Source organism: Colius striatus, chromosome 1, assembly GCF_028858725.1.
Source record: "Colius striatus isolate bColStr4 chromosome 1, bColStr4.1.hap1, whole genome shotgun sequence".
Classification (NCBI taxonomy): Eukaryota; Metazoa; Chordata; class Aves; order Coliiformes; family Coliidae; genus Colius; species Colius striatus.
Window position 1 is genome coordinate 81751789 of NC_084759.1, and position 114223 is coordinate 81866011.

At 39.7% G+C, this 114223-nt stretch overlaps 3 protein-coding genes across 22 annotated transcripts; 1 reads left to right on the top strand and 2 right to left on the bottom strand.

Moving 5' to 3' along the window:
* Positions 1-7512: 7512 nt before the first annotated feature.
* On the bottom strand, positions 7513-37789 carry APOO (apolipoprotein O). Of its 14 annotated transcripts, XR_009819044.1 has the most exons (11): positions 34064-34275; positions 33134-33244; positions 30579-30698; positions 28737-28791; positions 27608-27703; positions 24715-24806; positions 21058-21165; positions 15749-15920; positions 14823-15029; positions 13390-14500; positions 10694-10767 (listed from the first exon to the last, which is right to left on the bottom strand). XR_009819044.1 is itself a non-coding variant. In XM_061999598.1 (10 exons), the coding sequence occupies exons 2-9, from the start codon at positions 35099-35101 to the stop codon at positions 10699-10701; spliced, it is 654 nt and encodes a 217-aa protein (XP_061855582.1). In that variant the 5' UTR covers positions 35102-35162; positions 37689-37789; the 3' UTR covers positions 7513-7825; positions 10672-10698. The 14 variants fall into 14 exon arrangements, 4 of the variants coding, with proteins under 4 accessions (XP_061855582.1, XP_061855577.1, XP_061855568.1 ...); XR_009819036.1 differs by lacking the exons at positions 13390-14500; positions 14823-15029; positions 15749-15920 and adding exons at positions 7513-7825; positions 10156-10377 and having other exon boundaries at positions 10672-10767; XM_061999598.1 differs by lacking the exons at positions 13390-14500; positions 14823-15029; positions 15749-15920; positions 34064-34275 and adding exons at positions 7513-7825; positions 35099-35162; positions 37689-37789 and having other exon boundaries at positions 10672-10767.
* Positions 37790-50821: 13032 nt separating this feature from the next.
* On the bottom strand, positions 50822-73169 carry KLHL15 (kelch like family member 15). Of its 7 annotated transcripts, none has more exons than XM_061999684.1 (5): positions 72915-73169; positions 72570-72632; positions 65544-65598; positions 63448-64159; positions 50822-57612 (listed from the first exon to the last, which is right to left on the bottom strand). In XM_061999684.1, the coding sequence occupies exons 4-5, from the start codon at positions 64150-64152 to the stop codon at positions 56503-56505; spliced, it is 1815 nt and encodes a 604-aa protein (XP_061855668.1). In that variant the 5' UTR covers positions 64153-64159; positions 65544-65598; positions 72570-72632; positions 72915-73169; the 3' UTR covers positions 50822-56502. The 7 variants fall into 7 exon arrangements, with proteins under 7 accessions (XP_061855668.1, XP_061855645.1, XP_061855685.1 ...); XM_061999661.1 differs by having other exon boundaries at positions 72570-72680; XM_061999701.1 differs by lacking the exon at positions 72570-72632.
* Positions 73170-78104: 4935 nt separating this feature from the next.
* On the top strand, positions 78105-92694 carry EIF2S3 (eukaryotic translation initiation factor 2 subunit gamma). Its single transcript, XM_061999713.1, has 12 exons — positions 78105-78425; positions 81206-81269; positions 81766-81893; positions 82016-82137; positions 83581-83675; positions 84856-85014; positions 85582-85716; positions 86594-86688; positions 87752-87896; positions 88325-88494; positions 89465-89637; positions 91805-92694. The coding sequence occupies exons 1-12, from the start codon at positions 78357-78359 to the stop codon at positions 91866-91868; spliced, it is 1419 nt and encodes a 472-aa protein (XP_061855697.1). The 5' UTR covers positions 78105-78356; the 3' UTR covers positions 91869-92694.
* The last annotated feature ends 21529 nt before the right edge of the window (positions 92695-114223 follow it).

Here is a 114223-nt window from a genome sequence, read left to right on the forward strand (position 1 = left end):
AGAGGGAAAGCCAGGTCCGAGGGCCTCACCCGCCAGCTGGGACAGCTGTCCCTCCTAACTGCCTTCACATGAGCAGGAAACTGAACCTTAGAAGAACAAATGTGACACCAGCTTCTTCATGAATAAACACTGATATTCTTTAAAATACATCCCTTTTTATACAAGGCATGTTCTAACATCCTTTCAGATTGTTTTGGCTGCAGGGCACCTAAAGCACTGCAAAGCTGCCATTGCTGGGCTTCTAAGGACAGCTGCCTGGAGCTGCAGCCTCTTCTATAAGAGAGGAGAGAGGGCTGCTGTGCCAGAGTGGGGAGACAGCCTGCATGCACCCCTGTCAGCACTGGGTTGTGTTCCATGGCCCCACTCACCATATGTTTAGGAATAACAGCTTCGAAGACACCGGGAGTCCTGCAGACATCCCGGTGCAGAGCCAAGACCTGCCCTGCACTGGGTCTGATGTGGTCACAGGGCCAGCACAGCCCTCACCATCAAAAAATTAACCTGGCTCAGAATCTTGATGTTTAAAACCAACTATAGTTTTTAAAACAGCAAGCTGATTGTTCTCCAGCTCTCAAAAGAGTGATTGACCAGGTTTTAAGGAAATACTGTCTCAAAATCAGTGATAAAAATCTCTAGCAGCAATCATACATGAGAAGGTGCTTGAGGAATCCATAAGTGAGAAACCCTGAAAGTGGGAGGATGAGGTGTCAGAATTGCCCAAGAAAAGAGAGAAAAATGTTGGGAAGAGCTCAACAGGACCCCTGAGCCAGACAGTTGTTCCTGGCAAAGCTGGGAAAGTCTGTCAGAGAGGGACCAGAAATGCGAGAGGAGAAAGGTGAGAGGAAAGAAGTTAGTGTAGAGAGTCAACGGTCAAGTATGGAAACATTAAGGGATCTTCTGCCTAGAGACCTCAGTGCTGAGTTCGGGTGGCAGAAAAGAGTGAGTAGATGTGGGCAGAAAAGGTCCCTTTTCAATTTGGAAGTGATAATGTTGACCTGTCCTGTGCTCCAGGAGCATCCCTCCAGGGCTGGCAGGTGAGCCAGACAGTTCACACCATGCTCCTAAGCCTTCTCCCTGGCAGAGCAGTTCTTCATCTGCAGGAGAAGCCGGGAGAATTTGTGTGCAAAAAAACCCTACTCCCCTCATGCCTTTCACTCCACAAAGAAAACATCCAGGAAGTCCCATGGAATCACTGATTAAAATTACCACTTTACACCTGCTTAACAGTCATGATCTTATTTATGGCAGTTTACTTCATGGCTACCAGTTTATTCCTGGTAGTTAACAGTGTAGCCTCCCAGGACAAAAATCAAGCTCCAAGTACATCATGTTCTCAGCTCAGAGACTTCCCCCCTGGGGTATGTAACAAGTTCTGCTTGTTCACGTAACACCTGTGTTACACCTGAGCTTATCCACCGGGAACTTAAAATCACTTGGGTTCCTTGCTGCCATAGTTCTGTTATTTTTGGGGGTGAGTCACCGGCTAGCCTATGGCTGAGAGTGTTTTTACACCACTGCTCCTCTAACATTCCTCAAGCAACAGAGTCTCCTTAGCAGCCTAACCTCATCTACAAACACGAGAATAGTGTAAAAACAATACTAAAACTGCTAAAAAAGAAACCGGTAAATATCTGGCTTTTTAAAGCATTTGGGAAGGGTCATAGTAGTAAAAGACGATGTGCTAACATTTACCTCAAGCTAACTCTTTTTCCCCACAAGACTTTTCCCCCTTTACTGTTTTAGTTCTTGGTCAAAACACAGCTGCTGATCTTAGCATCTGTGTATTTTGCTGTCTTGTACACGGATAGATTGTACTGATCTTACTCCATCAGGGCAAAAGTACAGCCAAAGGTTGTTTAGCCCCCGGGACACGTCCTTGTACAGTTGGATGCTGTACAAAAACTGTTAAATATCAGAAGACTCCAATATTATGTATTAATTGGCTCGCTCTCTCTTTTGGCAGAGACGGGGCAGAGCCGAGCAGATGCACGTTTCCTTCTTCCACCAGCCAGTAACAGCTCATCTTTTTTATTGCCAGATGAACCCGGAGGCAGGCGAGCACAGGAGAGATAAACACAAACAGACTGTGCCTCGCTGACCTCCCACCGAACCACAGACAGGAAAATAAGTCAGTCAACTGCTTGCTGGTAGCAACTGAGTTTTCTCCAGCATCTCCATTCAGCGTAGCACACAAAGGGTTGCGCTGAGCCCCGACCCTGCCTGGCCTTCTGCCAGGCGGCTGCTGCGTAAGCACCGTGCGTGGCACACGGCGTCGGGGGCCGCGGCTGACTCACCGGCACCTCCTGATGCCATTCCTCATCTCTGGCAGGATATGAAAAATGTGTCAAGCCTGGCACACGATAATAAACATATTCCTTTGGGCGGGCTTCAGTGCTTTTCCCAGCCCGTTTTAGTTCGGGCAGTTTGGAAACTGATGCTTCTAAGATAGAAGATCAAAAACCCCACTTGGCTCCTCAGTAAACTCCAAGAGCCTTCAACAGGCTGCGTGGAATAAGAAAGCTCTTTTCTGTACAAAGCCAAAGTATCGGCGCAGTGCTTTGAACTGAGGTTACCTTTGTGATTCACGGCATGAATGAGTACTTAGTGGGCGCATACAAGAGCCTGTACGAATCAGGAAATGTTTCTTTAAGGTCTCCTTACAAAAGGAAGTGAGTCTGAAGCTTGCTAAATTTACAGAGAGGACATTGGCGAAGTTAATCTAGGGCAGGAGACTGGGGGAAGGGAAGAATAGCTTTTATTTCATTGGGGTTTGATACACCAACTCTGCACGCTTCTGTATACAACTTTTAACAACACAACTAGAAAGGGGCTAAAACTGTGGTGGTGAGGGTTGCCTCCACAGCTGCCTGCCTGCAACCCTCAGCTGCTGCATGCATACAGCTCTGAAGACTTCTGGATTCATGCTCCATAATCCCTCCTGCTGCTGAAAAAATCGGAGCATTTCAACATCCCTGAGGTAAAGCCATGAGTTGGCAAGGAGGGAGCATCACCACACACTTCTGTTCAGGGCGTCCTGCCTTCCACCTCCAACTGATGAGCCCTGCAGAGCTGGGGCACACGAAGGCTCCCAAGGACACCTCGGCACTTCTGGCCATCAGCTGGATGGGGGTCATTTTCAGTTCCAAGAAACATATTCCTGCTTCAAAGGCACGGGTGCTGCACCCTGGAGTTGAGTGGTGGTAGTTCAGGCTATGACTTGGAAGATGCAGTAGGGCACAGAGCACTGGATTTTGAAACGTTTCGGTAAAGAAGGTGATATAGTCCCAGGGCCTCACACTGTAACGCCCAAAGAAGGAAGAAATTAGGTTCTCCTCTTGAAGTTATTCTTTTATCCAGCATGCAGTTAAAGAACTCACTGCTACCTTAAAATAGACGCTGAGCAAGCCCCTGAAGCGGGATGAGGTGCTCACACAGCTCTCCAACACTCATCTGCACAGAGATCTCAGGGCTGCAGGACACCTTCCCTGGGCAGAAGAACTGATGAACCCAAGCAGCTAAAGGACTGCAGCAATAGCCTTCCCCACGCAGCATCAGCCCTCTGCCAAAATGTGTGTAGCAAGTGACCCATCTATTTACTTCATGGGGCTGCAGTTAGTACTGCTGAACAAGACCTGGGCACTCAGGCTTGGCGTACAGCACATCCTGTAGCTTTAGTCTCTCTCAAGTTTAATTCTTCAGTCTCCTGCAGGTTTATATTCATGCTATAAACAAAAAGTTCCCTGACCAAGCTTTCCCTTTGCCCCCACTGCTGTTTTTATGGTGGGCACAAAGACCTTAGGATTGTGAGTCTGAGCATAGCTCAGGCTACTGTGTGGCTACTCCCAGGCACATAATAGAAAGTCACCTGGGATCTACCATCCTCCTCTCTCCTGGAGATCCACCACAGCTTCCTCCCAGTAACAAATTCATACCTCAGTAACAGCCTGGTGACAGAGCATCACATCCAGCTTCCCTGCCACAGCTGGAGGTGGCCCACATGACTAACTGCCTTTGCGTTGGTAGATTTAGACCTTCAAATGCACAAACCTCTTCCTCCTGCCCCCTCCCAAAACCCACACAGGAAAAGTCAAAAGAGCTTGATAATGTAGTCTGCAGCTCTGTTTCCCATGCAAAAAGGTATCTTCATAGAGGAAGACTGGCAACCAGCTGTGAGACATCCTGAGCCCACCTTTAGTCTCTCTGGCTTTCATCACAAATGGAAACAGGCTACTGGTAATGCCAAGTGGCCATAAAAGCAGCAATCTGGTGGAATCCCTGAACTTCAAGGCAAGACAAAAATCCAGATCAGACTTTGGTCTGTAACCAGAGATGGCTAGTAATGAACTTTAGTTTATAAGGAGCTTAGGATCGATGGGAAGGTACAGACATGACCTTTATAAAACAACCACAGCGGGGAAAAAAAGAGAAATGGATGCAGCAGGAACTCGTATTTTTTCTGAAGCCTATGCGCTCATGCTGATTTTTCTGCCAGGACTAATGAACAGGGCAGTAGTAAACCCCTTCAACTCCCAGGGTGTTCTTTTCTCTAGGTCTAAAATACCATCCCCTTCACACCAATCATGCTCTGTATTGTACTGCAGTGATAGCTCTCTTTGAAGGTGACAGATGTAATGAAGATTCATAGAATCATTACAGTTGGAAAAAGACCTTTAAGATCGAGTCCAACCACTTACCTCACACTGTCAAGCCCATCACTAAACCACATCCCACAACACCTCATCTATGTGTCTTTTAAATATCTCCAGGGATGGTGACTCCACCACTTCCCTGGGCAGCCCGTTCCAATGCTTAATAACCTGCTTGGTGAAAAAGTTCTTCCTAATGTCAAATCTAAACCTCCCCTGGTGCAACTTGAGCCCATTTCCTCACGTTCTGTCACTCATTACTGCAGAAAAAAACCCTCCACCTCACTACAATGCCCTTTCAGGTCGCTGTAGAGAGTGATCATGTCTCCTCTCAGCCTCTTCCAAAACATTTCAGTTACAACCCCTGTGAAGAGGTCTGTAGCTGGGGCTTTCTGGCCCCTAGCACTGAGCCCAAATCAGATTTTTGCAATGAATGCTTGTGGCAAAATAATGTGGCTTTATTCAAGACTGTGCATATTTAAACTGAATTATTCCAGGTTGGTGATGCTCTTTCTAGCAAAAGGAGAGGCTGCACTATCTACTTTTACTCTGACAACTAACACACTACCCCCAGGAATTGTCACTCAAGCACTGAGAACTGCACAGCCCAACTTGATGATCTCTAGTTCCACGACTTTCACAGGCTGCAAAGGTTAAAGACGGTGCTTTTAATAGAGAGCACTGCAACCTGTCCCCAACACATCTGCAAACAGCCACTGTGGCTGAGGCTGCCGAGATGACAACACCATTTCCTCAGCTGCACGGACCCCAGTTACCAAGCTGAAAGGCTTCAAGGGGAAGGATGACCAAACTGTTGACATGAAACCTGGGTGGGGAATATACCATTTTTAGCTTATGTTGTAATACCCACGGGCAAAGTCTGGCAAAAGATAAGTTAATTTCATGCATCTGTGTATGTGTACATACATATACATACATATATGGACTGTGGTCAACTGCTCTCCTGTTCCTCATTAGGAAAGTGTGTGTCAAGTGAGTTGAATGTTTACGATCTCTTGCACTCGAAGCAGCAGGAAACTTTTTAAAAACGTCCTGTACTTGCAAAAACCAGAAGCTCTAAGGGAAGGATTTCAGTTTGAGCTATCTTGCTCACATTTTGGAACTGTCTCCTTGTCGTGCATGTACGCAGGTGGAGGAAGGCAGCCATTTCCTGCCAGATAAAGGTGTTCTGGTCTGATGCCTATCACCGGGGATGTCTTCAACCGGCAGGGTAAATACAAAGTATGAAGATGTGATCAAGTAAAAAGCATTTAAGTGACAGTTATTTAACCCAAGATTTCTGAAAAGATGCATATGCATATTTATGTAAATAAATGAAGATTTAAAGCAGTTCTGTTTGAATGAGGATTAGCTAGAGACAGACTCGACACGAAAATTTCACTTTGCTCTCACAGGTGGTAAACAGAAACAGAACAGCTAACTACTTGCATCAAAAAGAAGAATGAAGAAAGCACATCTTGGTGAAGTCTAAGGGTGAAGATACCCGGAACTACCAAGCAGTCATGCTCTTAAGTGACAATGCCAACTATTACTGGAAAGAATACAGGCATCTGAAATGGTATTCCTCACTCGATGGTAAGCATTTCCTTTAGGATATGTGAGTGCGTAAGTGAAGTACTATCTTGAACAGAAGAAACAAATCTCTGCTTGTATTGCAAGAGTGGTGTAACAGAGCAGTTATGACCATGACCAGTATTTCCCAAGTTCTCTTTCCACTATTAACAAAACCACTACTTTGATCCTCCCTAGCCTGTTGGCCAATTTAAGTGCAAACCAAAAAACACAGACACACCCCCAAACCCCACACGAGAACTCTGTTCCCTTTTGAATCAACATCCATCTTTATCAGCCTAAAACAATCACAAAAACATGCACTGAACATGTTGGGAGATAATGTTTTTTTTTGCCTGAAGCAACCACATGCCTTATGCCTGTATTAAAAAAAGAGCTGGCCCATTTCATAATGCCCACACAGACTGGTCTTCTCATTGCCAAGGTCTGTTTGTTTACCTCTGAAAGTCTGTGGAATATGCTCAGATGGAATACCTAACCCAGTAAAATAAAAAACAAAACCAAAACATGTTTCCCAGCATTTTGACTCCGACTTACTTTGTATTTTCTTCCCTGCCCTTTTTAGAAAGTGACCCTATCGTACGAGTGCACATTCAATTCCATCCTTCCCCTATTTGTCATATTCACTGATTAATTAAGGAACGTAAGACTCAACAACACAGCTTTAAATGCTCCAAGCTACTCTGATTACAGTAACTTGTGAAGCACTGTACCCCAAAGGACAGACTCATGTAAACAGCAACAAATGATGAAAGGGTTTTATTGTGCAAAGATTTCAAAATGCTGGAAATCCTTTTGTATTTCCCTTTGCTTCACTTTTTCCTCTCCTCCCCTGGCTGGGAATAAGGAAATAGCCAAGTTATTCTATAGCTGGTTCCCACCACTATAACATTCTGGTTCCCATTGAGCTGTGCATTCAAGCAAAAACAAGAACAAACATTAACAGCTCCATTCCCATTCCCATTCCCATCCATCTACTAGACAGGAACACACAGATGCTTCATTATATACCTCCCGCCAGCACTGATGAGGCAGAAGATTTGTATAGAAAAGAGGGGGGAGACTCAGACAAAAACACAAGAGTCATTGTAATTGTTCTCATTCGTAATTCTATTAGCTAAAGTTGGCCAACACGTCACGCTACTTTAAGTTCTCCCTCACAGTTAATAAATACAGGCATTGTCAACAGCATCTTCAGAACCTTTCACAGATTGTGCAAATGTCACATACATGAGTTTAAAGAAGATCGGAGGAGGGAAAAACGGGACCACTCTGTGTGACTGGAATTTTATTTTATATATAAATAATAACAGGAGATTGCGGAATTTTGAGATTTGCTACTTGCAATGCTGATCCTGCAATGGGATAAGCATGGGCAGACTTGAGTCTCTGCAGAGCTGAGGACAAGGTCTCAAGACTGACCCAAAATACGCAGTGTCCTTTCACAGATTCTGTACCAGCAGCCCAAGCAGTACACCGTCAGTCTTTCCTGAGGCAGAAGGCAGATTAGTCACATTCAAAATCAAAATGGGTTCTGGTGGTTTTCCTCTTTCTCGTGAAACTGCTGCTCTATTTTTTTTGTTCACCTATAGGCAAAGAAAGGGGACAGAAGATAAGTGGGTGAAGGAAGCAGGGAGAAAGCAGGATTACAATATGACGGCCTTTTTTCTCTTCATTGTCAAAGTACAATTAAAACTTTTTTTCCTTCATGTAGCAAGTTGATAAAAATCTATTTGAGGAACGTTCTCAATACTAATTTACTTCTAGTAAAGGTATTTAACTCTTCACATTACTGACATTAGCGTGCTGATGACTTGGTCTGCTCTAGGGAACTGGATTCCTATAGTTGAAATGTATGGAGACATACAAGCTAAAGAACACTTCTCTGGTGTAAAGCCAGGGTAACTTAACTCAAAGGAATGTAATTACATTAATATGGAATGTGAACAGAGTGAAAGTGAGATATGCTCTCATCATGGAGATAAAGCTGTGCCACTTCCATGCAACTCTACTCAGCACAACAGCTGGATAAAATTAAAGCTTGCTTCTCCCACGATGGGATGTGGTTTGAGCTGTAGTTTGCATATAATTTGTGATGACAAACCTACTACAATAAAGGAGGTGCAATTCTCTTTCCTTTCTTGAATGGAGAAATATGTTACTCTCTCCAACCCAAAGTGATATTGCATTTGTCTGACCATTCAGAGATCCCACACTGTGGCAAATCTTTAATGAGGAAAATGAGATTATATTTCTTTCAGTAACCAGATTCAACTAGGAATACTGCCAACAGTTGAAAATACAGTGAGACTTTCAGAACTGAATCTCATTCGGAATAAACAAATATGTCTTTTTCAAAGATCACAGCGGTGTTCCTCAACCTTTGGGATCACTTAAATCCAACAACACATCTGGACTTGTATAGGGAGTTAAGTAACTGCATTTGATTTCAAGCAGAAGAAACAAATCACCACCCCCGCAGAACAGCTGAAAATTGAAACTGAATTGAACTTCCACCATGGGGTTGCTCTAGGTCAAAAAAAAAAAAAAAAAAGAATCTAGCAGTTTCATTTATCTGTCTCCTTCAGAAACAACATGAGGTAAAGCAATTAGATCTCAAAACCAGCAACCTGAGCAGTTAGCATCCTTCGTTAAAAAGAAAGTCCGTAGAACATCTGAGACGACAGCTATTAGTGATATTTTCTTCACAACTTGCTTATGTAGCATGACTATATTTATGAGCAAAATCCTGAGGACAAAGGATCTGGGTAACAACTTTAGGATAAGCCTTCCTGACAGCTCTTGTTCCTTTCCTTCCACTCACTCTTTGTAAAAAGAAAATATGCCTTAAGCAAAAAGCACCAGCATTTCAAGAAGTGAGTACTGATGACCTACCAGAAATTATACTCACATTGTGAGAAATGCTAACAGAAAATAAAAGTTGTTTATGAGTGTCTGTAATGAACCTTGATATCTTGCTATTCTACAGTACGCCACATACATAGAAGCTACATTTTCCTCTCTTTTTGTCATTTAGTAGCTCTGTCCCAGCTCACAATAAGCACAGCATTTTACTGAATTTTAGAGAAGCTTTTCTTCCTTTTGGTTTTTTCTTCCTTTTGGTTTTCCTTGGTATCTTAACTCAAAACAAACCCATTCTTCCTTTTTTTTCCCCTCCTCCCTCTCTTTTACATGGCTATTTTATAAAATACTTAAAAGACACCTATTCTTAAAGACCTTATACTCACATGCCTGAAGGAAAAACTAATATACCACTAAATCATCCGGTCAATGTACCTTTTCCTCCTTGGAGAATTAGCTATAATGATTAAAAATGCATTAAAGGGGAACAATATTAGAAACTAGTTTTGGTTTTAAAGCTGACCATGTAACAGCAAAATGCTGTTGCTCAGCAGATGTGTGTGTTCCATCACATCTGGTAACATTTGTGACTGGTGGTGATGTACAGTGAAAAAAATTGCTGCAGTTTTCTAAATCTGGACTCTATTTACACAGTTGGCAGCTAGGAAAAAAAAAAAGTGGTTTTCTGGTAAATGGAACACTGCATCCAGAAATAATGAAGAGTCCCTAAGATCACTTCCTGAAGAAAGATCAGTCTTTAAGATAATGTAAAAATTACACAGGGCAAAGACAAATAGCCAGAAAATGTGTTCAGAAAAGACATCCTTGATCAACTGATTAACAGACCAGATGTTATCTGATATTTTACACTAATGATGTCCAATTACATTGTCATTAGAAATAAGAGGCCTCAGATATGGAGCAATTTTTATCCTATGAAATTGAAAAGGTGTGTTTTTGCCTTGCTTTCCTAAAAACTGTAACAACCTCAGGACTTGCTTCAGTTTAGAAAGCAGCGCAGTGGCCATGTGAGAAACAGAACTGGCGTCTTTACTTGAGTTTCTGGCTCAGAGAAGGGGAATTGCTGCCTCCATTTCCTCCACCATCCGCTCCCAACTGATGAAGCATCATCTCATTATAGGGAGGTGCATCAACACGAGAGGTCAGGCACACCAGGGGCTGTCACGGGCTGCACAGTGCTGCACCCTGCCTGGCACTGACAAATTTTTATAGACAAGATATCAGCAGGGAACAGGTTCATTTGCCCTCCTTCATACTTGCACAGGTGTGACAAATCAAGCAAAGATGTTTTTGGTACAGCAGTCAGAAGTGGAAAGGGAAAAGGAAAAAATCATATATTTAATTGCTATGCTCTAAAGATGAAGAATTTTCACTAGTTAAACAGTATTAAGGAACAGGCATATTCTTGACAAATGTTAAGGCAAATAAAATTATTCCCCTCTTTCTTCATTAATATGAGAAAGGTAACTACAAGCCAGCCTTGAAAATGTCCAGTTTCTACAGGTTATTTTGCTGCTGTAGTCACATGCTATCAGTCTTTACCCTTTACCTGTTTGATGCCAAGTCACCTGGTGTTCTACTTCCGGGCTCGCTCTTCATTTGAAGCAGCATGGATTTCCAGGGCCTTGCCACCATCTGCATCACCCTTGGGGAGCAAAAAAATATGCATACAATGTAAATTGAGGCAATCCACAGTTAAAGGTTTTTGCCAGATTAGAAACACTCTCCAAAAGTTGAAACAAAAACTTCCTGCAAAATCAAGTGGCTGATGAGACTAATTCAGTATAACATACTCAAATATGATCTTCTCCCAAACAGTTTCTAGATTTTTGTTTTTCTGCAGTCAGCTCAGCCATTAAAGGATTTGAAAGAACGAGTACTTCAACAGAAATGCTTTAATTGTCCCATTTTGCCTGCACTAATAACAAGAGAATGAATTTCCACATAGTAGCTGTTGTTTTGCATTCTCTGAATTCTGTATGGATTTCTACAATAGGTCTCTTTTAGCACCTGTCCTTTGAAAGAGCCTTCTCACACTCCCTGACATAAAATTACAGAAATCAAAGAACGAAGAGAGGCTTCTTCCAGGTTGACCTGCTTCTGCAGGGGGGTTTGACTAGATCATGTCTAAAGGTCCCTTCCAACCCCTACCATTCTATGATTCTATGATTCTTCAGGCATGTGGTCTACCTCCTTCCCAACTATGCCATACCAAACAGGCATTTGATTATAGTTTGAAACACATATCAGTAAGACAAAACCAAAAATACTTAAAGGGCTACGCTCAAGGCTAGAGAACTGAAGTATCTGACATACAAGGACAGACTGAGATGTGGGTCTGTTCAGCCTGAAGAAGACCAGACAAAAGGGACACTCTAATTGCCATCCACAGTTCTTTAACAGGTATTTAAGTATTTATTAGCTCTAGGCTCTTCTCAGAGGTTCACACCAAAAGCATAGGGGGCAAAGGACAGAGGAGTGTGGCACGTTTCTATCAGACCTAAAGGAGCAGGAGAGCATAATAAAAGTGAAATGTATCACCATACTGATCAAGCACTGGGGCAGGTTTTCCAGAAGAGTTTTTAAATCTACACCCTTGGAAATACTCAGCACTTGACTGCATGGATGCCTGAGCCACCAAATGTAACTTTAAAGCTGTTTCTGCTTTGAACTAGGAGTTGGATGAAATAAGGTCACCCCCAGTCTCATTTATTCTTAAATTCTACACATCAAAAAGAAAATGTCATTTAATTTTCTTCTAAAAAGATGTTTTCGCCACTTAAATGTGGTGAAAGCGTCATGAAGCCAGAACAGACTGGAAAACAAACGTTTCACAGGGTGGGTCAAATTTATGTCCCAGCACAAATGAAACACTATGAGTAAGTGTCTATGGGATGCTGCATATGCTGCGCTGGAGATATGGACTGAATACACCAAGATAATTAAATACCTTATTCAAAATATGCGTAAGACGGCTTTTAAAAAGATAATTCTTTCAAAAATACATTTTGTTTTGCTCACTGCTGTGGATATTTCATAGTATAGGAAACCCCACCCATTTCAAATGAATGATCTACTCGGTAATTTTCCTGTACAGGAACTTGTAAGTTACAACATTTTACTACAATTTATAATGAATAAATAATCTGACTCACGACGCCTCAACTCAGAGATTACTCAATCCTGAACAAATGATCTAAAAATAAGTTGTTCACAAAGAGTTCTATGTTCTTCCACTTACTTGTTTTAACTTGTAAAAAGCAAATACTATCTAGGTAAGCTTTGGTTTTTGTCCTTAAAGAAGGAAAAAACCCAAAGCAACAGACAAACACACACACAAAGGTACAGGAAAACAGGGTTCTTGCTCAGTTCCTCTCTTTCTGTGTGATCAGTAGATCTCATCACACGGTTTGTCTTCACTATATCTTAAACTAGCGTTTAAGTTACACAAGTCAAGTCAATCCACCGCTAAACTGTCATTCCTCACAAACTCATTTGGCAAATGAGCAATTAAGAAGTTTTTAACTCTACCCACTCACTGTATGTGCCCACTACGTAGTCAGCCTCAGTGAGACTGCTCAAGCAGTTATATGGGTAGCCAGAAGAGGATGTCCTTTGAGCTGGCACAGGAAATAAGCACACCTAACTTTACAGCAAAGTGTCTGCATCCTCTAGTCACACTCAATACCAGATCAGAAGCAAAAAATTTGTTTGGATCAATGACCCAGAAGACAGAGCTCTGTGCCACGATGCCCCCTCACAATTAGAAGTAGGCACACATTCAAGAAAGTCTTTCTACTACTTACTCCATAACATATCTGGGCGGCCAGAGACGTTCACACATCAGAGCTCTGTCCCACAGCAGAAGAGGAAATATTTTCCATTCTTATGCTTTTGAGGCATCCTGAGACATAAATTTTCAACAAACTTGAAAAACCTGCAATGATGACTGAAATTTTTCTTCTTATTTAGAGAAAAAATGCCCAAAAGCAACCTAGTCTAATATAAAAAATCCTAAATGTGTGGTGGCTTTCTCCTCACATGACAGCTTTGCCAGATGCAGAACTTAAGTTTCTGAAAGTCTTGCAGATGGCCAGGCCCTTTTACACTGGCATTTCAACTTAGAGATTCTAAAACAAAACATCTTTCTTACACTTATAGAAAACTCTTGAAAGGTAGAGTATGGCCACCAGAAAACAAAACAAAACAAAACAACAAAACCAACAGCTGTATAAGAAAAACAAAGGCTCATAGATTAATAATTTACCTTTTCTTCTGTCCTTTTCTGTTTGCAAGTTGTTCTACTGCTTAGAATGAACAGAATGTCACCAATTTACCTTAGTCATCCTCTCCTAGTCAATCAGTAACTTCTCCTTTTATTTGTAGCTGAGCTGGAACTTAACTCTCTCTGAAATAAGAAGCACTTTAAAAAGTGATACTCTAAATTGTCCTTAAAAACCCCACCTTTTTGCAGAGTAGATTTTGTCTTTCCCACCTCTAACACATTTAAATTTGCCACTGATCATCCTAAGGCTCCAATACAAAAGAAGCAATATTTTTTTACAAGTTTTACTCTTGTTGTTCTTACTATCATGGAATCATCTATCAAACATTAAAAGGAGAGGTGACTATTGTCAGGTCTGATGAGCAAACTTCTGCTCGTCTCTTCAAGAGCTACTGAAGACAAGTCTTAAAAACGCTGTAGAACAAAGCTCTCTCAGCTGCTTATGCTGTGTTTTAAAGAATATTTAAAACACAAATGACTGAAAAACTCCTCTTAAAACACAATTTAAGGTTTGCTACAGTAACAAGTTATGATGCTGATGGTAAAGCTTGCCAGGTAACACATTAACATCACAACTGCCACCAGAGCTTTCCGGTGAGGAAAGTCGTGGTCCACAATTTTATTGATGTGCAAGTGCAGTGAACCAGCACCCACTCTGCATTTGGAAACAGCCTTATCATTAGCTAGCACTTAATAAAATATCCAGAGATAATAATATTTTTTTAATATTTCATATATATATTTTTTTTACACACACTAAAATATACATCTATAGGATAACAAAAGTATATCTTATATATTAGTATGGGCAAATCACAGACGGTGTCTATCAGCAGACTGGTCAGGAATGAAAAAGCAAACAATAAGCCACAAGAGTTCTCTCAATCTCTTCAAGCTGTTTAAACAATCACATGACAGATTGCTAAGAAAAAAACCCCAATCCAACAAAAAACAGAAAAGAAAGAAACAAGACCTGAAAAGAAGGATGTTTTGGGAGCTCTAGTGCTGTTCTGTTTTTTCACATTCTGGCCACTTCAGTACAAACAACGGGTACTCAATTCAATGTCATGGGAAGAGAGAGAATCCAGAATTGCTGAAAATACAGCAAAAGGCTTTGAGTGGTGGAAAACAAGAAAAAGTGAGAACTAACTGAAGAAAACTTTTTTCCTATGTGTTTCAGTGCATATTAGCTCACTGGCTGGAACAAAACCTGGGTTTAAGTGAATTGGTGCCATAACACATGCCTTTGTCACTTGAAGACAAAAGCCATTACAGCAGGAGTGCAAACAACCCTACAGCAAACCAGTATGAATTATGAAAGTATTGAAACCAGAGGGCAAAAAGTCTGCACCTCTCATGAAAATAAGTATCAGATGAGCTGACTGACAAACAAGACCTGATTGTTAGAAACTTACAAGTGGTATGTATTGAAGTGTGTCTCTCAAATACTCATGTTTAAGCAGTTTTCTTCACAAAAGTTATAATGCATTGTATAGAAAACCACAGTCCTTAAGTTTATGCTGTTGCACAAAAATCCTCAAGCTGCTACAGTTCGTCCATCCCTCTGATGTAAGGACAGACATTAATGCTGGTAAACTCAGTCAGCATTAAACAGAGATGGGCTAAGAGAAAAAAAAAAGAAAGGAAAAAAAAAGTTTTAGAAAAGAAAATGCAATTCCCTAGCTTAACAGCTCAGCTACTTCTATATTTTTCTAGGTGCCTGAAGGCAAAAAATTGTACAAGAAATACAGAAAAATGACCTTGCATGAACTAGGGTATCATTGAGCAGAGCAGAGAGAACAAGTACTCTCAAAGACTGGCTGAAGGCAATGAAAGGTATTGGCCTGTGTAATCACAAAACCCTAGAGATGAAAGTTTGATGCTGCCTAAGGCTACTCAAAAGAGTTTCAAGCACGTTAAACTGAAAAACTCCATAAAGTGTAAGTTGGTATGGTTCCCTATACGTTTTGCACACCAAGTTTAAGATGAGCAAGGTTTGAGGAGCGATCTCCCATTTCACTATGACTTTCCCTGAAGATTTACAACCTGATAACATAAATATTAATTATACTGATGCTTGTGGAATTACTTATTGTGAGTAAAGGTCATTCAAGCAAGCAAAAGGCTTTCAGAAGATAAAACCCTTAAAATAAACCTGGCCCCCCAAGAAGATGGTTAAATCTCTTTCACCATCTGCACTACCTGGGGGAAAAGTAGAAGAGTTGCCCATTTCAGATTGAGATGAAGTTGTATACTGAATAACTACTCTTGCTGCCCCTGTTTTAGGAAAATTTTTCATCTTTCTGGAAATAATAATAAAAACCAAAGTGAACACTCTTACTCTCGGTGGTCCTGCTCTGGTAGAGGGGCTGGACTAGATGATCTTTCAAGGTCCCTTCCAGTCCTTGAGATTCTGTGATTCTGTGTGACTCTGTGATTTGAGGGCTTTCAACCCAACATCCTGAAGAGATGGATCCTTCAACCAGTCAGCTTCAGAACATCAGACTGCTGTACTGTAAACAGCACATTCAAAACCTGATCAGACTGACTTGCTCTATGGAGGGCCTCCAGCCACTGTGTTTTGAAATGTAGCAGCAGAGGTCCTGGAATTCATCTTTTTTGGCAGAACATAGATTTCAGTTGATGTGACCTCAACTTGACACAGTTTTTGTTTCATAAAACCTTAGGAAAATTAACATACCACATCTATTTTAATGACATATTCTTGCACAAACATGAAGCTATGTACAGCTGTGGTACCTATGACTATCAAACAAATTATGAGCAATGAAACAAATTAACAAAAGCCAAGAAGAGTCACCCATATATTCTTTGACTATTTGAAAGAATCCTTTGTGTAGCAACAGGAAAATGCTGGAGCAAATGTCACAAAACCAAAAAAATAACATCTTTTGCTCTGGCATAGTTTCACAAAATGGGTTACATCTGCTGTAACAACAACTCCAGAGTAACATTTATTATTTGCCTTCACTAGGTAAGGAATCTAGCAGCCTAGTACAACAGCAACAAATAAATATACAAAACCAACCCAACTTGTTCACAGTGACAGCAAATTAAGACAGAAGTCCCAGAATCTATCCTGGAATGCCACTTTTAGTATGTGACAGTTAGAAGCATTGATTTTCTTCTGTGACATTTCTGTATCAGTAAAAGCTGCAATAAAAATGCAACTTAACCAGGAATTGTTTTGCTGGAAAAGTTGATACAGATTTCGTGGATCTAACCATCTGTATGAGCACCAAATAGCTTTTTGCACTGGTATAACCACACAGTATCAGAGATAGACTGAAAAATATTTCAAGGTTAGACTTAGTCTCTTACATCTGGTGTTAGGGACATATCAGTGCTTATATGTATAAAAATTATACATAGTTTAATGGATAAAATTATTTTATTAAAATATTTATATATTTAATTCTATATAGAGATATATATTTATTTAATAAAAATTACATAGAAAGGTTTTAACTGTGACTGACTATGTCCTGATAGAACATCACAACACTATCTTAAAAAACATTAACCCACAACAATTAAACTAAAGCAACAACAAAAAAAACCGCAAACCCACTTCTACCAAATTCTCAATTATGTATCTTGCACTGCTTCACCAATGCAGACCAAAGGAAGTTTCAGAGAAGATTTTTTCCATTGGAAATACTTTTTTCAGCCTATATTCTAGTGACTTCAAAAGCATGTGACTTTTTACAACTGCTGTTCAGCTTCTCTAGACACCAGGGGGACAATATCCTCTCTTCAACAAGTTCAGAGGACAAAGACACAATGAGGCTGTTACGTTCCAGTGGTAAGAGGTCACTGAACATCTGAAATACAGGCAATTTCATCAAGTGCATAGTGCTTCTTCATTTGAGTCACAGGATTTTTGTCTCTTGACTAATCCATCACGTTAAATGGTGACAGTTAACACTAACAATATCTGAACAATTAGATTAACTTTAGGAGGAAACCATTCAAAGGCATTTTGCTCCTTTGTGCAAACAATATATTTTGGCAACTAAGAGGTGTGATCTAAAGATTTTGCAAGGAGGAAGAGAAAGAAGTGTGTTTACTTTGTGGTCTCTGAAATTTTGCATGTTGTTTGCTTTTCTGCTGAGGTAGCAAGTACTTGAATAAGCCTTATATTAAGATGAAAGCATCAAAAGTTTTTGTCTTCCAATAACAATCGTGTTTCCTTTTGAAAGCCCGAGACATAATAAAATAAAAAGCTCATCTGATTTTTACTGATGCTATCAGTTTGTCTTCCCAAAATATTTTAATCTTGCCTAATTTTTTGTGATACTTTCTGACAATCTAGGTATTAGGAAAGGTACAGTATGATTAACCAACATTTGTTTATTGAAAGAGCTATACCAGTGCATTTACTGAAGTGTCATGGGCCAATACAGGACAAGTAGCCACTCACTGATGAAAGTCTCCACTCTCAGAAGACTCAGCAACTGATATGACATATGAGTATTCCTCCAATGCAGCTTGTTTGGAACTAGTCCCACATCCACACCTACCTAAGGAACTGGTCTCATACACTTGTATAGACTGCAAGCAACTGCCTCTCCAAAACATCTCTCTTTCAATGGCCTCTAGGTTGAATATACTATATTCTGGTCACACAGGATTCCTGGTTTACAACAATCCAGAAGCTATACATCATTGTCAGCTCAGTATGAACTGCTACCAGTTATGAGCTATGGCTCAATCAGGAGGTCCACAGCAACAGACCAAGACTTTCTGTTGATTCACAGCTGTTTTAAAATCACCTGCTAGTTTTGCCAGGCTACATTAAACAAGTATAACAACAGACTGGAAGCAGTTTGCAGCTAGAGCAGCACTTTGGGTAAACAGAACAAACACAGTTGCTTAAACATTAGGAATTAAAGATACAGTGACTTTAAAAGTGAATTTAAAACCACTAAAGCTTTATGCTACATACTTGAACTTGTATTTTGTTCATGAGCATTCAAAAACTTCCCTAAAAACCTTACAGTCTCTCCCTGGCATGCATTATGTTAATCAACTCAAAGTTCTCCAGTTCCTCACACTACTTCACTGAGATGTTTGCTCATCTTCAACTACAAAGGTGGCATGCTCCTAAGGGGTAACAAAAATGTCTAGTAGATAAAACCTCAAAATATCATTAAAATACTTAACATCAGAAGCTTTAGGGTGTTTTCAAATTCATTTTAAAAAAGTCTCCATTTCTTCACAAGTCAGTGTTAATCTTCAACTAATGTCATTAATCAATCACTTTGTACTTATTTTGAAACTTGTTGCATTTTGTAGAATGTAAAGTGCATTTGAAGTAGCAAAACAGAATCTTATTTCTGATTTTTGTTTGGGATCTGTTTTTATGAATATTTGATCTAACATAACAATGTTACTGTCTACTGCTCTACTGGACATTACTATCTAGTCATAACATGTAGCAATTTGTGGAAGCAAACAATTACAGATATACAAAACTAAATTCTGTAATTCACTACAGTGTGCATTATGTTTGTCCAACTCTACAGACAAAGTTTAAGTATTGCGTCCAGCTCTGGATTCTGCAGTATAAGAGAGACACGGACGTACTGGATGAGTCCAGCAAAGGGCCACAAAGATGATGCAAGGGCTGAAGAACCTTTCATACGAGGAAAGGCTAAGAGAGCTTAGACTGGTCAGCCTGGAGGAGACAAGGCTCAGGAAGATCTCATCAGTTGTGTATAAATATTTGGTGAGAGGGTGAACAGAGGACAGAGTTAGTCTCTTTTCAGTGGGCCTATTGACAGGATGAGAGGCAATGGGCACAAACTGAAACATCGGAGGCTCCAGTTGAACGTCAGGAACCACTTTTTCACTGTGAATGACTGATTCCTGGCACAGGTTGCTCAGGCAGCTTGTGGAGTTTCCATCCTTTGAGATACTCAAAAGCTGCCTGGACACATTCCTGGACAACTGGCTGCAGATGGCCTTACTTGAGCAAGGGGTTGGACAAGACCACCACCAGAAGTGCCTTATGAGCTCAATCATTCCATAGTTTTATATAGAAATATAACATACATTATATATATATTTAAAAAATCTAAACTGTTTTGTGGGAATAAAGAACTGGTAATTGGCAAAAAATGTAAACAGAGTACAAGAGTACAAGACTGCTGGTGAATGAGGTAATGTTATAGAATGCCCGGCTGCAAGTGTGAGAAGAAGCAGTGTGAGAGTGGGGAAAAAAAGGCAAAGCCTGAAGGTCAGTAGGATGTAAAAGCAAAAAGTGATATTATGTAACTTGGACAATAAATTGGGAGCTTGCGTACAGCAGAGCTGCACTTGCTCATGGTAGTGCTCCCCACTCAGCAATCCTGAGTGGGTTTAGTTTCAGTACATCGCCCCGATTCCACCTGGCCTAAGACTGGCACTGTTTTAACACACACAAACGTATTAACAAATAGATTCCAATACAAACACTAATTCAAAACCAAGGACAAATGAATTCACCTAAACTGAAGAATATGACTTAAGTAATTTTGTATCACTGATTTTCTGTAGGGAAAGCTGCCCTGTAGTGCTGCTCCATTCTAAAATAAAGAATAAGCATGTACATATTCAATTGGTTGTATTAGCTATGTTAATTAAAAAGTGCTGTTTTAAAGAAACTTCAGGGCTTGCCAAACTCTGGCAAAAAAAGTCATGTTAGCATTTGCTCTGTGGCCTTGTTTAGAGATGCCTACATCAATATCAGTCTGCTTAGCATGACACAGAATAGTAATGCCAGACAAAAAAAAGAAAGTGACTTGCAGTCAAGAAAATAAAGATGAATCTTATTATAATGTACTTTAAAAAAAAAAAATCACGTATGGCAATGTTAGTTTGATCCCTTGTACGGTGTTTAATAACTGGAAATCTAGGGAGGAGAAGATTTTAGCAATGACTGAGCTTGGTACCTCATCAGGATTGCCTGGCTCAAAGCAGAGTTAAAAAGAGCTCAGTTTTCATTGGTAGCATTCTGGATGAGAATCAACTAAACCAAAGTCTCCTAAAATAGGTCTGTAAGTATTAAACTACACAGACAGTTATCTACAACTAAATCCGTAAGAACTGCCCATCTCCATAGACTGTTATATTTATGATTAGACACTAATGTTTAATAGAACAGCACACAATGACATCACACTACAGCAAATATTCATTAACAAAGAAAAAAAGAGAACAAATTGGAATCAAGAGTGTATTTTCTCTCAAAGAGGAGATTTGTAAGGAAGAAAAAGACAGTTTAATATTTTTAATATAGGCTTAAATTAAATTACTTTAAAAAAAAATCCAACAAATCAAGTTCAGTTTTTTTAAATACTCAAGACCATAACAGCCTTTTTCCCTAGCATTCAATCACAACACATCCAACTTTTCAATTAAAAACTTGTTACATAACAGTAAAGAAAACTTCCAAACAGCATTTCTGAAACTTTAACTTGAAATAAGCTTCATTTCCCCCCGCCCCCAGCTTAGCAAGATAGAATGAAATCTTTGTCTTCAGAAATAAAAGCAAAGTCAGATTTGAAAAAAACCACTATTGTTTGTATATTCTTTGTTGGAAACTGGAGTGGTAAATTCAGAAGTCAAGTTCCACAGACTTCTTACCTTATCACTTTTTTCCCCAGATTTCTTCTTCTTAGGATTCTCCTTCCAAAGAGATTCTACAGTAATATATCCTTGAAGACTCCAGTCATACAGCTGCGAACCAGCAACCTTTGAAACAAGAGATATTGGAAAGTACAAATTTAATAACATAAGAAATATTACATTGTCTCTTGTTTAAATGGAAGAGGTCTTAAAACACAAGATCTTTAACATCTTCCCATTCAGGCTCAGGGTGCGCATCATTTAATAAACATCACGAGGAATAAGAAAAGCTATTTGCTAACAAAAACCCAAAGCAACTGTTTCAAGACTACTGGAATATACATCTGAATAAAAAGAGGTGGAATGATGCTCTGGAAACAATTATAGTTTTCTTAGTATTTTACATTCATCAGATTTAACACATGCAAATTATTTCTGAATTTGACAGTACTGATTTTTAAGACAAAAAATCCAAACCCTTACTTAGTTTGACACTACTTTGCAATTTTATATTTTCACTACTTTGACAGAACAGTACAAGTACCCCTTAGACAGACCTAATTTGCTGATAGATGCCTGTAATGAATAATTAGCTGTTAACTCTCAAAACAGAAGACAGCTAGAAAAGATGATGCTTGCTATATCACACCAACAAGTAATTTTAAAACAGGAAAAATCCCTGAGTCTAATAAAAAAGTATCTCCTGCCCCTTACGTGACATGGAACTGTAATCTGAATATCATCATTTAAAACTCAAGAATGTTAGGTTTTCATAGTCCCAGATTAGTACTCACTTTCATATCACTATCAGTCTTCCTACTAATAAAGAACAGAAACAAGTTCAAAAGACAGACTGAGTCGTTCACAACGGGGATTCTGACTGAAAGTGACCTTGGGCCACAAACACTCATACTAGGCACTACTGGGATAGCATCAGCAGCCCCTAAGGCCTAACGTGCACATAAACAAGCTCTCGTATTTTAATCCCAGACAGAATCACAAGCATACAACATTGACTATACTGTATGTTTTATATCAAGATTATGAAGCAGAGTTCTGGTCAGCAATTCTCTATCTACCTTGTATGCTGAGAAACTAATCTGAGAATCTGCTGGCTTTTCTACTTTTATACTGTTACCAAAGCTCTTATAGACACAATTTTACAAGCATTTCATTCTTCAGCAAACATGGATCAAGTGAGCTCAATTCTTCCTTTTCAGTGCACAGTTCTGGGAATCATGTCATCGTCTCAGTTGTGCCAATACAACAACTTATGCCCTATGGACTAAACTGAGCAAGACACAGAGTGTAAGTACAAAAGACACAGAACTAATTTAGTTTGTTGTCAAAAGAAATAAACTTACGTATTAGGAAGCTTTTCTTTCTTTCTTTCAAGAAGGTAAGCAGAACACATATTGCTTTAGAAAATTTGAGGTGGTCTAATAACAATTCCAAAGCACTAGCTGAAGTTCCACCAGCACAAAACGAATCTTAATACTAAATTCAGTTCCCTTACCACATATACAGTCTGACCAGTTGTTCAAAGTTATACAAATCAAACACAAGCAGTGAGGAAATAAATCCCTTACAAATTTGAGATTTTTTAAGAATGATTACTCATGCACAAAAAAAAAATAATCTGTGTGTTTCTTACATCTCCAGGTAGATGAACAGTGCCTGAAAACTATCTGTTACCAACAATGAACTCTGCTGTATAGCAACTCATACATTACTTAAAGATGAAAGTTTTCTTCCAGATAGATGCACCAAGTGTTGTATCTTTACAATAAATACATTGTGGTGTGTTTATTTCCAATTGCTCAATGAAAAGTCTTTAATGAAGGTGGAAAAAAAATCCCACCGAAAATATTTTTAGTCTTTTAAAATATGGCCCAATATTAAAGTTTAACAAACGAAGGGAATTATACTACTGTAAATGAAAAAGCAGCAATGAAGAACTCAAATGTGAAAGAAAAATAGCAAAATATTTCCAATACTGTTCCATTAACTTGGCAAGTGAGCTTTGTACTGCAGGCATCCCTTTCTAGGCTAATAGAAATTTCTTGAAAGGCCTATGAAACGTTTCAAAATAATTACTGGAAAGTGCTTCCAATTTCAGATTAAAGCATAAAAATTATGGACAATAACATCCAACATGCTTAAAACTCTGCTGCTTTTTTTAAATAAAAGCACAAGAGAGGTTAAAGGAACCAAAACAGTATCTAGGACATCACTCTCTCCAGAGAAGTTTCCAAACTTGTAAATCTACTATCCTGACCAAGTCAACAGAGCTAAATCTGTTCCAGTCAAGTTTCAGGCTCATAGTCTCATTTCAAATTTTTTGTTGCAGTCAAACTAAGAACTGTGAATTGATCAAAGGACAATCGTGAACTTCAAAGTTTTCATAAAATAAACAAGGTATTGTGAAGCTGTTAATAGCAAATCCATAGTTAAGACTGAATCGAGCTTTTTTAAACACACATCCCACTTGACTGTTCAGAAGGCAACTAGAATTTTAATACTGTTTCCAACAGAAATGTCTAAGCTTCTAAAATTTAGATAGGTTTTTTTCCTGTTACTTGCGTAACTTTCACTCCCTGAGAAAATGTCAACAGAACTATCTGTATTTAGAGCATCTGAATCCTGGAAGCGTAAAAAATCCCAGATTCCATCAAAGATCAGGGCACCACCATGCTGGCAAAGTTTAGGGGGAATCAAAAATGTTGTGTCTAAGTCAATGATCTTTCAGATATCAAAAAACATTATAAGGTTTTAAAAATATCATATCCTACATCTCAGTGTTATTCTCTAGTCATCGATAACTGGATAGTCAATTTACCAAAGCCAAAAAATACAAAGAATTTTTGACACAGTACAGTATGTTCCCTGCAAGTGGTTAAAAGCTGGATTTGGAAATGAATGGGGTGGTGAACTGAGGAATCTGACCCAGGACAACTAAGTGTGGACAGCAAGGCACATGAACTGATATCAACAGGGCCTGTAAGCCATTGTCTAGGCTTTTCAGTTCTTTTTCACAGGAAATCCACTTAGAAACATGCTAACTTACAGTTACTTATGTGTCTGAAACAACAAATGCAGAAACAAGAAAGCCATTATGTGTCTGAAACAACAAATGCAGAAACAAGAAAGCCATCCAACAAGTGGCAGAATTCTTACAGAATCCAGAATGTGCGTGCTATCTTTCTTAAAAGTCTACCCAACAAAAAGTAGAAAAAGTCAATGTTTACCTCAAGATGTTGTTCTTCTGAATTCTTTATAGCATCTCACTTCTTTTTTTTATTCTTTCTTTCAAATCCTGCTTTCATTTGCCTTCAAGATATTTCAGGATGCCTTAGTATTGTAAGTAAATATGCAACTTACTAAGCATATTTACGTTTATTTATAATTACTTAAGGTTAGAGATTCATAAAGAAAATTTTGTTCCTCAAACTGAAGACACTACTGCAGATGTTAAAAAAGAAGTCACTAAAAGAAACAGAATTGACTGACCATCTTCCAGCCCCCACCGCATGTTCTTTGACAAAATAACTATTATTTTGTATAGTGTCAAGCATACTGACACGGCTTTTTAAAATGGATTACCAGCTAATTTGAAGGTAGGAGGCAATAATCAAAGCACAAGACACTTCTCCAAAGAAAGGTATCATCACTGACCTTTGCAATAGCAACCGCTTGCTGAGGGTAATACATGGAGGCACCAATACCCATGAGACCTACAGGATACACTATCTTCTTTATCTTTGATCCTGTTACATAAAAAAAACCCACAACATATTGTTGGGGTGTATGTTAACCAAGACAGCTGAATGATCTTAACCTTTTACTAATAATCAAAATAGTTTTGTTAAATATAGTTTAGCATATTTATTAAATACAGTTTAGCATATATTCTGTTCAATCCTACTGGTTTCTTAAGAAACATTATTACACTGATCAGTGAATACTCTTTCAGTACTAGATAATGAAGTAAAAGCAACAGTTAAGAGATATTTAAGAGAATTATAACAAGTGACACACTTTTCTACACTACAGGGAAAAAGTCAGGGAAGGACAAGTTTAGGACAGTATTCTTTTGATACATCAAGCAGAACAAGAGATATTTTAATACAAACTTTCTAAGTTACCTTGACTCACAAATACCGATTCTTCCACAACCACTTTTATGTATCTTTTCTCTTGATTCACTACAGCAATTTGCAAAGCATTTGAAAGCACTTATAAACTAAAGTACTTGCCATTATGTTATGTGCCTGCTGCTCTGTCCCAAACCAAATTTTGGTCAATTTCAAGTCTCTATTCAATTACACAAGTGTAAAATAATTTAACTGTCTGAAAAGTTTCTCTTCTTATCACAGGTTGGCCAGTGACAGCATGCATCACTGAATCAGTTGCTGGGCATGCTGCAGTTTATCCAGTCAGAAAGGAACATAGAGGGGAGCAGGTAAAGGAGAAAAGCAAGCAGTACAGGAGAAAAAAAGTCATAGAACAGACGTACAAGAGCCAGGACAGAGTAGTTCCGTTGCTCAGAGAACAGTCTTTTCTATATGCAAAGCCACATGTGCTTCTAATAAAGGAACAATGAATACTGAAGAGGAAATGCACACTGGAAGCACTCTGTGTTTCCATTAACATATCCCCAACAAGAGATGAGAAACTCAGTAGTAAACAAGAGACATTCATAAAGTGATGTTGCTCCTCTTGCAAAGAGGGGACTTGCTAGCAATTAGCTACAAAAAAACACAGAAAAGGCAAGCTTCATTGCATCTTTACAACCAGAAAAATTACACTTCTGTTGCAATTTCTAGAACAGGGAAATCTTCCTTAGTGATAGCTTATCAGTGTGCCTACAATATCACTTTAGGAATTAATGTAATAATTGAAGATACTCGTGCCTTCCAGCAGTCTGCTACCTGCTGGAGATACCCATTAGAGAGAAGTTTAGGAATACTCCCATATCCATTCCAATACTACCCAACAAGGAGTAGAACAAATTATCTTTAAAGGCATTTTTAAACCAAGCTGGATGACTCCATGCATTCACAACATTAAACTCTGAAAACTGCACTTTTTACTTAGTGGGCAGCTGTATCTTCAAGCATTACAGCTAGCTCTGGAAGACGTTATCTGTACTTTCCAAGTGGGTCATTTTTACAGTAAGATCAAGGTGGGAGGGGATAAAAAAAACCAAAAAACAAACCCACAACAAAAAAAGACATTTGTTTCTAACTTTCTGTAGCATTAAAATTAAGGGACGCTTCCTTCTACAGTTTAAATGCTTTCTGGAAGTCAGAGACAGTATTTGTAAACTATAACCAGACCAAAAGTTTTATAACTATGGCTCTCATCCTAAAAGATTCAGAAATCAGCCATTTGTATTATGAGGGATTTTGATTTTTTTTTAAACTTAGGACGCTCTATCTTTCAGATCCAGCTCCAAAGTTACACTTCACCAGCTCCTCCATTTTGCTACAGTTGTAAAGGCTGGAAGCTGATCTCATTCACAATCACATAACTCAACTCAAGAAGCAGGAATCTGAAGAGAAAGAATTTCAAATGGGTAAAGCTGGAGACCTTGAATTTCATTTAAAAAAAAAAAAAGCTAGATCAAAAAAAGTACTATTTTCATTGGAAAATGAAATATTCTGAGGAGTCCACATATTCACACAACGCTTCTCATTTCTACATAGCCAAGCACACCCTCCCATTTTGTTCAACACTTACAAGCCCCACAAGATGTATTGCTATTCAAAGCAAGTCTTCACTGGTATTTAAATTCTACAACTTTATAGTTGAGTTACCCACAAGTTTTCTTCTGGTGTTACTTTGTTTCATTATATTAAGAACATGTCAATACAAACACAATTAACATTCTTTAAAATAACATTTACTTCTATGAAAGAATAAACATATTAGTTTCTTCAACTAGTGTGACGAAATTCAATGTATCACTTTTCTGCAGCATAAAATGTGTGTATTTATAGTACACCCAGAGTTAGAATCATAGAATCATTTCAGCTGGAAGAGACCTTTAAGGTCATCAAGTCCAGCCTTTGTTCCAGCCCTATCAACCACTAGATGACCAATACTTTTCCTGAATATCACTATCTGCAGCAGTTCTGTGCCTGGATACACAATACTTCCAAGGAACTTGAACATATAACTAAACTGTACAAAGATCATAGTTCAGGAACCTATGTATTTTAGCATAACTTATTCCTCTGTAGTCTTCTGCAGTGACACATATGACCAGGAACTAAAAAAGATTTTTAGGTAAAAAAAGTCCTTTCTTAATTCTGCTATAATAAATTAGAACTTGAAAAGATCAGTGACTACATTTCAGTAACAAATAGTATTCCTAAACAATAATTGATGGTTATTACCCATCTTTTACATTAAACTTTTTTTATAATTGGAGTAACATTGTAGAAACATGCTTGTACAGTTAAGTCAGATCTCATGTGTCACAACTTTAAATTACTATCCAGAACCACAAATACATTATTTATCACAAACCATAACATATGCAGTTCAGAAGGTTCACACTTACCTCTAGCAAGAAACAAACCAACAATTCCAGCAAAACCTATCACACCAAGCCTTGGATAAAACCCAGCAGGGGGGTTTTGGAGAAATTCAAAGCCCTCTGAAAAGAAGTCAGAACATAGTGCTTTAATGTAATGTGAAAGTGTTTTTGCGGTAAAGAATCATCAATACATGCTGGTGATTGTTACAAAACATAAAGAGTTATCAAAACACATTTAACTATCACACACATTTTAGATTTGCTGGCATAAAATTCAAAGCCTTTGAAATCTTCTCTAGTGACACATGAATGAAACTGAATATCGTATTGTATTTACCAATTTTCATAAAAGCTTTTGCCTGGAACATCTGTTTTGTTTTGCTCTTTTGCATCTCAATTGTATCTTTTTCAAACTAGTGATAAAAACCTTTGTAAAACAGATTCTTACATGTACCTATTAACAAGACCTAGCTTCTGGAAAACACTGTACAAAAAACAAATCGCAGAACAAAGGGAAGGCACAACATAAACAAGGCACACTCCAAGATGTGAGTCTGATGAGGGAATGGAAAACTATGAAAAAAATCTTCCATGCAATGGAGTTCAAAAGACTGAGACTGTTAAGTTTAAGGAAGAAAGGCATGGCATCTGAAATGAGCTGTAGATATCCATGCTCACTGCTGATAAACCCAAGTAGGAAAGGAAGCTTCCAAAAGTAAATACAAATTATTCTGGATGAATTCAAAATTCTTAGAGGAGATCCAAGAAAGCAAACCAAAACTAAAAGGCTAAATATTACAAACACTTGTGACAAGTAACAAACATTGCAAGGTGTTTCAGTTTCTAGGTTGGGTCAAACAAATACCACCAACTTAGAACAAATGATGAGGCTTTTTTTCCCCCTTTTCCTGCATAACTGTCATTTTAAGTGGCATTGGTTGACATTGTTGTAGGTCTCTGATTTTGATTGTTTAGAAATGTAGTCCCAATGACTTCCAAAGGAAATTTAAACAGATATAAAGTGCAAATAAAGTAGCCTTAAATGCAGTAGAAATTATGAACGTCATGATGCTTAATGGAACTTCCTTTTAACAAAAGCTATAGTACGGTCCTGCATTTTCAATTGCTAGTTAAGAAAATTAAATCGATTTACCTCTACCATGCTCAGCAGCTTTTTCTAATTTGGGCATAGCTTTGTCATAAAGTTCCTAAAAAAAAAAAAAGAAAAAAACAGTAAATAGATACTGAGTAAGTAAAAGATTAACTGCAGATTACACCTGATGAAGAAAAGAAAACTAGAAGTGTCAGGTCCCTAAACTTTTTGTATTCGCACTTCCACTCTTCACTTTCAAGGCTATGCTTGCTCAACAATACTTTTGGCATATTTAACAGCTTTTTTTCTCAAAGTAGTCTTTGGACATAGATGAAATATAGTACCTCAAAACACAGAAGTCAACTTCAACATTTCACTGAGTTCCTGATCAGGCAGCTTAAACTCGGGATTCTCTCAGGTTTCTTGGTGTACATGGTTATCACAAAAATACTTTAGTTGATGCAAAGAAAAGTAGTACAACACTATAATTAACTCTTTCCTAGCATTTCATAGGGGTATGTGACTCATTCTGCAAGCTGATGAATTCCACTTTCCAAGAGACTATCTTAAGCAAAGAAAACGGTGTTTAAGTGACTTGGAAAATGAGGTGTCCATACAATATCCAAGGTAAATCAAACAGCGCTGCATCGACCCCACAAACCAGTTCAATTGTTTTCCTCAGACTGAAAATATGCTCGAAATAAAAGGATTCACTGCCTTTTATCAAAGTAGAAAAAGATTTCAACAAGACCAACTCTGCTAATCATTATTATACTAATAATGCTTCAGAGATACAGTGTAAGACTGTCAATTAGGGCACAAATTCATAAATGTGTATGCCCAAAGCTAAAGCAGTCAAGGGTCTCGCAATGCCACTTGAGCTGTATCTGTGCAGAAGTGAAAGCATTTGTTTAGGATAATGCATGGGGGATAACATCTTTAGAACTTTCATTTCCTCATTGTCAGCACTGACTTGAAAAATACATTTGTCATGAAAAAAACCCCAGTGTTAGCATGTGACACAAAACTCCTCCAAGCTGAAGAGCGCTAGCTCCCTCAGCCCTTCACCATAAGGGAGATGCTCCACTGAACTCTCTCCAGCAACTCCCTGTCCTTTTTGAACTGAGAGACCCAGAAGACAAGGATGTCCTTTCTTCAGAAGTGAGCCTCAATATTCACTGGGTCAGGAAGGAGCAAGAAAACTATTATATGACTCTGCACTCTAAAATCAGTAATTTAGGCCTTGATTACGAAGATCTTGGTTTTCCTCTCTGCTCCCAAACTTATTTTTGTATTTAATGACTGCTTCCTATTAATATGTTACCTAGTAAAACACATATGAAATCTAGTCTAGGGGCTAGATTTTCTCCCTTCCAGAGAGCTGCCTTCCTTCCTTCAATGTTCCAGTTCAATAAATATCAATTTATTTTCTGCAAAGCTGTGTTTTTACACTGTTGCAGTGAGGACGACTTGGTATTGCTGCTCCAAAACACATTGCTTGATAATTTAAGGTCTTCTCCTTGACAGTGGAAAATGAAAATTTAACCACTCTCCTGTCTTCCTCAGCCACAGGACAGTACCAAATCCAGATACCCCTAGATATCTTTCAACTTAAACTTTATTCAGATAATAATTCAAAGCTTTAGTTATTTTTCTTCTTTTGGAAAGACACAAAAAAACAAAAAAGTAGGGGTTCAGCAAGGTAGTAGAAAGAAAAAACTGGTTTTGCATGAGGAGGGCGTAAAAATTATGACCCCAACTGTTGAAAATTAAGTGAAGCAGCATTTTTAAAAAATTCTTGTACAGTTACCCAGTTTCACTTTGCTGCTCTCAAAAAACAAACCCTCCCAGCTCAACACTTATCACTGAACCACTACCAAACGTGACAGAAAACCATTATACCTGACACCAGGCTGTATATGGCTCCATAACGTGTCGTAAACGCGAAACCCCTTCTTCCAGTTGGGTTTGTGGATTCTCCACATATTTAGTCTCACGAGCTGGAGAGGAGTAGAGTGACAGCTGTGAATATTAGCAAACAAGAGGTTAAAACCAGAGGCATAATTATGTAAGTGGGTCTTCAGGGCATGAACAGTCTAACCAGAGAACATGTAACACAGTGCTTACTACATAAACAATGCATAATAAAAGTTCAGGCGCAGCTGTGAGACAACCATTATGACCAAAGTTTAATTATATACTATGATGAAGATGACTTCTAATTGCTCTGCAATTCATCCATAGCTGCTATATAATCCAAGTCACAGGTTATAAGTTAATATTAAACTAGTTTAATAAGAACACAAAAACATAATAGTGAAAAATGTTTCTCGTCTTAATCAGCATGTCTGGTTCCCAGCTAACATACTAAATGTACTACAACTCTGAAATCACAATCCATCATTTCCTATATTTGCACAAGCCATCATTAAGGAGTGTAAGTAGCTTCTAACAAAGGCAACATTCAATATAAATTTGTCAGTTACCGAGCAGGAAAATGGTACAACATCCCAATGCTGCCGTCATTAACCACATCGGCAACTGACAGCACGAACAGCACCATGGGGCTGAGCAAATAGGAACTGTAACATCTATCTGAAAAGCAATGGGCATCTTCCCACAATAAATACTAAAACCACCGTATTTAGGGTTTAGCATCATAGGTATTTATTACAATCACCTGAACATATTTTAAATTGTATTTAATTAAAAAACCCAACAATCTTCAACAGTCTAGACAGCAAAGTTTAGATCAAAACAAAACTTGTTAAAATTCCTACCAGTTTATATACCACACTGCTGTTTTGTATAAAGAGTTTGTATTTTATACTACATTTAGCAGTTCACTATAAACAGACAGACGTTTACATGTGTTGTTGCACCAAAGCACAGTTAGTCCTCTTTTCAAGATAAGTTAGAAAACAACTGTATCTCTATCATAACAAAAAAAAAGCTGCTAACCTTAACGAAATGTATGATGACATAGAATCTGTCAAATAATTTGTAACTTGTACAGTTGCATTTCGCATCATACTTTTAAAGATACACCTTTTAAGTCTGATTTCCCTAGGAAATGTGGTCATTTCTGGCAGTCACAGTCACAATGGGCTTAACTTGAAGACTGCCAGACAGCTCAACAGCCACAGGGGCAGAAGTCAGGGAGATAAGGAAATCTCCATACATCTTCTGCAAAGAGCCAGCTGGCAGAGTAGAGATCCAAACTCACACCTCTGGCGGATGGTAAGAAAGGCATTCAAAACTCTACAGCTTGCACACTGTGCTTTGCTGAAGCTGATGGGCAAGCCAATTATTCAGCATGTATGTAACTTCAAACTGCTGCCTCACTACTGACTCATGTCAGTGGCGGTGTAGGGCACGCGACAGCCCAAGCTAAGGTTACTTCACCGGAGTGAAGCCAGAAGACCGCCTCAACTATTGATCCATTCACGCTATGCAAGTGAACTGCCCATGCAAACACATCCAAAAGACCTCAGGATACACAAAAATCAGTTTCATTTAGTTTGACTGCTCATGTAACAGGGATTTAGCTTGGGCTGAAGCACTCAGAATTTTTAAACAAATACAACCTCTCACAGATACAAACCCGTATTTAGTTACAAACTGTGCATTTTTTCTTTTAAATGTTGGAGACTATAAAAAGCCTGTCCAACAATGCTGTCAAGTCTACAGTTTCACAGAGTGTTTTAAAGCCCTACTTAAAAGACATCTGTGACATCACAGATGACACAATAAAGTAAGAGGTTTTTATTATCACTACTTATTGTATTTGTTGCTTAGGTGTGAATGCTGTAAAGAAAAGAAAACTGACAAAAGTCTATAGGCTACTATACTGGATTCAGAGCACTGCCAGACAAGAATTTTGCCTGTAGAAAAGAGTATTTTTAGAACTAGAAACTTTTTATTTGCTGCTTTACCAGACAACACAAATGAAATTTTATTAGAATTTGCCAAGAGTACTTGTGACAAAAAAAAAAAAAATATGGTGTTACTTGGATAAAACCAACTTGATCTAGGGTGAACCTGCTTCTGCAGGGGGGCTGGACTAGATAATCTCTAAAGGTCCCTTCCAATCCCTACCATTCTATGATCCTATGAAAATATTCCTGTGGATTTGAAATATGACCACAGATATATCTACAAATGTGTAAAAGTAATTTCTGAATGAAGAACAGAAGGTTCTAATGTAGGAAGATCATCTTACACGCAAGCAAGCCTGATGCTATCAGCAGAAGACATCAAGTGCAGTCCTTGGGTAAAAGAACCAAAACCATATTGACATCACTATAACTGAAAATAGAGAAGCAAGTTTAAAGGCAGGAATACGAAAGGTGAAGAGATGTAATTACATGCTTTCACACATCAAAATAATACGTCTTTCAGAACTACACAGATACTTCATATAGATAGAAGAGAACTAGGGTTCTAACCATACTTACCTCCTCAATTTTCAACAACTCCTTTTTGGAAGTCTCCTTCTCTGAAGAGGAAGCATAAACCTGGATGGAGAGCAAGCCCAGGCTAACAGGGGTGGCCCCTAGCCGAATTACCTAGAAACATTATAGGAAGACACATAAATCAAAGTTCAAACAAAATGGCAACATGTTTGAACACATCCATGTAGACAATGATTATGTCCCTGTACGTGGTAATAAGGGATTTATTAAGATGCTTAGAAGACAAGAGAAAGGGGAATAAGTGGTACACAACCTAATGGTCTCAAGCACTCAACTGATAATACCTAAATTACTCAGATGGTATTTGGAGAAGCCTAAGGCTAAAGGAAACAGTAGATATAGATGCTGATGACATCAGTTCTCATCTCACAAAAAGATTTTCTGTTTTCTCTTGCATGAAACATAATATTTGTTAACTTTATCAGTACAGAAATTAACACTATATTGATATTTTCAACAACTTTGTGAATCTCAAACACTTCCATTTTTCCATAGTCAGTACTAAGAAGTTCAGCATTTTATTTCTAATTATTGTGAGCATATACTATATATCTACACTGTATATAATTCATGAAAAGAAAAAGAGACCCAGAGTTGAAAGTATCAGAACATAAACACTGCCTTCTAGGAATTTTTAGGAATGTCTCCTACTTTTCTGTGAGGAACATGAATCACAGTGCATCGTGACAGATACTTGACTGTTTCTGAATAGTTCAGATGCAATTCTGTCACCGAACATAACCACCATGAGTAAGGCAGATATAATTCATCCTATACTCAGGACCCACACTACATTGCACTTCTTAACAGGACAGCCTGCTTCAACTAAAAAACAGGTTTTAGAAAACTTAGCTGTGTGCAGCAAATCAAGAGTGTACTGAAAAACGTTCTCCAACAAATGCATGTCCTTACCAAAAGCAACATTTAATTCAAGAAGTATCATCTCAAACGGGAAACCTTTCAATGTCTCATATTCACGTTACTGCTCAGATAAACATGTGCAGAGTTACAACAGCCTGTCTTTTGTTGCATCAGGTTACAGGGTGAGTGGATCTAACAGCCTGCGGCCACCAAACTGGAAGAGTCTGGCTCCGCTTGAGGCATGGGTTCCCAGAAGTCCTGCTGCTCACCTCGCCCTAGCTTTGGTGGCTGGATGCTTCCGCCGCGAGGCAATTCACCTCGCCAATTTGGCAAAAGATTAACCCTGAAAAAGAAGCAGAGAGCTTTGTGCAGGCACATTAAGGTGAACCCATCCATGAAACGGCCTGAAAAGTACCAGAGGAGCTGTGTGGCAAGGGAGGAGGGGATGAAAAACAAGAAGGCAGCAAGTCCTCTTCCTTTTCAGAAATAGTAAGGGTACATAACATTGACCTAGCTGCTTGTGAAACTGAAGCCTCAGACAAACCAATACATCCTTCATGCTGTTGTAACTGACCTAGCCACAGGACAATTACTCAGAAACTTTGCTTCTGTCCATTGCAGAACTGTTCAAAAATAGCTTTAGAATTATCCAGACTACATGCTTACTGTATACAGAACAGCATTTGCAGCTGAAATTTCTTCCACTGCTTTGCAGATGGAAAATTTATTAAAAGTAACCAAGAGTCTCCTCAAACCCAAAATTAAGACTACATGGTTGCCAAACTTGCTGAAAATATTAATTTACATGTGGAGAAACAGCACACAAGAACTAGGCCATAGCATTGCTTTATAGAAACATGTAAGGGATCTTATGGATCAAATGGTATGGAAAAACTTGCTTAAAATGGAAGTTTTTCCTTATTTGAATTTATGGACTAATTATTACAGCACTATAATGAAACACCACGACTGGATCAGTTGTTTCATAGCCAAGGAAAGACATGAATAATCTTTAATGGAGTTTGCTTAAACAAGGACTTTTCACATACTTTCATTAGCCAAGATAAAAACATGAACACCACTGACCATTAATAGCTGTAGAATCTACTTCCTCAATCTCTCCTTTTTTCACTGCAAAACTGCTCTGTCACTGAAAAGGCAAAAATCTAAATGCATTCTCATTCTGAAAAACATTTTCAAACATCATAAATGGTGCTGTCACCAGCAGAAACAGTTATGTCCAAATTCTTCAAATATTTGAGGGTTTTATACAAAAACATCTGCAAACAGTGGAGCGTAAGAATAGATGCACCTTGGTTTCACAAACAGGCATCAGTGGTCACCGAAATACTCAGACTGAAAGCATCAACTGTTTACAGGACAAAATTACTGAAGTGCAGACATTTTGCAAAGGTTGGATATTTACATTTTAAAGACAATTAAATTAACAACTAAAATTGCAAGATTAATCTCTCCTTGAATGTGCTGTTCAAACTATACTGCAATGGTCCTCTGCATCAGCTAAGTTCAGTACTGGTTGTACCAGTCCCACGAAGTATTGTATATATGTACATACATACTAAAAGGTTTATTTGGTAGTATGAAAGATTAACTGTTTTACTTTTTGTTTCCAAAATTAATTTTAGGATCTCATTTCTTAATTCCATATTAACCAGGTATTACTAAACCAACTGGCTTAGTAAAACACATTGATTGATCTGTGCCTTCAGTCTGCCTGTATTACAGCTATTCATCTGATATAAAAAAAAGGTTGGTATTCTTTTTTCAAGGCAATGTTCTGCATTTACTTAAAGTAAAAAAAGAGAAAAAGATACTAAATTCATTCCTTCCTCTAGCCAAAGAATTCAACTTTATCTGTAGACACCAGATCATATTTAATCTTCTACTGTCTTGCTTTACTGCTTTCCTCAAAGTTCTTAGTGGTTAACTAAAAACAGCCTCCGGGAAGAATAAATCCCATATTAGTTCTTGATACAAACAGGCTAAAGAGCTAAAGATTAACTAGAACTTCTGTCTTTTTTCCCCTCTCGCCTATGGTTTTGCAGTTCACTTGTTATTGTCACCCTGTCAAAACTGGGGAAAGGAAGAACCGAAGAAATAAAAATCCTTAATCATACTTTTGTGAAGGCTGATATTTGTCCTAATGTATGAAGGTGTTTCATTTTTTCTCTTCTTTTTCCATTTTTCTCCTTATCCCTCAACTCCAGTTGAAAAAAAAAAAAACCACACCCAAATCCACAAAACTCGAACAGTGCCCTTCCCTGGAGTGGGCATATCAAGGACAAGAAGCCATTTTCCCTCTTTTGCTCTTAGAAGCAACAAATTACCTTGGCCTGAAGCACTAAATTCTGCCTAATCTCAACAACTGTGTAAAACCAGTAATGTATACTATGCATAATATTTAAAATCCATAGGTTTGGACATAACCCTGTAATAACAATTCATTATCAAGTATGGAATCCTCAACAATTCTGAGATTAAATCCTCATATAAGAATTTCAGCAATTGTCCCAACACTGAAGTACAAAACCAAAAAAATGTTGTGACAAAGGTACAGGATCATTTGCTGTAAGTTGTTAAAATATTACTTCCAAGTGGTATTTCCGTATTACTGCTGTTTGTGTTCAGCAGGCTGGCTGGAATCTTTCTTAGGATCACCTTCTGCATCCTCCTCTCTTCTCCCTCCTCTTCCCAGCAAGCACAGGCTTCTAAGTATAGTCATATATTCATATATATTGATATATTATCAGTATTTGACCAAAAAAAACAGGGTATGAAGAAAATTTAAGAACCAAGGGTTACCGGGTATTTTTGGAGTTTGTTTTTTTTTTTAAGAAACAGCTTCTCAAGTAGTTATGACAACAACGCGACTGAAACATACAACTTGCTTTTAGCCCGCTGAGACCTGGAGCTCATCAGAGGCAAAGACCTTTGAGACATTCACCTGGCTGAAGCCCCAGTGCATGCACACTCACTCCTTTTCAAGTATTTCGCTGCCAACCTACATGTCCTAAAGTCCGACTTTCGACACAGCGGGCAGCCAGACTGTAGGAACCCAAACTCCTCCTTGCTGCGGCACCCAAGGAACTTATCTAAAGTGATGGGGTGTTCATGTGTTTATTTTTTGCGCAAAGCAGTCAGGGCATGTGGCTTTGAAACATTACAACTGAGGGATCACGCAGCCGCAACGAGACTAAAACTGACCGCTCGGGAGTGTGGCAGACGCCGTCCCCCGAGTACAGCTGCCACCGGACAACACGGATTTTAGAGTAGTTTTGGCTGGAACGTGACAAAAACTGTCGTCTGGGAACGCCGCCTGAACCTTCGTTCCCACGTCTCGGCAGCCGAATAACGCAAACTCGCCGTACGAGGGGAACCGAGAGGAAGGGGGTCCCGCCCGGCCGGCGCGCCCTCAGCCCCCGCGCCGGGCCCCTCGGCCGCGCGCCCCGGCCGCCCCCTGCCGGCCGCGGCCCGCCGGACACGGCCACCCTCAGAGCGACGGCCCGGCGCCACCGCGGCCGACCTGCCGCCGCCGGAACCAGAGGGTGCGAGGGGCCGCCGCCTGGCTCCACCTGAGCCCTGCCAACGGAGCAGCGCAGCGCAACGACCGACAGGGAATGGGCACGGCCGCGAGCAGGAGCGACGCTTCCCTCACCTTGAACATGGCGGTGCCGAGAGCGCGATGGCCGCGTCGCCGCGCTCTGACGTCAGCAAAACCCGCCAGGCAGGGAAGCGACCTGCGACTGCTTGAATCGGCCTCCGCTGCCGGCGTAGCCCCGCCCGCCGCCGCCGTAACCTGGCAACGCCGAGGGGGCGGGGCCTCCCCTCCCGCCTGCTCCCGCTCGCCGCCCTCCGGCGGGGAGGAGCGCGGCCGAAGGGACAGCGGCCGTGTGCGAAGAGGCGGCCCGTCAGGGCCGGGCACCGCTACGGGTTGAGGTGTTCACAGCAATACAAGCATCTGTTCATACACAGGGGGAATACAGCAGGCACATCTTGAATGCTTTGCTTTGCTTTGTTTTGTTTTTTGTTTTGTTTTAAATTTGGACTTACTTTGGACCAGGATCTCATTTTTTAATTAGTGGGTGCTGCATGGCAGAAGCTGCTCAGAAATATATTTCATATTCTAATTTTCACTATCTACAAGGCAAGAACATCTCTTTAGAACTTACTTATTTAGAATATGCAGTGCCAGAGAACACACTGTTCTTTAGACCTGCAAGCACGGCTCAGTGTGTTACCCTGTGGTCTTTATATCCTTTATAAAGGATATTCAGAGATTCAGACATGTCTCAATTCCAGTAGAATTTGGACGAGGCTACAGTATGGAGATTGAGATATAGATCAATTCCTTTCTAATCTCAAAATATCGAATTAAAAACAATAAACCTATGATTTTTCTCCATATCTTAACACTCCTTGGTTTCTGCAGCTCAGGATGTGGCATCTCCAGCTCACTTGGGCAAATTTGATAGAAGGAAATTCTTTTCCACTCACGTCTGCTGCAATGTGGGGTCTCAGATACCCCGAATGCTATCTGACTTGTTATAGAAAAATATGAGAAATAGCAAGTAGTAAATTCCAGTCAGATAAGCCAAGGCAATATTTCTTTATGATTTAAATGATGAGAAATCTGTTTTCATATTGTCAGTTAACAAACTGCTTCTTTGTTTCTTCTTTCTTTCATTGTTCTAAGATTAGAGGCACTCAAGGTTATAACACTGCATATAAAAGGGTTAAAAGAGCAGTTTCCTGCTTATCTCACCTTGAGGGTGGTGACCCTAAAGATCAGTACGAGAAGCAGCTGAGGGAGGAAGCTTTACAGAAGGACAGTCCTGTTTTGGCTAAAATTGCGGGATAAAGCAGACAAACAAGTTCCTGCAAGGCCGTGGTGCCAAGAGTGAGACCTTTGCCTTATTATCCGTAAAATAAATATTAAAGTTAACACCCCTGAGTACGGTAACGAGCTAAAATAGGCACATGCTAAACATATATGACTATGTTTCTCAATTCTCCACCCAAATCATGTTAAACCGCCTCAGGGAGGGGGCAGAGAAGATTAGGGTATAAAAGTCCCCGAGGAGAGGGAAACAGATCTCGCTTGCAGCTAAACTTAGAGGGAGAAAGATTGAGTAAGGAGAAAGACACAAGACAGCCTGTACTCCTCTTCCTCCACCCAAGATAAGATCTCCTTCTTGGTAAGAACTGTGGGTTTTGCTCTGTGGCAAAGAATACCCAGAATAAGTGTTGCTAGCTTTATTATCAACTATTAGCACTATTGCAGTGAGTGCATTTGTTAACGTCAATCAGTTCTGTCATCTGAATAAATTGCCTCTCTTTTCAACCTTCCAAAATTGTAGCTGATAAACCAAATTCTAACACTTGGCTTTGCAACATTGTTTCCAGTGAAAGTGCCCAGGGAGATGCGCTTTGACAGGCAAATGTCAAGCTCTTACCCTTTACATGACACAAGGCCAAGGCAGCAAATATATTAGTGGAAGAAGAAGAATAAGTCCATGAAGTAAGTCAGTCCAGTGACTGACTTCATGTTCATGAGTCATAATTTTCTGAACAGTTACTTGGATCTTGGTGCTTATTATTTTTAGCATGTTTTAAAGATATTTATCCTCATACTTAAACTTGTTCATATCATGCCACATTTCAAATGCAAGTAAGTGCCTTACTTTCACTGAATATTGTTAATTTTTAGGTAGCAGTGAAAATTTGTCTTGAAAGTTAAGACATAAAGATACTCAAAAGCATTAGTCTGTATTCTCTGTTCAGATTAACTGTTACATATGGAAAATGCAAGTTCCATAGGCTGCACCTATACACTTGCAATCACAGCCCAGTTGAAGGGCCACTCCATCAGGACCTGGGTGAAAGGATGATTTAGGCTGCCTAACATTTGAAACCTCACATGGTGCTTTGGCACGGACTGGACATAGGCTCTACTAGAATTCTGTTTTGAAGTGTATCACCTCTTCCTTCTACCTGGTACGAGAAGAGAAACCTACACTTTTAATTTAGATACTTAAGAATACCAAGAAAACAATTATGAGGTTTTTTTCAGGTCTCAAAGTATTTTATTACTTTAAAACTGTTAATATTGATTTTAGTGTATGAAGAATAGTACCCTATTAGTCCTGGAAAATGTTATATAAAAGAATTTCTATGTAAAAACTAAAGCATCCTGAAGAGCATGATAGCAAATAGTTAATCAGGAAGGGTGTTGTGGAAAGAAAGACAGGATAGCACCCACTTCCAATCTTAAATTTCCTTTGTGATCATAATTTCTGTTCCCTCTTAAAGAAAATTCCTACATTTCCTTATTGCAGTCGCTTTATAGACTGTTTTCCAAACTAATGGGGATGTTTAACCATCATATTTCAGAATTTTGTGATTCTTCTCAATGAGCTATTTTTAAAATCAGCAGACAGTCCTTCTTATTTGCTGGCATATTGGATTACTATCAGGAGCAATTTGAAGTCAAAGAAGAAGAGTACAGGTTTGTGGTTTTTATTTTTAAATCTTTATTGCATTTTTCTGAAGGTAGCTGTATTTCATAGGTGGCAAGTGATCACAGAATCATCGAATGGTAGGGATTGGAACGGACCTCTAAAGGATCATCTAGTCCAACCCCCAAGTTAATAGCATACCATTGGATACCACGAACAAATGGTACAAGAGGAGCTTCACTACCCAAACCAAAGGATAACAGATGTTAATGGCATTCTGTAACAGATTTGGATTATGAAGATTCCCTATTTAACAAGGGAAAGTTGTATCTAAAATATACATAAGTGACTGATGGGGGAAGAATGCTAATAGGTCACTTTCTCCATTGCATTATGCTTTGCCCAGTCAGTTGTATCTGTGGAAAATAAGCAGCCAGGCTATAGCAAGTATTTGTGGAAAACACATTTTGCAGTATTTTATGGCAGTTTTGTGAGAGCGTGGAGAGTGAGCAAGTAGTTTGCAAAGCAGTTGCATTTCTTCATGAATTTTATTAACCCTCAAGGAGTTAGAAAAATAACATTTTCAAAGATCAAAATGACAGTAGAGCCCAATAGAGGAGTGATGACGTTGAGGTGAATAATGGCACCAAATCTGTTTAGTGCTCAACCTAAGCTAAGTCTCAGGCTGTGGGTGGGACTTGCTGTTTCTCAGCCTTACAGAGAGCAGGCAAAAGAGTATTTCAAGTGTATCCTCTTTGTAAATTTGGTACATGAACAGTAAAGAAAATTCCAAGTTTTTCTGGACATACAATAGTGTATATGTTAAAAATACATCTTCAGTGCCTACACAGCAATTATTGACAGAGTTATGTAACAGACATAAATATCTGAAGAACAGGTAGTTGTTTTATAAAAATTTTTATAGCAAACAATTTTATCAGCTCCAGTATCTTCAGGGCATTTTTTCCTTTAATGTGGAAGCTAACCTTTAAAGTGATTGATATGACTGATAAAACGAAAGAAAAAAAAAACTTTCTACAGAAGAATAATGCACATTTATTGCCTTTCCTGTAGGTGTATTGTTTTCTTACAGTCTACTAGTAATCTGGATGAAAGCCCTGTATACTTTGGTGGCAGGAATAATTGCTGGAGGATATCTCTGTAGAATTTCCCTGAGACAACAATAATATATGCCGTAATGGATTATGCACAGTCCAAACCACTGACAGACAGGGTTAGAAAGGAGCTCAAGTTTCAGTTGCTGAGGCCACAGAAGAAAGAGCTTTGACTCTTGTCTGTTTGCAATGTAAGAACCTATAGCAAATTTCAGTTTTATTTTGCATGCCAGTGTTTTAAAAACAGTCCTTTATTAGCAATACAATGACTGTTATTTACCACACATTTCTAGGTACAGTACACAATGGATTTATTGGACATTCCTGTTAAAATGTGAGTTTGAAACATCTGCCTATTAAATATCAACCCAGTTTCCTACACACTTTGATGATTCTGAATAATAATTGACATAATTCTGAAAGGCTGTATTATTTTAATTTTCTTTTTCATGATTAATCTTGCTGTATATTTTTTAAAAGCCACATTTTTCTATGCACCTTTTATTCACTGAATGCTTTTTTTAATACCATGACTTGTCACTACACTTTTGCCAGTCTGCTTAGAATTTAGAGTCATGAAATAAACTGGCTTTCTGCCTCTTACAGCTATTTTGTGTTGTGTAAGTTAAAAGAATGCTGTTTGGCAGATCTCTCTTCAAGTTCTTTTGAAAATATGTAGTTAATAGAAAATAAACACCATAAGGGCTCCAATAAACTCACCTTTCAGTTAAGCAGCTTCACCCAACATTGAGCCTGGCTTTCTAAATTCTCTGAACAAAGCACAGTTGGGGGTGACATGTCAGGTATACAGCTTTTCTAGGTTGTTCTCCAAAGCATACAATCTATTTCTCATGTTCCTATTATTTTTAGCACATTTTTTAAACAGATAATTGAACTGGCTTTCATAGGGGTGCATGATGACGGACCTTTCCCCATGTCTTTATGAAGGCAGTGTAGTTTGCATATTCATAAGACTACTCTTTCATTCTTTCTACTTTATTAATTTCCTAACTTGAAAAAAAAAAGAAAAGGCAGAATGGGCAGGATGTTTAATAGATTTTTGTATTTAACAATACTGTTTTATTTGGAGTGAAACTTACCTTGTGCTTCTGCTTTTCATACTTACGGTCGATTATTTTTCAACATTTGTCTGAGGTCTTACTTTGGCAGCTATTAGGTCTGAAGTCATACCTTCAGAAAAGAAACTGGATGTTATGGATAAATGTCATTGCAGAGCTCTTTGTGCTTTCCCACTGACCTACCTTTCATTGCAGTAAAGGCGTTACTGCATCTGAGGTAAATTGGTACTTGAATTTCAGCATGTCCTGTCTCATCAAACTTGGCATGTTCTGACAGCATCCAAAACATATGTAATGTTTCCCAAATAAAGATCCTGCATTTTGAAAGAGGGGATAGGTAGAAAAGATAAACACACCATGCAAAAAAACCCCAGTGTAGTCCAACTGCATACAGTTCCACTTTGACATTGCCATGGTTAAACATTCAAATGTTCCTTCCCTAATTCAAATCCTTTTTTTCTCACTGCAGCAATTGGTAGCTCTACTTCCATATTTTTCAATTGCTCTTTTCCAGTACCTACAAATAATTCTTCTGTCAATAAATTGCTGATACTACTGAGATGTCAGCTAACATGTTGTGTAGCCATCATTTTCTAAAGCACAGTAGCAGTGAGAACACAAACACCTTTTGATGCTTTCAAGCACACATCATGACAAAGTTCAAATCCTTTCAAAATTCAAATGCATCTTGGATTTCAGTCCAGTTGGATAAACTTTGGAAATTAACTAAGGCTAAAAGGTGAAAGGTCTTGAATCTGTTTACAGTCTCCTTAGGTATTTAGCACAACAAATGCTTTTGCCTTAAAAATTATTTTATAATCACAGTAATCCTTAATTTCCTAGCAAGATGTTGTGAATACCTTTACCTCATTTGTCTATAAATGTATTGACACCACTATCTTCATAAATATATACATTAAATAAAGTACCTTATTTACATGAATGAGTTTCCTGGTCTACCACATGATTTCCAATTAAAGCCAGGTGTTCCTCTTTTTTCTGTATTGACTCTTTAATAATTAACAGTCATACGCTGAGCTTACTTTGTTAATTATAACTGACTTTTAGGATGATAATTTTTGAAGAGTTTTAATTTCTGTTTTACTTTCTACCAGGGAACATGATGCTTCTCTCCCATGAATAAGAATTAGAATGTATGATATGCTTACTATATACACATATACTATTACATCATTATTACAGTCAGTTACTTAAAGTGTTCTAGTGTCTTCATTTTTGCTGTTAGGAAATTGTATCTTAATGCTTCTAACAATATCCACACACACTCATAAGAGTGAGAAGAGTTACAGTGAGGTCCATGGGACTTGCCATTCATACACAGAAACCAGATGGAGAATGTACCATGTACTACTACCTGCTGTGCAACATCTTCCATGATACAAGTTTTTAAGAAATAGGCAAAGATTTGTGTACGTGAGTAGTGAAGCCTATACTTACATTGTTAGTTAAGTGCTGGCTTAAGCTTTGACTTGCTTCCCCATTAAGACTCTTGGCTGTGGCTTGAATCACAGAATCATTATGGTTGGAAAAGACCTTTAAGATCATTGAGTTCAACCACTAACCTCACACTGCCAAGCCCACTAAACCATGTCCCTCAGCACTTCATCTGTGAGTCTTTTAAATATATCCAGGGATAGTGACTCCACCACTTCCCTGGGCAACCCATTCCAATGCTTAATATTAATCCTCTCAGTGAAAAAGTTCTTCCTAATATCCAATCTAAACCTCTCCTGGCACAACTTGACCCCATTTCCTCTTGTGCTTTCATTCATTACTGGAGAGAAGAGAATGACTCTCTCACCCTGCTACAACCTCCATTCAGGTAGTTGTAGAGAATGATCATGTCTCCTCTCAGACTTCTCTTCTCTAGGCTAAAATAAACCCAGCTCCCTCAGCTGCTCCTCATAAGACTTATCCTCCAGATCCTTCACCAGCTTTGTTGCCCATCTCTGGACACGTTCCAGCACCTCAGTGTCCTTGCAGTGAGGGGCAGTATTCAAGGCGTGGCTTCACCAGCGCCAAGTACTAATGGACAATCATTTCCCTGGTCCTGCTGGTCACACTGTGTCTGATACAAGCCAGGATGCCATTGGCCTTCTTGGCAGCCTGGGCGCACTGCTGCCTCATGTTCAGCTGGTTGCTGATTAATATCCCCAGGTCCTTTTCCTCTGGGCAGCTTTCCAGTCACACATCCCAAAGCCTCTAGCATTGCATGGGGATGTTACAGCTCAAGTTCAGGACCCAGCACTTAGCCTTGCTGAACCTCCCATGTAGTTGGCCTCAGTAAATCACTCCAGCCTGTCCAGGTCCCTCTGAAGAGCCTTCCTATCCTCAAGCAAATCTATGCACCTACCCAGTTGGTGTCATCTGCAAACGTCCTGAAAGCACACTTGATCGCCTCATCCAGATCATTGATCAAAATATTAAATGGAACAGGACACAACTTAGAGCCCTGCAGAACACTGGCCACCATCTGGATATAACTGCATTTACCACCACTCTCTGGGCCCAGCCATTTGTACAATTTTCCACCCATCTCTGAGTAGTTCCATCCAAGCCATGACCAGCCACTTTCTCCAGAAGGATGCTGTGGGAGACTGTGTTGAAGTCTTTACTAAAGTCCAGAGAGACAACACCCCTAGCCCTCCCCATATCCACTAAGTCACCTTGTCATAGGAGGTCAGATTGGTCAAGCAGGATCTGCCTTTCATAAAGCCACATTGACTGGGCCTGAACCCTTGATCATCCTCTATGTGCCTCACCATGGTGCACGGGATGATCTGCTCCATAACCTTTCCCAGCACTGAGGTCAGACTGAGAGGCCTGTAGTTCCCTGGAGAGCAGTAGACTGTTCTGCAGGGGTTTGTTGCTAACATGTTGCTCTTCTCAAGCTCAACAGAAGCTAAGAAAAATGAAGAGGGCATATTTGACTGAGAGAAAATGAGAGGTATGAGGCAAAACTGGAAGAAATATATCCTTTTCAGGATATAATTCTGTGCTTCTGTGGAGAGTACTCATTAGTCAGGAAGTCCTGCTACAGTTCCCCGCTCTTTGGTAGCAAGGCATCTATCCAGGGTGGTTTTGCACCTTTCCATTCCTTTGCCTCACATTAATCAAAACTCATCATGTCTGATACCTTCAACCACTACTTCCATTCTGGGAGCACTTTCTACAAAGGAGTAACACCCAACCTTACACATGCTTAATCCTGAAGTGCATTTAGGAAACTCAAGGACACGTTTCAAGGGTCTTTGCCAATCACTAATGAAAACTGTCATTAGTTTCCCCAGGTGATCTCTTATATGTTTAACATGTTTCTCACTAATTCTCAAAATGTGAAGTCATTTATGTTTTTACCCCCCTACCCTATAGAGGAGAGCTATGACTGGCACAGTTGCAGGTTATAGCATAGGAACTGAAGGGGCACAGGGTAGTGGTGCACAAATTGACACTAACTTTACTTTTAAATGTTTCTCTATAGTACAACATTTGAAAGTACCTCTTCAGTCTGATAAATCAGTACAGTACAGTGCTGGAACAGGTGAAAAAAATCAGTGCTCTAGCTTCCTTTGACAGTTTTATAGATGAGAAAAATGTCACATTTTTCAAGTGTAATTGAATAAGTCCTTAACTCCTGTATGTATGTGACAACATCTGGTGCTATATAGGTACAGAAACTGGATGTTACAAAAAGGAGCAGCTTTGCTGAACATCAAGGGATGGTCATTTCATGAACTGAAAAGCCTGAGGGAATCAATCTATTGCTACAGAAGAATGGAAATAGGAAGCAGGTAAATTACACACCTAGTCCTAGACATTATCTCTGGAGGATATTAGATGATTTCCATCCACAGGAGATGCATAAATCTTCAAAAGTTAAGGTACTGGAAAATTGCTAATCCTTCCAGTCACTTTAATGCATTCTACCCTGCTTTGAACAAGGCTGCAAATCTGAAAGCATTACTTCCTACACAGGTTTAACAAGTTCAGCAAAGCATACATTCTTGTAATTATTTTTTACTATGGGAAAAATAAAAATCTCTGCTCTGAAAAGCAGGGAGAAAACTAACTGAGCAACTGTGATCATTTTGTAAGGTTCATAACTTCTGCAAAGTGCAGCTGGTTGATTATTTGGAGGTGAAATTTCTTTAGCTGGAGTACTGAGTTTCTTTAACTTTTTCTAGAGGTCAACTTCATTCCCCTTTTTTTCAGAGAACTCTACTAAAATCCAACTCCAAAATCCAGCTCTTTCAGAACTCAGCTAAATCACTTCCAATAAGGTTGCTAATTGGATCTGCTCCCAACTTTAAGACCATGAAAAGTCATTAAATTAAATGCTATATTTACATTAATTTTTTTTTACCTGACTACAATTTAGTCTTTTGGATGAACTCAGGAAAAACACAGAAGGAAAAATTATTACTTGACAGTAATCCTGATTACAAAAATGAACTGAGAATCAGAAGTACATGAAATATATTCATACCTATTTTTAAAAATGGTCTTGCACTATGAAGTGTCTTCTTCTGAAATGTTAATTTTTTTTGAGTTACATAATATTAAAGTAAATTCTTAGTATCAAGTTACCACCCACATTAGGTAAAAAAAAAATCCTTGCAGAACTACCTGCCTGAGAGAGGAGGGAAAACACGTGACATGAGACTAATCCTATGTTATATCCTCAGCTGACCAAGGACACACAAGTGACTAGGACTCTATCCTGGGAATAAATTAGACACAAAGGCTTTGTGAGAGGTACAAGATGACAGCTGAGCAATTTCTTGCTTTCCAGGAGTGAAAATTAAGACTATCACTGCACTAACGGGGGAAAGCACTCAAGTCATGCCTTGTAAGACACCAGTATCACAAACACAGTCTCATGCATTTTGTATGACTTCAGTAATCTAGGAAGGTAAGCACAAGAGGAATACACTGACTACCTTGGAATTTCTCCCCTGAGACTATGGAAGTTAAACATGGGGAAATACTTGGTTTCAGTTAGCATTATGTAATGCTTTTGAAAAATAAAGTCAGAAAGTCTCATCACTAGTACTACAGTACATATAAACAGACTCATAACCTGCACAATTCATCACAGGAGAGAAATTTTCATACATAGTAAAAGAACTAGGTGGTTGGTGTATTTCAAACTTGTGAGATGAGCCACATGACAACAAAAAAAGGCAAACAAGCAAATGCTTAGAACATGCCTGAGGACACACTGAAATGGGTGTGGGAAAGGAAGCTGCCAGTTTAGGCCAAAGACATATTTGTCTGGTAAAACAAGAGTGCAATAAAAAGTATCCTGGTTTCAGTTGGGATAGAGTTAATGTTCTTCCTACAAGCTGCTATAGTGTTATGTCACGGGACTATACTGAAAAGAATGTTGATAACTCAGGAATGTTTTGGTTATTGCTGAGCAGTGCTTGCACAGCCTCAAGGCCTTTTCTGCTTCTCACTCTGTCCTGCTAACGAATGGGCTGGGGGCGGCACAAAAAAATGGGAAGGAGCGTGGCAAGGACAGGTGATCTGAATCAGTCAAAGGGCTATTCCATACCACAGAGTCATGTCCAGTATATTAACTGGTGGTAGTTGGGTGGGAGGGGTGGGTTGCTGCTCAGGCATCAGTCAGTGGGTGGTGAGCAATTGCATTGGGCAACAGTTTTTTGCCTTTTCTTTTTCCTTCCCCCCACTTCCCCTCTATTATTACTCTTATTTTCATTTTAGTTAGTAAACTGTTCTTATCTCATCCATGAGTTTTACTTTTTCCCTTCCCCATTCTCCTCTCCATCCCGTTGGGTGTGGGGTGGTGAGCAAGCAGCTGTGTGGTGCGTAGTTGCTAGCTGGGGTTAAACTATGATAAAGGGTTAATCATTAAAGCCATCTATCTCATTAGAAAACATTTTTTTCCTCCAGGACTACTTATTAAGTAGCGCTGTAACTAAACATTTACCCATCATTCAGAAGAACTGCTACCAAAGGTGACATCACCGGGAGACACATTTGACAGATATCAGACACATACAAAAAAATTATATTGTTTTTTAGTTTTTCAAGTACTACATAGCATCAATCTAGAAGGCTGGGCACTCAGCATGTGATGCCTAATGCTGGTCTTCATCCCAACGGAAAGATGACTGAAGGGTCACTGGGTACTTTGAGATCATGATGAGGTTTAATTTTACCTGAAAAACACTGCCTAAAGCACTTGTCAGTGCAACTACAGCATTGATTGTGAGGGTGGAAATTGTTAATTAAAACCAGAAATTAACACTGCCTTTACACATATTCCCTACCCTCTCTCTTGAAGGAAGGAAAGTTTTGGATATGCCAAGAAACTTGCCTTGTACAAGGCGGCACTCTGATGAAAGGATGGAATATCAGTAAGTCTTGATAGGCTACAGGCTGGGTGAGGGTTCACATGTCCACAAGTACATTACAAACTCAAAAGCTGAACTAATACAGAATATGTGCAGCACCCAAAGCACCGGTTTTCCTTTCTGTGTTATGATGGTAACAGAAAAAAAATCAAAATCCACCCAACTCAAAAAACCCATAAAACCAAACACCCAAAAAGCTAATCTGTAACAAAGGGAGAATATCTGTTGAAATTAAGAACTTAAAAGTCACCATGGGTGGATAATTTATACCAAAGAATCTGGAAGGAATTAATCGAAAAAAACCTCTTTGCCAAACTTACATTAATTTAATATTGCACAAAACAAGTGAACACATATGACTGAACTACTGCCAAAAAAATAAGATTGCACATTCCAAAAAGGTGAAGAAATTGGTATGAGCAACTATGAACCAGTTAAAATGCAAGAGTAAAATGATGGAATGTGGTGGTTTAACCCTGGTTGGGTGCCAGGTGCCCACGAAATCCATTCTATTGCTCCCCTTCCTAAATTGGACTGGGTAAAGAAAATAAAACAAAAGGCTCACAGGTTGAGATAAGGAGAGATCACTCAGCAATTACTGTTACAGGCAAAACAGACTCAAAGAGAATTAATCTAATCTATTAAGAATCCTTATGGAGTAGGGTAATGGAAAATAACACCTAATTCTTAAAACACGTCCCTTAGCCCCTGCCTTTTCCTGGATCTCTACCTCCTCCCTTCCAGCAGCACAGGGGGACAGGGAATGGAGGTTATGTTCAGTTCATCACATGTGTTCTCTCCTACTCCTTCCTCTCAGTGTGAGGACTCCTCACGCTTTCCCTGCTCTAGCATGGGGTCCCTCCCATGGGAGACAGTCCTCCACAAACTTCTCCAATGTGGGTCCTTTCCATGGGCTACAGTTTTTCACAGTGTAGGTCTCCCACGGGGTCACAAGTCCTGACAGCAAACCTGATCCAGCATGGGTTTGATCTGACAGCAAGTGATTTGCTGAGAAGTAAATGCCAGAGAAAATGAAAAAGTTTGGCAAGGGAATGACAAGGCCTTCATCAGACTGCTTGAGAAAATAAGAGCATAACCTCTTGTTTTACCTGCCCCTTCCCCGCCCCTGCATTGGTACTCAGTGTTGTTCTGACAGTTTAATCCTGAAAGTTTCCCCTTCCTGTTACTGTAAAATTAATTGTTAAGTGGGAAATGTCAAGCAGTCTGACTTAGACTTCTTCTGGCACTTTGAGGTCCAAGTGTGTGACGAAGTCATATTATCTCAGAACCCGCAATTCCAAGTACTTGATAGCAGAGGCAGTCACTTCTGGCTGCTGACTAACACCAAAAGCTGACTCTGGTTTTCCATTTTACAGCTTAAGCTGATACCTTGACACTGGGTTACAAATGTAACAATGAAGTCAACTCTGAACATTACTTCAAGACTGAAATGCAAAGCAGAAACACGAATGCAACACAGCAATTAAAACTGTGAACACTGCAAAATACAACTAAAGATATGAGCTTGATGCTATATAAGGACATCCAACTTTTCTTGTGGGATAACTTTAATGCAGTGTTACGAATTATAGCAACGTAACATTTTTGAAGAGTTGCTTAATCAAGCAAACTCTGAAGTCTTGTAGAAAGGAATCCAGGTCCTCTACACTTGCAGTGTTACAAAGTTTACACAAGAGTATTTAAAGATTAAAAATATTTTATTTACACTTTTCTTTATACACATTTTATACATTTTTTTCAGTTTAAGAATCAAACAGAGCACATATCCAAGTCTGAACAAACTGCATTCATAGCTAGGGAAAATTACTTTCTGACAAAAAAAATAAAAGAAAAAAAAAAAGAGACATGAACAAAGGCTTTAAAACAGTTAAAAAAGAGGCATTTCTTAAATTTTTTTAGAGAAGTTTATAGCACCCCTGGGGTAATCATTAGACAGTTAATCCAAATGTACATATGAAGTCATATACACATCATTTTCATTTTCTACAGGAAAAGTATTTCCAATTGCTACACACAAACACGGCAGTTTGAAAATAACTTTTCCTGTTAACTTACCAAATACTTACCAAATACATTCTTTTCAAAACAAACAATCTGATATTGTACCCTGGAATTGAGTGAGATACTATAGTGGAATTGCAGTCTCCAGCATATAATTTATTTTTAAAAGAGCTACAAAAATATCTAGGGAAAATATTTAAAATAAAAACATAGTTCAGTTTTCCCTTCACCTGCTCCCAGAACAGACATTAAAGTTAGGCGAGTCCCACTGAGGTAATAAAAGCCCCCTAAACATAGCTAACCTCATACTCGTACATAACACTGTGTTTCCTAGATTTACAACAAAGTTTTCTACCAGAGCCATAAACAAAAACTACCATCTGCAAATAGAAGTGGTTTTCCCCTAGCTACCTACTTAATATAAATCCAAAGGTATTTGAAATTGATCTTTGAAAGTTATTTTTGAAAGCTTATATAAACATTAATTGAAATTTGGGAAGAGAAAAAAAACATTAGCAGAGGGAAATCCAGGGAAGCTGTGCTCAAAACAAGTCAGTTTTATGCCACCTGCCACATATAACCATGTTTTATGAAGTTTTGCCACACAAATGGAAATTTTAAAGTTACCAACTTTTGAAAATAGAATACAGATGCAAAAGTAGTCATTTATATTTAATTTAAGCAGCTCCAGATTTTACAAACATTAAAGTCTCAAAATGTACACTACAGGACACCAGCAAGCTTTGTTTTAAATAGATTGCACATGTTTTGCAGTTATGTTCTTTCCCACTCTCCTTCAGTGGGCCCTAACACATGTGATGGGCCACACTTATTCAAGTAACTTCACCAGCTATATTTTCATTAATAGGAGAACAGGATGGGTGTTTCATTTGATGCCCACAACCCTATAATCACTTGAGCACAAGGTTAACAACAATTGTGCTTTTATGTTTCCAAGTACCTTACAGTTTTCCATTTTCTTTATACTGGACTGTTCATGTATGTGATGTATACGTTTGAAGTATTCACTACCTTTTTATTTTATAAGGAAAAAAAAAGTATCTTAAAGGCAAAATACCTCTGCAAATGCAACTATTTCTAAAAAGACTCTCACATAAATGCTGACGCAAGCTTGACGCTTATTTTTAAAGAGCCACTAGTATCTCCCCATAATGCTTTCTTTTCTTTTGTGCAAGAATGAACATAATGAGTTAATCAATGTTTTTCTTTTAAAATCGGTTTGAATTTGTACCTGCTGACTTTTATCCTTTGCTTCCTGAGTGTCAAGTGAAGCTTCTTCCCTGATGCAAATAGTTACTGTATCATCAGCATGAAAAAACACAGCACTTAGGTTTGTAAGGCAGGAGTTCCTCAAGAAAAAATGGCTGCAAACCTCAGAGACCAGCTGTAACAGGACCACTATCATAGTGCTAAAAAGAGGGCATCCACACTTTTCAAAAGAAAGTAATGTGATGAAAGCAGGTTCCCAGGTAGCTCATATGTTGCCAATAACTAGCAGTTAGCTCTCTTGCTAGCAGCGCTTTCTGAAATAGCAGAGCCTTTGTAAAATCCTGTAATACCTTCCTCCAGCTGAGTCAATGGGGAGGAAAAAAATTTCAGATTATTGTCACCTAGTATCTCCCATTGCAAAACTACCACCAACACTTTGTGAGGAAAAATGAGCTATCATTTCCTTATGCATTATTTTGGGGGGAAAAAAAAAATCTGTCTACACTCCCTTCCCCCGAAACTAGCAGCATGCAGAGTGGGAACCAGCAGCGTCCAATCTCTTTACAAGAACAGTATGCTTTTTGTCCATTCTAGCTCATCTGAAACCAAAACATCCTCCTGGAGCTAGCTGCTAAATTAAGACATGAAACCGATATATTTTTGCTATAAATGTGAAGAAAAAAAACCCCAACCCCAGAATGTAACTTGCTGTGTCCGTCTTCTTAAGAAAATGCAAGTATGCTTTAAAAGCAGGTCATGTATGAAATATGTGTGTGAGATTAGATTTGCTGGTAATTCAATCACAGTTGGGCTGGGAGTACAAGATGACCCATACTCCCAAACCTAATAATCAAAGATTCTAACTTAGCTTTTCCGTCACAGATGAGAGGCATTGAAATGTTTTTAAACCCTATCTTAATCTGATCATAATGCTCAATACTTAATAGTAACAGGCAATTCTTATTACCCAGCTTAGTTCTGTTTTTATTTAAACATTGAATTATTTGGAATACTAAAAGCAAACACAAATACAAACTTTCAATTAAAAAAAACCCCAAATCCTCCGAAACATAAAGTAACAAAAAATAACTGCCTCAAAAGTCCCACTGCAACTGAAGACAAAACATAAGTTAGTTTTATATTTCATGTTTGAAACAATAAAAGCATGGTAGAACTGTAAATTAACAAAACACTCTCACATACCCCCACACTCCCTAAACTCAAGCAAATTCCAATCATTCCTAATTCTCAAGGTTACAGCCAGCTTCTAGATGGGGAAACAGCTTCTGAGAAGCTGAAAGCAACAGTTCGAGTCAGAATTTCACAGAATAATTACTATTACCATCCTGAACAAGATCTTTCAGAATGGGGCACCTGAAAATAAATATGAACTTAAAAACAGAGCACCAAAAAATTATCTGGTTCTTCATGTTTCAAGTGTTAGTACTCACCAACGACCTGAGGCAGTTGCTTAGCACACAGAACTTCAGAAAGTGCTTAAATGAAAACTGTAAAGTGTAACTTTAGACACTGCCATCGTTACCCTTATTTTAAATAAAATCTTGGCCACATCTCTTTATTACACCTGAATCATGGAAGACCAGATATCCAGAATCACATCTATTCCCCAGACTGGTCCTAGATGAAAGTGAAGTACTCCATACTATACATAGCATGCCTGCTAAGGCCTTCTAAAGCATGACTGAGTAGACTTTGCTGCCCCATAAACTTACTGAGAAATGAGCTGGTGACAAAAAGAAAAATAAAATAGATTTAAAGCCTTGTGTTTTTTTCTTGTGCCCCAATATTCCATGTACTATGTACAGCAGAGCCTTTTTATTTGCACACAAACAGCACCTACTGGACTCGGTTTATTTCTGCACACATGCAGGGTAACATACACACAAGTCTCACAGTGTAAATGAGGTAAGCCACAATGGCTTTAAGTCAAGCTATTAAGAAAGTAAATTAGCTTTCTTATTCAGTAAACTATATTTTTATTTTAAAAGGCTTAAACTTAACTGCAAACTAGTCTGCATCAGAAGGCTGGATATCAATACTTGGTCCAATCAGTACTGGTGTAAGTAACTTATCACTACGGTTATGATGGTATACATTCTCTCTTTCTGTTAAAGTATACGGAAAGAAAATACTCTTTCAATAAATGATTTCTAGTTAAAAAAAAAAAATTAAAATCTGCTAACTTGCCATATAGTTCCAAATCCTCATATCTCAACCCAGAATATAATTACTACAAAAATATCAAAATACAAGTATGAGAAGTTTTATATGTCTTTTTAAATTCTACCAGTTATTTCAAGCTTGGTTTAGGCAAGTAGGTGTTATTTTTAACACAGAAAATTTAGGGTGATTTTGGTCCCTTCGTAAGTGCATTCTTTTGAACTCCCTGAGTACCGTACATTCCTTTCTACAGTGATTTCTGACTGGAAGATGCTGAAAAAAGTGGTTTTGCATTGCTGCATTAAAAGTCTACTGCTTAAAGCAAAATACAGCAGCATAAGATTTTACAAAACATGCAGGTGTACATTCCAGCATTTTGCCTCTACATATCTGAACTAAGTGTGAGCCTTCAACTTCTCCAAATCATTCCTTTAGATTCTAGAAGTGGCTACTTTCATGACATTTCAGGTAATCAGAAAGTAATTATTTATGTCTTGGCAGATCATTCTTACCAGTCTACTGTCAGTAATATCTGCAAGTTGACACAATGGAGTTACTCAAACTCCTCTTTGACCACACATCTCAATTCAGGCACTCCGAGATCAGTAGCTATAGGTGTATAGGGTTTTTTTGTAAAACAAAAATAAATAGTACTAACCATCCAATCACCTAACTTCATATTTTCAAAACAGTAGTTCATAGCAGTTGATAATTCAGATAATAACTTAAAATTATAAGAGTACAAAGGAAGAAGTGAAGAATGAGTACAAGCAAAGTACTGAGAATACACCATAGTATATCCAGTTCTGAAAGTAATTGCAGGTCAAAGCACTGCCAAGCATTTGCTTATTGACATTTTCCACTTTCCTAAAAAAGAAAACTGGGTAGCACACTCAAACATAAAAGAAACTCAGGTAAGATGTGTTGACTTTTTAAAAATTAATCCATAAAATAACAGATTATCAACAGTTCATTATGTAGCATTGATAGAAAGAGTTTAAAGTTACTGAATCAATCAGTATATACTAAAGATATTTCTATACCAAACGAGGCCTCCAGTTACTTAAGAACTTTGAATTATTAATCTCATTAAAGGACAGTACTATACCTTAAATTCAACAGATATGGCTGAATCTGTACACTAGTTAAAATATAATATTGTTACTGCACATAAAAAGATGTATTTACATATAGTTTTTACAATGTATGCATGTGTGTGTATATACTTTCTACCCACAAACAAACACAATGCAAACAATTGAAGGCAGCATAGAAATAGTGTTTCAGATATAAAAATGTTTTGTTTCAATTTAGTAGAAAATGTGTAATTTGCATTTTGGCAGACTTACTGGTACCATTATACAAAACCAGGAAACAGGTCATGCAAAAGGGTTAAGATTATTCTGCAACATATGTAAGGGAGAACAAAAACACCAGGTAGATTTGAGAATATTTTGCAACTAATGGGAAAAGCATCCAAAAGACAACATAAAATACAGAAATGGTTTAGTTTTGTTAATTTATACCTGGTTGTACCCTGGTACAGATGATGTATCTTGTTTTGGTGCTCAATAAAAAAAAAAAAAAATCAAAATAAAGTCTTCTTTTTCTTCTACACATATTTTGTCAAACTCAACTGATTTCAGAAGCATATTGGTATGATGGCCATTTAAAAAGAAAAAAAATGAAGAAAGTACTCTGGACATCCAATGTTACAAAAAACATAACCACACTCAAAAATATATTTTTCTTTCCCCTACTTACAATTATCCTTGTTAAAAATCCCCAAAGCTTTTACAATATCAGACCAACTATTGGCTTTTCTAACAAACTTGGTCAGTACACAACCTGTACATCCTGTTCCTCTTATGCATTTAGCAGTTGTTCTTACACAGAAGGTAATGTCTTTGAAGGAGTTAAACTGGTTTGTATTTGTTGACAGATTAGGTACAGCTTTTTGTATTTCATTGGGTTGTTCCTTCTGTTTTAGCTGCAACGTCTAACATGCTCCAAAACATATTCAGGGAAGTGCAAGCTGCAGACTTGTAAGCCATCCAGCTTGCACGGCATCCTTGGATATTCATCTTCTTTCCATTTGTTCTCCTCTGGATCAAAGGTCAGAATTGAATCACTGTAATGACCATTGTAACAAAGGCCTCCCAGAACCATTATCTGTTTGTCCAGAACAGCTACACCATGACCGCTCCTACCAATTGGCATAGAAGCCAATATAGTCCATTGATCAGTATCTGGGTCATAAACCTCTGTAGAAGGACATCCTTGAGATTCAAAGGAGGCCCTCAGGATCACACAGACACCACCAAAGACATACAGCTTACCATTGTAGGAAATCATTTTGTGAAAGCATCTCGCGTAATTCATTTTACACTTGTTCTCCCAACAGTTAGTGACCACTTGAGTTCTCCTTGTTCGCTGCTCTACCGTCCCTTCTTTACTGGGATCAAACACGCATACTTGCTTAGAAGTTGAAGACGATGTAATTCCACCAGTGATATACAACTTGTTAGCAAGCACAGTCCCTTCATGTCCGTATTTATTGACTGGATAGGGATCCACAAATTCCCATTTATCTTCAGTAATATCATACCGTTCAGTCGAGTAAAATGTTTCATCCCTGGTTCTCCCAGCTACTGCATAAACATATCTCCCAATAACTCCAACAGCAAACTCAGAACGTGGAACAGACATGTCTGCCATTCGTAACCAAGTATTCTGTCTTGGGTCATATCTAAACACTTTGGATGAAGCATGAAACTCACCATCTGGCCCCAGTTCTTCCCCACCTAACAGGAACACAAAGTTATTCACAATGGCAAGGCAGTCTGGTCGCAAAGGTACTTGAGGACCGTTTAGTTCCCACCAGACCCTTGGCTTGTGCAAGAGAAGAATTTTACTGTTTACCATACTGTGTCCTATCATTCCTCTAAATACTGCCGTCTGGGGTTTGGCAGAACGAATTTTGTTCGATTTCATTTCCATCAAAGGCTGTTGGTGAACGCTATGAAAGTAATTCATGGCTTGGTCAACCTCATGTCGCAGCTGCCGGGAGTATCGATAAAATTCTGATGTTTTTACCTATGAATACATTTAAAAGACATTAAAATTCTGACCGAGACAAACAATCCATAAAATCTAAATGACTATGTGTCATTAGGAGATTATTTTACTTAGTTTCATTCAGGCAATCCACACAGCAATTGTATTCGTGCATGGAGGGTTAAGCTAACATACCGTTCTCCAAAATTACAGAAGGCAATTTAGTGATTAAGAGCAGTAACTAACATTTTCAGCAGAACACTCACATGCAAAATTTAATCCGGAATCAGGCACAACTGAAATCCCCAAGTCTAAAAATCAAGCGTCTCTGTTCATCTTCTACCTAATTCATAAAGTGCTTAAATTAAAAATGCACTGTTTTACTGGTTTTGAAAAACATTCTACACACCCGTTCTGTAATTGCCAAGGTCTACCACAGGCTAATTTCTGCTCAATTCTCACAACTAAGCCCAGGCAGATATTCCCAAATGCTAAGCTCTACTCACAGTGCTATTCAATTGGGGTGGAATGGGAAGAGAAGGTACCCTAATGCTTTCCTTCAGGACATGTGACTGCACTATTTGTCACGTTTTCCTTATGGTTACCTCACTGTGAGTTCCCACATGTTAACAAACACCTTGAATAGAAGAGGAAAATGTCTCAACCTATAAGCCTTTGGTCACACAGTTATTTGGTAAATTGGGGAGGCAGGTTTGAACTTTCACTTCCTCTGAATCATCACACAGAAACTTGTCCGAGGGGGTTTGAATATCCCCAGAGAAGGAGACTCAACAACCCATCTGGGCAGCCTGTTCCAGTGCTTCATCACCCTCACAATGAAGAAATTCTTCCTTGTGTTCTTCCGAATCTCTTATGTTCCAGCTTATACCCATTGCACCTTGTCCTATCATTGGACATCAATGAAAATAGCCCAGCTCCATCCTCCTGACACCAGCCCTTTACATATTTGTAAACAATGAGGTCACCCCTCAGTCTCCTCTTCTCCACGCTGAAGAGCCCCAGCTCCATCAGCCTTTCATTATAAGGGAGATACTCCACTCCATTCATCAGCTTTGATTATGAAGTAAAAAGGTTTACTTAGGTACAGTGCTTATAAAACACTCACAGTAAGCCCAGCTCCTCTGGTAAATAACAGATCTATTTTCTTATTGCAAATAAAGACTATATCATACAAACATACATTTTATTCTAACAAATGCCATATATCTCCTCTCAAACTAAAAAGACTGAACATAAATTCCAGAAAATATGCTGGGAGAAGCGCAGGGAGAACTATAGCACAGAAAAATGGTAAAATACAGAAAGCCTTTAAAGTTACAAAAACTTAAGCAGAAAGTTAAAATAACACAGAATCGTGGCTGAGTTACTTTATCCTTAAAAGTAACTCTTGAATTCTGAAACAGCACAACTATTTTAAGCATTCCCAAACTGCAGCTATCATTTTTGGAATTGAACAAAAAGACAGGTGTTCTTTTGTTCCACCTATATGTATTTCAAGCTTTCTTGGATGATTATGAAAGATAACAGGATCAACATGCTTACAACATTAAGCATGCTAGCAAATCCTGGCACAGAAAGAAAACGTTTTTTCTTTCCTCCTCAACATTTACAACTCTGTCTTTAAATCCAGAAATGGAAATGTCAGCCAGAAACTGGAATTAAAATAAGCCTTATATATCCTCAACACACTACTCTTTCACATGGCCTAAATCTCACCCCGTAAGAGCATGCAAAAGGAAACAAGGAATATCTCTAATTCCAGAGAGTATTTCAAGACCAGGGAATCAATTTATCAGTAGTTTACTACCACTTATCTTGGCAAAGGGACTAAAATCAAAGCAAAGCCTCAATCTCTTACCTTAAACCAGAAAGACATCAAGAAGCAAATGCAACTACCAGTTACAAACAACTCTTTCAGGCTGTAGTTTGTGGGGAAGATTTATAAGTCTCATTGTGAAGGGATGAACACGAAAAGATACAAACACTAGGAATTCTCCCAATATTCAGGAAAAAAAAATCCCCCACACAACAAAACAGAATGATAAGACTACCTAAATTCTGGTAGTTGAGGGCTTGGTAGACTTTGCTGTTGAGGAGAAATATCACTGTTTCTAGTTGCCCACCTTTCACCAGCACAACATCTGCCACACAGGAGCGGTACCCCTCCTGAGCTTCAAATGATGACCTAAGATGAATGTTTGGATATGCCTACATGAAAGTGCAGATTGCTCACGCTTGCTTGATGCAAATGAAGACAAAGCAAATGTAGGTCAGTTTGCCCACATTCACAATCACATACTGTCTGTGGGAAATCTTTCAGAACTGAAATTCCTGTTCACCCCACAGTAATGAAAACCCTCCAAACACCTACACTTCTGTATAATTTTACAACACTCTTACTTGTGTGTATAATAAAAAATGAGAAGCATTAAAATGTAAGTGTCTAGGTATGAAAACACAACTGGAAGCTGTGCATATATTTTGTTCTAGTAGACTAAAGAACATGGCCCTCAACTAGCCTTTTGTGAAAACTGCTGTCTGATACCCAAAATATGCTGAAGGAAACCTTGTCAGTGTTGAAAGGTAGGCTTCTGCCATTACCCACAAGTAGCAACAACAAACTGTTAACCAATAAATAATCTAAGTGTTTACCAACAGATCTATTTTGCTGTTAAATTCAAACGGAACTTAAGCTCTAGGAGAAACATGCACCTAATTACCAACATAGTCAATCAGAGAGAAAGCTCACAACTTTCTGCAAAATCAATAGAAATGTCCACTAATTGTTATAAAGCTTGAAGTAAAACAGATGTGCATTCTTAAAAGTATATCATCAACAAAATGCTTGACAGCATTTTCAAACTCACCCTGTTCTGTTATCTTGCTGAAGGGTCTCAAAGAAAGTTCGTTTGACTTGCTTACCCACCCTAGTCTTACTACAAAAATCAAGAATTTAATCCAAGTGCCAAAGCTTTGCTCATGTGATTTTTTCACATTCTTTTCAATACTGCTCCAATACTACTCCAAAATCTTTTTACAGAAAGGCAGTCTGTTGGGACATCAAGATAACGTACAAGCTCCCCAAAGAACTATCCCAGAGAACTATCTCATTGCATCATTTACCAGTTGCAGTGGTTCCCAACAGGACATTTAGCTACACAGACAGGGAACAGCACAAAATCAAATGTGTCATCTGATAAAAAAAGAGGAAAAAAATAACTAACCCCATATATCTCTTTATTCATCCCCTAGGTAGTCAATATCAAAACCATAAAGGCTTCACCAAAATCACCATTATCCCTCCAGCTACATAAATATAACAAAAAGGAGTATTCTATTCATACTTCAGAAGCTGTATTTTCCAGGTCTGTTTACAGTAAGCAGATTGCACCACCACTCCTGCACTCCAAATGTACATCAGCCTCAAGGTATAAATCTAGGGTTGCTCATAATTTCATTTTTAAAAGGACAACCCATCCCATTCAGATTGTAAATCGCTTCAAAAAATTATGTAGGAAATAAGAGTGGCTTAAGAGGCCACAAGTATCCCTACTGTCACTTGCAAAGTTATCTAAGTTATTTATATATGACAATGATAGGCATCTTAGAAATGTGTTTTAGAAAGATTATGTAAGCCTACATATGACCAGCCAGACAGTATATGGCAAATACAGAGTTCACTGAACCATAAAACTCAACCTTAGATTGTATTTAGTACATTCACACAGGCATTTAGTATGTGCTGGCTTTAGGAAAAGGGTGAATTCTGTTTGTGGAGCTTCAAAAAAAGCAGTCGAACAACATTTTCCCCCTTCTACAGAGAGAAGGGAGTTCTCAAGTTACATCAGAACAGTTAAGCAATGTGAACTTTTATTTTTAAAAAAATAAATTAAAAAGTATGATCTATATTCTGATGTTAGCTCTGACTGCAGTTCTCTTTTCACGCTGGATTTCTCAATGCTCTCTAGCCATAGCAAAGCACAAATACGTTTCTATCTGCAGAAATAGTTATGACATACTCATTTAGCTGTGCTTCTGTCTGCTGAGCTGTCCCACTCCAGAATCCCCACTGATCTCTCTTTGCTCCCAAGGCAAAGCACCAATAAAGGCTTCACATGTGGGTATATAAACTGGGATGCTGAAAATGATTCCTTTCTCTCTCTTGAAGTTGTATCTATCTGGCTATTTGATAGCTGTCGAAGTAAAACATGAGAAGCACTGCAGGCAGGATTTATACCACTGATAGCAAAATCAGCTCCAGAAGTTTTACCTAAATATAATGCTGAAGACCAACATGTACTTTTCACTTGCATTTACAGAAATTTAACTGAAGGCAGCTTGATGTTTGAATTTATATCCCAAAAATTCAAAGAGCCAAAGACTCATCTCTTTGAGATGAGTTTCATCCTACTAGACTGACCTTAAGAATATTCTGTGAATCCTATCAGTTTTCCTATTGAAGGGTTTAAATGATGTAATCAGAAGGTAAAAGCATGATTAAAACTAAGATACTACACACTATCTTGCACAGTTTAGCTCTTACTAGTTGGAAATGTTTTAAACCAACATAAACATTACATTACTGTTCTAAAATTATTTATATATTTATTTTATGTCTATAATCTAAGATCATAAATATATTTTATGTATTATTATTTCCCCTACTCAATTTATACATACACACAAAACCCCCAAAACATAAAAACTCACTAGTCTCTGAAGTAATCAATAGCTTTTATAATTTAAAATACAAATAAGCATTAGTGCTTAAATGATTCAGTAGCCCTTAAAACCACCAAAGCCAGTTCGATCTTATCTGTATATTTTCTACATATTAAAGTAAAAATAGATGAGAAAATAATTTGTAAGGAGTCCAACAAAAACACAGGGTCTTAAATACTATTCTCTGAGAGGTGAAAAAAACACAAATTAATATTGTATCTTACTACACAAAATTAACATTGTTAAACCAAAACAGCACAGTTCAAGTAATTTCTAATGTGAATACTCTTACTGTTACCAGCCTGAGAGAGAGAGCTGCTTACAAAGTAATTCTCTACTACTGACAAATACAGATTCTCAGGAACTAGAAAACAACATTTTTTATCTATTCTTTAACAGAATAGCAGAAAAATCAAATTCTCTTTTGACCTCTTAGTACATGCAAATGATTGGTTAAATTTCAGATCACTTGTTACAAAGATTCCTCTGATATTTAAAGTAAATCATCACATTTCACACCATCAATGACTTTTGATTGTATTTTATGCCTTGTGTAAAACCAAACTTTGCAGGATGAGGGCTTCATTCCAACTGCTGTGTATAACAAGAACACTGAAGATACATCAACAACAACAAAACCACCATGCAGATTTAACAGCAGGTGCTAGTTTTCATTTCTAAGTAAAAAAAAAAACCCAAACTGTACTTCAAACATGCAAAAGCTACAGTCATTACATTTGTATTACACTGGTAACAATTATGGTGACATATGCCCTATATACTGTGTGCAGATCTAAAATCTCTGGAAAGCAAGACACAGTTTGTGGAAAACAGTAGGAACAGTTGAAATAAAACTTAGTACAAGTGACCTTATTTTCAAATGTCCTTTTCCATATGAAATCACTTAAAAACCATGTACTGCAAAAACCTACCTGTTCTCCAGCCACTGTACATACTACTGTCTAACAATCAGATGATAATACTTTTAGATCTTTGTCTTCCATGGGTTTATTAGAAAAATAAATGCTCTCTTTTTGTTCCTTCTAATAGGTTTGGGAATCTTACCTATTAAATGGCATGCTGCCCTAGCTAAATGATGAATCCTGTCTATTGCTTTTCAAATGCACCAACCTTCTCAAAAACACTGGATGGTGTCATCAAACAAAACCTGATGTTCTGAATGATGGTGTCCGTATGCCTCCAGCGTCTTCTATCATGGCGCAGCCAGGCCTGAACAGCTTCATACAGCTCTATCTCTGGAAACCTGCTCAGATGATCATTATCCAAGTAAGACACGAGTTTCTCAAAGCTCAGATATGATAGGAAGTCAGGTCTGGACATGAGTGGCACAAAATTCTCTAGTAGAAAGGAGTCCAATTTTTCCCTGACTCCTTCGATGTTTACACCAAAATCATCCAGAAGTCTCATAATTTCTGCACAGTTTTCTAAGCAGATTTTAGCTAAGAGAAAAGAGCAGCAAAATTTTACCACCTCTATAAGCTGGACATACATGGCAGCTTGAAGGATTTCATGAACAGTGTTCATACTCAGTTCAATAGTTCCATAGTACATGAATTGGAGGACATGACTGAAGCCTGTAGCTGTCAGACCTTTCAAATGGATTTTGTCCTGATCTCGTTCTCGCATATCAGCTGTGAACATAATCCTGAAGTAATCACTCTGGGTGGCAAGCAGTGCTTTATGGGCCTGAAACTGGTGGTCTTCAATGACAAGTGTGACATCAAGAAGCAATCCCTCCTCATACAGTGCTCTGAATCCAGCAGAGACACTGGTGTCATGGATGGAGGAGCTAAACCCTTCCACGTCCCCTGCCATGAATCACCTGGGGGGAAAGAAAAAAATTAAATAAATAAAAATAAAAAATAAATTGTTACTTCTAATAACATACCACAAGCCTCTTCTGATCAGATAAATTCTGAGACTGCCTTTATTAAGACTTAACAGTCTTCTCCATCCCTTTTGTTTTTCTTCGGATGAAAAAGCAACTTAAGAAACAACTTAAAACACAAACTTTGAAATGATAATATTTTTGGGGAGAAATACTTAAAGAAAGTGTCATGAACATGAATAACTATCTGGTATTGTCAAAGTGATTCCTCATTCCATTCTACTTATTGGTCAGATAATGAATATGCGATGCTAAAAAGGTTGTCATGGTTTTCTTCCTCTCCTCTCCTCAAATTTTCTAAAGAATTAATCTCAAGGGAGCAATAAAACACCCACTCTTGAATATCAAAGGGTTCAGAAAGGAAGCTGAACTTCCTTAGTTTCAGAAATAAGCTCCAGTAAATCTGTATGTGGCAACACCTAAAAAGAAAAAAATTAGTCTCTTTAAAAATAGATGTCAATTTACTCAAAATTTATTTCTAGGAAAGAGAAATTCTAGTTCAGAGATGCTACTTAAGTTTGTGTGTTTCACTTCCATAACATAGTCCCCTCTGTCTCTCCTTGATGTCTGATACTATAGGGATTAATTAGGTGACAGGACTTATAAAGCGCAATATACCAACACAACAGGAAGCACTGACAAGACTGGGCCACAAGCTTCAATTATTAGTGAAGCTTAATTGCTTATTAAGCATCTGAATATTTACAGATGCTCTGTTACTTACGTGCAAGCTACAGTCAAGCTGTAAAAAACACAGAAATTAAACACTACCAAGATTCTATCCTCTTAAAGTTAAGGAAGACAAAGGTTCAATAAAAAGGCAAACTATTAAAAAATCCAGGAATTTCTCAAAATCTCGCTTAGCTTCCTTGGGTTTCGGTAGGGTGAAGTTGTATAAAGCGGCTTGAACCAATCTAACAATTTATCACTAGCCAAAGGGCAATGGCGCTTTCTCCCTCTCTGTCCTCATTGTGGGACCTGAGCTCCTGCTGCCTACTTTGAGTAATTTCTGGGGCTCATTGGGCTGCTCTAGAAAGCCAATTCAATTCCTAAACCTGACAGAAAACTAAACCAAAGAGGGGAGGCGGTAATGATGACAAGAGCACAGGGCTCAAACACCACCACCACTCAGCACACACAAAACCTCTTTCTGCTTCTCAGTGAGCAGACTTCTGAGTTGACACTGCACGGAGTATGGCACAAGAATCAACTGAGATACCATACTTGACAGAACATGGAGAAAGAGTAACATCATCTCCTTTTGGCATTGATCAGCCAGTAGATTTGGTTCAAGAATTTTTATTTCACATTATCTCACCTTAAATTGCACTGCAACATTCACTCAGTTACTTTTGCATTTAACTCTGCGTTTCCTGTAACAATGAAAAATGTTACATGAAAAGCTAAGTAACATCAACATATTTAAAGGACTGACGATTTTAAAGGTTATAGAATCTTACAGCAGAATATGGACCCAGAAGTGACCCTAGGTTGGCCCAGCTGCCACAACTTCATAAAGCCGTTATGTTACTCCCATTTCCTCATGAACTGTATCCCGACTCTTGCCATTGTAACTGGAATATATTTTATTAGACTCCATCAGAGGATAATCATCTCCTCTTAATTCATAAGCACTCATCCTGGAGAACAAAACTGGAGAAACTCTTTGTCTACACAAAACTAAACTGGTGAGTGGGTGTTTATAGCCACATCTCCTGGACTCAGCATGGCTCCCACGCTGTTGATGCTTGCTGACAGGTTCTGTGCACCACAGAGTCAATGCCAGGCGCATTCATGACAATTAAGGCCTTACGACAAAATTCAAACTCCTGAAAGTAAAAAGCAGCAGCAAGAGAAGAAAGCAGACAATCTGACAGCTTTCTCATTGGGTATCCATGATAGCATGCGCCCCCAAGACAGAGAGAAAATGCAAACTGGAGCTTCATATTGTGGGTCCTTTATTCCTGAGCACACTGTATGTCTACCAGAAAGAAAAATTATTATAAAATATTCTTTGTTGTTGCCAATTCCTATACAAAAACACACAAAGGAAAAATTGCTAACTCTTACCACCTCAAAAAGAAACAACGAACTGAAAGGGAGGCATAAAATCTAATTTTACAGGGTTTTGCTTTCTAACTGGATTTCTGATATAAAGTAAAAAGGTAAACACTAATATTCTTTCACTAGCACACTTGTAATTCCTTCCCTCCCACCCCTAGTTCTCAATAGCTGAGATCATACTTCAGTCTTTCCTGTTTAAAAGATTTAATGGTCACTTCCCTTTAAGTTGTACACTTTGTTTCATAAAACACACAGCAACTTGAAACAACTACCTCTCAATTTTGTTTGAAATTGTTCAAGAGGTTTAAAGGTTACTAGGATTCCCAGACAGGGCAATTGTGTAAATTATTTTTCTTCAGGAGACTAAGACATATGGCTCAGCTTCATTTCCAAGATCAATGGAAAAAACAGTTGGAATTCACAAATGTGAGATGTGAACAGAATAACACAACATGACACTGAGACATAAAAAAAAGTCATAAATGAAGCAACATTGCTCAGGTGACTGAAGCAACACCTATTAATCTGAAAATAACAGGATCTCCCATCACACAGGCTTGTGCAGGCAGCAATCTCATGGAAGGCATTTCTTCAAAACAGCACATATGTTACTGAATACGTGAACAACCTCGAAGAACCAAACCAGTAAGCTCCAACCACACCTATTTCAAGTCCTTCCTATTAACATGGGAAAGACAATTAAGCTATAGGTACTCTGCAAATAAAAAGAGATTAATTAGTTTCTACATAGGACAGCTTTAAAAGGCCTCTTTCACCACCATCAAAGAAACAAAAAAGAAAAGTTGGCAAGTGAAGGTAAGCAGGGTAAATACATCAAGTCCAGAGAAGCATCTCCAGCAATCCTTTTAAAGATAAAAACGAATATCTAAAATACAAAAACCTGCATCAGAGAGTCATGGGAAACCGGCTGTAGGTGACCCTGCTGAGTAGAGGGGATGGAGGAGGTGACCTTCAGAGGTCCTTTCCAACCTCAAATAGTCTATGTTTCTGAGATCAAGTTGCTTTTACATAGAGACTGTGCTGATTTTTTTTTTTCAGACATCCCTCTAATTTTGATTAATTGGCACTAAGACATAGACACATAAATCAGATATAAGACACTAGCCCTAAAATTTTAAACCTATCAAAAAATAAGGTGTTAGGAATCACCAAAATACATTAAGTCCATCCCTCTGTATTTAGGGAACACATTTTAGAATTTAAAATTTTCTCATCTCCCTAAAACTGGTAATTCTGTAAAAATATATTAAAACCAGAAGTCAGCTGCAAAACTACAATGGTAACGCTGTAGCCAACACTCTGAAATTATTATTTCAGAATGTTTTAAAAATGTGGGGTTTAAGTAACTTATTCCTTCTTTTCACATTCCTGCTTATATTATTTTTATCATAGAATCACAGAATGGTAGGGGTTGGAAGGGACCTTTAGAGATCATCTAGATCATCTTGACGCAGGTCAGCCTAGATCAGGTCACACAGGAACGTGTCCAGGCAGGTAAATTTACAGTTTTCCATCTCAAAATACTTTTCCTCCCAAACATTAGAGAGGATTTAATGGACTATTTGAGTAAAGACAAAACCAATAAGACTTCTCTGTAACGTCATCTAAAGAAGGTTCAGAATTCTGAGTGGAAAGTGAAAGACTGCTTGTCTTCCTGCGTTAAATAAATGGAGTAAATGCCCCTTTCTTGGCATAGAGCCACACACAGTGTGAGCAGATATTTTCTTTACAACACAAAAAAAATGTATTGGCCAGTGCAAATACACATGGGGGTTAAAAAGCACAGAAATTGAGAAGCTAGGTAATTAAATGCATATTACGATCAACTGCTAAAAATCTTCATTTCTGTAACTAGTATCCTCAGTCCAAAGCAATGTGGTAGTTAAAATATTTAAAAAGCAATACAAAATACTCCCAAATTAAGTCATTTTTCTGAAGTATAGCTATGCCACTCCTCCCACACACACACACACACACACTTAGAATCTCAGATGTAATTCTATGCACTGTTCAAGTGCTGCAGCTTATTTCCCAGAGGACAATAACATCACCATTTTCCCACCCATGTTTTCCATAAAAATGCAAAAATCAGAGTTAGATCTTCTTCACCCATCCAAATCACAATATCACACTTAATCCTAAGACAGACATGTAGCCTACAGTGGTCTATAAGAAAAAAAAAATCCTACATACAAACAACAAAGGGAAAAAAACCCCTAAGTTGATGTTCTGCATTGTTCTGCGCATACTGAAGCTGATCAGTATAATGCAGCATGGGAAGTAAGACTCTCTGCTGAAATGCAAAGAGAGAAATATGCTTAACCTGGCATTAGCTTTTCCTGACATTTCCTCCTCTTTTAGCACATACTGCATTACAGCATCTGCTCTGCCACGACTGTAAAAGCACTTACTTGGAACATCGATTTCTCATCTTTATTCCGCAGCTGTAATAAAAGTCTGAAAACCCTGTTCCAGACTGCTGCTTCTCACTAAACAAGGAGAACCTTCTTTCCACAGGGTGTCTGAGGCTCTTAGTCACAAGCAGAAGAAATGAAGTCTAAATGCACAGGCTACTGAGAAGTTAGGGAATACTTGCTTTGGCTCGTGCTCTGCTTAACTTTCAAAAAATGTATTCAAAAGCAGTACTTTCTGGAAAAATGCCCTTTACATAAGTGTGTTTAAGTAATATGTAAGCTTACGTGCCCTTTCTAGGGACATGAATGTATTGTTCTAGGAAAATACTGACAATACCAACTCTAGCACGTCAGCTGAAAGGCAGATTTCTGCTTTCCTTCACTGCTGTTCCTTAATAACTCATTTGAGATGATTAGAAATAGCAAGTTTTTTTGTTTACAGATTTTTAAGTATGTGTTCATTCTACTTACCTCAGAAAAATCTGAGAAAACATCTACGTGAATAGAGATGAACACAAAATATTCACAGAATGAAACACTGTATCTACAACTTACACAAAAAGATTTCGCCAGTCACATAGAACCATATCCCAGTCACACAAAGTACTAAAATCGAGCTTAAATGCCAATGATCTGTTCCATCTATCCTATTCCTTTCATCCATCAAACACAGGCATTTAAATGCAACTTTTACAAGACATTACATATGCTTTTTTTAGTGAGGTGCATAGCAAAGTGCCTTTAACAGAATTCTTTGACCTTTATTTACATGGTTTGACACTAAAACCATTAAATCTTGTGCAAACCTTCCCTTTTCATCATACTGTGTTTTCATCATAGCTCCCCACTAACAGCAACAGAAGGAACGACATAAAAGTGAGAAAGATCAATAACCAATGGTTATCGAAACTTTCCATTGCTACAACAGTAATAAATGTAGGAGAAAAAAGAAACACATGAAGTTTGTAGGTCTTTTATCTAAAATCCCTAGTAATTAATATGCTAAGTTTGGAGAAACAATTTATCTTAAATACATCAGTAGGTTCTGGCTAAAAACTTCACCCAATCCCTGCTGAGAATTCAAAAAACACTGGATTACTTTAGAAGCATGGATTTAAGGGCTTACCAATTGCTGCCAGTCAGAGGAACCTGACCAACAGAACTACGGAAATTAAAATTCGGGTCATTAAAGCTTGAAAACCATCCACATCACATGAACAGTTTCTTAGGGCACACATCTGACCATGACAGTTCCTCTTACAATCTCAACTCCCATTGCTATTTCGGAGCAACGTACATCAGTTCATAACATAGCAGCACTTTTGTAACACACTAGTTGTCTGAGGTCATTACAGTTATGTTAGGATTATTACCAGAAGTTACAGCCCAACATACTAAAACTCTGTATAGACTGTGTCTCACCTCAGTATGGTTATACGTCACTCCGTAAGTATGCTAAAGCCTGCTGAGTAACCTTTTGCTATCTTCACAGAGTACAGGACTAGTAGAGTGTTTTGTTCCATTTTCTTTTTAACAAACCTCTAACTCAAGCTGACGTGTTGATGCTCTCATATGTATGTATTCTTAATGGATGGATTTCTCAGTTGATACTACTCTCTGTGCCCACAAACTTATAGTAAAACCCTATTTAGTCTTTCTGCACAGAAAGATCCAAACATTACAAACATACAAACAAAAGGTCAAAAACATTTTGTTTTAAAATACTGTTTACAAGTATAGTTTTCACATATGTTCAATTTAGAGGAATACTGATCAACCGTACATCAGAAAATTATTATTTTACAACACCAGTCACCCAGGAATAAAATATGCTCCCCAGCTCAGCCCTTAAATCAAGCTTTAGGATGACTATCAAAAGCATTCTGATGAAAGTACACACTTGACTTTAAGACTTTAAGACACAGGTTTCACCTATAGTTACTTGACCAGTTTAACTTCACCTAACTGCATCTAAACACAGCTTCTGTCTCATGAATTAAGATCTATGAGATATACCTTAGTTTTAGATAATACTAGTCTATCACACAGATGATGCAACTGTACATCATAGGCATTAAGATAGTTTAAAACATTTGGCTAAAAGATCATTGCATCACTATACTGGTACAGAAAAAGATGCTCCTGAACACAGAACAAGCTCAACTCAACACTCTTCCAATTACATTTACTAATACCAGCACATGGGCCCAGTACTAAATGCTTCTAATATTTCCAAAAGAATTGTTTTCAACTAGAAAAAGTGATATCACTAATATCCAAGAGTTCAATACAGTACTGTAAAAAACTACAGATTTGCCACTGCTTTCAAAGTGGACTGCTCTATCCCAAGTGCCAATGTTCCCTCTGAATATAACTGTAGCTTCTATAATGATTATTTTTTCAAAATGTAAGGAAAAAACACTATTTAGAAAGACTGATTTTTTTTTATTGTGAAGATATTTATCAAGAAAATAATGGTGTGTCTTATACAGAGAAGTAGCAAGTTAAGTATTTCATGAGAGCAAAAATTCAATCAAACTCTTTTGGTCTCTCATTGCATAAATTTTTAAAATAATAAAAATATAATGATAAAATTATATTAGTAAAAATAATTTCAATGTAAATTAAGATAGCTGAACTACCCCTTACAATTTTTTGTTATCTATATATTTATTGCTAACTTAGTTAATACTTTTAGCATCTTTGGAGAAAATGATATTAATGACATTGTGCCTTCTCTTCAAGACACACAGCTTTTGACTTCATTGCAAATGTCAAGCTCATTTGTCAGAAAGGCAGAAGTCTCAAACATATTCAACTTCCACAAATTTCCCACAAATTGGCTAGGTAAGTGAAAAAGATCTGGTGTCTCCAGCGTGAGCTCAAGTTATCTGTCCCACTTTGCTTGCTGAAAGGCAAATCAACACATGTGTAGACCCAAACCAGCCATAGGATACAATTAAGGAAAGTGAAAGGACATGACTGACAATGTGAAAGTTTATAGGACATGTGGTAGAAATTAAACATGTTAGCTAGGCGTTGGAAGGAAAAAGAAAGGATGTTGGCACATGGTGGTATGCTGAGGGGATCTGAGTGTGAACTGGGGCAATAGTGGTGAAAAGGTTGGGTTATTATCTTGGAGACGAGCATACACAACAAAGAAGTCAAGAGGAAGCCAGACTTAACAGTTCTGCCCTTTTATCCAGTAACAGCTCTGTAGTTCCCCTAGACTTTTTCTAAAGAGGGAGGAGAATAACAAGCAAACAACAAAAAGACAATAACTTAAAATTTGTAAGCTAGGTTTAAGTATTTACCAAACTGATCAACATTCAGGTACCATTCCTGAGCTCGTTCAACTCACACATACTTTTGTATCCCCCAAAGTCGCTGGTCGCGAAATAGCTGTTTTCGGGGTTGGAACTCAAGAGAACCTGCTTCAGCTTCTCTGCTTGGCACGTTTAGCACCACCCTGCCGTGAGCGAAAGCTCACAGGCCGAACTCCCCGAGCAAGGCGGCAGGCGGGCTCCGAGTTACAGACGTGCCGCCGCCGGAGCCCGCGGCGCCCGCCTCGGGGCCTCAGCCACCCCTCAGAGGCCACCCAGCAACCCCCCCACCCCCAGCCCCGCGGGTGCTCAAGGCTTTTTCACAGCCGCCCCGCTACGGCCTGCCTCCGGCCGCCGCCCCCATAGTCGGCGCCCCGCGCACCCAGCCCGCCACCCCCACATGCCTCGGCCACCGCAGCCGGGAGAGAGGGTCCCTGAAAGCCAGGAGGGAAGTCAGGCCGCCCTCAGTAGGATGGGCAGCGGCGGGAGGTCCCGGGAGACCCCGGCGGCGGCTTCACCTACCTCTCGGCAGCGGCGGCGCTGAAGACGCGGCTCCTCCCGCTGGACCGGCAGAGAGAGGGGCCTCTGTGTAACATAAAGCCGGGGGCGGCGGTGGAGGGAGACGCCGGGGGGCTGAAGAGAGGGGCAATGGCTGAGGCAAAGCCAGGAGGAGGAGGCGGAGGAGGAGGAGGAAGGGGGGATCCTGGGTTCCCTCCTCCCCGCGGTCCGTACTCAGGGGGAGGTGAGGAGCCGCCCCCCGCCGTGCCGCATCGCCCGGGCACCGGTACTCCCGGCCCTGCCTGGCCTGGCCTCGCCCCCGGGGTCCGTGCCGCTCCCGCCCGCCCCCCACCGCTCACACTTGTTTACCTTCTGCGCTGCCTAGCACGGCCGCAGGCGCCATGTTTCCCCGCGACAGGCACCCCACGCCGGCCGTCACTTCCGCCGCCACCTGCGGGCCCGGCGGAGGAGTGGGGGGTCTGCCCGGGGCGACAAACCGACACTGCTGCGCCCCCGCTTCGGGGAGGTCCGGCACGGCACGGCCGAGCTCGCCAACCCGCGCCCGGCGGCGTGCCCTGTCTCACCAGCAGTATCAGCCGGACGCCGGCCCGGCCCTCCCGCCGCCAGCCCATACCGGCAACCGCGGGGGGACCAGGCACGCCCCTGGGCACGCAGTCCCTTACCTGAGCCTAGCGGGGATCGCACATGGCTGGGGCTCGGGAATGAGGCACTAACACGCATCAGCTGCATCTGGCTCGGCTGGACACTTATCCACCGGCGTCCACTTTTGGTGGCTCACGGTTGTGGTGTTCTCCCCCATTCCTCTGACCCCCGGCCAGGCCCGGTACAAACCGCAGCCCCTTTCCCTGAGGCTTTTGCAGCTCTCGGTTTCCTCTGGCAGCACCCTGGCAGGCGTGTAGTGCTGCATCCGTCCCCTTCACCGGCAATGACAGTTCATGTGAGGGACTTGGTGAACTCTTCTCTCTGACACCCGGGCAGCCGCAGGTGCTACAGGCTGGCCACAGCTCCTTGTTTGCTGCAGCTGGCCTTGACAGCCGCCATGGGGACCAGGTCACCAGAGCTCAAGAGGTCAGAGCCGCCAGCCATGGGCACTCAAGTGTAGCTGCCCTGCAGCAATGAACTGCAGGGAGCTCACTGTTAACTGAAGCCCAACGTGGGAAGAACAGATTTCTCCCTTAGCACAAACATCACTTCCTTGCTTTCTATAGCTTTCTTTTGCCTGGCAAACTCTAACTTTATTGTGAAATTAACTAAACTACATATGAACCAACTTTTGGGTTGCCAAATGGCCACCACCATTCACTACTTGATACATATCTCCCCGTCACTTATGTCATTCACAACTTTAAATAGCAGGCCACAGGCTGCCAGCCTCTCTGGGTACATGGCTGTTCCCATCCCCATTGCTGCCTATTTTCAGTCTCTCATTACCAATCCCAACCCATTATTGATGTATAAAACAAGAGCTGTACCTCCTCTATAACTGCCACCCCCAAGCTGAATGTCTTTCCCACCTTTCCCAGCTTCACACAATGAACCAGCTATGCCACGCACTGCTGCACAAAAGGCTTCCCACTGCTATTGCCACTCTGTTCAACTGCCCTCCTACTCTTCCCTCACCACCTACTTATTCCACACTACAATCAATCTACTCCCATTCACTACTTCCTCCCAACAGCTTGACTTCCCTCTACCCAGCAAACTTTGTACTATTCCATCTCATCCGCTTGCTCATGCAGCAAATTTGCTCAGTCCCCCCAGCCACTGGTTTAAAACTTGTTATCTGTGTATTTAGGGTGAAACAACCAACCTTTATGTACTGACTCTGACAGAACAGCTACTTTTTCCTGCCACCTAAGCCTCAAAGGGGGAGACATTCTCTCCGTTACTCACAGGGTATGTCTTATGCTGCACTGAGCACATACACACATCTCATGCTCCAGAAAAGAAAACCCAGAGCAGAAGGTAGGTTTCTCATACACAGAAATGATAAAACCAGAACTTCATGCATCCTGCTGTCTTCTTCAGACTTCTGACTTTCATAAGATAGTGAGGGTGGAAAAAGCTAAGCAGGACTATTGTGGTTTTACCTGTCATTTCTCTACTTGCACTTTGTGGAAAGTTGAGGCATAAGATGATCTCAGGTCTCTCCTACCCACTACCACAACCAAGGATCTCAAACCTAACAAGAAAAAAAACCCAAACTCAACAAAACTCAAATTCAACAACTTTGACCTTCTCACTTTCAACGTTTAAAAGCACACTTCTTGCTCTATCCCCTCCTCTTTCATATTGGACAATTCGCCTCTAGCTAAAAAAAAAATCTAAGTATATTAATAACATCTCCACTCCAATCTCCTAAATAAAAATGTGAGACTGTTAAAATTTGGGCTCTGGACAATTACCTTAGTTAATGTTAATTTACAAAGAGATTTAGGCTGACCTCTCTGATTTCAGTATCTGTAAAAAGTTGATTACTAAGAAGTTTCCACTGGCTTAAATGAGACTATGGCAGTGAATAAAATTCTTGACATACATTTCTGACATACATTAATACAGTATTTGCCATTTAATTTCAATCATTAAAAAATGTCTTTAATTTATACATATAATACATTTGACAACTCCTAGAAATGGTTTTACCTACTTTGATATTAGCAGTCTTTACATTCTTCCAGTTTCTCTTCATACTACAAATACATCCAAAGATAATGAATCAAAGTAACAACACTATCTCAGAATATGTAAAATGTATAATCACACTGTTAAAATAAGAGCAACAGTTTGTGTATTTATTTCACATTCCTGACAGGATTCTTGGCAGGGATTAAATCCTTTCTAAAGGCTGCTGAAAATGTGACAAATACTGTTTCTATAATTTTACATTACACTGCATTATTTCATCATTTAAACAGCTTGGTAACTACAGAGTCTAGTATTTTCAGTTCATTTTAATAAAAGAGTCATTATGCATGCCTGGACGTCAATGCAACTACAACCAACTATTGCATCATGTTCCTACTATAGTTTGTGTCAGTCATAAGCATCTACTTTAAACAAACTGCCAGAAGCATCCCCTGTAGCTGATAGGGCCAATTCCAGTCAATTCTAAGATGGATCCACCACTGTCCAAGCCCTGGCCAATTACTGACTGAGGTAACACCTCTGTGAATAATGAATTGGGGAAGAAGTTGCTGTGCAGTGGCAAAACGGCAGCAGCAGAAGGGAGTGAGAATGTGAGAACGTCTCCTCAGACACCAAGGTCAGTGGGGAAAAAACAGGAGGAGGTGCTTAAGGACTGGAAGAAAGACTCCCCTGTAACCTGTGGTGAGGCAGCTGTTCCCCTGCTGTCCATGGAGGCTACTGGGGAGCAGAGATCCACTCACAGCCTGTGGAGGACTCCACACTTGAGCGGGTGGGTGCCTGAAGGAGGCTTGTACTCCATGTGAAGCCCGTGTTGGAGCAAGTTCCTGGGAGCCCATGGGGAGAGAGAAGCCCACATCAGAGCAGGTTTGCTGTCAGGACTTGTGATCCTGTGAGATACCAGTGCTGGAGCAGTTGGTACCTGACATGTGAAAGTTGGATGAGCCACGTGAGGGCAGGGTGTGAGGCACTGCCCCCATGGGAGGCCTCATGCTAGAGCAGCTCATGAGGAACTGTCTCCTGTGGGAGGGACCCCACACTGTAGCAGTGGGAAGTGTGAGGAGGCCTCTCCCTGAGAAGAAGCAGTGGCAAAGTCCACCTGTAATGAACTGACCATAACCACCATCCCCTATCCCCTGCACCGCTGGAGGAAAGGAAGGAGAGTCATGGGAAGAAGGAGAGGTGGAGGGAGTTGTTTTAAGATTTGGTTTTATTTCTCATTTTCCCTGCTCTGTTCTGATAGTTCATTAGTAAATCAAACCTTTTTCCCCCTAAGTTGAGTCTGTTTTGCCTGTGATGCTAATTGCTGAGTGATCTCTCTATCCTTATCTTGACTCACAAACCACTAATTATATTTCTCTTTCCTGTCCAGTTTAGAAGCAGGAGTGACAGAATGACTTGGTAGGCACCTGGCACCCAGCCAGCACTAAACCACCACATAGACCAATGTGCAAAATTACTGGGTTGGAAGGCAAAATACATTTTGTCATAGGCAACATCATTCATTATATATTCTGTAAATCTTCTTACCACATGTTCACATCCATTTCTTCAAAACAAGAATGCTGGCAATGCTCTAGGTATATCCATCAGAACTCACTCTCACTCTTGTATCAAGAAAGGATGGAAATAGTATTTGCAGAAGTGGGAGGTTACAAGCATTGTTAAACCAGGCACACCAGTTTTACACAGATTTCCATCATTGCATTTCAATCATGTGGTTGTCTGCTCCAAATCTTTTTCTTTGACCCAAGCATTTAGCCTGGCAAAATCTGAGAACCATCATATTTTCCAGCAGGAAGAAGCCACTGTTGATGAATGTGCATGTATTTCACACAGCTGGCTACTTACATTGTAGATTGTAGAAGAAATTCTATTGTAGAATTCTATTGTACATCTGATTGTAGAAGAAATTCTATTAGTAGAAACATCCTCTATCCCTAAAAGAAGTCTTCATGAAGGAAAACAATAAATTTGATTTCCTACAGGGAAGCATTGTGAACCTGGCCTTTAGTCTCTGTTGAACCTCTAAGCTAGCTCTCATCACTGGATCGAATATTTTATTAAACTTTTAAAGCATTTACATCATACCCAACTCTGAGAACAGTATGCATTCAGTGGGGTTTCTAGTTGTTTAGTACGAAAGATTAAAGCTCTATCTACCTTGAGGGCAGGGTCTTATATCTATACAGTCTTCCTAACAGACAACAAAAGACAGTTACAAGAGAATGGCTGAAACTGAAAAGCACATCAAGCGGATGGCCAGCTGAGACATACCAACACATGCATAGTGACATTTTACTGCTCAGATACACTGATCAGACATTAAATTAGACATGCTCATTTAAAGTATGCAGAAGCACACCTTCAATTTTACCCCCATCTCCTTTTCTGCATAATTCCTCCTCACTGCCCAAAGCAAACCTACACTGCCATTCTCTTAGACGTTCATCGACACTTGTGGATGCATAAACCATAAATACAGAACAAATCTCCTTTTTGTGGTGTATTTCTCAATCAAACTAGGCCATCATCCCGATCACACTACCAAAGCAAGAGCAGTATTTTACACAAGCAGTACACACAGCAGTACACACTGAGCGACGGCAGGCCCAGCCCGCCAGCCATAAAGACAACCCCCTTCCCACAGAAACACTCGGATGCGCGGATTCCCCAGGTATTTGTCCCTACAGCAGTAACTGGAAGCTGTGTGTAGAGAACCCACACGCACTCCTCACCGACGGGCTCTGAGCATACCCCCTGGCCCGGGGCCCCCTCAGCCCCCGACCGTTACCCGGCGGCAGGCGCGCGGCGCAGGCGCGACGTGCGCTCCCGCGCAGGCGCACGCGATCGCTTCCTCGGCAGCTCCGGCGCACGCGGAGCGGCCCCTGCGGCAAGGCCCGGTTGCATCACCCGGCGCGAGGGCGACAGGGGTCCTTCCAGGGGCTGCCCAGTGCTGCGCCTGAGCCTTTGCCGCCCTCCGGTGGTGCTGGTGGCAGTCCTCCGCTGCCCAGCGCGGCGAGTCCCCGAGCCGAACGTCTGCCCGCCGGCCGGCAGGTGCCGGGCTGCGCGCCGGTGGAGGAGGTGCCGAGCCCAGGCGGGGGTCAGGCGGCCGCGCAGGGCTCCTCACTTCCTCTTTGGGCCAAGATGGCGGGGGATGAGGCGGGAGTGACTCTTGGGCAGCCGCACCTCAGCCGGCAGGACCTCGCCACTTTGGTGAGATTCGGCCGGGGGGTGCTCAGCGGACGGGGGCAGGCGGCCGCGAGGCCATGGGTGCGGGGCGCCGAGGAGCGATGGGTGTGGGCGCTGGGGCCGGGGCTGCCGGGAGAGCCGTTGTGAGGGAGGGGGGCAGCGGCGTTTAGAGGCTGAGGGGACCTGTGTCTTCCTCTAGGCCGTGGCCGTTGGGGCCGACGGGGTCTGAGGGGGCGCAGAAGGCGGCGGCGCTTCGAGGGGCAGAGTGGCAGCGCGCTGGGGCTGAGGGAAGGGGCACATGGAGGTAGGCGTGGGGCAGAACGGCGGCACTGGGAGCAGGTTAGGCTGGTCGCAGCGGGTTTGGGATGAGGTGCTTCGCTTGCTGGTGAGTTGAGTCTGGGGCTCGGCGGGTTGTCGACTTGCCTTTGTGAGAGAAGCTTTGGTGTGACAGTGCTGGAGACGTGCAGTTTCCTTTTTGTAAGGGTTGTCCTGCTCAGTGATACTGTGTCCAGTTCTGGACTCCTCAGCTCGAGAGGGACAAAGAACTTCTGGAGAGAGTCTGGTGCAGGGCCACCAAGATAATCAGGGGTCTGGAACATCCTTCATACCAGGAAAGGCTGCGGGAACTGGGGCTGTTTAGTCTAGAGAAGAGGAGACTGAGGGGAGATCTTATTAACATTTACAAATATTTAAATGGTGGATGTCAGGAGCTTGGGACATTCCTTTTTTCTATAGTAGCTAGCAACAGGACTAGGGGTAATGGGATGAAGCTGAAACACAAAAAGTTCCACTTAAATATAAGAAAAAGCTATTTCACTGTGGGGGTGATGGAGCCCTGGCACAGGCTGCCCAGAGGGGTTGTGGAGTCACCTTCCTTGGAGGTCTTCAAGAACTCCCTATAGGTCCTTTCCAACCCTACCATTCTATGATAAAAGCTCTTCGCTCGCCAAAGAAGAAGCATAAATTGGTGGTCTGTTTCCTCAGAAGCCTGCATGGGTTGGTTGACAACCCTGACTTGGTTCATCTAGCAATAAAATCTTATTGACTAACAAAAAAATCAGTTGCAGTGGTCTCTTGCTATGATAGTCCTGCTTGTTAAATGTCTCACCTGGGCTGTTTCCCTTATAACATATATATGCAGACAAAGCCAATTGGAAATCCTATTACTGCCTTCCTGATAGTCAGCACACCCGAAGACAGCAGTAATGTCTTTACAGCAATAATGCTATCTTTACACCAATAATGTTTCATATTTTTGGAGTTTGAGCAGAAGAATTCTTTTTGAGTTATAGCTCAGTGTATTGATATTAGTGAAGCATGTTGGTAATTTCAAAAAGTCTCTTCACTTCTTTTCATTGTTGACCGTGGCATTTGTCAATTTGTCAAGAGCACAGATAGGTCTAGTTGGAAGGCCAGTAGCAATCACCTTTAAGGCCTCTTCTGTACTTTTTCAGTTGTCCCTTGAATGCCTATGGTTGACTGGAGCTAACAGTGGAACTCAACCTTACACCAGTCTTGAGGGAAAAAATGCATGTGTGTCTAATTGTGTGCACTGGGAACAATTCCCTTGACAGGATTTGCATCATGCTTACGTGCTTTTCGCCCTCCTAGATGGTGCCATCTGCAGGTCATGTTTCCAGCATTCTTCAACACCCATAGTCATTTTAAGTTAGATATCCACAAAATAGAAATTAATTTGCCTGTGTTAGGTGGATAAAACTTACTTTGTATTCAATGTGAGTGCTATATTTATATAATACTTGAGAACAGAATGACTGAGCTTATATTTTTACACCGATGTGTTTTAAGTTTGGGATTTTTTTATTGTTACACACAGAACAGTGTATGTAACAGTGTAAACAATATATCATTTAATGTAAATTAATGTGCCCATGCATTACTTATATCTTGGAAAAATATTTCTGTCCTGTCCTGCACTGAAGACTCTTTTTTCATTGTGAATCTTTGTTTTAATTGAACAGCTCATGGAAATCAACTGTAAACGGTTTCAAAAATAGTACAGAGGAACATTTCAGTGGATTTCAACATTTGTCTGATATTTGGACAAACAGCTTTAAAAAAAACCCAAAAACAATTATTTCTGAAATTGTCTTTTTTAACTATAAAAAATGTGTTTCTAAGTGTTTTGATTCGCCAGGTGCCACCAGTAGGTTCATACAACAGGCTATTTGGGACAGCAGATTTTTTCTTCTGATACCTAAAGTAGCAGTAACAGTATCCAATGAAAAAAGTAGCCATTAAAAAAAAAAGTAAAATGAAACAAATTTAAATCCAGTCAGCTAATGAAACCCGTGAACCTACTGACTCCACAAAGTATTAGTTGCAATTATATATTGACTGTAGTGGAACCTTACACCAATTCACTTTTTATTGACAAACCTTTGTTTTTAAAACATAGATGCAATTCACTATGTAGCCCATGGAAAGTTAATTTGAATTTGCCTGTTATGTATAATTTAAGCCTAGGGGTTGGTAAGAGTTAGGTTTTTTGTGTGTTAGAGCTTCTTTCAAGGTTTTTTTGTTTTGTTTTCTTCCACCTTGCAGCCTGTACAGATTCACAATCAATGTTTTGATTTGCGACCTATACTGCTTTATCGTCAGGAATTTGTTCACTCTGTGCAGTTTCACATACTTAAAGAACTGGAATGCGTATCTAGAATTAGTTTAATGAGCTTGATTAAATTTTGCTAAATAGAACCACAGTAATTTTTAAGAAAATACACATATTCATCTTGTTTCTAAATGTTTCGAGTGTACTAAATTCTGAAATCTCCCCCCTACAGGATGTTACCAAGTTGACTCCTCTTTCACCAGAAGTCATCAGCAGACAAGCAACAATTAATATAGGTAAAAACAAGCTTCTGAAAAAGAGAGATGTTTTAATGTGACTTTGGTGCTCATAGCATATGATGCCTATGTGAGAACTATTTACAGGAATTCTTACTGAAACTGACAGTTACAATAAACTCACTGTATTTATTTTATCAAGGTGGAGGAAGAGACTTGTCAAACCCTTTTAACTTGAGAAACACCAATTTTACTTCAAGAACGCCGTTGAACGAAGTGGGGAATAGTTGCTGAACCAAAATTTATTTTACCTTAAAGTTAAGCATTGAAATTAGTTTCATGAAAATGTAAAGATTTGTCCAGTGAGAACTCAATTTAAGATCTTTCCTTTTTTTTTTGTACAAAAATTGTTACAAAACCCATACATGTTTCTGATGGGAGCCCTGGACTTGATAACTACAGAGAGTTTGGGGTAATTACATGTTGATCATAATTGAACATTGTACAAATTAAACAATGGCTTATTGACAGTGGCTTATTTGCTTTTAAAACATAGGTACAATTGGTCATGTAGCCCATGGAAAGTCAACAGTAGTCAAAGCTATATCTGGAGTTCATACTGTCAGATTTAAAAATGAACTGGAAAGAAATATCACAATCAAGCTGGGTTATGCTAATGCAAAGGTGAGTCATTACCATAAATCTAGCAAAAATGTTGTTAATGTGTTTCAGGGTGGATTTAAGCTTATAGGTATCTAATCCTTGATGAAGTAAACTTTTTCGCAATTAAAAAAAATTGCTTACAGATTTACAAGCTGGATGATCCAAGCTGTTCCCGACCAGAATGTTACCGATCTTGTGGAAGCAGCACTCCAGATGAGTTCCCTACAGATATTCCTGGCACCAAAGGGAACTTTAAACTAGTCAGGTAACTGCTGTAAAATGAATGGTATAAATTATATTTACTACCTTTTACGTAAAATAGGATTGAGCTGTAAAGTGAATGAGTTGTTATGGCAGACCACATGTTCTTGGATTCTGGGCACCCCAATCTCTAAGGTATCATCTAAACTGCCTTGTTTTTGTTAGTCACGATGCACAGTCCATGGTAAAGCACAACTGTGTCTTCTGTCCTCAGGTATTTGCAGAACTCTGAAGTGACATTTTTATGCTATTTATGTATTTAAGTACATTTTCCAGCCACTAGAATGAGAACCAATGTGGACCTCACAAATGCATCTTTAAAATTGCCTTTTGAAAGATGACTTCTGTCAAACTTTTTCTTCCTAAAGACAGAGAAGTTTTCAAAGTTCTTGACATACGAAAGCATGATGTTTATAAATGTGGTATCAGGCCTCTAACTGGAGGCCATATGTTCTTTATTTACTTCATTTCTCATAAAGCTATAGCATGGTCATGATGCAGGCACAGTAACTGCAGCAGTTGTTTCGTGGGTCTTTACAACGATTGCTGAAATAAGAGTAGTCTTGCAGACTGTTGTATGACAAGATTCCTAGCTCCTGCTTGTGTCTGAAATGCACAGTGCTGTAATCACTTATTTCCTTCCTTTCCTTAGATTACCGGTAGAGAACTTGTATCAGTAACTTTTGTCAGGAGTGTGACTGTCAGGCAACCATTGTTAAACTATTGGATTCTTCGTCTTCCTGTTTACTTCTTTATATTAGATTTTTAATATTGTCAGTGAAGCAGTAAATTAGACCCTTGTTTTTTGGTGGCACGCTAGGAGGAAACAAGGACTCTTCACTGAATAAGTTCAGGCAAGAATGTAGCGAATGGACTATTATGGTTTCAGTGATAAAAACTTAAGGTTGGAACTAAGAGCTGTAACACTGTAGTCCCTTCCAACCCTACCATTCAATGATTCTATGAAATCTTGAAGGTGGAGTGCAATTACAACAATGTCATTAAAGATTAATTGTTTTCTAAAATTGGAGAATGGGTGACATCAGATAAGAAAAATCCTGTATGGGGGGCATGCGTGTTGGGGTTTTTTTGGTGGTATTTGATGTTATTGTAGTTTAATTCTTTTTATTCTGGTGCATTTAAATCTAGTCTAATTTACAAGTAAATTAATGAAATATTAAAGCAGTGCCTAATATAGATAGATGGTATCACATCTTAAAACTCAGAAAAACTATTCAAGTAGCCTTTTGTAGACGTCTTTGTGTTCTTTTTGAACTTTTTTGGCAAATACTTTTAAGGTATTACTTCTCAGCATCTGTCTTGAAATATTTATCTATTTTAAGGATACTTTTAACTTTTGTGTCAATCTGGACACCCACAGGAGTCCATCAGAGACATTGTTGTTAATTGGCTTTTGGACTTTTTTCTTAACCTTCTTCTTCAACAGGCATGTCTCTTTTGTGGATTGTCCTGGCCACGATATTTTGATGGCTACTATGTTGAATGGAGCAGCAGTAATGGATGCAGCTTTACTGTTGATAGGTAATGATTGCTACTTAACTCTGATTTTAAATATAATGAAGCAATTTAAATGGTTTCTAAAATTTAGTGGAGTGGAGAGAGCAGTTAAAACAAGAAAATACTTTTGAGACATATTTAAGAAAATAAAGTGATGCTTCAGTGAAAATGTACCCAAATGCCGTATTGTTTTTTAAACATCACAATATGTACTCGTTAGTCTGGTAGCTGGCCCAGTTGATGAAAGATTGATTAGGTAAGATGAAACCTTATAGTGGTATAGTACTGTGAAATTTTGCATCATTTTATGGAAGTAGATTAGCTATGGGTACATCTGGAGTTCCTATGAAGCTTCAGGTTGCTTTAAGTATGTATGTAACTTCTGCCATACAGGAGAGTCCACAAACATCAGTACAAACAGTAAAAGCAGTTGAATATGGGCAAAATCAAGGTACAGGAGGTTTATCTTGATTCAGACAATTTTTGTTCTAATTTGCAACTGAGTAAAATTCATTTTTATATGTCTATAAAACAAATCTGCAGTGATAAACAGTAATAATCTTGCATAGATAGGACATGTCAACAAATAAGAAAAACAGCTTCAGATATTGAAGTGTAAATGGTCCGATGTAGCTGATGTCATTCCTCCAATCTGTTCAGGTCTAGGTAATGTGATAAACCATACTTCAAGATAAACCACTATAATGGCACATCAGGTCAAAGTTGGCTTCTTGGATGGCTGAAATCCAAACCATGCCATTTGTGTTACAGAACTGGGAGATCTTGGCATTTTTATGGCTTTAGTGATAAGAAAATGTCATAGAATTTTAAGATGTTTCTTGAAAGGTGAATTTCCTATTATGCTACAGTTGGTACTGAGATATCTGAAGACCTAAAGGATGGAATAAGTCAAGTAGACACAAGTTCACTGTCTTTGGAAATTCTTTGATGTGTGATTCTAGTAGGAGCAAGTACAATGGGAGAACTACTCTATTAACCTCTCATCTATCATACATTGTGTGAATGCTACATACAGCAGTTCTGGGAAAGAGCAGATCCTTATTAACTTGTCTGCTTCACGTGTAGTTTACTGAGAGGTGATTGTCTTTATAAAAAAAAGATACAGGGGACAATAGGTATCCTAACAGTAGGAGTTTTGTCTGTCTTTATAGTTTCTATATTGCAGTTACTTTTCTTCTTCCAGCTGGTAATGAGTCGTGCCCTCAACCCCAGACCTCAGAACATCTAGCTGCTATAGAAATAATGAAACTGAAACACATTTTGATTCTACAGAATAAGATTGATTTGGTGAAGGAGAGCCAGGCTAAAGAACAGTATGAACAGATTCTTGCATTTGTACAAGGTAAGTTTTTAACAGCAGAGATCCAGTTAGTGGTGGAAGTTCTTCAGTGTTGGGACATAAACATGGTGTATTTTTGTGTTTATAGAAAAAGTTTTCTTGCTTGAATGATGCTGGTGAACATAGTCTGTTAATCTAAAAACAACTGAAGTTATGCTTCTTACCTGTTTCAGAGTGCTTGTCTACAGCAGTCAGAATGAAATCTGTCTGTAAAAGGAATACTGGTGTGTTAAATATTGAGATGTCCAATCTCTCTAAGGAAATTATCTTAATATCACAGCGTAGCAGGTGTATTCTGCTTTAGAACAGACAGTTATGTTGCACAACATTCAGAGTGACCCTGTAAAGCTCTTCAGTACACAGTTACCTAGAGACAGAACAAGGGTTGTTTCAGAATGCCTCTGGCTCTTTTGAGCTAAAATATTGAAGGGAAAGGTAAACGCATTGATACGCTTTCAGAAATAGACGTAAAATGTGCCTTGAAATTCATTAGTACTTTTAACAGTGACAGAACACTCAGTCATGTTACTGTAAATTCTATAATAAGGCCTGATGTTGAACTTGTTTTAGGCACAGTTGCAGAAGGAGCTCCAATAATTCCAATCTCAGCACAGTTGAAATACAACATTGAGGTAGTCTGCGAGTATATAGTGAAGAAAATCCCAGTCCCTTTGCGAGACTTCACATCTGAACCGAGGCTTATTGGTATGTAGATGCTTAGGTCTGGGCTTCTGTGAATAACCGTTTCTACATGTATCAACACATACAATAGCATGTTTCTGGATTCTCTAAAAAGAGGTAGGTTTAAAAGCAGCATTTAGCATGCTTTTATTTTAAAATGTACTTATTTTCCGATAGCCATGTTTGTTCATAGTTAATTACTATAGTTTTTGAGGTAATTGCTGGGCTTTGTGCGTATTCTAGGCATATGACAGCACTTCAGTGTAATAAAGATGAAAAATGCATGTGTCTTAACATTCCTTTAGTTGCCATGAATTTAAATTTAATTTAACAAAGTACCAACAAGCCATTGAATTTGAAAATTAAATTACTTCCACTGAAATCTTAGAGCTACTCTAGTTGGTTTTTCTGTGTTAGTCTCTTCTCTCCTGGATGTAATTATCAACGTCTTGGTTCTTGTCCAGGGTATTGCAAAATTCAGTGCTGCTATGATGAATCCATTTGTTTACCCTTTTTTCCACATGAAGCATGGGACACCTACAAAACATGTTCAGGATGCAAGAAAACTGACCACATTATGACAAGGTTATATTATTAAAGGGGATTTGTAATAGAGTTCATGATTCCTTTTTCAGATACTGATCCATATACTGCTATGCAGAAACAGTTTGAAGAAACATTTACGAATATGAGAAGCTTAAATGGTTTCAAGAGCAAAATCAACCATATACTTGAAAATTTAGAGTAAAATATTAATAATATTTTAATGTTATTCCTGAATTACATTTTTGTAATATATATATGTGTATACCCTCATAAGAGCAAAGTTAGTAAGGAAAGACAGTAATTCATTGAAAACCTGACCTTAAATGTAAACCTGATTATGCTCTATTCTTTTCAGTAATTAGATCTTTTGATGTCAACAAGCCTGGCTGTGAAGTTGATGACCTTAAGGGAGGTGTAGCTGGTGGCAGTATTCTGAAGGGTGTTTTAAAGGTAACCATTTCGCTTTCTTGTCTGGATGTTTATAATGATAATAATGAGTAGGATGTTCCTATGCGACCTGATCTAGGTGAACCTGCTTCTGCAGGGGAGTTGGACTAGATGATCTCTAAAGGTCCCTTCCAACCCCTACCATTCTATGATTCTATGATTTTTCCATGCTTAGTACAAAATACATCTAGATAATGGATTTTTTTTTAATCTGGAATACAGTCAGATAGCACTTACATGCTTTCTGTCTGTGCCTCATTTTCACTTTTGTGTTTTAGAATACCAGAACAAGAAACTGATTTTTCTTTGTAAAACATGTTTTCATTACTGTAGCCTTAACTTTTGTAAATAATGATACTGATTTCATTGCTTTACAAACATTGAGGGAAATGGTATGATCTTGTTGTGGTTTTTTTTCCTGTTCTGTTACTTTTACCTGCTGAACTATTGGGGGGAAGTGGGGAGCAGAGGAACTTTAAAAGTACTTCATAAGTGTGGATTCCCACAGGTCCCACTTCCATGTTTAAGTGTTCTGTATATTTTGATTTTTAAAGTTTTGCTTGTGGGATACTGTCAATAGATGGAAACTGTAAAAGTTGCTCTGCTTAACTGGAAAGCAAATTACAAGGTGTATTAATGTTCAGCAATGTATTTCCTTTGTCTTGTGGTTATTGGTGCTGATAGGTTACACTGATGGAATTAACTCATTTTTTTATAGTGCTGTAACATTTCTAAAAGAAATATTTAAAAAAACCCTAAAATTTGACTATTGGAATTATTATTGGTAAAAGTCCTTTGCTAATGCAGTTTTATAAATTGTATTGAAAAGAAAATCAATTGTGTTGGCTATAAGATACAGAGCTTTCAGTATTGTTTCAGTATTGTTCAATTTGCAGTAAACAGTGCCATCAAAGTCCTAGAATCAGGGCCAGAATCAGTAGCCCAGAATCAGGAGCTTATATACAAATAGTAGATCTTGGAATAAGTAGGTCTTACTTGTGACTAGTATTTAGCTTTATGTTCCTGTAAAACCACCAGTTAATAACTTTTTCACTTCTGTGATTAGGTGGGCCAGGAAATTGAGGTCCGGCCTGGTATTGTGTCCAAGGACAGTGAGGGAAAGCTCATGTGCAAGCCCATCTTTTCCAAAATCGTGTCACTCTTTGCTGAACACAATGATCTACAGTACGCTGCTCCAGGAGGTCTTATAGGTAAGAATATTTTCTTACAAAAGGATTTATTTCTTTGTGCCTATTGAAAACACTTGGTATCATTTAACAGTGAACTTCAGAGTAGTAAACAAAAAGGCTGTGGGCAATTTCAGATAGTTCATATATGTAGAGAGAGACAATGTGTGTGCAAAAATTAGCTAATAGTGAATTATTTTCTTGAATGTCACTAGCCAATGCAGATCAGCTTGCATTATTGATTGCACTGGCTTTAACAGTAGAATATTTCTTCATCTGTTTAGACAGAGGTCACAGTCTTGCTGACTTTCTGAAAAGTACTGTCCAGGCAACAGGGAATTCCCAGTACATTCTCAGTTTGTTGATTTTTAGATCTCCTTCAAATATTTTAGTACATAAATGTGAAATCTACCTTTCAGTTACTCTTTGTGACTTTTCTTGTTGCATTGTAGGTGTTGGAACTAAAATTGATCCAACTTTGTGTCGAGCTGACCGAATGGTAGGCCAAGTTCTTGGTGCAGTTGGAGCACTGCCAGAAATATTTACAGAGCTAGAAATTTCCTATTTCTTGCTGAGACGACTATTAGGTGTGCGCACTGAAGGAGACAAGAAAGCTGCAAAGGTCTGTACCTTTCCTTTGTTTTTCCCGATTTCCTTTCTTGTGATAAGTTATTAGTACGTATATATTTTTTGATCTTACGTAGGAGTTTTGTCTCCTTGCTTATATTTGCTTATGTTCACTAAACTTATCTGCTTATTTAATATTATAGAAGAGTGCTTTTCCATGGAGTAGGAATTCGAATAGAGTAGTTTAGCACAAAGTGTTCATGTGTCCTGAAGTTAGGTATTCTAAACATATACTGGTAGTTGTTTTCCTTTATCAGCTTATTAATTTGTGCAATAATTAGTTTTTATGGATGTACTGATCTGCTTCCTACTTACATGCTTTTTGTAGATTCTCCCAAAATAACTTTGTAAAGCAAAATATTTTTGAAGTGCTGTAGTTCAAAAGAAACTGAACTTGATCAGCGGTACAGTCTGATGTTCCATGGTTCATTTTACATAAACTAAAAGATCATTTTTTTTCCCTCTTAGCATTACAATCTATGAACTGCATCATGGAACAGTAAGCTACGTGTTTCAGTGGCATCTTTATCCTACAAAATTAATTCTTTTTTGAGCAATCATTTAGATGTATGTAGTCATAATGGAAATTAGAATATCCAGATTATTTAAAAGAGTGGTATAACATTACAGATTGTAGCAGTATCTAAGACTGCTTACACTTTTAATACAGTATGTGCAATCATCAGTAGGTTTTATAGAAAATGTAGAGAAGTCCAAAGAAAGTGCATCACACCAAGAACCTGCAGCACTACATGCCCAACATTTTTACGTTTGTCCTTGCACAAGTAAACTTTATCCACGGACACTGTTGTGCATGGGTTGTGTGTGTGGATATGTACTGGTTTTGCATTTCTCAGCTATATTTTTTTGTGGCAGATAAATAACAGAAAATAGATGGTATTGTCTGTGATATTTCTTTTAAGTGGCAAAGCTTACATTTCAGAGTTTTGTATGTCTGTCTTCAGGTGCAAAAGTTATCGAAGAATGAAGTTTTAATGGTAAACATAGGATCCTTATCTACTGGAGGGAGAGTCAGTGCAGTAAAGGCTGATTTGGGGAAGATTGTACTAACTAACCCAGTATGCACAGAAGTGGGAGAAAAGATTGCCCTGAGTCGGAGAGTTGAGAAACACTGGCGGTAAGTTGGTGCTAGATTGGTAGAGTACCTCATTGTTATATTGTTAACAAAAGGTATATGGATCTGATTTTATTGTAGAAGAGATAAGCGTGTGTCTGTTTTTAAAATTCTTTTGCATTCCCATAACTTATCGACACCATTATTGTGGAATGCTTCATTTAATTACTGTTTTTTTTTTTTAAAGCAGCACTGCAATTGGGTTGATACCTTTTAGTTAGGGAAGCATCAGAGGTTCATTGCCAATACTGCCATGCTGTAAATTGAGTTAATAGTAGGCAATCTTGTCAGAGCGGTTTGGAAATTACGGTAATGTTAAACCAAAGCCTGTCTTGATACACCCTTAAATCAGTGGCGTTATACCTGTATAGCTGTATGAATTCTACTGCAACCTTGCAGTAATAGCAGGGGAATGGGGGAGGATTGTTCTAAGGTTTGAGTATTTTATGAGCAGAGAGGAAAGGAAAAAAGTATCAACTGGATTCACCCATTCAGATTACAAATACGAGGTGTCTGAATGCACAGAAACATCTGGAGGCTGAAAATGATGAGCAGAATTGGTTGATGGTTCATTTTAATCTTAGTGCCATACTTTTAAAAGATTATGCATACTGCACCTGTTATGTGTTCTGTAGGACCACATGAATATTTTAAGAACAGAAGGGTATTCAGATTCACTGACCCTGCACAGCTCTTACATTGCAAGGGAACATAGCCATTTTTACAAAAACTCTCTACTGTATGAAAAAGAACCAGACTTTTAATATCCTGGATGCATGTTTCTTGTTAGATCAGTAAGAAAGTCTAGACAGGAATGTAGTGCTTGCTCTCTCAGAGCCAACCGACAAATTAGAGATGATTCCCTCAAAAAAACAAAGCAAAAATCATGTGTCTTGAACAGAAGGGAAAAATAAAACAAGGACCTAAATTAAGTCAGGGAAAGCAGAAGGAAGAGGAGAAACTATTTTTATTGGAAACGGTGCTTTTTTTGAGCTATAGACTGATAGCCTGTGCACATTTTCATACAAGTTCTGTTGCTTTTGTAGATTACTTCCCACTTCTGTGCTGTATTAAAAGGACAAAGAGATAACACAACGAAACTGAAAGCTGAGAAACTGAAAGTTGAGAAAAGGGAAAAGAGACAAACTAGGAAGGGTGGTGTAATAAAATGCAATGAGAGTAAAGATAGACTGTACTGTGGAAAGGAACTTGTAGCCCGAGGCAATGGAGTTTTGAAAAGATGGAAGAGTGAGAAAGCAAGAGTTGAAAAGCAGGTATAAATTAGAAAGTAAATATATTGAGGCATAGAGGTTAAACAGCAGATAGCCAAGCAAACAGGATACACTAGTCATTATGAGGTGCAGTGAATTCAAAGCTGGACTAGTTAGAACCTGTGAACATTGTTCTAAAAAGTAGGAAGTGCTAGGCTAATATACTTCAGTTCCTTTTTTGATGTCCAGAGACAGGCTCTACTGCTTAGTAAAATAAATGGAGATGCATGTGTGGTTTGTGTGTATCTCCTTGCCAGAAACTGGAAATGTTTTAAAGACAGTTGTATTAATAACACGGACAGTCTGCTCACTGGAAGTGGACATCATCTTAAATTCCTTTTTAAAAGTGTGTTTCTCTGAGGCAATGGTGGCCTGTCAAAGAGGCCTTAATTTTACTGAATATAAATAGTAGAACTTACCTGAGATTTGAGTTACCTTTTTAGGTTGCACGCTTATTGAGAGTTACTCTGTTTGTAATCTTACTGTCATCTTGTCTGAATTCTCACATCTTTGTTTCTATTTGAAAGTAATGCAACACTTGAAGTATAGATGAAAGAGATCAAGCCATGAGTAGAATTACAGTCCACCAGTACAACATAAGTTACAAATTTTCAGATTTTTTTGTTTATTTTCCAAAGGTAAATCAATGTACAAATCCTTAACTGATTACAAACATACAGATGGTTTGAGATGGTTTGTCCATCATCTTTGTTTTTTTTTTAAATTTTGTGTTTCCAGTGACCAGTCTTAGAACTTTTAGGAGGTTTCAGATGAGAGACAAGCAGAGAAAATACAAAATGTGAGAACTGAAGGCATAAGAATGACAGAAGGATGTTGATTTATCCTGGATATTTCTGGCAATTATTAAAAGTTAAAACAAACTGTTTTTCTTTTTGCAGTTTAATTGGTTGGGGTCAGATCAGAAGAGGAGTGACAATCAAGCCAACTGTTGATGATGACTGAAGAACAAAAGAGAGTGCTTCATTTTTAAAGATGAAGTGCCTATTTCTATTTTGGGGAGAGTGTATTTTCACAGTGGAAACGGAAACTGTGCAAACAATATCTTTGAGTTGTATGGCTGTCCTTGTACATTTTATTGAATTTTACCCTCTTACTAAAATACTAGTCACTATCACCATTAAAAGTGTAAAAGAATTGGTGTAGAAGTGGGTCTAATTATCCCTATTTTAGTAGAAATTAATTGTACATGTCTCATGGCATGTCTAATTTATGCTATTTTGTGTTTCAGACATATCCATTTAATATCAGTCAGGCAAGCCCCAGTGTAACACATGAACCATAAATCTGGCGTTGAAATAAAATATTGCTTATTTTCACCACTTCATACAATTTTTCTGAGTAACAAGACTGCAGTGATTGTCCAAACAGTACAGGAATTTTAAGCTAAAAACCAAACTCTTCTTGAAAACTACTGCCCTTTCAGCACAACATCTTGGTCTGTTTAGGCAGTTGTTTACAGCAAAAACTCTCCTCCTTAGTTTGAATGGGTCTGACTTGAGGATTCCAGCTGTATCGCACTTTGCAATTAGGATGGCAATGTTGACTGGCTTTAATTAGTCCTTCCAATATTACAGTGAGTTTAGATTAAACCCCCAAAGAAAAGCTATAAGTAAACTGGTTTGAACTGGTAGTACTGGTTTTGACCTTGTTTTAGAATGGATTTATGAAAAGAATGGGATTAACTTGAAACTTAGCTGCTTGTCATCATGGAACCCTTGTGTGGGTGACCTGGGAGCTTTTTATACAGTAATAAACTGCTTATTTCAAAGCTGAACTGAGCAAATATTAGTTATTATATTGAACTACAAAATATCTGGAAAAGGCTATAGAGAGGAATGATTAGGGAAAGGGAAGTGTTTGGAATTCAGAATGAGGAAAAAGCTGTAAGCTACTTCTGCTTGGCTAGCCTGAGTCATGCTCCTTAGGAGAAAACATACTGTAATAAACGTAATGTAGGGTGCTAATACTTTCATCGATTTAACTTTTTAACCTGTACTAATGTACATAGCTCTAGGTATTTTATGCAGTAGACTATTTAGCAAGTCATGTTACTTTCCATATTTTTATATGAAGTACTGTGTTTAGTTTAAAAGCCTGGGATCAGTTGTATTTAATATCTTCAAGGGCATTCTAAAGGTAAGTACCATTTTAGTCATCAAAACAGACTTTGATGAAGCAGATTGAGTTTTGTTCCTGATTTTGCATTGTATTTTGTGTTCCCTTATTCCATCTGCATTCCTGTACTCAGTTTTTCCATTTGTAAAGTACTTCTACCTTGCATGGTATTGAGAGTAAATATATTCATTTTAGTATAATGCTGCTGCTTTTTAAAAGAAAGAGTCAGCTGTAGTTCTTTGTGGTTCTCCTAGTACTTGACCAGTATACAATCTTAAACTTGAAGACTGCATCTTCTGTGCTTTGGAAGCTCATTTCTGTAACTCTGAATTCTAGGAGTTTGGATTAATTTGTTTTAGCTAGTTTAAGAGCATGAGAAAAAGAGAAAGTAAGCTAAGATGACATCATCACCAAGGTGAAATCTAGTCCAAAGAGGTCTTTCTAAATGCACTGAATATGTGGCTTTTATGATGATTCATGGGTTTAATGCTGCTGAGAAACTGGATAAGCACTCATAGGCATTTTAAAGCAAAGAGAGCTTTTGGAGATTGGGCTTTAATCTCTTGATCTGCAGTTCAAAAATTTTAAGTGCCATAGTCTTTCTAAAACACTTGATACACTCTTTCACTTAAGTGGGTAATAAATGCACGGTACTAGTATTGTTCTAGTGCTAGGATTACTAGCCAGCTTGATATCCTTCCAGCTAATAGCCATAGGTCATTAATTTAGGTCTAAAACATGGTTTGACACAGCTGTGTCAAATTCCAGGTTTATTAGGTGGGTATATGTTACCGGTACCATTAAGAAATGCTTTATGTAAATGTCTTGTTACCTCTGAAATAGTAACATTTTGATGGCATGCACAGGAACTGCCAGGACAGTGAGTTTTGCTTCTGGCCTGTTCTTGCACAAGCCTGCTTTCACAGTGGCTCTTCCAGGTTGGGCTAGTGTTTTTTAGCAGCTGCAGCCTTCTCCCAAGGCAGTTTTTTACCTTCTGACTTGTTCTCCACTTCCTTCTGATGGTGAACTTAAGTTTGGTTATTTGTTCATCTATTCTGCATTGTGCAGAAAAGAGTTGCCTTGTTACAGAATGCTGTGTCTGGTCCAAAGTCTTTTACTGATCCTTCCTAAAGGGAGGGTAGCTTGTTAGGAGCATGTATATGTAGTCTGATTGTAAGCTGTTATTTACATATGACACAAACCGTGTGCTGCGTATCCTGTCACGCTGATGGGTGGAGGAGTGGGGGGAGGGGGCAGGTAAAGCATGAATTTCTGGTTTTGTTGCCAAAATGTTACATTTCCTCCAAGGGGAAAACTTTGACTCTGCTCAGAGAGATAAAGAGAAATGGGAACGTTTTGAGACTTTGATAAATATGTGAAGCACATGGCTGCAGCATTGGAGAGCCAAGTATGGACACTGCAAGTGCTGATGGGTCTGTATCCACCCACTCTGCAGTCACTGAGTTGTGATTCTGAGATTTAGGTGAATGACAAGAGATATAAATACCATGTAAAACTAAGGAAGTTGGAAACTACTTAGATTTTATTGGCTAGGATGAAAATAGCTTGTGAGCTCTCTTATTTTAGCAAAGATTTGTTTCAGAGTGATTATTTTATTCTATTGGTATTTTTTATTCTTCCTAGGTCAGATTTAGCTCCCTGAGCATAGGTGTGCAGTTGCGTTGCACACCCATGGCTTGGCTAGCCAGGGCACGTGTGTGGAACCAAGGAGCTACCACACTTGCCACCATCCTGGAGCTGTAGCTGGATAGAGCCAGGCATCTTGGATGGCACTAGTACCTATGCTTAGGTAACTGAATCTCTTCCAATAACCTGTCAGAATTTGGTTTTAGGAAGGTGCTAATATAGTGGTACTTCTTCACTATGGGGAAGAAAGTGTATCACCTCAATAAATATTTTGCAAAGGACTTCTGGTATCTAAAAAAACCTACCAGACCACTGTAAGTTAACTACTGCCTAATTTGATTTTGGTTTTTTAAAATCAATCAATGATTGGTTCTGTATTAAAACTAGTAAGGGACACTGTTTGTCTGACATTTCAAAGAGTTTTTGATGATTAGCTCAAATTAAAAAAGCTAGTTATGAAACTGAGTTCTTCATTATGTTAGTCTGTACCACAAATAACTGCAGTGCCCTGCAGACTACTCACAGTTAAAATTCAGGTTGGTTACCTGGCTTAAGAATTAGATTTTAAGGAAGCAAACGTGGAGAAAACTGCAAGTAGTTCTTCGCTTTAGACTTTTGTAAATGCTAGGGGGTGACAGCTGCTTCACTAGATTTTATGCATGGAAACTAGATTATTCTTAATATAACTGTGGGAGGAAGAAATGGTTGCTCTTCAAGGTCTGTGTGCAACCCCTGACCTAGAGTAGCTCTCCAGCACTAGGCTGTACGTCGGAGCCTTTGTGGCTAGAGATTGTCCAAAACCAATTTTTCCACTGAAGATAGTTGTTTGAGGTTTTTTAATGTTTCTGCTTCTCATGCAGATGAACATGAAAATCATACTAATGGAGCTTTCTCTAGTGTCCAGTGATGGCACAAGGGAGAATGGACAAAAACTGGAAAGCAAAAAGTTCCACTTATACATAAAAACTTCTTTCCTGTGAGGGAGCACAGGCTGCCCAGGGAGGGTGTGGAGTCTTCTTCCTTGGAGGTCTTCAAGACCCACCTGGAGATGTTCTTGTGTGACCTGATCTAGGTGGACCTGCTTTAGCAGGGGGGTTGGACTAGATGATTTCTAAAGGTCCCTTCCATTCTGTGAAGACATTTTTTGAGAGCAGAAATGCCCTCTTCCAGATAGGAAAGACATTAAAGTTTCTAAAGAAGGTCAGATGGTGAAGGGTCTAGAGCATAAGTCCTGTGAGGCATGGCTGAGGGAAATGGGGTTGTTTAGTCCGGAGAAAAGGAGGTTGAGGGGAGACATGATCACTCTCTAAAACTACCTGAAAGGAGGTTGTAGTGAGGTGGACGTCAGCCTCTTCTCCCAAGAAACCAGCAACAGGACAAGAGGAAATGGCCTCAAGTTGTGCCAGAGATGGTTTAGGTTGGACATCAGGAAGAAACTTTTTTACCAAGAGAGTTGTTAGACACTAGAACAGCTGCCCAGGGAGGTAGTAGAGCCATCCCCAGATGGATTTAGAAGCTGTGTAGATGAGGTGCTTAGTGACATCTGTCAGTGTTAGCAGGACGTTAGTGGTTGGACTCAATGACTTTAAAGGTCTCTAGCTGAAATGACTATATGATTGTGTATCATTTGCAGCAAGGACTTGCACTTCTCTTCCACACAAGCATAGAATGCTGAAGTCCCCATCACTCGGTACCACAAATGGATTTTGATCTTCTGTATGTATGCTCTGCATGGCATGGAACTTGCAACAACTCTTGGGAAGCTACAGGGATTTGGAGGACTAGTGCTGAGAACTGTAACTAACTCAAATGGTGAAAACCCAGCTCACCTCCTAAGTGGAATAAACACCCAGAGAAGAGTGTGTTCAGTTTATTCCTTTTGGTTTTCTCCCTGCTGTGTCTCCCACCAGTTATCTCTGTGAAAATGAAAGGTGAAAGTAATGCCTTTGCTGCCTGCCCCTATTGGTACAGGTCTCATCTTATAGTATTAAATTACTGTGACAAAAGACATAGTGCACTGCTCCAAGTTCTCTTCCATTCAGGTCTTGGTACATAACTGGCAAGTAAATCACTCACTGCCTTAAATTTGCTGTAAAGAAAAATGTAGGAAAACTGCATTTACTGGAATCCTTAAAATGACAGTCATTCACCTCAGAAATTTAGAAATACAAACCTGCTGAAGTAGAGGAATGTCTCGTTAATGACAACTGTGGTCATGTAATCACTTTAAAGAAGCAGAAGGCCAGGTTGCTTGGACTGTTGAAGCTTGCTTTTGGATGCTTGCTCCCCATATCAGCTCCAGTGTTTGTACAGCTGTGCAGTGAATTGGATGATGGAACAGGTTTGAAAAACTTCAGAAATGGAGGGATGCAGATGAAAGACACTTTTCTGTTGGCAGCTTGGATTTAAAATGAAGTTTCTGTCACAAGGTTTCAGGTGATAGGGAATACAGGAAAATCTATTTTGCTGTCCCTAGGTAGAAAATAACCTTTATGTTTTGTCATATACCTAATGTAACTTAGGACTTTCTATGTATGACTGGGCACTCTATCTCCATTCAGTTAATAAAACATCCCTGCCTGTGTCTATGTTATTGGTTCTATTGACCTATTAATTTATGCTGATAATGCAGTTCAGGCCAGGATATTCTAATACTGTAATTCCAAGTAAAAAAAATGCAAGTGAATGACAGATAAAATAAACCCGAAACAACTCTGGTTTTCCTTTCTCCCATTCTGTCAGTTTCCTCTACTTCATTATTTTTAGGAGTTGTGTTGGTGAGCTGATTAAAGAAAGGAGGCCTCGATGAGAGTACATGTGGAGTATCTGTGTTTCAGTTGGTTGTATAACAACGAGGGTTACATGAAGAGAGCATTTCCCAGATTTGTGGTGGTGCTGCTGCCGTTAGGGTTTCCTTTCAAAGTCCTGTCTTCACGAAAACATGGGGGAAAAAAAGTCATTATCTTAATTTCATGTGGAAGGCATTAGTACATACACGCTTATGTTATTTGTACTGACGCATAGAAATAACACTACCTCATCAAAAGAAGATCAGTGAATGGCTGTGCAGAAACTAGAGTAATTCTGTGATGCAGGAAAGGGGATAAAGCTAAGCTGTTACCATCTGCACAATGCTTATTGAAGTTCTTTCTTTGAAAGAGCAGCTATAGAACAGATAGAAAGATAGAAAATATCAAAAGGATGGGTAGAGTTAGACTCAACAAAAGATACCTTTTATTTTGTTGCATTTTATACCTTAAAAATAACAGGTTTTGGGAAAAGCTGATTTGTAATCATACCTATACAGGCAAAAAGACATTGCTGCTTTAACCACCTTGGCTCTACCATGCAGGCCTAGTTCCTGAAAGCAAAAGTTTAGGCTCTACATAATCAACAGAACCTTGTGGTTATCTACTGGTGTATAAAGTATGTTGGAGTTATATACCTAACAGTGGAGCAGGTGAGAGGACAGTTTTGTAGCTGATTTTTTTTAAGAGGAGTGCTAGTCCAGTGTCTTACAGGGAACTCCATTAAACTAGCCAAAACTAAAATGTAGCATGGGGAAAAAAATCATGGTGATGAGCTGTTCAGATAGTTTAACAGCCCTTATGTTGGCTTCTGTCTCACTCTGATTTCCCAGTTGAGGCATTGAGTGGTTTTGAACAGTGTAAGAGGGAAGGAGGTTTGACCTATTGTACAGTATTTTGTATGGGCTCAAGTTGAACTGAAGCATGGTTAAAGGATACAATGCTGACTTAAGACATTGCTGTGCCAGGTTGTATTTAATATTTAAAGTGGCGGCATGATGTAATACATGGTGCTGCTTTAATACAAATAAGGAGGTATCTTGTGCAATGGTACAAAGCTAAGGCATTGTATTGGTAATTATTTCTGATACTTCAGTATGCATTTGGTAAACGCCATTTCCAGCCAAACCTCAGATTTTGTTCTGAAGGGGTCAAGCATGCTGCTTCTGTTCTAGTATATACAAAATCCAAAAGCACTTTAAAACAATGGATTTTTCGCATTATTTTTGTAACACTTTCAAAAGTGCTTTCTTCTAGTTCACTGCTGGAAAGGGAGTTTTTACATGCTGAGACATCTTGACAATAGCCTCAGCATTGCCTGTGTGAAAGATTTAAACTTCTGCCACGGTCCTCATGCTTGTTTCCCCTCAGTGCTTCCACCAGTGTAATGTCCCAGCTCTGTATGCCCCTCCCTTTCTGGGTCACTTCTTGCTGCAAGGCTGGAGCTAAACATTTACAAATCACAGAATCTCAAGGGTTGGAAGAGACCTTGAAAGATCATCTAGTCCAACTGCCCTGTCAGAGCAGGAGTTTCAAACAGCTGCCCTCCCTTAATAACATTTGCACAAACTGCTGGTTTCCAGACCCTGTCACCTCCTGACCATACGATGGCGCTTGTGCATACACGAAATACTCAGTTGCCCTTTTCCTGAAATCGCCAGACACCTACATGACTTGCCATTCATCAGTTCTTTCGGTGACATAATTATTTTTGCACAGCTGGCATTATAGCTGATGTTTATTTCCTGTGATACTAAAGTTATGAATGTGCTTTGGCTTTGTGCTGCTGCTTCTGTTTCAGTAAAGTTACAAATATATGTGCATATCTAATTTCCCATAAGTCTCCCATCCATCCTACTGGGATATTAAAAGTGCTTGTTTCACACCTTTCCACACTAAATCCAAGTAGAAGAAACATTTTTACAGAGGTTTTTCATACATGGTTAAAAACAGATTATCTGTGACTGTAAAAAAATTGTGATATAAGTACTAAAGTTCTCCTTTCTTACCTTGAAAGGATTAAAACCCAGGGCATGCATTTATAAAAGACCAACTTCTCAGTTCAAGCAGTTGCTTTCTAAAACCTTAGGGGTTTTGGGGGGGTGGTTTGGAGGTTGTTTTTTTTTAATTGTTGGCCGAGTTTAAGGCTCATAAGTCAATGAGTCCTGATGGGATGCATCCTGGAGTGCTGAGAGAGCTGGCTGATGTGATTGCTAAGCCTCTCTCCATCATTTTTGAACAATCCTGGAGGACAGGCAAGGTGCCTGAGGACTGGAGAAAGGCCAATGTCACTCCAGTCTTCAAAAAGGGCAAGAAGGACGACCCAGGAAACTACAGGCCGGTCAGCCTCACGTCCATCCCTGGAAAAGTGATGGAACAACTCATCCTGAATGTTATCACTGAACATATGAAGGATAAGATGGTTATCAGGGGGAGTCAACATGGCTTCACCAAGGGGAAATCCCGTTTGACCAACCTGATATCCTTCTGTGAGTGCAAAACCGACTGGCTAGATGAGGGGAGAGCAGCAGATGTCATTTACCTTGACTTCAGCAAGGCTTTTCACACTGTCTCCCACAACATCCTCATCAGAAAGCTCAAGCAGTGTGGCTTGGATGAGTGGACAGTGAGGTGGATGGAGAGCTGACTGAATGACAGAGCCCAGAGGGTGGTGATCAATGGCACAGAATTGAATTGGAGGCCTGTGGCCAGTGGAGTTCCACAGGGATCGGTTCTGGGGCCAGTCTTGTTCAACATCATCAACGACCTGGATGAGGGGACAGAGTGTACCCTCAGCAAGTTGGCTGATGACACCAAACTGGGAGGACTGGCTGATTCCCCAGAAGGCTGTGCTGCCATTCAGTGGGATCTCAACCGGCTGGAGAGCTGGGCAGAGAAGAATCTCATGACGTTCAACAAGGACAAGTGCAGAGTCCTGCATCAGGGAAGGAACAACCCCACACACCAGTACAGGCTGGGGGTCGAACTGCTGGAGAGCAGCTCTGCAGAGAGAGACCTGAGAGTCCTGGTTGATAATAAACTAAACATGAGCCAGCAATGTGCCCTCGTGGCCAAGAAGGCCAATGGCATTCTGGGATGCATCAAGAAGAGTGAAGCCAGCAGGTCGAGGGAGATTCTTCTCCCCCTCTACTCTGCCCTGGCGAGGCCTCATCCAGAGTCCGGTGTCTAGTTATGGGATCCTCAGCTGAAGAGGGACAGGAAAGTTCTGGAGAGAGTCCAGTGCAGGAACACCAAGATGATCAGGGGATTGGAGCATCTTCCTGATTAGGAAAGGCTGCAGGAACTGGGGCTGTTTAGTCTAGAAAAAGAGGAGACTGAGGGGGAATTTTATTAATATTTACAAGTATCTAAATGGTAGGTGTCAGGAGCTTTTTAACCTTGGTGACCAGCATTGATTATATGGAAATACAATATTTTTTGTTCTGTACTTGTTCTTGGCTACAGCCAAAATGCCATTGATAAAACACTTGTTGCTAAACTTTGTTTCTTTAAATTGTATCCTATTTATTCTTTTGGCAGTGATTGTATGCAACTTAATCCCATATAAATCTAACATGGAGCCATACTTTTCACAGAGAAAAAAAAAAAGTACAGGAGGTTAATTAGTCCTTCCACAGCAATCACAGGCACTCATATATTCTCCATATGGTTTTGGCTTCTTGCCTCTTGGCTAATCATCTGATAATATGTGTATTGAGCATGCTGAGCCAGTGAACACCAGTACAGCTCTGTCAACCATGTACCTGTACACTTTAGGCATGTAAATTGTCCTATTAACACCAGTGGCACCATGATGCATTTAAAGGTAAGTTTGTGCTTTAAGTATTTTAGAGACTGGACTTCAATGACTTCCCTTTTCTTGAAGGCGTAAATTCTTCCATTACTTGATACTTCACACTGTTGCTATTCTACTAGTTTAGATGTTCATGTTGGGAACCTATTTTTGCAGTTAAAGCTTTGCATTTGTTTTTGAAAGGGTTTTGAGTTTTATGGAAAAGTGTCTGTTTTGACATGTCACAGAAAAGTGGACTCTTGGTACTTACTGGTTCAGCCTGGCAGCTTACAGAGTATTGGAAAGCTTCTCCACATATGTAAGCAGATGGCAAACTCCTAACCAAGTACAGCACAGACTCCGCACCTTGTGTCAGATGAGGACAGGGAGAGACAAGAAGTTGCTTCAGGAACCCTTTACTTTCAGAAGTTTAATTTGTGCTTTGCTTCTTACTTTTGCTCCATTCTTGAGTCATACTGATCCACTGCATATTACATATATTTTTATGTAAACACAGAAAAGAGATTGCTTATATAGGTGCTGGAGGAGCTCAGTTTTCAGATTCACGTAAGCTCTTTCAACCTGAGGGTTTCAGAGTAGCCTTGGGCCTGACCCACAGCACAGTTAATGTAGCTACCCGAGAGTTTTGAAAGAGAGAGAGTAACACAGCTTTGAACTGACAAATACAACCCCCCTAAGAATCAGTGTTGTCTTTACTGCTACTCTAGCAGCAAATCTTGTTCCTAGTACAGCTTCACTGAAAAGAGGGTTTCTCCCTCAGTCTAACAGTTTGTTTTGTAATGCCTTGCTGTCTTGCTAAACAGGGAGGGGCTGCCACAGTCCTATTTCAAGATACAATGCTTATGTAGTCACTGAAGCAGAGAGCCCTCAGGGCCATCTACAACTTCTATTAGCCAAGAAGAGAAAACAGAAATACCTTTTAACTCTTTGAATCTTCTCTAGCCTTTATTTTTCAAGATCTGTCAGCACTGACTTCCAGCAACATATTGGGTGGAATGTTTACTAGTCCTTTTATGTTTATTGCATGTACTCGCCAACAACTCTGGAGGCAGTGTCTTTGATTCATGAACAAATAAGGCAAATTAAATGTGAGCTTATGGAATTATAGGGTTATTTATTTATTTATTTATTTATTTAGCCTCCCTCTAAACCAAAGAGAGTTTAAACTAAGAGGATATTTGAAATTGCAGAATAAATATTTAACCTCCCTACTCAATTTAAAATTCCTTTTAAGTTTGCACAGCACTGAATAAAGAGCTGCTAGAAATAAAATTGCCTGTGCAACCCTTCCTTTAATAACTAAGAAGTCTACTGAATATTTGTAAACCAAGATATTGAAAATATTTTAGTGCAGCCAAATAACTTGATAGTTGGCTGTCAGAAGATGTCAGAGACCCCTTCTCAACATAAGAACCACCCAGATGTTTTTAAGATTTTCAATTTTCTTTCCTTTAACTTTTCAATTTAAAAAGTGCCATTTTTCTTTTTTTTTCTTTCTTTTCCCCTAACAAGGGGAGATAATCTGTATTTTCATCTGAGGCAGATGAAAAAAACTGTGTCTGGAATCTTCCCAAAAAAAGACTCAGTTTGAGGCCAACACCCCTTATGGAAAATTTCAGAGTTGGAAAAGCTGCACAAGTTTTATGGGCAGCTGAAAACCTGTATCATGTAAAAGATCAGCTTCAAAATAAGCGACACTACAGTGCACACTGCTAATATAAAATCTCAGAGGGAAGGGGGGCTTTGCACACAAGCTAGTGGGGCTCATTGACAGGCCTTTAAATTAGACCTGAAGAGAGATCATATCAGGGGGATCATATCAGGCTTACCTGGGACAAGCTGTGGGATGACATACCAAGGTTAGATGGAGGGGGTGCTAGTGAGGGCCCCATGCCTGTTGTTTTGAGAGGTGCTGGATGCAGCACACTTGCAGTCTTTGGAGATGAGCCAGGGGCTCCTGAGCTAATAGAAGCCAACAGGAAAACACCAGTAAAATACCTCAAAGGAAGTAAATGTTACTCTAAGGTGACATGGCTGACACTCCAGCTGAAGTGCCTCTACACCAATCCATGTAGCATAGGCAAAAAACAAGAGGAGCTGGAAGCCACTGTGCTACTAGAAAGCTATGACCCAGTTGCCAAAACTGAAACTTAGTGGGATGAATTCCATGACTGGAGTGCAGCTATCAATGGCTATGGGCTTTTCAGAAGGGGCAGGCAACAGAGGAAGGGCAGAGATGTTGCCCTCTACATCAGGAAACAGAGTCTGAAGGGCTGTCTCTGAAGAAGAGCTGTGAGCAATTTTGAAGCTTGCAGGTAAGAATTAGAGACCAAGGCAACAAAGGGAACCTTGTGATTGGTGTCTCCTACAAGTTGCCTGATCAAGGGGAGCCGACTGACAAAGCCTCGTGACTCCAGCATCACGCTTTGTAGGCTCTCGTCCTGCTGGGCCTTCAGCTGCCCTGGCCTCTGCTGGAAAACTAACACTGTGAGCTGCAAGGCAAGCCAGACACTGAAATGCGTTGAGAATGACTTCTTAAGCCAGGTCAGAGACAGCCCTACCAGAGGGGATGCACTACTGAACCTGTTAAGTCACCAGTGCAAGTGAGCTAATCAGCGATGTCAAGGCTGGAGGCAGCCTGGGCTGCACTGATCATGCACTGGTGAAGTTTGCAGTCCTGAGGGATGTGGATCAGGGGAAGAGTAAAGTCAAGACCTTGAATTTAAGGGGAGCAAACTACTAGCTGTTAAAAGAGTTAAGTCAATAGGATCCCTTGGCTAAATGTCCACAGGGACAAGGGAGCAGAACAGAACTGGCAGATCTTTAAAGGCACTTTCCATAGAGCACAACAGCTTTTGCTTCCTCAAGTATAAAACATGAGGAAAGGAAGGCAAAAGACCAGCATGGATGACTGAAGACCTGCTGGTTAACCCTAAGGGCAAGAAGTAAATGCACATGCAGTGAAGACAGGGACAGGTATCCTGGGAAGAGTAGAGAGATGCTGCACGGTTGTGTAGCGATGGGGTCAGGAAGGCCAAGACATGTCTGAAACTGAATTTGGCAAGAGAGGCAAAGAATAATAAGAAGGGATTCTACAGGTAAGTCAGCCAGACAGGGAAGGTCAAAGACAGTGTACCCTCTTGATGAGCAAGACTGGCAAAGTGGTAACAAGAAGGCTGAGGTACTCAAATTTTGCCAAGTGCAAGGTCCTGCACATGGGTTTAAGCAACCCTTGGTATCAATACAGGCTGGGAAATTAAGGGATTGAGAGCAGCCCTAAGGAGGACTCAGGGGTACTCTTGGATGAAAAGCTGGACATCAGGCAGCAATGTGCACTCACAGCCCAAAAGGCAACCATATCCTGGGCTGCATCGAAAGAAGCATGACCAGCAGGTTAGCAGAGGTGATTCTCCCTGTCAGATCTCACCTGCAGTACTGTGTCCAGCTATGGAGTCCTCAGCATAGAAAAGATATGGACCTACTGGAGCAGATCCAGAGGAGGGCCACATAAATGGTCAGAGGGCTGGAACACCTCTCCCATGAAGACAAGCTAAGACTTGGGGTTGTTCAGCCTGGAGAAGGCTCTGGGGAGACCTTATAGCAGCCTCCCAATACTTAAAGGGAGCTTATAAGAAAGATGGGGCCTGTTGTGACAGGACAAGGGGTAATGGTTTTAAACTGAAAGAGGGGAGATTCAGATCAGATATAATTTTTTTTGTTGTGAAACGCTAGGACAGGTTGCCCAGATTGGTAGTAGATGTCCAGTCCCTGGAAACATTTGAGATCGGTTGGATGGGGCTCTGAGAAACCTGACTTGGTTGAAGATGTTCCTGCTCATTGCAAGAGGGTTGGACTAAAGACCTTTAAAAGTCCCTTCCAAGCCAAACCATTCTGTGGTTTTAAATAGAGAGGTTATCTGAGAGATACAGAGCTGTAGAGATTTCACATTGGCCTTACAACATTTTCACCAATTGAAACCTACTAGGTCAGTTCAAACCTCTTGACTTTGTGTTACACCACCATAAGAAAGACTGTAAATATCTGGACCCTCTTCTGGTCTTTCTCCACAACCATCCTGTGTAGCACTGTACAGGCAGACTAAACACAAGCCCTTTGCATTCTGGTTCTCAGTCCAAATGTCCTTGGATTTCTTTATACTGGACACAGTTTTCCAAGATTCATGACAGTATTTGAATAAAAAACATGTCAGTTGGTCATAAGTGTGGTGTATCTGAACACATTTTTTAATTACTCTTTTTAGTAAGTAAGAGCCAGTCAAAGGTCTGTGTACATCTGAACCCATTCTTTGGACCCCAAGCACCACTGACAAATTCATGGTGGGTTACTCACGGCAATTTCTACAAAAGAATTTTGCATACTAATACAGAATTATTCAAGTCAATCTTTGTTTCATTACTTCATTCATTGCAACTAGTTTTCTCATCAAAATGAATTATTTCTTACAGCTTCATTCATCTTCCTGTGCATCCAAGCCTTTGGCTCCCATGCCTTTTGGCTGCCTGCAAGCAAGGGCAGTTCAGGGAGCGTCACAACTCTAGTTGTCGAATTTTGTCCTAGATTTGGAGGCTGATGGACACAGACAAATTCAGCCACGATGCTGAAGAAAACAGGAGGGTATTTCTGGTCTTGGAGGTGATTATAGAGCTATACCACGAGGTGGCTCAGTATGCCTGAGTGTATACGGCACTCTTGTCCCTAAGGTGTATGGTGTGAAGTATGGTGCTGCCATTGGCTGTGATGTGCTTGTCTCAGCAGCCCAGCCATTTATTCTGACAAAACATCAGGTCAGTTGCTTCCCAAAACCCAGGCACTGTGGCAGCTTGGGGCACCTTTCCACCCTATGTTGTGTTTTCCAAGTGTTGTTTCCCAGAATCTATGTGAAGCTTCCTACCAACATCAAGCCATTTCCCTCTTCAGGTCTCTGAGGGAGCATCCTCAAAACAAACAGGGACTGGCAAAGTGCAGATGGATGGGTGGTCAAAGCCCTTTCACAGCCTCTCAGGGAAAGGTGATGGGCAGGACATTGAGCACTCAGCTGATGCTTAAGCTCCATGGTGAGGATACTGCCTAGTACGAGCAGGTCATGCAGCAAACCCAAGAGGACTGCTGGTTGCTGAAGCTAGGGGATATGGCAGGTGACCAGCCTAAAGCTCTGTGCTGATTTTATCCTGTCTTTAGTGAGGCAGATAGCTAACACTGCCACCTGGAGAACAGGGTGAGCAGGTGCTCTACTTGTGATCAACCTGTGACCAATTTAGTGCCAAAGTCAAACCTTGAATCATGCCTTGGGAGAAGAATGCAAGGTTATGAAGCTCTTACCCTTTTGTGCCTATGGATCACATATGCACACCAAGATGGTCTTACAGGCTTGTGATCTCCTGCTCAGAAGAAAGATTAATCATAAACACCTCTCATTCCCCTGTCCAAAAAAAATGCCAAGGCCTGAATCCTCACATCATTGCTTAACACCTTGGAGCACCTTGTGTCCTTTTTTTCTGACTCTATGTCCTATGCTGTGATTCTACCAAATTTGATGATGTTGGTTTCCTGGCCAAAGACTCAATGCTTCATGCTGGATGACTTCAGCTGTCTTCACTTTTCTGTAGGCAGTTTCAAGGGACTTTGCTTCATCCATTGAGGTTTTGTGCATGGCCCCATGCCTCTGCCACAGCAGACAGCAATAACCAGCACTGCTTTGGGAGGTTCAAGCAGCTGTTTTCTTGCCAAGATTTTTGCCCCAAGTTAAAGGAGTTAATCAATCTCCTTTTCAAACCCATTTTGGGCACAGTAGTTGGGATCAAACAATTCCTGATGCATTTCCTTCTCTCGCTCATAACCCATTCTTCACTGGATGTTTCCAGGTCCTGCATGGAAAGCCTTGAGACCATCTAGCCTGGGACTTTGTCACACGTCCATGCTGTTCTGTGCCTCTTGCTACAAGAGCGACATTGAGGTGCTGGAGTTTTTCCAGAGCCAGGCAGTGAAGCCTTCACAGTGAAGGGTCTGGACAAGAAGTCCGATGAGGAGCGACTGAGGGAGCAAGGGATGTTTAGTCTGCAGGAGACATGATCACTCTCTTTTAACTACCTCAAAGGAGGTTGTAGTGAATGGGGGTCAATCTCTTCACCCAAGTAAGGAGTGACAGGACAAGAGGAAATGGCCTGAAGTTGCACCAGGCGAGGTTTAGATTGGAGATTTGAAAGAACTGGCACAGGCTGCCCAGGGAGGTGGTGGAGCCATCATCCCTAGAGATATTTAGAAGACACACAGATGAGGTGCCTAAAGACAGGGCTTAGTGATGGGCTTGGCAGTGTGAGGTTCGTGGTTGGACTAAATGATCTCAAAGGTCTTTTCCAAACAAAACGACTTCATGGTTCTATGACTCCCCATTACCAGGAAAGTCCTATATAATCTATGTATCTTTACTTTTCTGTTCCTACTGTTATTAAACAGCTGAAGATTTTTTAAGCCTCAAAGTACTTTTAGGATTCCTTGTGGCCTCTCCAATTTTTAGACTGTGGAAAAAAGGGGACCCAGCAGATACAAACATCTCTTATTTCTAGTACCTATTCCACTGTTAGCATCCCCAGACAGCACCAGCCATTTTTGTCCCACGTGAATACCTCTTTTCAAGGTGTCTTGTGATTGCATTCCTTTACTCCATTCTGATGACTCTCCTTTTGAGGATTCGGTAATATCTTCCAGGTAGATGATTTGTATTCATTAGTCCTAGATACAGTTTTATATTTGGACAGGCTACAACACAATTTGTTTTGGTGCTTTCATTTACAAAGTAATCCAGTCTGTGTGTGTGATTGTTTTTCATTGTCTTATCCTCATCATCTGTACATACGCAGTCCAGCAACTTTGTCAGAGCCATGAATAAAACCAGTGGCAATACTATGATGACTTCTACACCATGATGGAAGCATCAGGTCATAACTAAGGCTCCACCTCTGTGAACAATCCAGCTGTTGGGTTAATTTTGCAATGTTACTTATTTAATTCTTTGGATCTACGAGTCCATTAGCTTTTAACTCATTTAACATACTATACTGAAACCAAGTGAACCTTCGTGTGTGTGTGCTGTGAAGTAAGTACCTTACCGAAGTCCACCTACATAATTTTGTACTGAAGCTTCTCACCTACTCAAGTAATGAAGCCTGGTGTATTTGCCAATATCTTTTTCCCTTTAAGCCACGCTATATTCTTGCCTTTTTGTTCTTTATCAAAGAAATCGCATGTGTTCTTTTCTGTTATTTTGCTGAGGACTTCAACATGATGAGCTGGCTTATTAGCACCTGACTCATCTAGCTCAGACAAATGAGAACTGGGCCTGATATCACCCTTTCCAAAATCGCTCGAGCCCTTTGATATCCACGTTTATTATTGTAAACGGACTAGCCACCTCCTCTGCTGATGAGGGCAGGCACATCTACATTATATATCCTATAATTGTACTTCCCGTTGGACATTTTCTACTGGTTACTGTTCAGAAACAGCTTATTAGGTCAAACAGACTTTTGGTCTGGCAGCCTTTCCTTTGCTATATTCACTTTTCAGCCACCAAGGTTATCTGGACCTGTAGATGAAACAGTGTCAATCCAATGACTGCTTATACCTCATACTTCCTTCACTTTATGACATATTTTCACAAGAATTCCTTTCAGTGTAACCATCCCAAATACACCACATATGAGAAATGCTCCTAGTACAGTCGTAGCTTATGCCACACAACACCATTTCATTTGACTTGCTTTATACCACAATCCTTTCTTTCAGAGTAAATGAATTCTAATAAAGGATCTAACTCTGCTCACAAGCCTATCCCAGCAAAAGCTCACAATTTAAAACTTATTCCTTGTAGACTGAAAACCACTTTATTTAATCTCCATGAACTACAATCACATTTTACTGTTTTGGTCATAAGAAAAACAGAAAGACTTATTCCACTACTCCTTTTTCATTTACTGATGGAAACAGATATTTGCTAAAACTTGTTGCTGCTAACAAAATACAAAGCTTTGTCCTCTGCAGTCCTTGTCAGGGACAACTTTAGTAGTGGTACAAGCACCATGAAAACAATACTACTAAATACTCAGATGTTTGGGTTCTTTTGAAATCCACATTTAAAAAAACCACACAAATGTAGTCTTTGATACATACAATGGATTGCTTGGATGAATAGCTGGGATGTTACTAGTAAAGGTAATTCATTTTTCCTGGATATCACAGGTGTTCCAGTGGATTTGGTGTATTGCAACCACTGCTGCAGAATCATGTGTAAGTTTTTATACTTAACTACAACAAACTCCTCTTTCTTGTGCAGTTAGTTTCAAAGGCAGGCCACACCCAGCTAAAACAAAAAGATGCTTTTTTCCAATTCTTCCTGTGTAGTCAGCAGCTACTACAGTTATCAAGTAAACATTTTTAGCACTGTTACGAGCAATCCTGATAATCCTCCCTAGTCATTCCCTTTTAATCAACAGATTGCAGGTAAATATTGGTGCATGCACAATACTGTTAAGAACTAGAAAAGAAAAAGTTACGGAAGACTTTAGATTCTTGGGTAAGACAACAGTATTTCCTTTTCATACAAAAGTTTCACATAGAAGCTGGAAGACAGAAAATTATTAATAAGAATTTCCATGAGAATATATTTACCACCTATTCTGAGAGAAACTTAAAAAACATCTCCCTGCCCCTCCAGTCTCTTTCCTACCCAGATTCTATTTTCCCAAGACCACTGTGGCTGCATAGAAAGAACATGAACAGCATGAACATGAGCTTCAGCAGGCTCAGTACGTTTACTGTACAGTGAAGTGACCTTCATTCAACATAAATGACCACTCATCACCAGCTCGTGGGTTTGTCAAGGTTGAAAAAGTGCTGCTGCTGTTAAAGGAAACATGGTAATGTAACTACAATTTTATTGTAGATCAAGAAGCAAACATATCTTTACCTAAAGGCTTTCAACCCAGTCAACACAAAGCCATTGACCCTCAGTGTAGCATCTTGCAACCTATGGCTGCTGCCAAGAGAGGGCACAGAGCTTGAGAAATCTGGCAGCGTCACTCAGCACACTGGTGTTTGTTATGCATGCTGCAGACACCTGCAAAGGAATCTAAATAAGACAACAAAAATGTCTCTTTACTAATTTTTACAATTTATTCACATGCAAATTAGTGAGATGGATGCAAACATTATTAGCCACAGTGACTTACTGCCATACCAATTTTTCACAACTTGAAGGTCACAATACCTCTTTTAAGATTACCTAGATGGAACTTTGACCTTAACATTGTAACAGTCATCTGGTAGTGTCTAAGTAAGGAACTGCCTGCACATATCTTCAGAACCAATTCCATGACTGCTATTTCCGAGTATAATTTTAAGAGGACATTCATAAAAAGCCACAAGCAAGTACAGTATGGTACCTACTGCTGAGTGACATCAGAAGAAACAGAAAGAAACATAGGTAAAATTGTAGTTGGAAGGTAAGTGCTCTGTTCATAGGCCTGTGAACAACTGAGCTATAACCAAGCTAAATTCCATCCCTGTTGTATCAAACCCGACCCAACTTAATCACTAATTAAGGTCAGAAATCCTATTGCTTACAATATATTTTTACCACCTGCCTACTCCACTCCAAAAAAACTGCAAGTTACAAAAGCATTTGTGCAAATAAATTAGCTGATGTGGTTGCAAAGTGGTGCAGGCATTACCTACTATACCTGAAACTTTCAAGCGTGCTCTGCCCTCAGACTCCTCCCTTAGCTGGGCAGGCAGAAAGAGCTGTGAATGCCAGATGGAAACATGGCTTCCTTTCTGGCAGCTCCACCAATGGGAGTAGCTCTGTTCCTGATCATAGAATGGTAGAGGTTGGAAGGGACCTTTGGATATCATCTAGTCCGACGCCCTTGCAGAAGCAGGTCAGCCTAGATCAGGTTGCAGAGAAACACGTCCAGGTGGGTCTTGAAGACCTTCAAGGAGCCTCCACACCCTCCCTGGGCAGCCTGTGCCAGGGCTCCCTCATGCTCACAGTGAAATAGTTTTTTCTTATGTTCAAATGGAACTTTTTGTGTTCCAGTTTCATCCCATTACCCCTTGTCCTGCTGCTAGATAAAACAGAAAAAAGGGATGTCTCAACCTCCTGACATCCACCTTTATAAACTTGTAAATATTAATGAGCCCCCCATCATACCAGGGCTTTGGAAACTACAGTGGCTAGGGACAATGTGTAGGTGATGGCAGCATCAGGATGAAACACCTCTCTAATGACTCAAAAGCTTCATTACTCAAAAGTGTCATTACCCAAAAGGTATCTGTCTCCAGGCTGGTAACAAACAAGGGGATAAAGGTGAATTGTTATGCGCAGTCAAGGTGAAGGGACAACCAGTCAAGAAATTAAGACTCAAGTCCTCACAAAACATTTGCCTTTCAATGGCATCACAGCTTTTCTGAGATATTCCGCTGCAACAACATAACATTTGGATAAGCTGAATCTTTGAAGGTAATGTGCTTCTGGACTTCCATTCCCTATGCAAATGGCATATTGATTAAAATGTCCTTGGAACCAAAGACCCTATAGAATATCCTGCTGTTCATTATAGTTTCCCATGGTCAAAAACGAAAATGGCATAAAAAGCGCAGAACTGTCAAGTTGGAAGGTACCTCTGCAGACTGTCTCATCCAACCCTCCTGTTCACAACAGGGTCGGCTACAGCAGGCTTTTCAAGGCTATGTCCTGGTGGGTTTTGAGTTATTCCTGAAGATGAACATTTCACAATCTCTCTAGGAAATTCCTTCCACTGTTTGAATAATTTGTCTTTTTACATTTAAATTGAGTTGCCTGTGTTTGTGCCATCACCTCTTGTCCCTTCAGCTGACACCACTGAAAAGAGTCCACCTCTGCCATCTTATTTCCCCATCTGATATTGACGCACATGGATAAATTCCCCAAGCCTTCTCTTCTCCCAGATGAGTGGTGTCAGCTCTCGGCCTCTTCTATATCAGAAGGTCCAGACCCTTAACCATTTTAAAGGCCTAGCCTCTACGAAAGCCATTCTCAAATACAGGCCATTAGAAATATACTCCAACCAAGGATCTTACAAATGCATAAAGAAAAACAATTAATAGAATCATAGAATGGTAGGGGTTGGAAGGGACTCCCCCCGCAAAAGCAGGTTCACCTAGATCAGGTCACATAGGAACGTGTCCAGGTAGGTCTTGAAGACCTCCAAGGAAGGAGACTCCACACGTTCCCTGGGCAGCCTGTGCCACTGCTCCCTCACCCTCACAGTGAAACAGTTTTTTCTTATGTCTGAATGGAACTTTCTGTGTTCCGGCTTCATCCCATTACCCCTTGTCCTGTCACTGGATACAACAGAAAAAAGGGATGTCCCAGCCTCCTGACACCCACCGTTTATATACACGTGAATGAGATTCCCCCCTCAGTTTCTTCTAAACAGCCCCAGTTCCCTCAGCATTTCCTCATAAGGAAGATGCTCCAGTTCTCTGACCATCTTGGTGGCCCTGAGATGGATTCTCTCCAAAAATTCTTTGTCCCTCTTGAGCTGGGGAGCCCAGAACTGGTCACAGGACTCTGGATGAGGCCTCCCCAGGCCAGAGCAGAGGGGGAGTAGAACCTCCCTCGACCTGCTGGCCACACTCTTCTTGATGCATCTCAGGATGCCATTGGCCTTCTTGGCCATGAGGGCACATTGCTGGCTCAAATAATGATTAATAAATAATAATAATGGTGAAATAATAATTTCAACATTTTCCACTTTTCTATACTAGATCTACCTTGCTTTTGATTGTGAATCTACCCTCTTTTTTCTCTGCTCTTGCTCCTTTGGCCTCTTCTGTCCTGATGATAATATTTAATGTCACAGGTATGGTCAAGTTTAGCAATTCTTTTTAAGACAAATAAACCACAGAAGTTTAACCACAATCCTCATGGAATCAAAGAAACTTAATTACTTTTGGAAGGATTATGGTTCCTCTTCTGTTCCCAGCATCATTGTTAAAATCTGCACAGCGCAAGGTACGTGTTTACCAAGCGTTATACTGAAATAAACTTCAAATGTGGTCCCAATTACCTTTCAAGCCTCTGTGCATAAAATTAAAGCTGAGTCAAAGCTGACCCAAAAGCTCATTCACAACCTAAACGCTACACATATGCTCTTTGTGGCCAGATAAGTCACATTTGCATCATTTGATAAGTTAACAGTCAATTTCCTTCCAGTTTACTTAAATAGCAAGAACATCACACGGTGGAGCCTCCTCAAGCCCTACCCTACAACTACAGAAGAACTCCAACCAAATTGGATGTTTGTCCTCATCTCCATGAGGTTACGCATGGTATGTCATTTCTAGATGCCTCAAGAACTTTAGGATGCATCATTAAGGGATCAGCGGTAGTTCTTTTCTTTAAAAAAAATAAAAGAAAAAAAAAAAACCACCTCGTTAACACACACAGCTCTCCAGGCCTTTGGTTTCCACATCACGTTATTTCAAACATTCCACCGTCCACAAAAGGCAACACCGTGACCCCCCCAACCCGGTACTGCTGTTTCCCGGGGTACCGGCGCAGGCCGGCTGCCCAACGCTTCGCCGGTGTTGTTACTGTCCGCAGCAACGCCCGGTCGTGGCAGCGCCCCGCGGTGACTCGAGGCCACGGAAGCGCCAGACCCAGGCCCGCGTCCGCCTAGCGCGGAGATTCCGCACCCTAAAAAAGCCAGCCCCTGGTCCCCCGGCGAACAGACGCCAGTTAAACACGCCAGTCGGAGTGCAGGGCCCGCCGGCCCGCGCCGGGGCCGAGGCGGGCCGGAGGCCTGGCGGCCGGCACCGCGGGATGGCGGCCACGGGAGGCGGCGGGCGGGGAAGGC

Coding starts and splice junctions, on each gene's coding strand:
- EIF2S3 (XM_061999713.1), top strand. CDS start 78,357: ATGGCGGGGGATGAGGCGGGAGTGACTCTTGGGCAGCCGCACCTCAGC. Junction 81,894..82,015: donor TGGGTTATGCTAATGCAAAG/GTGAGTCATTAC, acceptor AATTGCTTACAG/ATTTACAAGCTGGATGATCC. Junction 89,638..91,804: donor AGAGTTGAGAAACACTGGCG/GTAAGTTGGTGC, acceptor TTCTTTTTGCAG/TTTAATTGGTTGGGGTCAGA.
- APOO (XM_061999584.1), bottom strand. Junction 27,704..28,736: donor AGCTGCTGAGCATGGTAGAG/GTAAATCGATTT, acceptor ACTTCTTTTCAG/AGGGCTTTGAATTTCTCCAA. Junction 10,768..21,057: donor CTGGGGAAAAAAGTGATAAG/GTAAGAAGTCTG, acceptor TTGCTCCCCAAG/GGTGATGCAGATGGTGGCAA.
- KLHL15 (XM_061999677.1), bottom strand. CDS start 64,152: ATGGCAGGGGACGTGGAAGGGTTTAGCTCCTCCATCCATGACACCAGT. Junction 57,613..63,447: donor CATCCAGTGTTTTTGAGAAG/GTTGGTGCATTT, acceptor ATGTATTCATAG/GTAAAAACATCAGAATTTTA.